The 142554-nt window shown below is 46.7% G+C and overlaps 9 protein-coding genes across 11 annotated transcripts; 4 read left to right on the top strand and 5 right to left on the bottom strand.

Moving 5' to 3' along the window:
* Positions 1-13588: 13588 nt before the first annotated feature.
* On the bottom strand, positions 13589-13960 carry LOC136460403 (uncharacterized). The gene has a single exon (XM_066460113.1). It carries the CDS (start codon positions 13958-13960, stop codon positions 13589-13591), a length of 372 nt encoding a protein of 123 aa, XP_066316210.1.
* Positions 13961-30872: 16912 nt separating this feature from the next.
* Positions 30873-31976, top strand: LOC136460402 (uncharacterized). Its single transcript, XM_066460112.1, has 3 exons — positions 30873-30955; positions 31039-31633; positions 31917-31976. The coding sequence occupies exons 1-3, from the start codon at positions 30873-30875 to the stop codon at positions 31974-31976; spliced, it is 738 nt and encodes a 245-aa protein (XP_066316209.1).
* Positions 31977-53446: 21470 nt separating this feature from the next.
* Positions 53447-58950, top strand: LOC136461934 (DNA excision repair protein CSB-like). 2 transcript variants are annotated; one of them, XM_066461324.1, is made up of 7 exons: positions 53450-53827; positions 53925-54124; positions 54254-54814; positions 54902-55304; positions 55620-57082; positions 57439-57873; positions 57963-58950. In XM_066461324.1, exons 2-7 carry the CDS (start codon positions 54032-54034, stop codon positions 58635-58637), a joined length of 3630 nt encoding a protein of 1209 aa, XP_066317421.1. In that variant the 5' UTR covers positions 53450-53827; positions 53925-54031; the 3' UTR covers positions 58638-58950. The 2 variants fall into 2 exon arrangements, with proteins under 2 accessions (XP_066317420.1, XP_066317421.1); XM_066461323.1 differs by having other exon boundaries at positions 53447-53827; positions 53925-54814.
* A 909-nt stretch (positions 58951-59859) lies between these two features.
* On the top strand, positions 59860-60696 carry LOC136460399 (uncharacterized acetyltransferase At3g50280-like). The gene is made up of 3 exons (XM_066460111.1): positions 59860-59879; positions 60109-60391; positions 60472-60696. The coding sequence occupies exons 1-3, from the start codon at positions 59860-59862 to the stop codon at positions 60694-60696; spliced, it is 528 nt and encodes a 175-aa protein (XP_066316208.1).
* A 24604-nt stretch (positions 60697-85300) lies between these two features.
* Positions 85301-87307, bottom strand: LOC136457950 (F-box/FBD/LRR-repeat protein At1g13570-like). Its single transcript, XM_066457973.1, has 3 exons — positions 86263-87307; positions 86009-86152; positions 85301-85831 (listed from the first exon to the last, which is right to left on the bottom strand). Exons 1-3 carry the CDS (start codon positions 87280-87282, stop codon positions 85397-85399), a joined length of 1599 nt encoding a protein of 532 aa, XP_066314070.1. The 5' UTR covers positions 87283-87307; the 3' UTR covers positions 85301-85396.
* Positions 87308-91926: 4619 nt separating this feature from the next.
* Positions 91927-92878, bottom strand: LOC136457949 (light-regulated protein, chloroplastic-like). Its single transcript, XM_066457972.1, has 3 exons — positions 92639-92878; positions 92359-92511; positions 91927-92244 (listed from the first exon to the last, which is right to left on the bottom strand). Exons 1-3 carry the CDS (start codon positions 92812-92814, stop codon positions 92136-92138), a joined length of 438 nt encoding a protein of 145 aa, XP_066314069.1. The 5' UTR covers positions 92815-92878; the 3' UTR covers positions 91927-92135.
* Positions 92879-93443: 565 nt separating this feature from the next.
* On the bottom strand, positions 93444-96483 carry LOC136457948 (vacuolar protein sorting-associated protein 60.1-like). The gene is made up of 7 exons (XM_066457971.1): positions 96300-96483; positions 95982-96133; positions 95683-95776; positions 95521-95592; positions 94398-94509; positions 94003-94145; positions 93444-93722 (listed from the first exon to the last, which is right to left on the bottom strand). The coding sequence occupies exons 1-7, from the start codon at positions 96366-96368 to the stop codon at positions 93672-93674; spliced, it is 693 nt and encodes a 230-aa protein (XP_066314068.1). The 5' UTR covers positions 96369-96483; the 3' UTR covers positions 93444-93671.
* Positions 96484-99345: 2862 nt separating this feature from the next.
* LOC136457947 (protein NRT1/ PTR FAMILY 6.1-like) lies at positions 99346-100905 on the top strand (the record flags this gene model as incomplete). Its single annotated transcript, XM_066457970.1, is given in 4 exon segments — positions 99346-99865; positions 99868-99910; positions 100027-100224; positions 100226-100905. Coding segments are annotated over 4 exon segments (1434 nt in total), but the record flags the coding sequence as incomplete, so codon positions are not given.
* A 33447-nt stretch (positions 100906-134352) lies between these two features.
* LOC136457946 (LRR receptor-like serine/threonine-protein kinase RPK2) lies at positions 134353-138318 on the bottom strand. Of its 2 annotated transcripts, none has more exons than XM_066457968.1 (2): positions 135310-138318; positions 134353-134696 (listed from the first exon to the last, which is right to left on the bottom strand). In XM_066457968.1, exon 1 carries the CDS (start codon positions 138316-138318, stop codon positions 135424-135426), a length of 2895 nt encoding a protein of 964 aa, XP_066314065.1. In that variant the 3' UTR covers positions 134353-134696; positions 135310-135423. The 2 variants fall into 2 exon arrangements, with proteins under 2 accessions (XP_066314065.1, XP_066314066.1); XM_066457969.1 differs by having other exon boundaries at positions 134353-134689.
* Between the last annotated feature and the right edge of the window lie 4236 nt (positions 138319-142554).

Here is a 142554-nt window from a genome sequence, read left to right as displayed (position 1 = left end):
AGGTGGTCGACTGGCGTCTTCTTGGCGTCGAGCATGGTCTCGGCCATGCGAATAGAGAGGTCGTGAGCCTCTGCTATTTTGAAGCTGTCATCCTCGTAGGTATAAGCTGTGTATACGTTGCCCCTGAGAGTTAGAACCCCTTTCTCGGTAGGCATCTTGAGCACCAAATACCTATAGTGAGGTATGGCCATGAATTTGGTGAGCGCTGGTCGACCATGGATAGCATGGTAGGTGCTATCGAAGTCAGCGACCACAAAGTTGACATAGTCAGTATGGAAGTGGTCTACGGTACCAAATTGCATAGGTACCATGATCTGCCCGAGAGGTGTGGAGCTCTGTCCGGGGAGAACACCCTAGAACTGTGCCTCGTATGGCTTGAGATCAGCCTGGGTTATCTTTAGGACTGGCAAACTATTCTTGAATATTATATCGATGGAACTACCGCCGTCAATCAGCACTCTATCGAACTAGACCTTGTTGATATAAGGATCAAGAACCAGAGGAAAACGTCCTGGCTCAGGTATTGCGGCCCATTGGTCCTTTCTGCTGAAGGAGATCTCGCGGTGAGACCAAGGAGGGAGCCACAGATCGGTGATGAGGTTGTCGGCGTTAGCCACGTTCAAGCAAGCGCGGGCGAGCAGCTTGCGTTCTCATTTAGTCTCGATGGACACTTTGCCTCCAATGATGGTGTGGACACGATCGGTTGGTTTGACGTACTTGTGACGGGGATTTGTGTCTTCATCGTCGTTGTCTTGTTACGCTGCTCCCCTGCGTCGTTAGGCTTGTCGGATGTATCCGGAGCCTGTTGGCGCGTGTAGATAGATTTGAGGACACGGAAATTCTCCATGGTATGGTTTGACTTGGGATGGAGCTGGCAGGGTCCTTTCAATGCTTTGGCATAGTCTTCTTTGTAGTTGCGACGTCCGCCACCTTTTTTAACGGTGTTGACCTCGCCGTCGTCTTCCCGAGCACGCTTGCCCGTATAATCGTCACGGCGATTGCGCCGCTGATTACGCTGGTCGCGATGGTCGCGGGAATTGTTGCGCTAGTTGCAGCGATCAAAATTGTCGTTCCGACCATGGTTGCCGCGGTAGTTGTCGCGGTGTGGGGGGTGGTCGGAGCGTGGAACCTTTGCTGCTTCTTCGATGATTATCTTTTTAGCATCATCGGCATCCGCATATTTTTTGGCAGTGGCCAGAAGCGCTGTGACTGATTCAGGTCTCTTGTGGAGGAGCTTGTCCCTTAGGGCGTCGTGGAAGCGGAGACCAGTGATGAAAGCCTCGATAGCCTCATTATCAGAGATTGACGAGACCTTGATGCGCATCTTCGAGAAGCGTCGGACGTACTCACGTAGTGGCTCATCTTTGCGATCTTGAATCCGCTGCAGATCATATTTGTTGCCGGGTTGCTCGCAAGTAGCAATGAAGTTGTCGATGAATGCTTGCTTGAGCTCTTGCCAAGAATCAAAGTAGTTCGCCGGCAAGCTGACCAGCCACTGGTGGCCTGCATGGCCGACGATGACTGGGAAGTAATTAGACATGACATGCTCATCAGCCATGGCTGATCTGCACGTGGTTTCATAGAGCATGACCCATAATTCGGGGTTCTCCTTGCCGTCGTACTTCTGAAGTTTTTCGAGCTTGAAGTTCTTAGGCCATATGACTTGGCGAAGGTGTGGAGTAAATTGCTTTAAACCCGGAGGGCCGTGGGTAGTATCATATTCCATACGACGATAGCTTTCGTGGGATGCACGATCGTTGGCTCTTTGGTTAATGCGATCGCACAGATCGCGTTCTCTGAGGTAATGGCGGAGATCGTTATTGCCATCACGACGATCCCGGTTGCCACCCTGGTTAACCCTGCGATCGTGGTTATCACGGCGATTATCGTGGTTGTCTCGACGGTGGTCGTCCCGGTAGTCGCGGCGGTTGTCGTTCCGACCACCATCATGGCCACTGTTTCCGCCTTGACGGTTGTCTGATGGGTCATTGTTGCGTGAGCCACGTTGGTTGGGTGGCTATGAGCGACTTGAGTACTGGCGGCTGTGGCTTGATTCGACTAAGATGGATGGTGCCTGGGCTTGATTTACAATCTTTGCGGTCTGGGCCATAGCAGCCGTCAGGTAAGCTTGTATATCATCATGAACTGCCTGGGTTTCCGAGGTATTGGGTAGTCGTTGCATTGTCGCCATAGCAACAGCTACGTTGGCGCTTGGAGTCCTGAAGACCTGCTTGTCCCCCACCCTGTCAAAGGCATTGTTAAGGTCGCGTGGCTGGACCCTTATGCGTCGTGCCTCCTCTTCTGCCTCAGCTTCGATTTGTCGGTGATTAAACCGGTCAATATTGCGTGCCTCGCGTGCTAGCCTTTCTTGTTCTATTTCGCCAACTGTCGGTGGTTCGTCATTACTGACAACATTGATCAAGTCTCCTCACCTTGGTGGGAAGGATGGGAATGATGGGAACCCCGGGGCATGGTCTGGGATATCCAGATCGTATTCAACGCCTTCATCGTCATGATGCTGGAGCTCGGTGTGGACGGAGCCCTTAGATGCGATGCCAGACGAGGAGCTTGAGCCACCCTCTTGAACTGTGTGGACCGATCCTTCTTGATAATCCTCAATCCGGACCATGTTGACAAAATTGCGCAAGCCGTAGGGCTGGGCCTGGTAGTTCTCCATCGAGGCTTCGTACTCGGAGAGCCGGAGACCCGTCGCGGGGGCTGGCCGGCGACGAATGGAGCGCCCTTCAGGAGTAGATGTGACCACAAGATCCGTACCGAGTCATGCAAGATGACTGGCCAGAGCTGGTCGGGTAGATCTGTTGTGGGTAGTGGTTACCTGCTCATTAGGTTGACTTTGAATTGAACTTACCAGAGCTAGGGTTTCAGTAAGTTTGGTGCCGACCCGATCGATGGAGTCGAGCAGGTCGGTGTTGTCGATCTGCCTCCCTTTGTAGCGAGGAAGCGGACGACGGGTTGTCGGCGTGGCTGAAGACGATGCTGGCGTGGCCGGAGCCAGATCCACCGTGGTCAGAGCCGTAGCCGATGCAGATGAAGCAGTGGTCGACGTAGATTGAATCCACGCCTCCTCCGTGGTCATGGCGATGTAGTCGTCGGAGCCAGTGGTCCAGGTGATCTGGCCGATGGTGAACGTGAGGCCGTTTGGCACAGCCATGGAACCGGGGATGATGACCATCTTGTTCGTCTGGAGAGCAGTACGCACACCCCCTACTTGGCGTGCCACTGTCGACGAAATATGGTCGGCAGTCTACCTAGGGGTATGCCCAAGGTAGTAGATTATCGGCAGACAGATGCACAAGCTACAAACAAGATGGTGACGCAAGACAAACACGGGGTTTTATCCAGGTTCGGCCGCCGCGAAGGCGTAATACCTACGTCCTGTGTCTGATTGTATTGTTGTATGTCAATGAGAGATGTTTTTAGAGGGGTCCCCTGCCCGCCTTATATAGTCTGGGGGCAGGGTTACAGATCTGGAAACTAATCCTAACCAGTTACAATTGCCATAGGTGGCCGAATAAGGATTCCTATTCTAACCGACCAGGATCTTGCTTGATCTCCAAATCTGCCTTGATTCCTTGCACGGGACTCCGAACAGATTGGCCGAGCCGCGCGTCGTCTTCTAGTGGGCCAGACCCCCTGGTCCGGGCCGGCCCAAGCCTAGCCGTAAGGGTATAGGGGTTAATACCCTCACAATCATCGGGTAAACCTTGTGGATGACCCAACTCATCTTGTGAGCGGTTGTGGGTGATTCATCCCATCGGAAGGACAAAAAATCAGCCCGTAGAAAGCACTCGGTCCTTGCGTGGATTGATGAAGAGCTATACCCTTTCGCGGGTGCTCCAACGAGGACTAGTTGGGAGTGTCGACTCTCCGATACCTCGAAAAACATCGGCGTGTTTCTTTTCCACTCTTTACTTTGAGCATTTACATTTGAGCAATTACTTTCATGTATTTAAATTTCTAGAATTAACATGCTAGAGTAGGATTGGAAACTAGGGTGCAAAACTATTTGTGCGGTAGAATAGAAATCGCATTTAGGCACGAGTGGTGAAATGGGATAAACAGTAGGACTTATTTGTTGCGAAAATTTAGATGCGCTCAATTCGTCCTCCTCCCTTTTGGGCATCTTGATCCTTTCAACTCTAACTAGTTTTTCTTTTCCTTTTTCATTTTCAAGTTTTACTTTTTTATTTCCTGTGTTCCCATAGTACTATTGTGAGATATTTTAATGTTTTATTTTGTTTATTTATGTAGTGTATATATAATATTCCATGACACATTTTTTATTATTCATATAGTACATATGAGATGCTCCACGATATAATTTTAGTTGTTTACATAGTGTACGTGGGATATTCTACAATCACTATTCATATATTACCTGTGAATAAGGCCCGTCCATTGATCTAGCGACCCAGCCACCCTACCAATCCAAAACACTACCCAATCCGAAACAGGTGTTCATATATGGGTTGGATCGGATTCCGTAATAACCCATTTATTTGACCCATGGGCCGGGTCCTTCTAGGTGACGTGGTCGCCATTAGCAGCTCCGCGGTCACAACGCCACCACTTCCTCGGGGCGTGCTGGCGTCCGAAAACTAATCATGTGTGCGGTGCATATTTGTTGTACTGGGCATAAAAACTGCATGTTAGGCTGAAAAATGGGTGCGACTGAGAAGTGACCGGTACAGAGGAAAGCATAGAATACCATGCATGCAGGTGAAATGATTTTGCAGACATCATCCATAGATAAACACTGGTACAGAAAACGTTTTCACAGGCGGTGGTAGAGGCATTTATACAGGCGGTCAAGTCCACTGCCTGTACTAGGGGTCAGTACTAATCGGCCCACAGTACAGGCGGCGGGCTGTGAGCCGTCTGTGAAAAAAGGGTTTTCACAGGCGGCTCACTTTGTCAACTGCCTGTGTAAATAGTTATTTACACAGGCGGCTCACTTTGTCAGCCGCCTGTGAAAACCCATTTTTCACAGGCGGCTCACTCTGTGTGTCGCCTGTGTAATTATTTTTTTTATTTCAAATTTTAATATTTGCCTCCACACTGTACTATATTTGTCACACACACATATATATATATATATATATATATATATATATATATAGAACTACTATCCTGTAGCTGGCTACAGAATAACTTATTCTGTAGCCACTTTGAGTTACGATAATTACTATGTTATTTTACGAGATTATAGTAACTCCTTACTAAGTGGTTTAATATAACGTTATGGTAAATATCCCCATGTGTTATAGTAACCCAACTATCGTAAATATGTATTTATATTATGGTAAATTAGTATATAAAATTATAGTAAATGGAGGTGGCTACAGAATAACTTATTTTGTAGCCGACTACTGAATAGCCTCTCCCTATATATATATATATATATATATATATATATATAAGATATGCAAACATGAACCATAAAATTGCATCATACATACAACACATATAAATATTACAGATGTGTACACATGAAATCAAACATCAAGCATAAAATTACATATAATACACGTCATTTCATGTTATGAGTTCAACCATTTGGTGTTTACATGTCATTTCGTTTCAAGTTTAGACCTGCTAGGTCTGTCAGCGCTCTAAATCTTTCACTTGCTAAATCACCGGCTTCATCAAAATATGATCCGATACTTGGAATTATTTCTCTCATAATAAAACCGCACAAGTCTGCTACTATATCTTCCATAGTTTTTGGAGTGAATGGCACGCCCTTTCCTTTGCTTCTCGGCTGGAAACAAAGTTTAAAAGCATCATTGACACATGTCCAATATTAATATTTCCAACTTTAATGAGAAAACTTCATACATAGATATTTTTTACCATATTTTTGTCCCTGACGTATCGTCCCCGCTGCCTTATGAACTCACACACATAGTATCCACAGTAGACCGATCAAGGTGGTTGCTTGTGGCACTATGTAATTAATGAGCAAAAGATTAAACTAAAATTGTCATGCCTTATGTATTATTTATATGATGATATGTGTTCGGACAACTTACTGGATAATGGTGTTGTATCGTCAATGGCACACTAGGATCTGAGCGGGCGACGTCGACCGGTCCTTTTTGCTTCTTATAAAACCGCCATGCCCTGTAGATATCGAATATAAAACACTATAGTTATTTAGAAACTCTAATTCATATAAGTACGGATGTGGTTGCATGTTGGCTCACCTTTCTAAATGAATCAGGAATGTTTGATACGACTGAGGAGGATAATGTAAGGAGTCTAGGACAAGCACCTTCCCTTCGAATGGATAAATATAAAAAAACAATCCAATGGTCACTGCATGAATAAACGAGTGAGCGACACATGTACTTAGGGTTAACACGATAATTTGAAGTACGTATACGAGGTCACGCTTACCCAAAGTTGTAGGGTGCCAATATAAAATCCCTGTACTTATATCTCAGCATTGCTCTACCGAGACAAAGGGCATATTTGTCCTCGTATTTTCATTGCAATTCCTTTACAGCTTCTGCAACTTGTTCTGGTGTTTTGTCCTTCTCTATCTTTGCTCTATCTTCATTTGTAAGTACAAATTTGTGCATATTTTCTTGTAACCTGATTGGACTCAGGTAACCGACCATCGATCCTGTAGTTAACGATCTTTGCTCGTGGTCTTGCAAACTACATACAACATCCACATATTAGAGTTTATCACATTCCAAATTTAATAATAACAATGTGTGTGCATGAGTGATACTTACAGGCACCAGATTGTAATGAGTTGGACGTCAAGTTTCCTATAGTTCAACAACAGGTGCATGTCCTCGAAGGTAACAAATGCCCTGCTTTTATCCTTGCCAGTAGCAAACACGTCTGCTGGTATGTCAACACTAACTGCATGCAGGCCAGCATTCACTGCTCTCATGTACCAGTCATGAAACCTTTTTATCATCCATGGACCCTTTTCAAGCACCGTCCATTGCAGCATAGGCCTTCCGGGCACATAGTTACTGGGGACATTGACATAATCACCAACCGTTGGCTTTCTTATATCCTTAAGGGTCAATGGTGTATTTGATGGCGGTTCGACATGTACATCGCCACTTGGGGCTTCCTTTATTGGTGGCACGGCTTCAGTTGCTTGGCCGGTGGCTTCCTTATTCTGTGACGGTTCGAGCTCAACGACTCGTGCCGTCCGCTGCTTTCCAAGCCCTTTCAGAAATAGAACTGTGCCTGCTGCTTTCCCTTTTTTGGCTCATAGGGAGAAACCAATTTTGGAATTGGAAATTTCTTTGCCTTCTTGGAGGCCGGTGCTTGTGGGGGAGTTTGTGTGGCAGAACCTCCTAAGTTATAGGGCCCACATGCACCTGTCATTGTCCGACGACCTTTGACATTTATGCATATATTTCCAATAACTTAAAAAGACTGTCGGGTGTCCTCGGGGAACCCCGAATCATCCACAATTTCCGAGCAGGATCATGTTACAGAGTCATTGTAGTATTACAACATTTATTCAAATATCAAAACCAGAGTAAAAACAGCGGAAGTCTTACGATAACATAGTTTACAAACCAGTTGTTTCAAACCTTACAAACTAAGTTCGATAATTATTACAAACCATAGTAGTAGTGGAGTGGCATAATTAATATAGACATATCACACAAAATAAACATCCTGCCCAAGGATCACACATTTACTTCTCATCGTCAGAACGAACGATAGTCATGCAGCATGATCCAAAACAGATCTGCTCATGAGGCTCACCTGCAACAAGGGGTCAACGAACCCTGAGTACAAAAGTACTCAACAAGACTTATCCGAAATATTAACTGATAAACTCAGGAATGCAGGCTCAGGGATTCAAGGTATAGCTTTAATAATGATCAAAGTTCTTTTGCGTAAAAGCTCTTTTAACAACATTCTTTATATAGAAAACTTCTCAAGAATTATATACAAAGCTGACACGATCCGCTCTGAGATCATGAGACTTCATATCTAACACCTTCACAAGCCTTATTCAAGTTCTGGTTATTAATTCTACGATGATGAACAGTGAGTTGAGTCTCCTTAACCGAGGAGCAACGACGATTCGAACCGATTAAGCCCAGCTGGGAATTCCAGACCACACGACATATGCAGGTCCCCGACTCACATATATCAACCTACCCTCGGATCCTCTAAAACAAGAACGGGTCCGCGCCACCCGAGAATACAGTACTCCACCATTCCAGCCCATGGCCACGTGGGTACACGCTATTCCCGCCATCTCTCCACTCCCAGTGCGCGAGTAGCCATTCTCGTAATAGAATTGCCAAGTTCAGGCTTACCGGAGTATGTGGTTAGTACTACAAATTCTCACTTCATACAATTCAACAACGGACGTGCCTTAATCGACACAGGCGGAAAGAACCCGCTCACAAGACCTCCATGTCTTGTGGCTCGCACACACCGAGTCCGCCCGGTCTAGATTTATTACTCCACATTCCCATATCACATGCTAACATAGTTAACCAATGTTCCATTTAAAACTTGCAGGTGGCAGGTAGTCACCTGACTTTCATCATTCTACGCATAGCTAAGCAAAACTAGACATATACGAGTTTAAAAACTGGTAATTTGGTAAACATGGAATAACAAGGGTGGTAATGCAACATTTAGGCTTTTACTTAACTCCTAATCACTTAATGCAGTAACGGAAAGCAAAAGCGAAATTAATTTATAAAACACAAGGTAGGGTTGTATGCATCCGGGGCTTGCCTTCGTTGACGAAAAAGTCCGGTTCCTGCGACGTTACACAAGTATTCGATCCGACCACAACAGACGGATTAACCTCTTCAACAGCTTGATTAACTACCACGTTTTCACCTTCGTTCACTACACGTAATAACAATGCCATGTTTAACATGATGCGGAATACGAAACATGATGCTCGATGATGGATGCAAAATTAATAATTTGAATACAACTTTCCTTCGCGGTACAGTTGCAAGTCAAACAAACTAAATCTTTTTCGTAACACATACATCAATTACCAAGGATCATTATCAACTAATGACCCGAGGTCATCACTCAATCCAAAATTACAAACAAAACCTAAATCACTAAAGGTTACTATTTGCTTTTATGAATTAATTATTTAATTCAAAATTATGAAATAAATCAACTTATTCTAACTGAGCTAAAAATTTTAGTACATGTTCATTACATGATAAGTAAGTGGCAAAACAAATTTCATAATTTTTGGACAATTAAATAAGCCTAGAAAAATCATGGAAATCCATTTATTAATAAATTGAGCAATTTTTATCATACCCCAAAAATACTGAAAATCAATATTTCAAATTTTTGTTATATAATATACATCATAGAGAATTCACACAAAAATTTTCATAATTTTTGGAGCTTTAAATAATTCTACACAAAAATAACAAATTACAACACTATTCATTCAAATCTGAAAATAGAAAAATCCATTCGAACGCTGAGTCACTGACATCGGACCCCACATGTCATCACCTACCTCCCGCGTGTTGACTACGATGACGACGGCGCTGACCGGTGAATTCTCGCTGCCGGTGAGACTAACGGTGATGGTGAAAGCACTACCACGTTCCCTACACCACTACGCTCCGATTGGTGGCACAAACGAGCCTCGACACTAACTAGACCAAGCACCACGGCGGCCATGGCAGACACGATGGCACGGCCATGCAACGCCGGCGACACCAGTGCGGTAGTGATGAAACAAAGGACACAGGAAGCATCAGGAGCTCACCCCGAACGCGTTGGAGCCAAAGACCGAGCCGGAGGAGCAACAGCAAGGGGGTTCGACGATCAGCGTGAGCACGGCGGAGCAAAACGTCGTCGGCGATGGTGTACCGGCGACTGCAGTGGTCAAAATGAACAACCAACTATGGAGTAAGCACCACAGTATCGAGACGAAGCCATAGGTACACAGAGCAAGGACAGCAGCTCACCGGAGGGCGCTGGCCACGGAGATGCGCTTGCGAAGGGAAGGTCACCGGCCGCGAAGAAGAAAGACGTGGACAGCGAGTTTCCGATGGAGATAAACTGAATTGGTGGGTCGGTTGGACGCGTAAGGTTAAGGCGGAGCTGGGACTAGCTTATCAGTGATGGTGGAGCACGACAACGACGGCACGGGCTCGCCGGAGTGGAGCAGCGGCGACGGTAAAAACAGAGAACGAAGAAAGAAGAACGGCGGCGGCTCCAGAGCTTTATAGGGTAGCCAAGGAAGCGCAAGGAAGCCACGACGAAGCCTTCAGCGCGCCAACGTGACACCCAGACGGCCACGCGCGCGACTGGAAGCAAGCCGAAGCTCGCCGGCGGTGTAGCGCAAGCGGTGAACACTATTCACAGTAATTACAAGTTTGCCATTTGCCAAATTTCACAATTTACTCTCAAATTTTCATAACAACTCAAAAATCTCCAAAAACAAAAGTTGCTCAAAATCAAAAGTTCTACAACTTTGCTTTTATAACCATTTCCTAATTCGGTCTAGATTTTGAAATGAACTTTTGAATTCAAATGGGGAAATTTAACGAATTACGCCTTTTTGAATTACTCAAAATTTTTCTAAACAACTTGAAAAACTCCAAAAACAAACTTTGTATAACTTGCCAAGCTCTACACTTTTGCTTTTGGGCCCAACCCCAAAATATGCTTAGATTTTGAAATGGATTTTTAGGGTAGGGTTTAAATGTTGAAAAGCGGGGTTTTCTGGAAAAATTCAAAATCCAAACAAACATTGAACTTGAGTCAAACAATACAATTCAACATTCATTACACAATTGTAAACTTGTTTTAGTAAATGCACATCAAAGTTTTCACCAAATGCCAAATGCTTTGCAATGCATATGATGACATGTTAGATTTTAATATTTAAACACTCGAGGTGTTACAGTTTGCTCTGCTTCCTTATGCTTTGGTGGTGGCGGGGGAGTTTGCTCATCTTCATTCTGCTTTGGTGGTGGCGAGGGAGTTTGCTCTACCTCCTTCTCTGGTGTTGTGTCCTTCTTGGCTGGCGGAGTCTGCTGCTCAGGCATGTTCTTGGCTGGCCCCTCGAGCTCATCCAACGAGAATGACATATCATGTATTGGGGATGACGACGGTGGCTCATAAATATACAGGGATGCTGGGGCATGCATTGGCGATGCTGGCTGTTGACTTGTTTCGGCCTCTTGGGATGCTTGATGCACTGGTGGAGAGGGTGCCGTTGGTGGATCAATCAACCTTACGTACCGTCTCGGCCATTGTATGAAGTTCTTGATTGCTTGTCCAAGCTTCTCTATACCCTTAGAGGTCGGGATGTCGATGAAGTTGTCTTCATATCCACTCTCGACCGTCAACACTTCCACCCTACAGTATGCATCTTGCATCTCGACACCATGGAACCTACGTCCAGGGATGGCATTGCCTGTGGCCACTTGCTTTGTATGCTGATTCCTAAGGCCATATCCAATTAACAATGAGCAAGGCCAAGGTTTATCAATATCGTCAACTGGATAATGGTCCTGATTTGATGTTGACGCTATACTGCTTGGAAAGGGCATAGATTGTGTGGCCATCTCCTGGCTACCCAAGGGTTGAGCTGGGACATGCTGCATATATGAAGGAGCTTGTGATGACATCTGTTGAGCAGACACTGCTCCCGCCAACCGCTTCATCACTTTAGGATCAGGGTTTTTAACGAAGTCTTCCATCAAATCCCTAATTTTTTTGGCAGCCTGTTGCTCAAAAAAATCCTTCATGTGCTCCTTATGTCGTTCTCTTTTCTTATACATGCCTTTCCACTCTTCACCAAACCCTTCTTTCTAGGTGGTTCTGGATGAGACGCCCCGTACACGACCTGGATGCTCGGGGTTACCTACAACATGATATTTAATGTCAGTGTCGATTTCTATTTTACTCGAACAAAATGGAAAATATAATTTTGTTACCTAGAGCATGGGAAAGGCTGTCCCTCTCCCTCTGTGACTTGAAGGCACCTGTCTTTTCCAGGTTTGTTGCTTCCAAAACCTTCTCGGCAACTGGCTTGATCTCATCGGGACAGGAGATCTCATCGCTCTCAGTGTTTGCCTTCCGAGCGCGAAGCTAATTCGCACTTCGTTCTGGCACTATATCTGTCAATGCCAACTTGCCCTCTCTCCTCTTTGCTTCGTCTTCTGCCCTCCATTTAGGAATCTTGGTCTTGTAACCGCCAGTGCCGAGGTGGTGGTGGTACTTGTTCTTCTTCGCAAGTCTTGAGGCGGCTTGGCTCTTAGCCTTGGAGTCGTCGGAGTTTTTTATGACACTAAAATGTGCCCACTGTTCTGCTGTGATAGGGTACCGCTTCGTTGGGTCCCGCCCCTTCTGCAGCCACTTTTTATTCATATCGTGCCTATAGCCCCAGAATGATATTGCTAACTGCTTCATGACATGACCCTTGACCAAACCTTCTGTTCCCTCCAGGAAAATAAACTTAGTGCACAATCGAGTCCAACAATTCTTCCTCTTTCCTTCAGGCACCATACTCCAATCACTCCAGGTGATATCAAATTCTTCCTTTACTAACCATCCAATGGCGGCCCTAAATTTGGGTAGCGCCTCTAGAGGTGCTAAGGGCTCTCCGCTCGGGCTAATCTCTGTAATCCTATAAACTTCTTCTGGAAATCTATTCCTTCCTCTATCTCCTCGTGCCCGATCACTCTTTTTCTTTGTACTTCTTTGCTCGGAGGATGTCCCGGTCGTTTGAGGTGCCATGTCCTTATGAACATCTTGTGACTCTACCTCCATTTCGGCAACAACTTGAGAGAACACCTCCTGTCAATTCAATTGTTAGGTACATACATACACATGCATTATTCTCTCGTATAGACAATCTACGAGCATATATACCTCATCATCATTTGGCTCATCTTCAGGCTTGTAATTAGGGTCACGTTCCAACTCAAGATGGGCCTTCTTAGCTCTAGGAGATTCACATGGTGATACGCTCGGGCTCCTATAAGGTTCGGATCCAGAGGAGTCAGATCCCCGTGTACCTATCTGGGCATCGGCCTGCTCAGCATTTGATGGAGTACTCATCTGCATGAAATATAAGTATAACCACGGAATATAAGTATAAACATGGAATACAAGTATTAACATGGATTACATAGCCTAATCAATTAGCGAACCTATTATTAACAAACCTAATTAACTAACACTAATTTGCAAACCCTAAATAATGAATATTAAATAGGAAACCCTATTTAACAAACTAATTATTATTTCACAAACCCTAATTATGCATGAAATATAAGTATTAACATGGAAAAAACATAGCTAAATTATGGAAAAAAAACCCTAACAAAAAACATAGTAAGCCCTAACAAAAAAAATTAGCTAATTACTAACAAAATTACCTAACAAACACTAATAAAACATTACTAATTAATTAAAAAAAAGGCAAGGCGGCCTGCCAGGCCCAGCAGGCAACGCCGCCGACGCTCGGAGGGGCGCGCGCGTGGCGGCGCACATGGCAGCCGCCGCCGCACCGATCGGAGCCGCCTCGGAGCGGAGCTCGGCGGTGGCGGGTGTGCACGGCCTACCTCTCGGCGTTCCGGCGAGGTCGTGGCGGCGGCGCGTAGGCGGATTCCTGGCGCGGCGCGGCAGCTGCTGGCGGCGGCGGCTCGCTGCGGCGGAGCGGAGCTCCCTCGGCGGCGGCGTGGAGGCGTGCCGGCGGAGTGGAGGTCCCTCGGCGGCGTGGCGGCGACAGCTCACGACGGTGGCGGTCCGGCGAGCGGTGGAGGAGCGGCGGCGGATTTCGGCAGCCTGGCGGCATCCAATTTCTGAACTCGCGCCTCCGGGACTTAGAAATTTTCGCGGGCCACGCGCGGGAACTTATATTGGAGCACATTAGTATAGGCGGGCCATATTGACCACCGCCTGTAAAAATCTTTTCACAGGCAGGCGTCATTGACCGCCGCCTGTACTAATATATTAGTACAGGCGGCTATTAATGAGGGCCGCCTGTACTAATACATTAGTACAGGCGGCCCTCATCAATAGCCGTACAGGCGGCGGTCAATGACGCCCGCCTGTGAAAAGATTTTTAATTAAAGGTTTGTTAATTAGGGTTAGTTAATATTTCATGTACCTAGGGTTAGTAAATAATATAGAATCCAAAGGTATACAAGAAGGGGAAAGAGGTTTTAATTAAGATTTGTTTAATTAAGTTAGAAAATAATATCATAGTCCAAAGGTATACAACAAGGGGAAATGTAAACATCTTGCTTAATAAGAAAGAGTAGCATTAGGTACAAATGATAAGTGATACATTAGTTACATGATAAACAATCTAGCGTGCTACAGTCCTTCCTTGTCCATCATGGCGCACCCAGGGCAAAGAGGTTTGCGGGATACTTTTCTCCACATTTTTTATCTTTTCTTCAAACTTTGTAAAAAGAGACATCTCGCTGAACTGGTTAACATCCTCTAAATCCATTACACCATCAACTCCTACAATTTGTTGCTTTCTAGGGATTGCTACGTGCTTTGGCTTTTGGGTACTTTTCTTTTCATTCGTAGATAGAATTTGTTCCACATAGAACACCTATGCAGCACGGTTAGCAAGGATCCACGGATCATCTTTGTAACCTACTTTACTTAGATCAAGAACTCTTTGGCCATAGTTATCCACAGTGACATGTTTATCTTGAACCCATCGACATCGGAACACTGGAATCTGCAGGCGTGGACCATATTCAACCTCCCATATGTCATCAATGAATCCAAAGTATGTAGTTTCTTCACCAGTTGTTTCATCTACAGCCTCACATCGAACGCCACTATTCTGTGCCATGCGCTTGGTGTCCCTAAAACTGGTGGAAAATGTGAAGCCACTAATGTCATAGCTCTGCCATGATATGACCTGGCTTGATGGTCCAGATGCTAAAATCTTGATGGTTTCTGATTCATCTGTCATGTCCAAATTCTTTAGCCATGCAGTGAACCGACGCTTGTGTTCCTTGTGTACCCAATCATTTGTGCATCTTGGATTCTCCTCATGAAGCTCTTTCATGTGCTGCTTGGTGAATGGGTCCATTATTATGAGTTGTTATAGTATGCTGTAATGTACCTCTAGGACTATGTTGTAATCTGGCGGGATGAATGATTTCCGTCCCATCCTCCCTCGTCCACCAAGCCTTCCCTCATGTCGCAACGGAGGCAAACCAATTGATACCTGGTCTTTTAGGAGATTATTACATAATGGTCCTCTAGACTCAATGGCCTCTTCTGTAGTGTATGCCTCTATCATGGAACCCTCCGGATGAGCATGATTTGACATATAGCCATTCAATATTGACATGAAACGCTCATACGTCCACATTTCATGGAAATACATGGGGCCCAATGCCTCAATTTGAGGCACCAAATGAACAATAAGGTGTACCATGATATCAAAGAACGATGGGGGAAAGCACATCTCCAACTGGCTCAATGTCTCTGCAACAAATTTCTGTAGGGACTCTAACTCATCACCGATAATTACCTTCTTAGATATCTTATTGAAGAAGTAGCACAACCGTTCGCCCGCAGGCGCACCCCATGCCTGTCGTGCCCCCGACCGCCACCCCCAGCACGCCACGTGCCACGTCCACCACCATCGGCTCACCGCGCCCCATTCCCTGACACCAGTGCCATGCCCCCATCACTCCCGTATGCCCCTGACTCTCCGAACATCATGAAACATGTGCAACATGAAGTACTTGAATGCAAGATACGTCTGAAACAGATAAAACATTTAGAACGTACACTTGCAACATATGCATGAAAAACATATGCAACATCCATATAGAACACTTGCAACTTGCAACATGAAAACACTTGCTGCAATGGAAGACTAGAACAGATGAAATATTTGGAACATACTGTTGCAACATATATGTGAAACATATGCAACATCCAGATCAAAACGCTTGCAACATACGTCTAGAACAGATGAAACATTTTGAACAAACTCTTACAATATGTCTCTGAAACACTTGCAGTATGTGCAACATCCATATGAAACAACTACAACATACCTTTGAAACATATCAAACACTTGAAACATATATTTCCAACATAGGGGAGGGGAAGCATCTATGCCGGTCAATTCTGGCCGTCATAGTGGGAGCCGGCGGTGAGTGGCGCCGCGCGAGCACCACTAGCATCTAGCACCAGCGGCGCGCACAAGCACCACCGTCACCAGCTGAAAAGCCCTAGTTTGATTTTGGATAATTGATGAAACCCAAGTGAACTAACCCTTTGCTCTAAGTGACATGAGATAGGTTGATTTCCACCAAGTGTTGGAGCTAGATGGCACTCGTGGTGATGGAGGTGGCCAAAAGATGGAGATCAAGTGCTCCAACTTGAAAAAAGAAGAAAGAGAAAAATAAAAATAGGATTAAGGCAAATGTATAACTTATAGGGCTATTTTGTTTTGCCGGTTAGGACACTATAGAGAGTGTGACCGGGTTTAGGATAGATAGCCGTACTACGAAAATAAGAAAATTATGGTAAAAGGTGGTTATCAAGTGCCACCAGGTAAAGTGACGCATGCATATGCATTAGGGCCTAGTGAATGACTAACTCAACCCGTGAAAATGCTTTGATAAAATACTAACACACGTGCATAAATGTTGGGACACTTTAGTGTTGACACATGGAAGCAAGGGTGGAAGAATAGAGAAGAAAGGAAGTGCCATAGGGGCGTCGGACCTAGGGCAGCCGGATTGGTATAACATTTTCTATCACTCGCTCTTTACATCACTAGTTCATATCTTGTGTATAGCTTGTTGGTAGCCTCTCTAGTTTTAGCTAGTTGTTATTTGTTGGATATCTCTTGCTAGCTTGATCACTAGATAGTAAATTAGCGACACCGCTCTTGATTGCATAGAGATCATAGAAAATTAGCATATTGGTTGGTGGCTTGTTTTTTGAGTAGAGCTAGAGCAAAAATCATTTATGCCATTTAGTTGTCTAATATTTTGCTCTAGTATTTGTAGAAATTTTTATTAGGCTATTCATCTGTCCTTTAGCCATTTAGAATCTTTTACCAGCGCCACCAGCACTGGGTTTGGGTCGACCGAGTGGGCGGCCCTGAAAGTGCATTTGCCCCCTATGTGGGTTTTGGTGTATTGATGACATCCAAATTAGTGACTAATGTGATCTTAATGAGATATGTCACAGCTATTAGTCCAATGAAAGATTCAAAGAGTTGATAAAGATGAAATGGTATCCCTCAATTCTTGACGTTGTAAAGGCGGACGAACTCAAAACACTCTCCAAAGGTTTTATTTTTGTTTTTGAGTTTAGGATCCGCCGCACTATAAAGAGGGATGCAAACTTAGTTGGTCTAAGGAAGATAGAGTGCTCAAGCATAAAAATAAAATCAAAAGAGAGACACTCTAGCACTCCACGAGCACGTAGAATATTTTTCAGTGACTGTTGGTGTCGCCGTCGGAAGTAACGGCGTAAGTCGGAACTCTCGACCGTCGAAAGTCATGACTCATGCTGGAAGTCCTGACGCCTAGTCACTTAGCCCGTGCAGTGACTGTGGTCGTCGGAAGTCCCGATGTGAGTTAGAACTCCCGATAGTCGGAAGACCCGACCCAAGTCAGAAGTCCCAACACCTAGGTTTACTGGCCGACTGTCTACGCCTGTCGAAAGTCCCGACACATGTCGGGAGTCCCGACACATGGGGTTTAGCTAGCCGGATGACTACGCACGTCGGAAGTCCCGACGTACGTCGGGAGTCCCGACCTTCAAAAGTCCCGATGTTTGTCAGGAGTTCCGACATTGACTTGCTCATGTGGACTTCTGACCCTATGTGAATAGTGTTTTCTATTAAGGTCGGAAGTCCTGAGATCTGCGTCGGGACTTCCGACGTAGATCTGAATAGTTAGATTTCTACTAAGAGTATAAATAGCCCTCTCTTCACTTCTAACCATTATGGACTCATTCACAGCTCACCCAACTTCGTCCTAACAGGTCCCAAGCAACAAAGGCACCCATCTGCTCTCCCCTTTGCTCCAATCTTCGATTCCCCTAGGGTTTTGAGTGAAAGGAGAGTGGATTAAGTGAGAGAATCACTTCGGAAAGCTTGAGCACTTGATTTCTTCGTCAAGCCTGTTGGTTTTGCGTCTATTACTCTTGGGGCTTTGCCCCTAGCCAGCTAGGCGTTGCCCAAGAGCTTCCATCTTGTGGAAGAGCCTTGGGAAGTTTGTATTACCCTTGATTTCTTAGTGGAAAGCTTAAGTGACCTTTGTGGTCGCTTTGAGAGAGGCAAGGAGGTGAAAGAGACTCCGACCTTTGTGGTCACCTCAACAACGAGGATGTAGGAGCTCCTTTGTGGGGTTGCCGAACCTCGGGATAAATCCTTATGTCCCGTGTGCTTGTTGTTGTGATTGCTAGAGATAACTTGTATTTGTTTGTCTCTCTCTCTCTTGAACTTCATTTTAGGGTTTGAACTCAATCTACGGTTTGGAGGCATTATGGCGTCAAGGGAGTGACCCAACATCTTCACCAAACCACGAGGAAGTGGGGTTGTAAGATTATTTATCCACAAAGTTAAATTTAGCACTACTTTTGTAGTTCACGTAGGCATTGGGACTTCTGATGTTTGTGCTAGAACTTCTGATGACGTCGGGAGTTCTGACCCAAACACCAGGACGTCTGACATTGACTGACAAATTTGAACTTAGCATTTGTAGTTAATTTTAGATACGTCTATTCACCCCCCCCTCTAGGCATTGTTAGATCCTTTCAATTAGTATCAGAGCAAGATCTTCTTTTAGTGCTTCACCGCATAAGAAGAAACAATGTCAGAGTCCGACAAGATGCAAGCCATTGCCACCGAGATGGCCAAGAAAATAGCTGAAGAGTTGATGGCTGCTCAAGTCAAGTTCTTCCAAGATGAAATGAAGAAGATGCAAGATGAGATGAGCAAGATGAAGGAAGAATTGAGCAAGAAGGTTGATGATGCAATAAGTGGCAAGAATGATACAACAAGTGACATGAATAAAGCAAACAAAGATGCCGCTAGTGATATTGGAGCCGATGAGCATGCTCATGGAAAGGGAATATATTCAAACATGAGCTTTGACTATGGACAACTCATTAAAGGTTCACCTCTATATACTCCTTCCGTCAATATTGGCAAGCCACCTCACTTTGATGGAACAAGATACACCGATTCGTCTTACAAGATGAAGATGCATCTTATTGCCGCAAGACGTTGGGAAGTTGTGGATGATGGTGTGATGATTCCTACCAATGAAGATAGAGAGATAACTCCAGAAGAAGTGCACAATCTCCATCAAAATGCACAAGCCATAGCATTGCTTGTATCAAGCCTAGCTCCGGATGAGTTTAGAAAAGTGAATGGAATGGAGAGTGCAAAACAAATTTGGGATACTTTGAAAGTGTCATTTGAAGGAGATAGAAGTGTGAGAAAAGGCAACATTGAGTTACTTCATGGTGAATTGGAAAGATTTGTGTTCTTGCAAAATAAAACAACACAATCTATGTTTGATAGGCTTATGACATTGGTCAACCGCATAAGAGCTCTTGGAAGCACCAAATGAGATGACAACAAGGTTGCTAGAAAGATGTTGAGAACCTATAGAGCCAAGAACAACATGCTAGTGTCTGTGATCATGAAAAGGCCCAGTTATGATGAGATGACACCCTAAGAAGTTCTTTCAAAACTCAAGCATCATGAGTGTCTAGATGAAGATGCAATCAATGCTCATAATCAAAATCCTAATGCAATGGGATACAACAAGAGTGCAGCCCTTAAAGCAACTCAACAACATGAAGGTCAAGGTTTAACTCAAGAGAAGAAGAAGAAAGTGAAGGATGATTTCTCAAGTGGAGAAGAAGATTCCGATGCGGAGGTTGCATTTGTGATTAGAAATCTTAGAAAGTTTATGAAGAAGAAGAGCAACCGCAAGACCTATGGTGATGGAAAGAGAAGGTACAAAAAGAGGTTTTGCTATGGATGTGGTCAAACCAGTCACTTCATAGCCGATTGTCCTAATGAGAAGAAGAAGCACAAGCACGACAAGGATGAAGCCAAAAAGAACAAAGGCAAGAAGAGCGGTGAAGCTCATCTTGGGGAAGAATGGGAGTCAAATGATAGTGACTCAAGTGATGATGAGAAGAAGAAGAAGAAGAGAGCCATCACTCTTCTTCACCGACCATGATCTTCTCCAACTCAACTTCACCACTAAAACTCTTCCCCAACCAATCTTCACCACCGAAGCTCTTCTCCAACCTCATCGACAACTACTACTACACTCCAACTTGCCTTGTGGCAAAAGGGAAGAAGGTACATGTTACACCCGATCCCTCTAGTGATGAGTATGATAGTTGTGATGAAAACATAGAAGAAATTGAGGCAACCATGATAAAGAAATTTGAGAAAAAGGCCTTCACTAAAATAAAAATACTAATGAAGAAATTAGAGAAGAGGGATAGATGCTTAGAGATGCAAGGAGATATAATCACTCAAGAGAAAGAGAAAAACCTTGCACTTGAAGCATCTATCACCGAGAAAAAGATGAAGGTTGAGAAGTTAACCATAGAATTATCTTTAGCCAATGACTCAATTAGGAAATTGACTAAGGAACATTCCTCAGTTAATGATCAAGTAGCTAGCCTCAAGAATGAGAAGAGTATAGCTCAAGAAAGCCTCACAAGATTGAAAGAAAAATACCAAAATCTTGAGCTAAACTATAGTACTCTTTGGGCTAGCACTTTAACTTCTCCTAAGGCAACCGAAGACTCTAATGTCTCCACTAGTAATGGTTGTGAAAGATGCTATAAAATTGATGTGAGTGCATATACAACTAATCTTGTTGAGTTAGAGAAGAAAGAAAAGGAGATTCATAGGTTGAAGATGATCTTGAAGAATGGGTGCAAGTGTCAAGAGCAATCCAACAAGATTATATACAAGTCATCAAGGCACCCATCAATCAAGGAAGGCATTGGATACAATAGGTATGATAAAAAGGCAAATGGAAGGAACATGATTAATGGTGTGCCTTGTGTGAAGTTCAACAAGGGTGTTGCTCTTGATGAGCTTATATGCAGGGCCAACAACAAGGTCTACATTTCAAAGATCAAACCTACAAGTGACAAGACAATCAAGATGAAGCAATCCGAGGCCCCCAAGCCACAAGCACCACTTCCACGGTGCTATGGTAGTGACTATATGTGTTGTTGGGGCAAGGATGACAAGATTGTGGTTAAGTATGTTGGTGCCCAAAAGAGGAAGGAAATTATGAGGAGTGTTTGGGTGCCCAAGTTTTATGTGACTAACCCCTTAGGACCCAAATCTTTTTAGGTACCTAAAACAAAAGCTTGATTTGTCTTTGTAGGAATATTCCTCCGGTAGAACAAGTTGGGTGTTAGATAGTGGATGCACCAATCATATGACCGGAGAGAAGGACATGTTCACATCATTCCAACCAAGTCATGATCAAAGTGGGAATATTGTGTTTGGTGACAATGGAAAAAGAGAAGTTCTCGGATTGGGTAAAATTGCTATATCAAATAATAATTCCATTTCAAATGTTTTACTTGTGAATTCGTTGAGATACAATTTGTTGTCCGTCTCACAAATTTGTGAGATGGGTTACAATTGTCTCTTTACGGATAAGGGTATAGCAGTCTGTAGAAGGGAGGATTCCTCTATTGCATTTATGGGTCATTTAAAAGAGAAACTCCATCTCGTTGATTTCACATCAAATACAGTAAATCTTGAGACTTGTTTAATGGCAAAATCTAGCATGAGTTGGTTATGGCATTGCCGACTTGCCCATGTTAGGATGAGGAACTTGGCCAAACTTCAAAAAGGCAAACACATTCTTGGACTAACAAATGTTTCTTTTGAGAAAGATAGGATTTGTAGCGCATACCAAGCGGGAAAACAAGTTGGAGCTAAACATCCCATCAAGAATGTTGTGACAACCGAAAGGCCATTGGAGTTGCTTCACATGGACATATTTGGACTTGTTGCTTATATAAGCATTGGTGGTAACAAATATGGTTTCGTTATTGTTGATGATTATTCTCATTTCACTTGGGTATTCTTTTTGCATGAAAAGAGTGAAGTCCAAGGTATCTTCAAGAAGTTTGCAAGAAGAGCCCAAAATGAGTTTGATGTCAAAATTAAGAGAGTTAAAAGTGACAATGGGACGGAGTTCAAGAACACCAACATTGAAGAGTTTCTTGATGAAGAAGGAATAAAGCATGAGTTTTCAGTTCCATACACTCCACAACAAAATGGTGTTGTGGAGAGGAAGAACCGAACGCTCATAGAAGCCGCAAGAGCAATGTTGGATGAGTACAAGACTCCAACCAACTATTGGGCGGAAGCGGTCAACACGGCATGCCATGCCATCAACCGCTTATATCTTCACAAGAAAAGAGAAAAGACCGCCTATGAACTTCTAACTAGTAAAAAGCCTAAGGTGCACTACTTTAGAGTTTTTGGATCCAAGTGTTTTATACTTAACAAGAAATCCAAAAGCTCTAAGTTTGCACCAAAGGTTGATGAAGGTTTCATGCTTGGTTATGGTACTAACGAACATGGATATTGTATTTTCAATAAAACCACCGATTTGATTGAAATCGCGGTAGACGTGACTTTTGATGAAACCGACGGCTCTCAAAAAGAGCTAGTCAATGTTGAGATTGTAGGTAATGAAGAAGCTCCACACAAAGCAATCAAGAAGCTTGCCATTGGTGAAGTAAAGCCCATCAAAGACAAAGATGAAGACCATGTCGTGCATGATGATCTTGATCCAACCATTCATCATGTTTCATCCAATGAACATGGTTAAGCTTCCGCAACAAGAAATAATCAAGATGGGAGATCAAATGAAGCACAAGGTCATTCTTATGAAGATGGTGTCAACAATGAGCAAGTTCAACCTCAACTCAACAATGAAGAAAGAAGTGAAGTCAACCCTCCACAAGCTCATGGTTGTGATCCTCCAATCGATCATGACCATGATGATGATGATGATGGCCCCATCCAAAGATCAACTCAAGTGCCACATCCTAGAGTGCATCAATCCATTCAATGGGATCATCCCGTTGATAACATATTGGGGAGCATTCGACGAGGGGTAACTACATGTTCTCGTTTAGCAAGTTTTTGTGAACATTGCTCGTTTGTTTCTCCTTTGAAACCTCATAGGGTGGAAGAGGCACTAGATGATCCGGATTGGATGATAGCCATGCAAGAGGAGTTGAACAACTTCACTCGGAATGAAGTCTGGTCCTTGGTGGAAAGGCCCAAGCAAAATGTGATTGGAACCAAGTGGGTCTTTCGCAACAAGCAAGATGAGCATGGCGTGGTAACAAGGAACAAGGCAAGGTTGGTGACTCAAGGATTCACTCAAATTGAAGGCTTGCATTTTGGGGAGACCTATGCACTAGTGGCTAGGTTAGAATCAATTCGTATTCTACTTGCCTATGCCGCTCATCATGATTTCAAGCTATATCAAATGGACATGAAGAGTGCATTTCTCAATGGCCCCCTATCTGAGTTGGTGTATGTAGAGCAACCACCGGGCTTTGAAGACCCCAAGTATCCAAACCACGTCTACAAACTCAACAAGACGCTCTATGGGCTCAAACAAGCCCCTAGAGCTTGGTATGATTGCTTGAAGGATTTCCTACTCAAACAAGGTTTTGAGATAGGAAAGGCCGATGCTACTTTGTTTACTCGCAAAGTCAATAATGATATATTTGTTTGCCAAATATATGTCGATGACATAATATTTGGTAGTACTAATGTGGCTTTTTGTGAGGAATTTAGTAAGATTATGACAAATAGGTTCGAGATGTTCATGATGGGAGAGTTGAAGTTCTTCCTTAGATTTCAAATCAAGCAACTCAAGGATGGCACGTTCATAAGTCAAACCAAGTACACCAACGACATGTTGAAGAAGTTTAACTTGGACAAGACCAAGCCCATTAAGACACCCATGCCAACCAATGGACATCTTGACCTTGATCAAGGAGGAAAGGACGTCGATCAAAAGGTATATTGCTCCATGATTGGATCCCTTCTTTACCTCTGTGCATCTAGGCCCGATATTATGCTTAGCGTGTGCATGTGTGCAAGATTTCAAGCTAATCCGAAAGAATGTCATTTGATGGCCGTTCAGAGAATTTTTTGGTATTTAGTGCACATTCCTAATCTTGGCTTGTGGTATCCTAAGGTCTCCACTTTTGAGTTACTTGGCTATTCCGATTCAGATTATGCCGGTTGCAAAGTAACCCAGAAGAGTACTATCGGGACTTGCCAATTTATTGGTCGATCCTTGGTGTCTTGGAGCTCTAAGAAACAAAACTCTGTTGCTTTGTCCACCGCCGAAGCCGAGTATGTGGCGACCGGTGCATGCTGTGCCCAACTACATTGGATGAAGCAAACCCTCAAGGACTTTGGATGTGAGTTAACCAAGATTCCACTTTTGTGTGACAACAAGAGTGCCATTAAGTTGGCAAACAACCCTGTAAACCACTCTCAAAAAAAGCACATAGACATCCAGCATCACTTTTTGAGAGACCATGAAGCCAAAGGAGATATCGCCATTCACCATGTGAGCACCGAAAAGCAACTAGCCGATATCTTCACAAAGCCCCTAGATGAGTCAAGATTTTGTGCTTTGAGGAGTGAACCAAATATCATTGATTCTCGTAACGTGGTTTGATGTGTTGCACACACTTTGTTTGATCTAGCTAGGAGAAAAGAATTGAGAAAATATTGTGTCACTTTCAAAATATATTTTTATAATTTTCATGGGTGACTATTGCTTTGTATTGGTTGAATGAAATCTAGTCACTTGTGAAACTATTAGTGTCCATCATATTTTTGCCCCACGTGGTGTAGTGATTTCAAGTTTGAGGGTTTTTTAGTTTCCCTGCGTTGAAAGTCATGACGTAGGTCGGAACTCCCGACGACTGGAAGTCACGGCTCGCGCTGGGACTCCCGACGTACTCCAGGAGTCCCGACGTAGATCTGGGTTTTGACCACACCGTGTCGTTTGACCACGCCATTTATACCTGGCCTGGCCCCTCCCCTTTTACTGTGGTTATTTCCTCCCCATAGTCCCATCGCCCTCGCCTCTTCTCGTGTCGCCGTGTCGCGCCCTGTCCGCGGCTCCGGCCTGCTCTAGGCCACCGGAAGCTCTGGCACCAACCCTTCCGGTTGCGCGGCCGGGGGTCCTGCCGGCCATTCTGATCTCTCCGCCCCTTCCACCGCTCGTGCTTCGATCTTCTTCCTTGGCTCGGTGGTGGGGATTCTGTTCATGGTGGTGCTGGTGCTCGTCGATTTCTTCATGGCCTGTGGATTTCATTTTCCTCTGTCTTCTTTCCTCGCTCAAGGTACTACCATGGTGCCCTAACCCTAATGCAATATACCTTGTGATTTGCCTCTATTCTTTCTTCCTCTCTACTCCTCTATCCTCCTTGTATGAATGTGTGTCGCTATTTGAAGCCCAATGAATGAGATGGTCACCATGTGTGTCGGAAGTCCCGACGACCGTCAGAGGTTCCGACCATCGGAACTCCCGACGACAGGTTGGAACTCCCGGCTGTCGGAAGTCCCGACTCCGGCCGGGACTCCCGACCCAATGATCTCCACTCCATTCATGTTTCTCCATTTCTCAATATTCGTTTGCTTCTCGTTGTCTCGTTGTTTAGTTCCCCTTCGTGTTTTTCGCAGCATGCATGGTGGCAGTCCCTCGCGTCGCAAGGAGAACAGGTCCAAGAAGAATCAAGACCATGCCACTATCCCCAGGCCATCTGGCCGCACCAAAGCGGCATGTCCATGTACTGGTGCTAGTGGTTCCCGTGCTGCCCATCGTCATGACAATCAAGGCTCATCGGCTGCCGCTCCTCCTCCTGCTCCTACCTCTGTTGGGGATGTTTCTGTTGTTGATGTAGAAGAAGAAGATCTTGAGCATGCTGGTCGCACCATTGCTGCTCCACTTGTTCGCACCCCAACTCACAGTTCAAGTTTCGTCACTGAGCTTGTTCCCTTCCCAGGCGTTTTGCCAATCATGCGGGAGCCCGCCATGGCTCCTAATCCTGCTGATGGTTGAACTCCTCCTCTACCAGTTGACTACCATCACCGGGTTCGAGACATCAGGTCCATGAGAGGTAGAAACCTTTATGCCAAGGACGAGAAGGATCTCCGGCTTGAGTATCGCTTCTGGCACCCGTTTCACTTTGACTTTTATGATTCCATCATCTATCGAAAGTTTTTGAAGAAGAGGGAGCCACCGGTTCTTCAGATGAAATGCATTGATACCTATTCTCTTGGTTTGTTCAAGGAGCCCGAGCTGGAGCAGATGGTTCGTGATATACGCTCAATGGGGTTGTCCTACTTGCTGGAATTTAGGAAGCATTGGAACAATGAGCTTATCTATCAGTTTTATGCTTCCTATCACCATGAGAGAGACCCTACCGGTGCTATTGACATTATTCATTGGACCACTTAAGGCAAGCACTATAAGGTGGATTTCATTACTTTCTCTCGCCTTCTTGGTTTAAGTCAAGCCGACCGCACTGTACCTGAATTGACTGAGTATGAGGATGTGGCTTTGGAGGAGTACCAACATATGTATCTTGATGGACATATAGCTGATGGATAGACTGTGTTGGTGTTTTGGACCGGCGGATCCTCAACCAACTAGTGAAAGTGTACTGCATGCCCCTAATCCTGGATGGTGATGCAAAGAGACACAAGGTTTATACTGGTTCGGGCAATAAGTGCCCTACGTCTAGTCTGAGAGAGTGATCTTGTATTCCTTGCACCAAGGTGCCTGTAGTAGGGGTTTACAAGCTGGCGAGAGAGGGAGCTTGTCCCAGGTCTCTGCGTGGAGCGGTGTGGGTTGCTTGAGATGCTGATCTCAGGCAGTGGGGGAGTGTGCGTATTACAGAGTGTTGAGCGTTGCAGGAGCGTGTGTGTCTAAGTCTACGTGAGTCTGTCTGTGCGTGAGCGTGTGCCCCTAGAAGCGGCCCTGGTCGCTCCCTTTTATAATTGAAGGGAGGCACAGGGGTGGTACATGTATTCATTACGTGGCGGTTCATGAGCGGAGGCGGTATGCCAAGCCCTATAGCTCGTCACTGTGGCGGCATGGTCAATGGAGCGGTCTTGTCCTTGGTGCACTGGAGCGATGCGCCGGTCACGCCTGATCCTGTGCGGCGTGGGGGCTCCTATGATGGCTTGGCGCAGGGCATGGCGTAGACTGTGGACAATGTGTCGGTCATTGTATGTCGACGGCGTATAGAGCTGAGGCCCCGTCGATGCAGAGGCTGAACCATTGTGAGGGGGCTCGGCGGGCACGAGTCCTAAGGCTATGGGGGTGCGGAGGCGGGTAGCCAAGGCTCGGAGGGAGCAGTTGGTCTTTTACGCTGATTCCGAGGCTATAGGGACCCGGGCATGACTCCCCACGCCACACTATCCTTGGAGCAGATGGGGTTAGGCAGCACAGTGCTGCATAGGTGTTAGTTGTGGGCACAGTGCCGAGCACAGCGGCCGATAACCCCTGCCTCATCCTGTCCCGGGCGGTATGATGTCGATGTGACTCCTATCTCATCGGCCGCTCCGCTGTGTCGAGCCGTCGTTCGGCTGATGTCGCGGGAGTGGTTGGTCGTGTTAGTTGGACGTGACATCCCGGTCGAGGCGGCGGTGATGGGGTAGCTACCGAGCCAGCCTCGAGCGAGGTGGAGAATCGGCACCTCATCCGAGGCCTTACGGGCAGGGCCTCGAGCGAGGCAGAGAATCGGCATCTCGTCTGAGGCCTTACGTGCGGGGCCTCGAGCGAGGCGGAGAATCTGTACCTCGTCCGAGGACTTGCGTGCGGGGCCTCGGGCGAGGCGGGATACTATCCGAGGTGGGCCAGGTGATCCAGCCGAGCCTCAGATAAGGTGGGGGTTTGCCAGTGATTGTCTCTTGGCTTCGATTTTTACAAGGTCTAAGCGATTTTTTTGGTTCTTGCTTAGGGGACCCCTTTTTATGATACCTGATGGTAGCCCCCGAGCCTCGGGGGGGAGCGCGAGCGCTCTCCCTAAGGTTTTGATGAGACTTGGCTAGCGGCAGCTCCTGGTGGGATGGTGTTTCGTACTCGAGGCTTTGGTGGATGCGCGCGAGCGCACCCACCGGGTGTAGCCCCCGAGGCCCTGGAGGAGTGGGTTTACTCCTCCAGGGGCTTTTTCCCTATCGAGCGGGGGGGGGGAGTTGTAGCATTTGCCGAGCCCATGAGTGCGAGTTCGGGTCGCTGGGTTTTGGCGTGTATGCAGGAAGAGCCCCTGAGCCTCTGTGCGGAGCAAGAGGGCGATTAGGAGTTTCCCTATCTTTTTTGTGCGGCCCTCGCACATCCTTTTCGTTCGGAAGGAGGGGTGGAGTATGCCAGGCTACCCTTGGTGGGCATGAGCGGTGACACCTCCGGTGAGCTGTTATCGGGTAAGTCTGAGTGGAGGTCCATGCCCCATTCGATAGGGGTCGGCTGGTGGTCCAAAGACGCACTCCAAAAGTACCAGAGTGCTTCTCTAGTGGGTCCTAGGGCCGTTCGATTGGCCCCGGGGGCTCGGTGCCTCCCTACGGTGGGATCCCATTCAGAGACTTCCATGTCGGTCTCGGACACGACTTAGGGCATCCCAAGCAGTCGCTTGCTTGGGCCTCGGCCATGAACGGGCTCGCCCATAGTCATCCCTGACTCTGTTTGTCCTGGAGCGGCTATCGAGACCCTCGGGGGCCCAGCCTTCGAACCCCTAGACCATAACGGGCTCGGTGCCTAGTTCCTTAGTCTGAAAGGAATCGGGTGGGGGATATTCCCCTCCCATTGGCTGACAATGGTGGGTGCGCCTTTTGAGGAGGTTTCTCAGGGAGACGGAACGGCGCCTGCCATTGCTCTGGTCGGACGTGACGCGATGTCTGTGGATGGGACGTTACCGTGCGTGCACGGTTAATAAGGAGAAGGTGGACACGTGGGCGGTTTAATCGGATTTGGATTAACTGCGCTAGATCTGAGGGAAACTTCCCTAGTTTTGTCGCCCGTCCATTTCACCCCCTTCCCTCATAAATACGTGACGAGCCTCGCCCCTCCCCTCCTTACCTTGCCTGCATACGTTCGACCTTTCTACCCTCGAGTGATTGCTAAGAACAGAGAGCGCCGGGGAGAAGAAGGGAGAAGGGGGAGGAAGAGAGCGAGAGAGAGAGAGAGGGATAGCGAGAGCTCGCCTTGCCGCTATAGCCATGTTCTCCACCGCACCCATGGCCGGCGGCGCTGTTGTCGTTTAGGCAGATCCTTGGGGTCCGTCCGACATGTCTGCGGTGGCGCTGCAGTCGCTCGTCAACGATGGCCTCCTCCGCCTGGTTACTGACCCCACCAGGTCGGAGAGGATTGCTCCGGGGGCCGAGCTGGAGCTGAGGCCACGCGATGGCTACATCGTGAGCTTCGTGGCCTTCCACGAGCACGGTCTTGGCCTACCGGGAGACCGGTTCATGCGGGCGCTCCCGCACTACTACGGCCTGGAGCTCCACAACTTCAACCCCAACTCCATCGCGCAGGTGGCCATCTTTGTCACCGTCTGTGAGGGGTACCTAGGCATTGCCCCCCACTGGGAGCTGTGGCTCCACCTCTTTTGGGCAGGGCTCACCACCAAGCTGGCGGGCACAGCAGGCACGTGGAAGGCGATGAGGGCTGGCGGCTGCACTCTCCAAGTGCGCCAAGACCGGCAGCTCCTCTACATCCCGGCCTAGCTCACGTCGTCCAACCGCCGCTGGTATAATAGTTGGTTCTACCTCTACAACGACGACGGCGGACTTCCCCCCTATATCGGGTGGGTCGTGGAGAGCCAGCCGGAGAAGTGGAGGTACAGCGTCCCGACGGTTGATTAGCCCAAGCTGCGGCCACTTCTGGAGGCGCTGGAGAGGCTGCGCAGCCGCAGCCTTATGGTGGCTATGGTTGTGGCGGCCTTCCATCACCGGAGGGTGCTGCCGCTGATGGCTTGGCGGTAGCGCCTGTTCGAGATGACACCGGACGAGCCGATCGATGGCGTCCGGATGTCCACCATCGCCCTCTCCGACGAGGAGATTCTACATTGGGTGAGAGAGATGGTGGAGGGGCGGCTGAGGAGCAGTGGTCTGTCCATGTTCCCGATGCGCTCATCATGGGGGTACCTCTCTCTGGTAAGTCACGCGCCACTGTGGCCCTCGAGGCCTCCTTGCTCCTTGCATTTTCCTGTTCCCTTATTTGTGTTCACCGTTCCTGCAGGGGATGAGGGATGTGCGAGCCTCCCCGTCGCCCGTTCCCGAGGACGCAGAGCGGTGGGTGGTGAACAGGGCGCATGCTGAGGCGCAAAAGAAGCAGAAGGATGCCGAGGAGGCAAGGCGCAAGAGGAAGAACCTTGAGCACGACGAGCTAGAAAAATGCCGCCGGCAGCAGAGGCACGATGGTCTCCTGGTGGAGCCGTCTCCATCACCGTCGTTGTCGAATTCCTCGAGCGATGACGGCGAGAGCGAGGCGGGGCGGGGTACCCTGGACCATCTCCCTGACATCAGGGGGACAGCGCCCGGGGCATCGACAAGTAGCCCAGCGTTTCTAGGAGGAGGAGGAGAGGACGCCTTAGGGCCGGCGATCACCCGCCCTGGGGCCGAGGACAACATGCCCGAGGCACGGGCGTTAGGGAAGCGCGCTGTCAACCCAGTGGGCTCAATGACGGAGGTGGAGCAGGCGGTGGCGGGGGTGACACAATCACCTCCGCAGAGGGTCGAGGGGGCACCGGAGTCTGGCGAGGGCTAGCTGGCACCAGCGTACATGGGGGCCGTGCCACCGCCGCCACCACCGCCGTTGCAGAGGATGAGGGACGCAGTGCGAAAGCGGTTGTGTCCCCGTTCGAGGTAAGTGTTTCGTCAGTGGAGTTTGCGGCATCTTCCACCCATTCTTTGGCAGTATGCTAACCCCATGAGTGCTTTGTCTTCAGCCGGAAGCGTCAGGCAGAAGCGCCTGCCTTGGCACCACGTAAGGCGCTCAAGGTGAGCACCAGCTCCCCCACCCAATGGGTGGTGGAGGCGCAAGCCGCCATAGAGCATGGCATGGTGTCGGCCAGGGCTAACCCGAAGGAGCCGGTCGCCCAAGGAGGGGCTACCGAGGCGGCCACGAAGCAAGCGGGGGAGGAGGCGCCTACGCCCCGCCAGGCCGAGGCCCGCGCGTCAGATGAAGCCAAGGCGCCGCCAGTCGCTGATGCCACCGAGGGCGAGGCCGAGGCCCCTAGGACCTCTGAGGCTGAAGCGACGGAGGCCAGGGCTCCTAGGACCACCGAGGCCGAGGTGGCGGAGGCTAGCATGGGCATGGCAAAGCCGGTGGCCCAGGATATGGAGACGGAGGCGGGGCAAGCTGTAGTACCGCCCTTGGTCCAAGACCCACCGCCGTCACAGGGAAGCGCCCGGGAGGTGGAGGTCCATTCGATCTCCTCCGACAATACTTCCCGGGGGAAGGACGTGGCAGACGCCGAGGCGGCCAGTACCGTGGAGCAGCCAGCTCCGACCTCGGGCGAGGGGAGCTCAGCTCTTGTCCGGGTAAAACCCGAGCCCCGCGGGTGGGATAGCCCGCGTGTCTTGTGGCGGAGCCAGGACGACCCTGAGGGGGAGCCTCTGTTCGCCCTCAAGGACGTGGCTGAGGGGGGCGCTGGGGCTCCTTCGAGCAATTCCGCCAGCTGGCGGAGTGGTCGCTGCGGACAGCCATGTCCGTCATGGCTGACGATCTGCCAGGCATTGCCCAGGTGCACGCTTTCTTTTTTCGTGCTATGTCGTCTTTCCCCGAGTTTTCTCGTAGTGCTTGATGTTTGTTCTTCCTATCCAGGAGCTCGAGGCCCGGTCCTTTGGGAAGTCGTTGTTCCTCCGGCGGGAGAGGGGCGTCTAGGACCAGCTCCGGTAGCAGAAGGACCTGCTCGCTAATGCCAATGAGCTTCTGTCGGCGCGGAGCACGGAGGTGGAGGACCTCCGTCTTTGCTGTGCTGACATGAAGGCCAAGGCGGCCACGGCTCGGGAGCAGGCCGCTTCTTTGGCGGCACGGATCAAGGAGCTAGAGGAGGAGTTGACCCGAGTGGCCGGCGAGCGGGACACCTTCAGGTCCCGGGCCGAACAAGCGGAGGTCTCTGCCAAGGCCATCGCCGGGCAGCTAGGGGGGGAGCAGGGCGCGCACCTGCTGATGAAAGGTGCCTTGGCAGAGGCCCTCAAGGTGATCGAGGCCTCTCGGGTCGAGGTCCAAAGCTAGAAAGAGAAAGCTGAGGGTGAGTCCCGTAGGCCTTTGTCGATGAAATATGGTCGGCAGTCTACCTAGGGGTATGCCCAAGGTAGTAGATTGTCGGCAGATAGATGCGCAAGCCACAAACAAGACGGTGACACAAGACAGACACGATTATCCAGGTTCGGCCGCCATGAAGGCGTAATACCTACGTCCTGCGTCTGATTTGTATTACTGTATGTCAATGAGAGATGTTTTTTAGAGGGGTCCCCTGCCCACCTTATATAGTCCGGGGGCAGGGTTACAGATCTGGAAACCAATCCTAGCCAGTTACAATTGCCATATGTGGCCGGATAAGGATTCCTATTCTAACCGACCATGATCTTGCTTGATCGCCAAATCTATCTTGTTTCCTTACGCGAGACTCCGAACAGGTTAGCTGGGCCACACGTCGTCTTTTGGTGGACCGAACCCACTGATCTAGGCCGGCCCAAGCCTAGCCGTAAGGGTATAGGGGTTAATACCCCCACAGCTAGTCCCCGAGCACCATGTATTATGCTGCGACACGCCATGTTAACCTTCTCCGACAAGTAAGGCTTGAGTCCTTGACATCTCTGACCACCATCATCGCTGGAGAAGTAGGTTGTCCGAAGAATGTATGGTGCTCTTAAGAAAAAAGAAAAAGATTTCCGTCCTAAGAAGTGTGCCCACTTGTATTTCTAAAAAGAAATGTAAGTAGTCTTGAAGCATAGCGTCCTTGAACGTCAGAGGCGTAGGAGTCGAAAAACAAACACATTCACCGCAAGGTGAAGTGTGCCCACTTAGTTCCCGAGCCTGGTAGTAGGTGACGTAGGCACGTGGTGCCAGGGTCTAAAAAGATTTCCTAGTTAAGTTGAGAACCCAATTGCCATACAGGCAAAACGAGATGCACCGGCAGGTGCATCGTACCGATGTAGTCCCCGAGCTTGCTGGAAGGCGAAGTATGAGCCTTGTAGCAAGGTCTAAATAAATGTCTCTCAACTGTATGTGAGTACAAATCACATGTAGCTGAGGAGAACCATTCTCCGAGCAGTGGTCGGGGCAGTCCCCGAGCACATTCATAATCCTTACAATCATTCAAAGCACAAGGGTCTTTTAAAACACATTCACCGCAAGGTGAAGTGTGCCCACTTAGTCCCCGAGCCTGGTAGTAGGTGACGTAGGCACATGGTGCCAGGGTCTAAAAAAGAATTTGCACTGAAGTTAAGAATCCAATCATCGTACAGGCGATATGAGATGCACCGGCAGGTGCATCGTACCGACGTAGTCCCCGAGCTTGCTGGAAGGCGAAGTATGAGCCTTGTAGCAAGATCTAAATAAATGTCTCTCAACTGTATGTGAGTACAAATCACATGTAGCCGAGGAGAACCATTCTCCGAGCAGTGGTCGGGGCAGTCCCCGAGCACGGCGGTGGTCGGAGCAGTCCCCGAGCACGGCAGTGGTCGGAGCAGTCCCCGAGTACGGCAGTGGTCGGAGCAGTCCCCGAGCACGGTAGTGGTCAGAGCAATCCCCAAGCACGGCAGTGGTCTGGGCAGTCCTCGAGCATTGTAGTGGTCAGGGCAGTCCTCGATCACGGTAGTTGTCTGGTCCATCCTTGAGCACAAGACATGCAGCGAAAAAATGAGCGCCGCTTGTACTATTATTTGGTGTATTTATTTATCTCCTTACTCCGTCAAGTCCAATCTGACACGTCTAGTCAAAAAAGTAGACAGGTATAGCACGTCACTCTGTCCTCTTACTCTTTTTGGCAAACAGTCGCTTGGCACCTGTATAGAGGTGCATCAGTGTGGGCCCTCTCACATTATCAACGAAGAGGCGCGTACACTGGAAACGAAGGGGCGCGTTTATTGGCGTAGATCTCGAGGTTGTGAAAACAGCCATCTGCGGCGCGTGCGCACATCTCCCAAGAGTCTCGGCGGACGAAACGACGGAGCCCTTGGTTATTTATAATATAGAACTGGTAAGTTACTTTTTACCGATCCACATTGTCATTCGCCGCCGCAACCTTCTTCTTCCTCTTGCCAAACCCTATTCCTCCAAAAATCATCACCAATCCCCCCTCCACCGCATCCACTCCCTTAGCAAGGGCAGATTAATGGCGAAGAGAGACGCCCAGAAGAAAGGCGGAGTCATGGCGAAGGAGTGGTGGAAGTCAAGGAGCAATGAGCAGACCATCGAAGACCTCGTCGCCATAGGAGTGCTCCACAACAAGGCACTCGTGGGATGGCATGCGCCAGAAGGAGAAAGCTTCCCCGATCCACAACCAGGTGAAATTGTGGTTTTCGAGGATTTCTTCAAGCGGGGTTTTGGGGTTCCAGTGCACCCTTTCCTTCAGGGTCTCTGCTTGTATTATGAGATTGGGATTTGCAATCTGCATCCCAACTCGATTCTTCTTGTCTCCACCTTCATCCATCTCTGTGAGGCCTATGGTGGCTTCCAGCCCCATTTCAACCATTTTTCGCCATATGTTTTGTCTGCGGAAGAAAGGGAGCGGTGGCTCGAAGATAGCCAGAGGCGTCTACCTCAATCTGCGTGATGGTATGAAGTCCTAGTACTTGCACTGCCCCTGGAACACCTCGCTAGATGAATGGTACAAGAAGTGGTTCTACATCCGTGAAGAGCCAAACATAATCACCCTGTGCGACATGGGGTTGATTCCAGAGAAGAAGAACAGCTGGTTGGAGAAGCCCGAGAACTTGGAGCAGATCACAGAACTGCTCGGGATGATCCCGTGGGGAAAGTTGGATGGTCCAAGCGTGGTCGGGAACTTCATCAGTCGAAGGATCCAGCCCTGCTAGAAGAGGGTACACCCTGGCTTCGAGTACCAGGGGAGCGCAGATCCAACGAGGACCAGGAAAGAGGCGCTCGACAAGATAGAAGTCAAGGCCAGGATTGGGGAGCTATTCAACCTAGCCGATCCCAACTATGTCAGGTTAAGTGACATCGAGCACGCCTTCAAGCTGGCCTGACCTCCCCCAAAGGTAAATGATACTCCCTTGCACCTATAGAGTTGTGTTGTAACAAAATTTGACTGTGTTGTTGCCTGTATATTTCCCAGAGTAATGGTCGTGACCGAGCAGTAGTGTTCATGTCTCCACCCCCTGGTGTGGATTGGCCACAAGTTGCCGGCCCAAACGCCCAGACCAGTGCCGGGACCAAAGACGTCCACTGGGTGGCACTCGAGGTTGTGGAGGAGGCAACGGCTAGGACTGCTGGCAAGCGGCCGGCGGCCAACAAGCGTCGTCAGGCCATCTTCCCCCGTTCGGACGATGAAACAGAGGATGCTGACATCTTCCGACTCGTCCCTCAAAAGAGGAGGAGACAAATGGAGTTGACAGAGCAGGGTGGCTCCTCTGTGCCAGCAGTGATCGCATCACCGACCACTTCAACACAGAGGACAAGCGGAGGAAGTGCCGAGCACCAAACCCTGGCGCCAGTACCGGTCGTGGAAAAAGACCCGGTGGAAAACGCCGAGCACGTGGAGCAGGCATGGTCGAAGAGATGCTCCTTCGCCATGGCATTCCGTGCTTCCAAGCTATAAGTATCCGTAACTTTGATGTAAGCTTATAATTTGTATTGAATAATACTGTCTTCTGAACTTTTCTCTGATATATTAGGTCGGCGTCCACCGAAAATCCCGACCAGCTAGCTGGGTGCGGCACGACTTCGCCAGCAATGGCAGAGAAAACTGCCCAGCAGCCAGCCGTGGAGGAACCTGTAGAAGAAAATCTACCGAAACCTCAGCAGGTGAGCGGCCAGACGACAGTCCCCGAGCAGCTAGTCGAGAAGATAGCTGAGCCAAGTATAAGTGCTCCGAGCACTAACCCTGCTGAGGTGGATACCTTGGCGCCAAGGGAACCAGACCAAGCCGAGGAGGAGCAGCCGAAGGTGGCACAGAGCACTCTTGCCGATGCTACGGCTCGTGGGAAAGCCATAGTGGTCGCAGAGACTACAGACTCTAGACCAGCGCCGCCCCCTGAACAAGAGGCTGAAGAGGACGAAGTAGAAGAAATCCTGGGCCGTCCACAAGATAAACGACAACATGTATATGTGTTGCGCTGGTGGAACGACGAGTGGGTTATGCATGAAGAAATCCCAGAGGTCGAAGAGACCCTAAAAGTTGAACGAGCGGCAAAGCGCCTGGTGACAGAAGTCCAGGTATGTTTGGCTTGACCACTTGACCCTGCTATGTAGTCGAACTGTCTAACCTAGCTTGTTTATATGCAGGACTTGATGAAGACTGCAAAGTACCGCAAGAGGTGCTTCGACCAGATTGAGGGTATCACGGCCAACAATAGAGAACTGGCGGCCGAGGTGGAATGTTTGCGCCGCCAACTTGAAGCCGCCGAGCAGAAGAGGACAGAGCAAGAGGCATAGAACTAGAACCTGGTCGGCCAGCTCAATAACAAAGAGCAGGAGAAAACAAGTAAGTTTTCATCTTATCATAGCAAGTGCAGGACTTGTGTTGTTGCATTGTTGGCAGTAACAGCTGTAATGCAGGCTTAGAAGCTGAAGTAACCCACCTCCAAGAGGAGAATAGCCGTGTGACCGCAGAGTGTGGTCGCCCGAAGGAGGACAACGAGAAACTGGTGCGTGACCAGTCTGAACTCTGGGACCGCACAACCAAGATGAAGGAGGAACTGAAAAGTAAGTGTTCCAGACCACCTTGCTCATTCTGTTGCCCGCTTTATCTTGTCGTGCCATTACATGCTGATGTCTTGTACGGTTTGTAGTTTTAAAAGTAAATGCCAAGAGACATCTGGAGGCCATGCTGAAAGATCATGACGGCTGGAAGGCGCGATGCCTAGAGACCACCGAGGATCGGGACACATGGAAGAACCGGTGCCAAGAGGTGGCAACTGGCATTTTGCCCGTCCTCGACCTTATCGACCCGGCGCTTACAGAGGAAGCGCCTAGGACGCTGCAACTCGAACTGGTCGAGAGATGCCGAAAGGCATGGGGTTGGTTCCAAGAGTTCGTGAAGGAGGCGGGTGAGTACACGGGTGCACATGTGCTAAGCATGGTGCATGCCCACTACCCCCTGATCGATCTCAAGCGCCTGGAGGCTGGGTACCCGAAGGAGGTAGGCCCAGACAAGGCTGAGGAGCTTTGGATGGCTCAGCTGGACCTGTCATCAAAGATTATTGGCGACATTAACCTGTGTGGAGGTGGGACAACACCTGTACAGGGTACGCCATCGACGAGTCAGCTGGAACCACCATCAGTTGCAAGCCAACCGATGAAGCTTGTGGTCTCGACCAGCCAGGCATTGGCGGGGCCATCCCCTTTAGCTCGACCAGCATAAGAGTCCTCGAGACTCGAGTAGGATATTGGAAGCAGCGAGTAGTAGGTGCCGCGTGCCCTGACCAGCCAATGTAATAGGCTTAGAGCTTTAGAAGGAGGACGTAGTTGTGTTATTGTAAACTTGGACCTCTTCAGCCAAGCTTGTAATAACGTAACTGTATATCATCATAAGCTTGTTTGCTTTGTATAAAACGCATTTAAGCTTGAAACTCATGTTGGTGTAACTAAGTGAGAACGTGTTAGCGTTCTGTTTAGTTGTACCGTTTTGCTTGACACGTCATCCCGAAAGGTTTATGTGGCCCTAGTTTTGCCATGTGGTCGGAGTGTGAGGTTTGCGACCTGTACACATGTTGACGCAGACAAGTCAAACCAAGGGGGACCTGCCGATCACCTGAAACGTAGAGAGCGGATCCCATGCACGTGTTGGGAGGAACCGGAGACAGGGTCTGCTCCGAAAACCGTAGAAGGAATGGTGGTCGGCTTTTACTGGCTAAGTTAGAATAACCATAAAATTCGAAGTGACACATTAGAGTGGTCGGAGAAATCATAATAGCTTTATTGAAGTAAATCGAAGGTACAAGAGGAGTACATATCTCAGTAGTTAAGCATAGAAACATCTAAGCTTGTCGATGTGCCACGAATTTGGTATGTCAGTACCGTCCAGGTGAGCTAACCTGTAAGACGTTGGTCGTGTGACTTCCTTGATCATGAAGGGACCCTCCCATGGGGTTGCAAGTTTATGGACACCATTCTGGTTCATCTTCCACTTCAGGACTAGGTCCCCAACCACGAAGAACCGCTCTTTAACGTTCTTCTTGTAGTACCTGCGCAAAACAGCAAGGTATTTGGCCGTACGTACACAAGAATCGAGCCGCTTTTCTTCTGCGCTATTCACTTCTAGCTCCCGTGCTTCATTGGCCTTGCCTTCGTCGAAGTTCTCTACCCATGCTGATCTGAAAGCTATATCTGCAGGGAGGACTGCCTCAGCGCCATAAACCATAAAGTATGGTGAGACGCCGGTGTTGCGACTGGGCTGAGTTCTGAGTCCCCAGACCATGGCTGGTAACTCTTTGAGCCATCTTTCGGGAGCTTTGTCATTTTCTCTATACATCCTCTTCTTCAATGCATCCAAGATCATGCCATTGGCCCGCTCGACTTGTCCATTAGCTCTAGGGTGCGCCACCGAGACGTATTTTACTACTATGCTCCTTTCATCGCAGAAGTCCCAAAAAGCGTTCCCGGTGAACTGAGTACCCAGATCGGTGATGATGCTGTTGGGTATGCCGAAACGGTGGATGACCTGGTCGAGGAATGTGACAGCCTTTTCTGAGGATGCCTGTACCAAAGGCCTATATTCAATCCACTTAGAAAATTTGTCGATCAGCACGAAGACGCATGTAAATTTCCCAGGAGCCGGTTTGAAGGGCCCGATCATATCCAGTCCCCAGCATGCAAAGGGCTAAGAGGCTGGTATTGTCTGGATCTCATGTGCTGGTACATGGATTCTCTTAGCGAAGAACTAATAACCCCCACAGTGGCGGACTAGCTTCTCTGCGTCGGCTACTGCTGATGGCCAATAGAACCCTGCTCGGAAAGCCTTACCGACCAGCGTTCTTGAGGCCGCATGGTTGCCGCAGGAGCTAGAGTGGATTTGGTCTAGGAGATGTTTGCCTTCCACCTGGGTTATACACTTCATCAAGATTTCCTCCTTTGCGTTTTTGGGCCATAACTTGCCATCGACTAGAAGATACTGCTTACTGCGACGCATCAGGCGCTCATTTTCTGTCTGATCAGTACAACCGCTGCCATCTGTTAAGTACTTGATGAAAGGTATTCTCCAGTCTGGCTCAATAGTGGTCGGAGGCGGCTCGGTGGTGCTCGGCGCCAGAACCGTAGCCACCAATTGCTGGTCTGGAGCTTTGTCGACCGTGGAATCTTCCTCTTCGATGGAAGGCGTGAGCAGGTTTTGGATGAATACGCCATGTGGGATTTTGGCTCGGGATGATCCTAACTTTGACAGCGCATCCGCTGCTTGATTCTTGTCCCAGACCACGTGTATGTACTCGATGCCATAGAACCTGCCTTCCAACTTTCTGATCAATTTGCAGTATGCGTCCATCTTTTCGCTGGTCGTGTCCCAGTCCTTGTTGAGTTGGTTAATGACCAGAGCCGAGTCTCCGTAGACATAGAGACGTTTAACACCAAGCTCAACCGCAATGCGCAAACCATGTAGGCATGCCTCGTACTCGGCGGCATTATTGGACGCTGGGAAATAAATCCTGAGGACATACCGGAGCTGCTCCTTGGATGGTGACACGAAAAGGACTCCTGCTCCCGCACCATCAATGTTGAGAGAGCCGTCGAAGTACATTGTCCAATACTCGTTGGATCCCGGAGAGGTAGGCGTGCTTAAGTCAGTCCACTCGACGATGAAATCGACGAGTGCCTGAGACTTGATCGTAGTACGGCTTGCAAATTCCAAGGAGAAGGGGCATAGCTCCATTGCCCATTTGATGATGTGCCCGTTCGCATCCTTATTGCGAATGATGTCCCCCAAAGGGTACTCGGTCAAGACCACCACATGATATCCGTCGAAGTAATGTCTCAACTTTTGGGATGTTATCAGTATGGCGTAGAGCAGTTTCTGAATCTATGGGTACCTGGTCTTGGATTCATTGAGTACCGCACTGATGAAATAAATTGGTCGCTGTACCTTGTAAGCGTGGCCCGGCTCGTCGCGCTCGACCACCATGGTAGTGGAGACCACCCAATTGGTTGCCGCAATGTAAAGTAGGAGAGTTTCATCTTCTCTGGGAGCAGTGAGGACCGGAGGTGATGTAAGGTATTGTTTTAGCTGCGTGAAGGCAGCGTCTGCTTCCTCCGACCACTCAAACTTCTCGGATGCTTTGAGCAGTTTGAAAAACAGCAGTCCTTTTTCTCCTAATCTTGATATGAAACGGCTGAGAGCAGCCATGCATCCAGTAAGCTTCTGGACATCCTTCACCTTTTTAGGGGGCTTCATGTCTAAGACAGCTTTGACTTTCTCCGGGTTGGGGCGTATGCCGTCGTAACTGACGACGTTGCCAAGCAGTATGCCAGAAGGAACACCAAAGATGCACTTCTTTGGGTTTAATTTCCATTGGAATGTATTGAGGGCTGCGAAGGTGCGTTCCAGGTTGTCAACAAGGGTATGTGCTTCCTTGGTTTTGACAACTACATCATCAACATAAGCCTCGACGAGGCCGTCTTTTATCTCGTCATTGAGGCAGGCCTATATAGCGCGTTGGTAGGTAGCCTCGGCGTTCTTGAGCCCGAACGACATAGTCGTGTAGCAGTAGGCGCCGAAAGGCGTGATGAAAGATGTCTTGATCTGATCGTCCTTTTTGAGAGTGATCTGGTGATAACCAGAGTAGCAATCGAGAAAGGAAAGCAGCTCGCAACCGGCAGTTGAATCTACGACCTCGTCTATGCGAGGTAAGCCGAAGGGGTCCTTAGGGCAGTGTTTGTTGAGATCAGTGTAATCAACGCACATTCTCCATTCATTATTCTTTTTGTGTACAAGAACCGAGTTGGCTAACCACTCCGGATGATACACCTCTTTGATAAATCCGGCTGCCAAAAGCTATGTAACTTCTACCCTAATCGCCTCCTTTTTGTCACGAGCGAACCGTCGTAGCTTCTGCTTGATAGGTTTGGCCTTGCTGTTGACATTCAAGGAGTGCTCGATCAAGTTCCGAGGTACACCGGGCATGTCGACAGGTTTCCAAGCGAACACCTCCACGTTGCTCCTCAAGAACCTGACGAGCGCATCTTCCTATTTGGGATCCAGGTTGGCCCCGATAAGGGCTGTTTTGCTGGGATCACCGTCGACCAGCTGGATCACCTTGTGCTCCTTGGACTTGATGTTCTTGCATGGAGCCTCGAGCTCTGGGATCTCCGGGTGGTCGGCTGAGGTCTTCTTAGCATCGAGCATGGTCTCGGCCATGCGAATAGAGAGGTCGTGGGCCTCTGCTATTTTGAAACTATCGTCTTCGCAGGTGTAAGCTGCGTACACATTGCCTCGGAGGGTTAGGACTCCTTTCTCGGTAGGCATCTTGAGCACCAGATACCTGTAATGAGGTATGGCCATGAACTTGGTGAGCGATGGTCAACCAAGAATAGCATGGTAGGTGCCGTCGAAGTCAGCGACCACGAAGTTGATGTAGTCGGTGCGGAAGTGGTCTGGGGTCCCAAACTGCACAGGTAGTGTGATCTGCCCGAGAGGTGTAGAGCTCTGTCCGGGGAGAACACCCTAGAACTGTGCCTCGTACGGCTTTAGGTCTGCCTGGGCTATTTTCAGGGCGAGCAGGCTGTTCTTGAATAGTATATCGATGGAGCTGCCGCCGTCGATCAGTACCCTGTCGAACTGAACCTTGTTGATACAAGGATCGAGGACCAGGGGAAAACGCCCTGGCTCAGGTATTGCGGCCCACTGGTCCTTTCTGCTGAAGGAGATTTCGCGGTGAGACCATGGAGGGAGCCGCAGATCGGTGAGAAGGTTGTCGGTGTTTGCCACGTTCAAGCAAGCGTGGGCGAGCAGCTTGCGTTCTTGTTTGGTCTCGATGGACACTTTGCCACCGATGATGGTGTGCACGCGATCAGTTGGCTTGACGTATTTATGACGAGGGTCTGCATCATCGTCGTCGTTATCCTCGTTGCGCTGTTCCCCTGCGTCGTTAGGCTTGTCAGACGTATCCGGAGCCTGTTGACGCATGTAGATAGTCTTGAGGACGCAGCAATTCTCCATGGTATGGTTTGACTTAGGATGGAGCTGGTAGGGCCCCTTCAACGCTTTGGCGTAGTCGTCTTCGTAGTTACGACGTCTGCCACCCTTTTTAACGGTATTGACCTCGCCGTCGTCTTCCCGAGCACGCTTGCTCCTATAATCGTCACGGCGGTTACACCGCTGATTACGTTGGTCACGGTTGTTGTGGGAGTCGTTGCGCTAGTTGCGGCAGTCAAAATTATCATTCCGACCACGATTGACGCGGTAATCGTCGTGGTGTGGGGGGTGGTCGGAGCGTGGAACCCTTGCTGCTTCTTCAACAATTATCTTTTTAGCGTCGTCGGCATCTGCATATTTCTTAGCAGTGGCCAAGAGCGCTGTGACTGATTCAGGTCTCTTGCGGAGGAGCTTGTCCCTTAGGGCGTCGTGGAAGCGGAGGCCAGTGACGAAAGCCTTGATTGCCTTGTTGTCAGAGATTGATGGGACCTTGATGCGCATCTCCGAGAAGCACCGGACGTACTCACGCAGTGGCTCATCCTTTTGATCTCGAATCCATTGCAGATCGTATTTGTTGCCTGGCTGTTCATAAGTAGCAATGAAGTTGTCGATGAAGGCTTGCTTGAGCTCCTGCCAAGAGTCAAAGTAGTTCATCGGCAAGCTGACCAGCCATTGGTGACCTGCATGGCCAATAGTGACTGGGAAATAGTTAGACATGATGTGCTCGTCAGCCATGGCTGATCTGCACGCAGTCTCATAGAGCATGACCCATAATTTGGGGTTTTCCTTACTGTCGTATTTCTGAAGTTTCTCGAGCTTGAAATTCTTGGGCCATATGACTTGGCGAAGGTGTGGAGTAAACTACTTCAAACCCAGCGGGCTGTGGGCAGTGTCATATTCCATACGGCGATAACTTTCGTGGGATGCTCGATCGTCGGCTCTCTGGTTGATGCGAGCGCGTAGATCACGTCCACCGAGGTAATGGCGGAGATCGTTATTGCCATCATGGCGATCTTGGTTGCCATCTGGATTAGCCCGGCGACCGTGGTTATCGCGGCGATTATCGTGGTTGTCCCGGCAGTTATCGTCCCGGCGGCGGTTGTCATCCCGACGGTGGTTGTCATCCTGGCCACCATCATGGCCACCGTTTCCGCCTTGACGGTTGTCTGATGGGTCATTGTTGCTCGAGCCACGTTGGTTGAGTGGCTGTGAGCGACTTGGGTGCTGACGGCTGTGGCTTGACTCGACTGAGATGGATGGAGCCCGAGCTTGGTTTACAATCTCCGCGGTCTGGGCCATAGCAGCCGTCAGATAGGCTTGTATTTCATCGCGAACTGCTTAGGTTTCCGGGGTGTTGGGTAGCCGTTGCATTGTCGCCATGGCGATGGCTACGTTGGCACTTGGAGTCCTGAAGACCTGTTTATCCCCCACCCTGTCGAAAGCATCGTTGAGGTCACGTGGCTGGACCCTTATGCGTCGTGCCTCCTGGTCTGCTTCAGCTTTGATTTGTCGGCGATTAAACCGGTCAATATTGCGTGCTTCGCGTGCAGTCCTTTCTTGTTCTGTTTCGCCAACTGCTGGCGGCTCATCATTACTGAAAACATGGATCAAATCCCCTCATCTTGGCGGGAAAGACGGAAATTGTGAGAAACCCAGGGCGTGGTCTAGGAGATCTAGATCATATTTGACGCCTTCATCTTCATGATGCTAAAGCTCAGTGTGGGCAGATGCATTAGATGCGATGCCAGACGAGGAGCTAGAGTCACCCTCTTGGACTGTGTGGATGGATCCTTCTTGATAATCTTCAATCCGAATCATGTTGATGAAGTTGTGTGGCTCCGGCCGAGGTCGGTGTATAGGACATAGATCCAAGCGGCGTTGTAGGTTATACACGTAGCTGGAGGCAGCGTTTCATAGGCCGTAGGGCTGGACCTAGTGGTTCTCCATCGAGGCTTCGTACTCGGAGAGTCGGAGACCCGTTGCGAAGGCTGGCCGGCGACGAGCGGAGCGCCCCTCAGGAGTAGATATGACCACAAGATCTGTACCAAGTCGTGCAGGACGACTGGTCCGAGCTGGTCGGGTAGATCTATTGTGGGGAGCGGTTACCTGCTTATTAGGTTGACTTTGAATCGTACTTACTAGAGCTAGGGTTTCAGCGAGTTTGGTGCCGACCTGATCGATGGAGTCGAGCAGGTCGGTGTTGTCGATCTGCTTCCCTTTGTAGCGGGGAAGCGGATGACGGGTTGTCGGCATGGCTGAAGATGATGTAGGCATGGTCGGAGCCAGATGTACCGTGGTCAGAGCCAGATCCATCGTGGTCGGAGCCGTATCCATCGTGGTCGGAGCCGTAGCCGATGCAGGTGAAGTAGTGGTCGGCGCAGACTGAATCCACGCCTTCTCCGTGGTCATGGCGATGAAGTCATCGGAGCCAGTGGTCTAGGTGATCTGGCCGACGGTGAACGTGAGGCCGTTCGGTGTAGCCATGGAGCCGGAGATGATGACCATCTTGTTTGCTTGGAGAGCAGTACGCACACCCCCTACCTGGCGCGCCACTGTCAACGAAATATGGTCGGTAGTCTACCTAGGGGTATGCCCAAGGTAGTAGATTGTCGGTAGACAGATGCGCAAGCCACAAACAAGATGGTGACGCAAGACAGACACGAGGTTTTATCCAGGTTCGGCCGCCACGAAGGCGTAATACCTACATCCTGCGTCTGATTTGTATTGCTATATGTCAATGAGAGATGTTTTTTAGAGGGGTCCCCTGCCTGCCTTATATAGTCCGGGGGGTAGGGTTACAGATCTGGAAACCAATCCTAGCCAGTTACAATTGCCATATGTGGCCGGATAAGGATTCCTATTCTAACCAACCATGATCTTGCTTGATCGCCAAATCTATCTTGTTTCCTTACGCGAGACTCCGAACAGGTTAGCTGGGCCATGCGTCGTCTTTTGGTGGACCAAACCCACTGATCCGGGCCGGCCCAAGCCTAGCCGTAAGGGTATAGGGGTTAATACCCCCATAGCCTTCGACCCTGTTCGGCTTATTTCCTTTTGTGCTTAACCCCATCCCGCTTGTCTTGGCGTAGGGTTAGAGAAGGAGGTCTCCCAGGCAGCTGAGGCCTCCGTTGAAGTTCAGGCGGTGCTCGAGGCTGAAATCTAGGAGCACAACACGCTGTAGAGCGCCGCCCGTACCGCCTGCGAGGCCCTGGAGGTTGGGGGGGTCGAGCCGGGCAGCTCCCTCAGGAGCCGTTTGATCGCGTTGAGCAGCCGAGTCCGCGAGCGGCTCCGGGGGGTGCTGCACACGGGCGTCAAGCGCGCCCTGGCCATTGTCTCCTCGTACTACGCTGGCGTCGACCTCGAGGCCGTCAGCGATGGTTACGTCTTGGCTGAGGATGACGAGGAGGCCAAGGAGGAGGTCATGAAGCTGATGGAGGCGGCTGAGGCCCCTGGCACGGCGCTAGCCAAGCCGTTCGAAGAGGAGGTGGTTCCTCCTACGCCGACCGCCGATGCTGGCGACCCTGAGTTCTGACCTGGGCCAAAGGGGCCATGTAAATAGATTAGGATTATTATTGTACCGTAACGCTTGTGGCCGTCGAGGCCTTTTTTAAAGTACTTATGCATCTATGCTTTTTAATCGTTATTTATTGTATTTCCGAGCCTCTGCCCTCTGTCTCGTCTCTGCACATATCACTTGCGAAAAACTTCCTCAGAGCCTAAGCTGCCCCTCGGGCAAAAGGTGGTGAGGGAGTTGCCGTAGCCCAGAGGCGTAGGCCATTCTCGTGGCTCGGTCAGCCTTTTGGCCCTGAGACAGACTTTCGGTCCTTAGGTTTTTTACAATCGATTTGTCAGAGAGCGTGAGAGAGTTTGGCATAGAAATTTTTTCAGAAAACGATTTCGAAAAACGACTAAAAAACTGTCTGGGACTTAGGGGGGTCCCCCCTTCTAGCCCCCGAGGGAGGCTCGATTCTGCAGAGGCAGAGCCGAGTCTTGTTCGAGCCCCGCGGTGGGCACCTCTGTAGAGGCAGAGCCGAGTCTCCTTTATAGCGTTATCGTAACGCCGATCCCCCATCGATGGGCTCGGGGGGTTTCTCGAAAAATTAGAACAACTAAAGAATGCTTCTTTATTATACTTCGAGAAACAATGTATACAATGCTTGGAAATTTAAGGGTAGAAGCGACATATCTATTCTATGTTCCAAGCGTCGTTGTCGAGGAAGATGGCCCCGACAGCCTCTTCACCCGAGGCAAAGTTAGTGGCAATGTCGAGGAGCGCAGCTGTCGTGGTTGGTACGTTCCGGCCTAATTCTTGGACCAGGTCTCGGTAGGAGGTGCCGGAGAGGAAGGCCTGGACAATTTCCGAGTCGCCGATGCTGGGCAACTCATTGCATTGCTTGGAGAAACATCGGATGAAGTCTCGGAGAGACTCGTCCGGCCTCTGGCGACAACTCCTAAGGTCCCAGGAGTTCCCAGGGCGTACGTATGTGCCCTGGAAATTCCCGACGAAGACCTTTACCAAGTCGCGTCAGTTGTGGATCTGCAAGGGAGGGAGGTGTTCGAGCTAGGCTTGCGCTGAGTCTGACAAGAACAAGGGGAGGATGCGGATGATGAGCAGGTCATCGTCCATGCCGCCTAGCTGACAAGCTAGGCGGTAATCGGCCAGCCACAGCTCGGGGTTGGTCTCACTGCTGTAATTTAAGAGGTTGACCGGTTGCCGAAACCAGGCCAGGAAGTGGGCGCCGCGGATGGCCTTGCTAAAGACTCGAGGGCCAGGTGGCCCAGGAGAAGGACTGTGATCCTCCCCACTGTCGTAGCGACCGCCTTGGTGCGGGTGGCAGCCTCGGGCGGGCCCATCATTGTCGTGGCGTCGTCGCCTGCTGACCACATCGTGGTCGCCTTGCGTCTCGCGTCGGTCGCCGAGTCGGTCATGCACCAAGGGGGCCTTGTTGGCTGTTTGTGCCCGAGCAGGCTCGGGATGAATCGAGGCCTCTCTACCCTGTCGAGGCAATGCCGCGGGTAGTTCCAAGGCGCCCCCGCACCATTGAGAGGCGGAACTTTTGGCCTGCTGTACCGCGGAGGTCTCGAGGGGGTCTCAGAGCTCATTGTGGACCTGTCGCCCCTCCGAGGTAGAGGGCTTAGGCATCGTTCGGAGTAGCATCGCCGCTACCACGATGTTCTGGCTGGCACGATTGAAGATAGGGGGTTGCTCGCCCCCTTCGTCGTTGTTGATGCGGTGGTTGACGTTGCGAGCCCTCCACCGGGCTACTCCGCTATCACCGCTACCCCGCTGCTCTTGCTCGAGAGTGTCTCGGAGCTGCTGCAGAAGAAGTCGATCTTGTTCGACCTTGGCCTGAAGCTCATGGAGCCACTCCAAGTCAAGGCATCGAAGTTCCTTGCGGGTGGGGTTCTCGTTCCACGCTGCCGGGAGCTCGACGTGTGGAGGTGTGGCGTTGCCTGCCCCTTCGTCCTCATCGCTCGCTCTCGGCATCCCGAGCTCGATGTTGAAGCACTCACGAGTGGGTTCGTAAGTGCCTTCATCATCGGAGTCGGAGTAGCCGAAGCAGTAGTCGCTCGCGGCCATGAAGCGGCGCATGGCTTCAGGGTCGCGAAGCTCGGAGAAGTCCGCTCCGGCCCACGCCTCGTCCTCCTCCGAGGAGTCAGCGTGGGTGTGGGTCGAGGTTGTGGCGTCGAGGTCGAGGTCGAGGGCGAAGTGTTGGTGGTGTCCTAGGGGCTCCGCGTGAGCGGAAGCATAGGCGGAAGCGTAGGCGGTGGCATTGCCCAACCCAAAGGGGTACGGGGATGGTGCCGTCACTGGGCGCTGCTCCGCTGGAGTCGACTCCTCAGGAGGTAGCGGGGCAGAGCTTGATGATGGGGCATCGTTGCATGCCACCGATGTCTTTCCCTTGCCCAGGCCTAAGCTAGACAGGTCCCCAACCAGGGACTATGTACCAACAGCCGAGCATGGGGTACCGATGGAGCGCAGTGCGTCGCCCTGAGCTTGCGTGGTGTTGGGGTGGTCCCACTCGCGTCGTGCCTGGCAAGCGTGACGAGAGCGGCGGCCTGGGCGCCACCTACGCCAAGGCTACCTGTGCGTGATGTCGTCATCGGTCGGTGGGGCTCGGGGTGTGAGGAGTACCATATCGTACTCACATCCTAGAGACATGAACTCTAGGCTCTCGAACCAGATCGCCATGCCGAGACGCAGTGGTCGCATGGGGTCTGCCATCCGGAACTTGTTGGGATGACGAAGCTGACACGCAGTAGCTTCCCCTACCTGGCGCGCCAACTGTCGGCGTTTTGGACCGGTGGATCCTCAACCAACTAGTGAAAGTGTACTGCGTGCCCCTAATCTTGGATGGTGATGCAAAGAGACACAAGGTTTATACTGGTTTGGGCAATAAGTGCCCTACGTCCAGTCTGAGAGAGCGATCTTGTATTCCTTGCACCGAGGTGCCTGTAGTAGGGGTTTACAAGCTGGCGAGAGAGGGAGCTTATCCTAGGTGTTGAGCATTGCAGGAGCGTGTGTGTCTGAGTCTACGTGAGTCTATCTGTGCGTGAGCATGTGCCCCTAGAAACGGCCCTGGTCGCTCCCTTTTATAGTTGAAGGGAGGCACAGGGGTGGTACATGTATTCATTACGTGGCGATTCATGAGCGGAGGCGGTATACCGAGCCCTGTAGCTCATCACTGTGGCGGCATGGTCGACGGAGCGGTCTTGTCCTTGGTGCACTAGAGCGACGTGCCGGTCACGCCCGATCCTATGCGGCGTGGGGGCTCTTGTGATGGCTTGGCGCAGGGCATGGCGGAGACTATGGACAATGTGCCGGTCGCTGTATGTCGACGGCATATAGAGCTGAGGCCCCGTCGGTGCTGAGGCTGAACCATTGTGAGGGGGCTTGGCGGGCACGAGTCCCGAGGCTATGGGGGTGCGGAGGCGGGTAGCCGAGGCTCGGAGGGAGCAGTTGGTCTTTTACGCTGATTCCGAGGCTACAGTGACCCGGGCATGACTCCCCACGCCGCATTGTCCTCGGAGCAGATGGGGTTAGGCAGCACAGTGCCGCATAGGTGTCAGTCATGGGCACAGTGCCGAGCACAGCGGCCGGTAACCCCTGCCCCATCCTATCTCGGGCGGCATGGCGTCGATGTGACTCCTATCTCGTCGGTCACTCCACTGTGTCGAGCCATCATTCGGCTGACGTCGCGGGAGTGGTTGGTCGCGTTAGTTGGACATGATGTCCCGGTCGAGGCGGCGGTGATGGGGTAGCTGCCGAGCCGGCCTCAAGCGAGGCGGAGAATTGGCACCTCATCTGAGGCCTTATGGGCGGGGCCTCGAGTGAGGCGGAGAATCGGCACCTCGTCCGAGGCCTTACGTGCGGGACCTCGAGCGAGGCGGAGAATCTGTACCTCATCCGAGGCCTTGCGTGCGGGGCCTTGGGCGAGGAGGGATACTGTCCGAGGTGGGTCGGGTGATCTAGTCGAGCCTCGGATAAGGTGGGGGTTTGCCGGTGATTGTCTCTTGGCTTTGATTTTTACAATGTCTAAGCGATTTTTTTGGTTCTTGCTTAGGGGACCCCTTTTTATGATACCCGACAGACTGTGTATCTGAAGCCCTACTACTATGTTCTCAATAACATTCTACGACAGATCTTGTATCCAAAGCGAGGTGATTCCACTTTCCTTTGTGATGATTCTCAGAAGGTGCTTTGGTGCTTTGGTGATGATTTTCAGCTATTTTCCATTACTCGCTCCATTTGGAACAAGATACATGATACTACTGAGGATCCGGTGAAGCATCTTCCCTATGCACCCTACATCATGCATGTGATTGAGCAAGTGTCTGGTATCCGGTTCCCCATAGACACTCAACACAATCACCTCAAGATCTCCAACAAAACATCTATCATAGCTGCAAAAGAACTAAGCAAGAAAGGTGCTGCAGCCCAAGCCAAAGGCAAAGGTGCTTCGGGTTCTCGCTCTCGTCATGGTGCTTCACCACCTGCTGCTACTGCTCGCTCTTCTAGTGTCGAGCCACTCTCTTCTTCTCTGGTAAGAAGCCCAATAAGTTCAAGTTCCTCATGACCTTCATGTTTGGACAATGTTGTGTCAGTGCTCAACGTGAGCATGATATGTAAGAGAGGCTCTATCGATTGGAACATCAGGCAGGTACTGTGTCTTCTCCTCCACCGCCATTTGTGCCTCCCCGTGATCCTTTGGCACTCTATGATGAGGCTTGTGCGGCATATGAGGATGATGCGGCTTCTCGCCCTCATGGCAAGAGCAAGGTTACTGAAGAAGATGAGGACTACATGGAGGAGGATGTTGATGAAGACGATGATGGTGGTGATGACGGTGACCAAGATGATGATGAGGACTATGAGGACGAGTTGTCGGTTCTTCACGCGGCCTACCCCTTTTGGCACTTGTTGACAAAGGGGGAGTGTTAGGCTTTGATTTATCTTGTAATAAGTTAGTTGGTCATTTAGTTTCGAGACTTTAAAACCTTTAGCTTGCATGCACTATGTCATGTGGTGGCTAGTTTGTGATGGACAACTATATATATGTGTTTGTGATGAATAATTGTAGGACAAGTAATGGTTATCTATCTATCTTATTAGCTTGTGCTTGTCTCTACTTGTGATGGTGGATGTATTTTGGATGGCCATGTGTTGCTTCAAGTTTTTACTTTGAAATCTTGGTCATCATATTCTCTTTTACTTGTATGAAATAACATATCATATTGCATATCTTTTCACGGATATATATTTGCTCACACACACTTGTTGTACTCCACGAATTGCAAAATTTAGGGGGAGCTTTTGTCTTGATGTATGCAAATTATGTATAGATGATTATAATTGAAATTCAAATTCATGCATACATCAAGGGGGAGCTCTTCATAAATTTTGGGTTTCAAAAGCTTTAAATTCTTTCATTCTTATAAAAGCCTAAGTTGGTTGTCATCAATTACCAAAAAGGGGGAGATTGAAAGTGCATTTGCCCCCTATGTGGGTTTTGGTGTATTGATGACATCCAAATTAGGGACTAATGTGATTTTAATGAGATATGTCACAGCTATTAGTCCCATGAAAGATTCAAAGAGTTGATAAAGATGAAATGGTATCCCTTAATTCTTGAAGTTGTAAAGGCGGACAAACTCAAAACGCTCTCCAAAGGTTTTATTTTTGTTTTTAAGTTTAGGATCCGCCGCACTATAAAGAGGGATGCAAACTTAGTTGGTCTGAGGAAGATAGAGTGCTCAAGCATAAAAATAAAATCAAAAAAGAGACACTCTAGCACTCCACGAGCACGTAGAATATTTTTTAGTGACTGTTGGTGTCGGAAGTCCCGACGTAAGTCGGAACTCCCGACCGTCGAAAGTCACGACTCATGCCGGAAGTCCTGACGTCCAATCACTTAGCCTGCGCAGTGATTGTGGCCATCGAAAGTCCTGATGTGAGTCGGAACTCCCGACAGTCGGAAGTCCCGACCCAAGTTGGAAGTCCCGACACCTAGGTTTACTAGCCGGCTGTCTACGCCCGTCGGAAGTCCGGACCCATGTCGGGAGTCTCGACACATGGGGTTTTGCTGGTCGGCTGACTGCGCACGTCGGAAGTCCCAACGTACGTCGGGAGTCCCGACATTGACTTGCTCATGCAGACTTCTGACCCTGCGTGAACAGTGTTTTCTATTAAGGTCGGAAGTCCCGAGATCTGCGTCGGGACTTCCGACGTAGATCTAAACGGTTAGATTTTCACTAAGAGTATAAATAGCCCTCTCTTCACTTTTAACCGTTACGGACTTATTCACAGCTCACCCAACTTCGTCCTAACAGCTCCCAAGCAACAAAGGCACCCCTCTCCTCTCCCCTTTGCTCCAATCTTCGATTTCCCTAGGGTTTTGAGTGAAAGGAGAGTGGATTAAGTGAGAGAATCACTTTGAAAAGCTTGAGCACTTGATTTCTTCGTCAAGCCGGTTGGTTTTGCGTCTATTACTCTTGGGGCTTTGCCCCTAGCCGGCTAGGCGTTGCCCAAGAGCTTCCATCTTGTGGAAGAGCCTTGAGAAGTTTGTATTACCCTTGATTTCTTAGTGGAAAGCTCAAGTGATCTTTGTGGTCGCTTTGAGAGAGGCAAGGAGGTGAAAGAGACTCCGACCTTTGTGGTCACCTCAACAACGAGGACGTAGAAGCTCCTTTGTGGGGTTGCCGAATCTCAGAATAAATCCTTGTGTCCCGTGTGCTTGTTGTTGTGATTGCTAGAGATTATTTGTATTTATTTGTCTCTCTCTCGAACTTTATTTTAGGATTTGGACTCGATCTACGGTTTGGAGACAATATGGCTTCAAGGGAGTGACTCAACATCTTTACCAAACCACGAGGAAGTGGGGTTGTAAGATTATTTATCCGCAAAGTTAAATTTGGCACTGCTTTTGTAGTTCACGTAGGCGTCGGGACTTCTGACGTTTGTGCCGGAACTTCTGACGACGTCGGGAGTTTCGACCCAAACGTCGGGACTTCTGACATTGACTGACAAATTTGAACTTAGCATTTGCACTTAATTTTAGATAAGTCTATTCACCCCCTCTAGGTATTGTTAGATCCTTTCAGGCACGTGCGACGGGTAGAGCAAGCACCTCCAACACCAGCGCGCACGACGGCAGGAGCGAGAGGCACGCGTGACAGAGTGTGAGCGAGCAGTGGCAAATGGGATACACGGCAGCTGCGAGGTGAGTGCGCGTGACGGAGCATCCGCAAGGCACTGCCACCGGAGAGGAAGGGATAAAAATGTTTTTTTTAATAAATTTGTGGGCGGAGGGAGTGGTGGGGTAAAAACGTAAATAATGCATCTGCGAAAGTGTCCGACGATTTGCGAGTGTAAGAAGATAAGACGCGTAGCGTCACCGGTGTCGCATTTGTAGGCGGATCGATGGCTAGAAAATACAAATCGGCACCTAGCCGCGGCTTTTGACCGCACCAGTTCACCACCACGACACCACCCGCGCACGGCGCAGGACCCGCCCAAACCCAACCCAAAGGCGGTGGCCGCGCCGCGTCGGCTCCAGCGCGATACGACCGATACAACAACGAAGTCCGCCTCCCCCCTCCCGGTCCCGTCCCGGCTCCCTCGGCCCCCGGCTTGTGTGCTGCGGCTGCGGGCACTTCGCCTTCGTCTGTTCGTCCCCGAGGGCTGAGACGGGGAAGAAACCCCGTACCCTATCGCGCTCGCCCCGCAGAGGGAGGGGACGGGAGGGGAGGGTTCGGATTCGAAGGGGGGGAACGGACGGACTGGAGGGAGGCATCTGGAATTCTCAGCCCCCATCTCCGCCGCGGCCTCCTTCTCCAGCACGCGAGGCCGCCGGTACTCCGCCGTGGAGTCCCTCCCCCATCTGCCGGCCGACTCGGATTAGATTGGATTGGATTGCTGTTGGTGAGTAATCCACCCACCCATCCGTCGGCCCTCGCTTTGTTGCTGGTGCATATCTTCTGACGAATTCGACTGGATTCCTTGTCTGCTCCCTATTCAGATCCCAAAAGCCTGGGGCCTGGTGCTACAAGGCCGCTACTTCCCTTTGCCCCACTGCTACGCGCGCGCGCGCGGGAGCCTTGTGCCCCGTCGTCTCCGGGAGACGCCATGGACGAAGAGGACGACGACCAGCGCCTGCTGCACAGCCTCGGCGTCACGTCCGCCAACATCGAGGACATCGAGAAGAAAATCCTCTCGCAGGCAAAACCCAGTGCCTTTTCCCTCCTCCTCCTCGCGCGTTCCATTCCTCTCTCGCATCTCACCACCACAGCTTTGAGTAATCCCCCACCCACAATCTGCTCAGGTTGCCGTCCCGTATGTGTTGTGCAGGTCCAAACTGAACCCAAGCGCGACGATGAACAAGGAGCAGCCGTCGATGACCCCAGCAGGGGCAATGTTGCGCCTGAGTCTGATGCGCAGGCCAAGCTGCACCAGAAGCTGCGCTCGGTGCAACTCGAGATCAACACCGTAGCTTCCACCATTAAAAGAGCTAAGAACGCAGCTGGTAAGAAGGTCGACAGCTCGGACAGCGCTGATGGACAAGATAAAAAGAAGCAGAAGCAAGCCGATCGCACTGCTCAGGACGAACCTCATGGAGGAGCCCTCCAGCAGGCGCTCGCCACCGAGCGCCTTAAAAGCCTCAAGAAAGCTAAAGCTCAGATTCAGAAAGAGATATCGCAGTCGGACCCCAACCCGTCTGGCTCAGACAACCGGAAAGATAAAATGCTGGCCATGCTGGTTGAAGACGAGCCGAGGCATAAGAAGAAGTCGCTATTGCCGGCTCGAGGACCTAAGAAGATGTCGGCTCCTAGACTGAAAACCATGAGTTATAATGACGATGAAGACTTTGACGCAGTGCTTGATGGGGCTTCTGCAGGATTTATGGAAACAGTGAGCTACTACTCCTTGGGGCTTCTTATTTCTTGCCTCATTTGCTATATTTCAGTGCTTTCTGATGCTATTCTCTATATGGCGTAGGAAAGGGAAGAACTAATCAGGAAGGGCTTACTGACACCATTTCACAAGTTGAAGGGCTTTGAGAAGCGTGTCGAGCTGCCTGGACCTTCTCATAGGCAAAATGATCCCTCCGAACAAGCTGAAGAAACAATTGAAGCTTCCAGGATTGCTAGAGTTGCTCAGTCAATGCAGCGGATTGCACAAAGTCGCCCAACGACCAAATTGCTTGATCCAGAATCTTTACCTAGGCTGGACGCACCTACTGCTCCATTTCAAAGGCTTGGAAGGCCTCTAAAGCGTCCTGTATCTCCAAGTTCAGAAGAACAGGAAAGGAAGAGACAAAGGAATAAGACCAAGAGGCCCTTGCCTGACAAGAAATGGAGGAAAGCCAATTCAAGGAAGGAATCACTATTGGAAACTGACGGTATGTCGAGTTTGGTTTACAGTTTCTAAGACTGTAAGCTCTGCTATTATTCTGTTTCTATATGCATATATCAAATGCCGATGTAATCCTTTTTGCTGCGTTTTCTTGTTATAAGTCCCTATGGAAATACTCATCACTCCACACCTTGGCGGCCTCTTGCTATTATTCACCGAAACACAAAATAACCACCAGGAAGGAAAAAAAAAAACTTTGACAATAAACCCTAAATGACTATCTCCCCATACCCATCCTCGTTGTTCCTATGACCCAACAAAATAGAACACAACTCCTAATGAATTATTTGTGTACTCACAGATGAGGATGTTGGGGACTTCGTGGCATCAGTTTCTGAGGAAGATGATCAAGCAGCAGAAGGTTTTGATGGGTTAACTCCTGTTATCCTTGAAGGTGGTTTGAGAATTCCTGGCACAATTTATGAACAGCTATTTGATTACCAAAAAGTGGGAGTGCAGTGGTTGTGGGAGTTACACTGTCAAAGGGCTGGTGGAATTATTGGAGATGAAATGGGCCTGGGAAAAACTGTGCAAGTCTTATCATTTCTTGGTTCTTTGCATAACAGCAGCATGTACAAGCCCAGCATCGTTATTTGTCCTGTAACACTTCTGCAACAGTGGCAAAGGGAGGCCAGTAGGTGGTATCCAAAGTTCAAGGTGGAGATCTTACATGATTCTGCAAATGGTTCAAGTAAAAAGAGCAAGGCATATAGTGATTCTGACAGCGAAGGTTCTTGGGATAGTGATCAGGAAGAGGTTAGACGTGCAAAGCCTGCAAAGAAGTGGGATGACTTGATTTCACGGGTTGTAAATTCAGGATCAGGTTTGCTTTTAACCACATATGAGCAGCTAAGAATCTTAGGGGAGAAGTTGCTGGATATAGAATGGGGATATGCTGTGTTGGATGAGGGTCATCGTATAAGGAACCCCAATGCTGAGATAACGCTGGTGTGCAAGCAACTACAGACTGTGCACAGGATAATCATGACAGGTGCACCTATTCAGAATAAACTTTCTGAGCTCTGGTCTCTTTTCGATTTCGTGTTCCCTGGAAAACTAGGTGTGCTGCCTGTATTTGAGACTGAATTTTCTGTGCCAATTACTGTTGGTGGTTATGCTAATGCGACACCATTGCAAGTGTCAACAGCATACAGATGTGCTGTTGTTCTGCGTGATCTTATCATGCCATACCTTCTTAGACGGATGAAAGCTGATGTCAATGCACAGCTCCCCAAGAAAACAGAGCATGTCCTTTTCTGTAGTTTAACTCCAGAGCAGCGTTCTACTTATCGTGCTTTTCTTGCTAGTTCAGAGGTGGAACAAATATTTGATGGCAATAGAAATTCACTGTATGGTATAGATGTCCTAAGGAAGATATGCAATCATCCTGATCTACTTGAGAGAGAACATGCTGCTCAGAATCCTGACTATGGGAATACTGAAAGAAGTGGAAAGATGAAAGTAGTAGAGCAAGTTCTCAAAGTCTGGAAGGACCAAGGCCACCGAGTTCTTCTGTTCACTCAAACTCAACAAATGCTTGACATTTTAGAGAACTTCTTGACGGCCTGTGGCTACCAATACCGAAGAATGGATGGACTAACACCTGCAAAACAAAGGATGGCACTAATGGATGAGTTCAATAACACAGATGAAATCTTTGTTTTCATTCTGACCACAAAAGTTGGTGGATTGGGTACAAACTTGACTGGTGCAAACAGGATTATTATTTATGATCCGGACTGGAACCCTTCAACAGACATGCAGGTGCAGTTTATTATGAGTATTTTGTGTCTAGCTGATTTGTATTTTTTTTTATAAGTGTGTACGTATTAGCCTTTAACTTTTTTTGTGTACATGCATTAGTGTGACTATCAATACAATTGTTGTACCGGACCTTAAAAAAGGCTGACATGAAAAACTGGATGCCAGTTGAGTGATGACTTGAGAGATGAATAATTTTGAATCATTATCTGCTTATTAACTTACAAGCATAATCTCCTGTTTATTATGTCCTAACTCCTAAGCTATGTGCACACTTTCACTATTCTTTCATAAAGTGCTCTGCAAGCTTGCATCAATATCTGATCAGAACTTACCTGATTAAACTTTTTGTGATGTAGGCCAGAGAACGTGCATGGCGAATTGGGCAAACTAGAGATGTAACGGTTTACAGACTGATCACACGTGGGACGATAGAGGAGAAAGTCTATCACCGACAGATATACAAGCATTTCCTTACTAACAAAGTACTGAAAAACCCTCAGCAGAAGAGATTCTTTAAAGCCAGAGACATGAAGGATTTATTCATATTACAAGACGACGAAGGGAACGGTTCAACTGAAACATCAAATATTTTCAGCCAGTTGTCTGAAGATGTGAATATTGGGGTTCCAAATGATGGTCAACAAGATCAGGCTCATATTGCTTCGGCTTTGCCAAGCACCAGTGAAGCTGAACCATCTAATGGAGGGGAAGGGAGAGTGGACGTTAACTCTGACCAAGCAGATGAAGAATCGAACATTTTGAAGAGTCTTTTTGATGCTCAAGGCATTCATGTAAGCAGTATCTTCTCATCCCTAACAAAACTTCTTTGTGCAATGCTTCAATTTTCTGAGTTAACATCCTGTTTTCTGAACTCTGTCAGAGTGCTATCAATCATGATGCCATAATGAACGCTAATGATGACCAGAAAGTGCGCTTAGAAGCAGAAGCTTCACAGGTGGCACAAAGGGCAGCTGAAGCTTTACGTCAATCACGGATGCTCAGAAGCCGTGACAGTTTTGCTGTTCCCACATGGACCGGAAGATCTGGTGCTGCTGGGGCACCCTCCTCTGTTCGCAGGAAGTTTGGGTCCACAGTTAACAGCCAGTTGACCCGTTCCTCACAGCCATCAGAAACTTCCAGCAGCAGGAGTCAAAGTCTTCCAGTGGGTGCTCTGAATGGCAAGGCACTGTCATCTGCTGAACTTCTGGCTAAGATTCGTGGAACCCGAGAGGGAGCTGCTTCAGATGCCTTGGAGCATCAGCTCAACGCAGGATCAGCTTCCAATCATGTATCAAGTCCATCTGGGAACGGCGGCCGCATATCTAACTCTTCTAACAGAAGCATGATCGTGCAACCAGAAGTCCTGATCCGCCAGTTGTGCACCTTCATACAGCATAGCGGTGGGTTTGCCAGCTCCACGAGCATAACGGAACACTTCAAAAGCCGCATTCAGTCCAAGGATATGCTTCTCTTCAAGAACCTGCTGAAGGAGATAGCAACTTTGCAAAGAGGCGCGGACGGTTCTATGTGGGTGCTGAAACCTGATTACACGTGATTTTTAACTGTAGTTCACAGGAGCGAAATTTTGGTCTAGGAGTTGTTTTCGATGGGGATTTTGGTTTTCGGAAATTGGATAGGGTGATCTTTTTTGGTGGCTTACTGAGTGATTCTTTTTGTAAGGAAGGACTTGACACGAAGAAATCTTAGGAGATGTGTTGTGAATACAAGAATAGGAAGTCTTGGGATATCCCAACATGCTATGCTCTTCTTCCAGTCTAAAAAGTCTTGGAGAAAGGCTAGCAGATTTTACAGGCCACAAGGGTTAGCCTGGTGCTGAAGTTTTTCAATAGCTTCTTCTTACCTCTGGATTAGTTGGCCAGTAATTGTTTCCATCAGAAATATTGTGCTTGTTTAGCGGAATGTGGTATTTTGCTACGTATAGGATCGGTTAGACTTGTTGAATCCAGGGCCAGGGCCTAATTATTTGTGCAGTACTGTCCAACAGAATAGACAGAGCAATCTGGCTGGTCCCTGCAGCCAAGCAATAGCCAAACCGGCTACCTGGAGAGCCAAATCTGGATGGTCCCTGTAGCAAAGCAATAGCCAACCCGGCTACCTGGAGAGCTAAATTTGTCTGGTCGGAGGGTTTCACCGATCCAATATTCCATGAGCACAGCTAGGGCCAATGGTCATTTAAAGTTGCTTTGCTTCAAAACATCATTCTTTTTCTACCACTTTCATAATCAAAAGTTACTACATTAAGCTCCTAGAATCACGTATATTTTTCTGCTAATAGGATGAATAACAGAGAACCCATTCTAATTGAATTCAATTCAAAACATCTTACAAATTCAAAATTAAAATTCCTCAAAGTGGACTGTTTTTGTAAGTTATTTGAACTTTTAGGGTATCGGTTTAATTCTAAAAATCAATAGGAATTTGGTTCTATGTTAAAACTAATAAGAAATTTTGATTTAAAATAGGTTCTATGTTATTTATCCTACCATGTTAAAACTAGGGACGACTTTAGAAGCTTGATATAGTGAGATTTCGAATAATTTTATGAAAGAGAGGAAGAGGGGCGAAGTTTTGAAGCAAAATGACGTAAGCAGACACTGGCCCCAGCTGTCGTCACTCGTCAGCCGTCAAGGAACGGAGGATGGCGAGGCACGCGAGGGGGCCAACCGCACTCGCGCGATGGCACATCAACAGGGGCGTCGACGCCGTTGGCTATTCTGCCTGATTTCTTGTGCAATTGTGCTGGAGATGGTCCAAAGATGGCGATGCTTCATGGATGGTAACCTTACAGTTCAATACAAAAGTCTTAATGAGGCTCTGTATATTATGCATGGTTGATGGTAACGATGCCGCCTGTCCACACAGGCTTCAAGGATGAGATTCATTGCTGGAGCTTGGCCTAAATGATTTAACTTTTTTTTTTCTTTCTCTTCTGAGGGAAAACACTGAGTAGTAATCTTCAGCTGGGTTTGAGCTTGTAAGGCTGTTGTGTTCGCCCGCGATGCAAGGTTCCACAGGGAATGGCTTCGGCCGCGTCCAGGTGATCTCCCGCCGAGTCGTCCGCGGCTCCGCGCTGAGCCGCCGCCGCTGCCAGCTTTTACGCTGGAGGAAATCCACCTGACGCCGTGGGATCGTCTCGCCATGCTCACCCTCAACTACATCCAGGACGGCGTCCTTTTACCCAAGCCCGAGTGCGTGCACAGCCACCAGCCGGCCGTTGTCGTCGATGACCGCCTCGCGTCAGCGTTCGCCCGCGCCCTGGGCCGCTTCTACCCGTTCGCCGGCCGCCTAGTCCTCCTCAGTGAGCGTGGCGCCGCCGACGGCGGCTCCACCTCCACCGCCACCGTGTCGCGCTGTGGTGCACTGGCGAGGGCGCCGAGTTTGTCCACGCGGCGGCACCCGGCGTCACGGCCCGGGCGCCGCTGTGCATTCCGCGCGAGCTGGTGTCGTCGCTGTTCCCGCTCAACGGGCTGCTCTGCGTCGACGCCGCCTCGTCGGAGCCGGACGCGGACGGCGGCTCCCGGCAGGCGGCGCCGCTGCTGGCTGCGCAGGTTACCGAGCTCGCGGACGCCCTGTTCGTCGCCGCAGCATGGTGAAGAGCAAAGAAAGATCGAGAAGAATATGAAACAAGCTCGATGTTGTTGAGACGGAAACATTGACTATTTGGATGAAGAACAATATGATGATCATGATGTTCCGCAAGACTCTTTAGGATGTCATTCCAAATTAAAAGACGTTTTGATATTTCTAGATCCATATACGCAGCAAAAACTATAAATCTATAAATGTCAAAATATTTTATAATTTAGGACGGAAAAAGTACTTTTTTTTAGCTCCTATTCAAATTATATTTGGGCATCTGGCACCGGCACTATGGACCGGCCCAGGCACGGCACGAAGAAGCACGGCCCAGGCACGGTCCAGCCCGGTGGCAGTGCTGTGCCTGGGCCGTAGGTTCGGCTCATAGTGCCGGTATGGACACGACACGAATTTTGGGCCGACACGATGTGGCTCGATAGTTTGTAGCCATTGGATGATTTTAGTGATTTCTAGCCGTTGGATTGGAGTATATAATCACCTCCACAAACCCTAACTCCTAATTTCCTTGTACTCCCCAGTCCCCACGGCCTCCTCCCCAATTTCCTCTTGTCCTCCTCCTTCTCGTAGCCTCCTCCCCATGTCCGATTCCTCTGTCCTGTGCCCAGACTCTCCACCACTGCTGCCCACGGTGCCTCCTCCTCCTGTCCCACGGCGTCACGATGACCTCACCGCGGGGGAGCTGGAGAGTGACGTGGCGACCACGGCATGGCAACGTGACGGCAGCGCTCGGCCAGGGGCGCGTCCGCGCCGAATCTGCATCTATGGTGAGTCTAGGCGCGGGATCTGCAACGGCGGCACGGAGTCGACGCGACGACGACGGCGGCCGGGCGCGGCGTCGAGCCAGGGCCAGCACGGGCACCGTGGGCCGTCGTGCCCCGCGGCATGGCACGGCACGACTCGGAGACCATAGTGCCGTGCCTGGGCCACGACGGCGACACTATCAGGCATGGCACGACTAGCTAGCGTGCCACATAGTGTCGTGCCTAGGTGTGCCATGCCTGACCGTGCCCGTGCCTGTGCCGTGTCGTGCGGCCTGGTTGGCCATGTATAATTCAAACAGGAGCTCTATGTACTCTCTTCTGTCAATGTTATGAAGGTATTGATGGTACTCCTAAGCTTAGCATGGTGTTATAGGTTGGAGAATAGGAGGATTATGGAGATGATGGATAAGACTAATCCCAATTGTTATATGTTAGAGAAGAATAACAATAAGACAACACAAAAAAAGGTGAAGACCAAAGAGAGATCAACAACTGTTTCGATGAAGCGCAATATGAAAATCATGATGTGGGTGAGTGCACTGAGATTCGAGCTATAGGTTTGTTAGAAACGGATGGCAACGGGTGCGGCGATGAGTGGATGGTGAAACTCCTCAAAAAGGGGTGCAAATTTAAGATCTCGTGTTTTATTTTTGCTTCTTTATTTGGCAAGATGTTAGGGAACACTAGGGGCGTGATTGGTTGCTCGAATCGGGCCGTCATATGGTCCATCCCGCGCCCTTTGGTGCATTTCATCTATGTTTTGTTGTCCTACTCGCACTTTTCTCCTGCTTCCTTTCATGCAGATGCCCTCATCCATCCCGGACGGCGCCGTCTTCTCGATCCCCACTTCCCTCTCGGTGCAGGCTCGCTCGGTGCTTGGTGGGAACCTTTTCGGAGAGCGCGGGAGATGAGGTCGTCCTAGCGATAAAGCGCGCGTTGGTCGCTGCTAGTGTTACCGCCCTCACTCTTCGCCTCTCCTTCCGCCATAGCTCTGGTGCGAACTCCCCTCTAGCTCCCCCTCGACCTCGGTAGCCCTACCGAGGCGACCACCACCGGCGAATTTCTCTCGGTCCTTCGGCGCTTTGACGGTATATGCCACCTGCGCTCTTCCTCTCCTCCTTCTTCAGTGTCGATTTTGTTGATTTGTCTGTAGATTTTGCTTGCAATACCAAGAAATTAGGGTTATTAGTTTGACATCCTCAGATCTGTGCGATGCTATACCTGATTTACTTGTTCCTAGCTCAGATCTGTACATGATGCTTCGTATTTGGTGTATACCTCATGTTTTGTGTAGATCTTGTACATGTTGATGCCTATTTTATTGTACACACTGAACAAAGTGCCTAGAGGTTAGTGATGTTGATTATGTAATAGTATACGCTGGAGTACCCTTTGGTGTGGCAGCCGCGTCTTTCATAGTTCATTTTGTCTGTTTTTTTGCTTGCTAAGCAGTACACACCCATGTTGCATGCTCCCTTTCTAATGTTTCCCTCCATCCTGTTGGTAGACATGGCCTTTGAAGCTAGGCACAGGGCTATCGCTGCTGTAGTTGTTGCAGTGGCTGCTTGTTTTTTCATGTGGTTTAGGAGGAGAGTTGAAGATTCGCGCTCAGTCACCTATGGTCCTATGGCTGAGAGGGACAAACAGAGGATGAACAACCTTAGATACATCTATGAATCTGATGATGTGCACTGTGTCAACCTTCTTAGAATGAAGAGGGCCCCTTTTCCAACTTTATGATCTTTTTCGTAGTAGAGAGCTTGTCACTGACAGCATACATGTATCTGTTGAAGAACGAGTAGCCATGTTCTTGCATGTTGTTGGTCACAATGAGAGGTTTAGGGTGGTTAACCTCACCTTCAGGAGGTCCGCAGAAACAATTAGTAGGTTCTTTCAGAAGGTGTTATATGTGGTCATCAAACCATGAGAGACATCCATGCCCAAGCAACAGCTGGGCGGTTGTGATGATCTGATGGCTGGGTTGGACGTCTCTCATGGTTTCATGCATGTCATGATCTTGGTTTTCTACTATCTGTTTGAGGTTTGTTGCTGTCTATGTTTCTTAAGCTTCAAGTTCAAGGTTAAATAAAAAGGCAATTAAATCTGAGGTAAATCAATTGAACTAACCATAATCTTATCAACATCTTATACTTGCTTTTATGTGTTTTTTAAGGGGCACATGGCTTGATATGTTGTGTACCGTGGTAAGGTTCCTAGGGTATATGCAACCTGGGCTAGATGCAATGCCCAGGTAACTGGTTTTAAAAACAACAGCTACAAGAGCTTCCCTACCAAAGAAGAGGCAGAAGCATCATACTTGGAGTTTATGGGTTGTGAAGATGACAAAGTTTTTGTCAAGCCTCCACCAAAGGTGGTTAGGAACACACCGGTGTTATTTGTTGTGGCTGTGGTGCAGTATTTTTTCTTGCTGGTGCTCCTATGGTTCGTTCTTGCTCGTTGCTACAACTGCCTGTGATGCTCAAAATGTGTCGTGCAAACTTGTAATGACAATGACCTTGTGAGGTACTGTGACCCTAATGTTGTTAACTATTATATGCTAGGACTGTTGTATGGTTCAAATTTATCATTAGATGCTCCAAGGTTATTGCCGATGAAAAGGCACAATGAGCTGAGGCAAACAAATCCTCTGTCTTGCTTATTTTTCTGAGAAGTATGGTAACCTCACCAAAACCATACCTTGTGCCCAGACCTGTTGCCGTGCGGCAAACCAAACAGAGCTAGGGGCACAACTTTATACCACTTTAACGCTCCATGCTGGCAACCAAACGAGAAAGAAGTCATCCAGTACGCAAGCCTCAAGTACAACAAAACACAGGAGGATGAACGGTGTCAGCTTGGCTAGGAAGAATTTAGATGGGGCCTTCGTCCCGGATGACCGAGCTCGGAGCAACCAATCACACCCTAGTTGCATGCAAACTGCTGCTCGCCTGCCCTTGAAGTAAAGCTGAACCGTTTTTCCTTTTTTTTTCATGTATTTACAGCAACCGCGAGGACTTGCATCAGCGCTGCCTTGAATGCGCTCTGTGTACTCTCACACGCTTGCTTTCTGATTCTATTACCTCACGTGTATCTGTTGCAATCTTAATTTCCCAGCTGCCATATCAGTTGGGTTTTCCGAACCTGGTCTTTCGGTTGGCTTGATTACACACCCATCTTGATTATATGGCCAAGACTATATGCATAATCTGCCTCTCACTCGGTCTCCTAATTTAACGCATTATTTTAACATGCAAAGATACTGCATCTGTGATATTATTAATTTAATGATTTATTTCCATACAATATATGTATGGATACACATGTTATTCTACACCCTAAGTGTAGAATATATTATTCTACACCAAACTGTTATACTGAATAAAATTTAGGACATTTCAGTAGTCGTGTGTCAGTATTATTCAGTATTTCGTGGTACCTGGTGTAGTATTTACCGATACTGAACGTGGGCAGTAGTATTTAGTATTTGTTCTGGTCAGTTTTGGCTAGTGGTGTATAATATTAGTCTACACCTTGGATTTTTTATAAACTTGGACAATATATTGAGAAAACTCCATGTCACTTTTTTCTTCCACGTTAAAAAAAAACCCCGAGGTATATACATCATAAATATACGTCTTATTTTTTATATTACCTGATATATACCCGTGCGTTACACCGGGATTATAGTTTTTTTTTACTGAACCTCATTAATACTTGGACGTAGACGTGTGAGCTCAAGGATTTCGTATTAGACGTGGACATATGGATCCGGTCTTTGTATCGCAATCAAGTAGGATGCGGACGTGTGAGCTCCGAATGAATGATGATTCATATCGGATGTGAATACATGAGCAAGAGTAAGATTTAGTATCACCGGCTAGATAATTAATTTAGAGTTTTATTTTAAATTGTAGAGATATACGCCAGTCTGGCTCGTAGGAGCCTCGCGGACGTTGCTCGTCACCTGCAAGCGGGCTACTGCTACTATCGGCCACTGCTAGTGGCCTCATGCTGCTCGCAGTCTGCATCTGCATCTGCATGCACGCTGCTCACTCACAGAGTCAATGTCACTCTCTCTCTCTCTTAGGCTGTGTTTAGTTCGTGAAATAAAAAATTTTAGATATCACATAAGATGTTTTGGGATATCGGAAGGAGTTTTCGGATACTAATAAAAAAACTAATTACATAGCTCATCTGAAAACTACGAGACGAATTTATTAAGCCTAATTAATTTATCATTAGCGTATGTTAGTTACTGTAGCACTTATAGCTAATCATAGACTAGTTAGTCTTAAAACATTCGTCTCGCGATTTTCAACCAAACTGTGCAATTAGTTTTTTTTGTCTATATTTAATACTCCATGCATATGCCACAAGATTCGATGTGATAGTTTAGGATGAAAATTTTTGGAACTACACCAGGCCTCTATCTGAATGCACAGGCGTGCTGGCGCTGGGGAATAGCAGCAGACACGGCAGTGCAGGGATTTCTGCGCAGCATTCGAGAAATTATGAATCCTTTCTTCTCTCACTCGAGTACTGTCTCTTTATTACATTGTCGATATGCAGCTACCAGATGCATCCGGTTGAACCGATGCTGGACTCGGCGAATCTACTTGATCAATCTTTTAATCGTTATAAGTTTGAAAACCCAAAACCAAATTGTCCTACTGATTTGACCTTTGCATTATTTAGAATTTAATCAACCTTTCAAGCCCAATATTGACCATGTTTTTATTTTGCTAACATGTCCACAATATTGACCATGGTTTTGCATGAGTATACAACTTGTAAAATCTGAAGTAGCATGGAGTCCGACTTATTAGCCGTAAAAACCATCAGCCGAACCCTTTCACGGGATTCTATATATTAATTTTTTTATTATAGCTGAACTTAATAGGGACTATATGGATTTGTAAGAGACCTTGTTTTATTAATACCAAGTGTTCTACATATCATGGTCCTAGGCGTTAAATCATATAAAATGTGCAACATTTAAATAATCTTTCAGATTTACTAGTTTCCAACTGTGTTATTATCCACATTCTGCAATTGTTTACTCAATTGCCCACGTTCATACTGGAACATAAACACTGAAAAAGGAACCTCCTTAACACGGCAATTATTAAGCATGTTATTGTTTTGCATACAAATATAACTAGTACGTACAGTACACACTATCGTTGATTTATGTGTAAATAACATGACCAGTAATATTGAATTTTAAAAGCTGACCAATAAAAAGTAAACATTGAAACATAGACCAAATAACCAAGAGCCGTAACAAATAATTGTGTGTCAACATGTAAGCTCAAGGTTAGAGGACATTTATGGGTATTAATATGCATGCAGTATTTTCCAAAATTTAAGAATATCGGCACAATATTTTGACCACGAACGAGTACTTTATCATGTTTTTAGCATGTACGAGACTAGTGCTAGATTATTATTACATTACATGGTTCTTAATTAAACACGGTGAGGTAAGAATAGTGGAGCAACGAGATAGCCCAGTCAAATGAGAGTTTTATGGCGTTGTTTCCAAAATAATAAAACTTAGATGAAATAACCACTCTCAATGCAAAGTTTTGTTTTATAGTTTTATAGACATTTAATTTCATAACTAAAAAATAGTTGGTAATTATGTGAAGAGAGTTTCATTTTGAACAAACCACAAGAAGAGGTCAAAATCGCCGTAAAGAAAGCCATCTGACTGCTTCCCTTGATAAACACAACCACCACAACTGCCACCAAGATCCGAAGGGAACCAACAAGTCTGATAGACCAAACACTCACTGGCCCTTCGTCAACATCGGATCAAACGTCAACGCAGTAGAGAGAGGCCGAAGAGACCTTATTCCAGTACGTCATCATCGCCACCAAGATGATGCTAGAAAACAAACCTAGAAGAACAAGGATCAAACAAGAACTAAAAGCTATGGATGGATCGGGTCCCCACTTCTCTGGCCCCAGCGTGGTCGCCAGATGGGAGAGACGAGGGGGACCGAGAGGATCGCATGGGGAACAGCGGCGGCGGTTGTTTTCTGGTCTGAGAGAGAGACAACGCAAATCCTGAGATGTAGTTTATACACGTGCTGTTAGTTACATTTTAAATTTAAGAATGCTAAATTAAAATTTTGGCCAAATCCATCTTATAAAGCATCTCCAAGTGACTCTGTAAAATCGATCTTTAAAAACTAGGATTTATATGTAAAATAGATAGCCTTTCAAATTATTGAAGCACCTCTCTTCAGAAGTTCAGCCGCGTTCTATATTTGATTGGATCACGTCAACGGATGATATTTTTTCCGTCAAAATTGGACTTCATGCAGACGGGAATTGCCAGGGCCGAGGCGGATGGCGAGCGGCGCCCCTCGCCAATTCTACCGACCTACAAAACCGGAATTGTGGACTCAGCATTTTGGAAATCGACCTAGCGATACTGTTGGAGGCATTTTTTTTCTCCAAAAACTCAAAATCTGACTGCATGCAGAACTTTGCCGAGCTGGATGGCAGTTAGTATTCAGGTGAGCTTCCGTTTAGTTGCCAAAAAATTTTGCATAGTAACTGTCACATCGAATCTTGCGGCACATGCATGGAGTACTAAATGTAGACGAAAAAAAAACTAATTACACAGTTGGTCGAGAAATCGCGAGACGAAACTTTTGAACCTAATTAGTCCATAATTAGACACTAATTACCAAATACAAACGAAATGCTATAGTGAGCCAAAATCCAAAAAATTTTGGATCTAAACGCACCTTAAGACCTTAGCACGCACTCAATTCGTTTCTGACAGACATGGATGGATCAGGCAGGCTTCTGACGTGCGCCAGCTCCCTGGAGAGGCAAGTCTGGATGGTCCCTGTAGCAAAGCAATGGTCGTTTAAAGTTGTTTTGCATCAAAAGTTCAAAACATCATTCTTCTTCTACCTCTCATAAAAAAAAATTACCATATTAAACTCCTAAAATCACGTATATTTTTCTGACTGCTAATAAAATGAATAACAGAGAACTCATTCTAATTGAATTTGACTGTTTTTGTAAATTATTTGAACTTTAGGGTATCGGTTTAATTCTAAAAGTCAATAGAAATTGGGTTCTATGTTAAAACTACAGAAATGCTATACAACACATTTGTTTTAGCATTAAAAAAACACATGAATTTTTTAACACACAAAACACACGGCGAGTGTGCACTCGACTCTCCAGCGTGCGCCAGCGCAGAACACCAGGGACCACCGTTCGCGACGCGCCATCTAGCTACCCTCTATAGCAGGTGGTCCCTTCTTATCTCTGGCCCCATGGGCACTGAAGGGAGGTGGGCATCTAGAGTGGATGTGTGTTTTCGACTGACTTCTGGACCCTGCCTTTGCCTGGCCCTACACGCAGCGGCTGGCGGTGCGAAAGCATGAATAGATCAACACGCCCTGACGGAGCTGCCAGGTGCTCGATTCATCTTCTGCCTTGGGTCCGGAATCGTCCTACCCGTGGCGTCGAAACACTGCCAGGTCCGGAACCGCTCTGTAATTTGTCCTTGAAAGGATCAAGATGCCCAAGAGGGGGGGTGAATTGGGCTAATTCTAAATTCTCTTGCAATAATCAAATCCTACGGATAGCCCAATTAACCCCTTGTGCCTAGAAAAATGTTTCTATTAAATTAACGCACAAAAGACTTACAACCTATGTTCCAAACTTACTCTAGCATAGCAATTCTATGAATGTAAATATAAGTATTTAATTGCTCAAAGTAAATACTTAAAGTAAATGCTCAAAGTAAATGGAGAGAGGAACGCGGCGATGTTTTGCCGAGGTATCGGAGAGTCGTCACTCTCCACTAGTCCTCGTTGGAGCACCCGCGCAAGGGTGTAGCTCCCCCTTGATCCGCGCAAGAATCAAGTGCTCTCTACGGGTTGATTATTCGACACTCCGTCGCAGCGAATCACCCAAAGCCACTCACAACTTGAGTTGGGTCACCCATAAACTCCGCCGGGTGATCACCAAGCTCCCAATCACCACCAAGCCATCTAAGTGATGGCGATCACCAAGAGTAACAAGCACGAACTCTCACTTGACCACGCGAAACCTAATGAGAAGATGAATGCACACTTGTCTACTCTTGATTCACTAATGAGGTTTCACTCTTGGATTCTCAAATCACAAACACCTCACTAGGACCTTGCTCTTCTTGGCACTCACAAATATGTTTCTCAGCTGATGGAATGAGCAAAAGTGACTCCACACACGAGTGGAGTTTCTATTTATAAGGAAGCCTGAAAAACGAACCGTTATGAGCTTCTGCGGGGTGACCAGACGCTCCGATCGTGTTGACCGGACGCTCTGGTCAGTTCAACCCGCGAACCAGTAGTAATGAGTTGATCGGACGCTGGCAGGGTCCGGTCAGCACTGATCGGACGCGTCCGATCGCATAAAACCCTTACTGAAACCTTACTAGACTCGACCGGACGCTAGACCCTCAGGGTCCGGTCAGCACTGACCGGACGCGTCCGGTCACACTTTCTCAAGTCTGGACCCTTACTGGAGTTGACCGGACGCTGGCCCTCAGCGTCCGGTCACATTGACCTTCCAGCGTCCGGTCACACCAGACTTGTTCTCCTCGGTCAAATGAATTGACCGGACCCTGCGGCCAGCGTCCGGTCGCACTGGAGCCAGCGTCCAGTCAGTATTTGACCCTCCATTCACTTCCAACTCTCGAACATATGTGAATAAAGTTTGCTCCAAAGGATCTTAGGCATTCATAGGAGCTACCTAGAGCTAGTTTTAACAAGTGTGCACCACACCTAACTCACTAGACTCAACTAGGTCAAGCTACCCGTCCATACCCCCCTTAATAGTACGGCCAAAAGGAAAAACAAAGTCCTAAACTACTCTAAGTGTCTTTCTAACTCCAATCGACACTTAGAACTAGTCATCCTTAACCTTGTCGTCCATCCTTTTAAAACTGAAACGATTTCCATTGTAGGGGCATGACAACTTTGATTGCCCAATTAATCTCTATTACCATGACCTAACTTAATTGCATCTGCAAAACACACGTTAGTTATAGTAATCTTGTATTATCATTAATCACCGAAACCCAACTAAGGGCCTAGATGCTTTCAATATCCCCCTTTTTGGTGATTGATGACAATACTACCTCGAGTATGTGAAAGAGTGAGGTTTTTGATGGTCTTGGTTCATATAAGCTTTTGTCGATAAGAACAAAATTGTTAGTCAAGCTTATATGACCCAAGCCAACTTAATGTACTCAAAGGATGTGAATTAAGCATGAGTACGACTAACAAAGTTCATTTGCATCAGAGTATAAATGCGGAAGCAAAGGCAAATGAGCATGACACAAGTGATATGACATTTAAATAATGCAAAGTAGAAAGCACACATGTCATAAATCACAATCACATAGATAGCACTATCACATAAATATAATAGTATGCATGAAAGTAAACACAACATGAATGCATAAGTAATAGTGTATCACACAAATAGAACTCCAAATGTATATAATAAGCTAATACTAGATAACTAGCTCCCCATGAGACTACATACTCGAACCCTCTCCCCCTTTGGCGTCAAACACCAAAACCTAGGGGTCGGTCGGCGGGGCTGCAGCGGACGAGCCGAGCGCTGAAGAACGTGGGGCAAGCTAGAACTGGGCACCATTATCATCTGACCCTAAGCTCTGAACTGACTGGCCCTCTATGGCAGGAAGTGTCGCTAAAGTGGTCTGGGTCTGAGCTAGGGCTGGTGCTGCCTGTGAAGCTGCTAGTAAGTCTGTCGTAGGATCTAACGATGCGACAGACAAGGGGAGCCTCTAAGTAGTCACTGTGACTAGAGCTGCTGTAGACGGACTGGCGGTATGCATATGAGGTGGAGTAGGCATGCCGATCAACTCACTGAAGGATGCTCCAAGACTCCTGGAGACTGACATGTCAGGCACAAATAGCGAGGAAGACTGCTCTTGTGTGAAACCCGTTTGAAGTGGAGTGAACTACGGGGCTACCACGGGTGAGGCTAACCACTAGGACACCTGTACAAGAGGTGAAGCAAACTGAGTTGGAGGCTGTCCCTGACTCTGGAGCCCACTGGGCTATACCGCTGGAGTCGTCGAAGTGGTGGCAAGCGGAGCAAGCTAGGGCGAAGACTATGGCTGTGGGGCCCCAAGAGCTGTCACTACATGCTGCATGAAACCCATAAGCTGCTGCTGTAAGAGTATCTGCTACTGATGCATCTGCTGCTGCTGCATGGCCTGCTGCTGCCTCTGGAACTCGTCCTATCGAGTCTGAAACTGGGCAAAAGTAGCAGTTGTCTCTTGTGCCTATCTATTCTATGTCTACTGCATCCGCTCAAGAATAGCAATAAGAGCGGGGTCTGTCTACGGAGCAGGTGGAGCAGAACTAGAGCTACCAGCCTCTGTATCGTGTCTGCGTGGAGGCATCTGAGGAATAGGCTAGTAGTCGTCGTCAGAGCTGTCACTATACTCGCTCACATCCTGATGTGCCTCTAGCTCCTCCTCAGTGGCTGCAATCCCTCTAATAATCTCATCCTGCTGAGCTGTGGACTTTGGTACGTCGGGATGATGGCTAGGCTGTCTGGGTGCCTAAGGAGTGCTGTGCCTGATCCTCTATAACAGGTTGTAAGTTGGGAACTCTGTGGTGGCACCTGTATACTCATCCATCATACCTAGGGGCTTATCAAGCACTACTCTACGGATGAGAAATGTGATCCAGTGAGCATAGGGAAGCTGCCTGCGACCCTTAAATCCCTCAGCTATTGTATCCTCCATCTCTGAAAGAAGGAGATCCCAGATATCAAATACTATCTACTGCATCAGGACATTGAGAAGCCAGAGCTGTAAGCGAGTCAGGCCCTCCCTATATCCCAACCTGGGAAATAGTGTCCTCCTGATAATGACCTCTAGCACTCTCGCTGTAGGAGTCAAGTCACTAGGGTTTCTGCTCGACCCCTCACCAAAGGGCGCCTTGAAGCAATGTCGCACTAAATCTGTAGGGGGCACCAACCCTCCATGAGGATGCTTGGGAGGCTCCTGCTATCCATAACACACCTCATGCATTTTGACAGGCTGCTCCTGTAGCCTCAGTATCTCTCTAGCCCTGCCACTCGTCACTCTATAGTCTTTGCCTCTAAAAGCAAAGTGAATAAATCTATGATGTGGATCGATGAAGAGTGAAGCATAAAACTGCTAGACCCAAGATGGTACATATATCCCTATCCATCCAATCAAATCTGTCAATCCTGGCAAATATGATAAGTAAGGCCGAATGTGCTCTCCGGTGGCTGCCATAATAGACTCTATCCGACAGACTCTCTGAGATCTAAACACTGCCCCACTGTTGAGATAAGCATTATAGAAATCTTCCTGTAGTGGCGTGTAGAAACCCTCAGCTGCTCTCTCATCCCTTCTTGGAGGAAACCAAACCTCAAACTCTACAAATCACAGCTGCTGAACCTGTCTGGCTGTGGCGGCCCTCAAGTCGAGGTGAACCACTGGAGGTGGACCCTGTGGTCTAGGTGGTGGACGTGATCCCCTCCGCTGTGTCGGCAGCCTCGGCGAGACTGGTACACGAGTCTGTCCAGAGCGGTGAAGCTAGGGTGCCAGCTCTGTCTCCTCGGCCTCCTGGGTCTGCTATGCCTGCTCGCCCTCCTGAGTCTGCTAAACTGACTCCTGCTCTGCTGACTGACCCTCCTCAATGGCAACCCATCGGCCTACAAACGTGGCAGTCCCAGCTGGACTACCATGACGACACTCAACCTCCTCAATCGCAGCTCTGACTGCTGGTGAAACCGGCTGATCTGCAATGACAACTCCACTGTAGGCACCGCCTCTCTCGACACCCTCTGCGGCCTCTACAACAGCTGCTACTCTCGCTGTCTCTGCGTCGGGGTACTTGCGCTTCTTGGATGTCACCTGCTTGGTTGACTTACCCTTCGATCCGGCTGGCTGGCAAGGCAGGGGCCTCTGATCATCATCACCTGGGCCACCACCAACGTTCTTGGTACGAACCATCTGAACTAACAAAATGATGAACTGACGCTGATGAAGATCAATAGACAAACTAAACCTCTCGAGGCTTGGCCTCGATCCTTACTCGTGAGCTTGGCTCCGAGTTGACTACCAACTGCCACAAGAACCACAACGGCACCGACACGCTGCACGATAGAATAGATGAATATACAAATACAATATATCTAATAGATGCGAAACCCTAATAGAGAAAGCAATGTAGATGCGAACTTGAATCGAATAGCTTTCTACCTGACGAACAGCGATCCGAGAAAAGATGAGATGTCACGCGGGGGATCGTCGGAACCGGCTAGGGTTAGGTCAAAAGCCCTGAATGTAATGGGGAATCAGTGCACTGCAATTTGATCTAGGTCACAATTGAACAGATCAAGATTGAAAATGCCTGGCCTTACCAATCAAGGAGTTAGGGTAAGGGTTGGATCAAAAGGTCTTGAGAACCCCTCGGTCTTGATTCCGGCGTCGCAGACACGTGAGAGGCGGGTGGTGAGGCTCGACAGAGGGCTCTTAGGCGGCGTGGTGGCGAGAGGACTGGGTGAGCGTAGGCAAGAGAGGCGCAGTGGCTTGCGTGACCGGCGCAAGGAGCTCGGCTGCGGGGCTGCGACGGCATGGTGAGCTTAGGCGCGAGGTGGCTGGCGCGGGGTTGCGGTGGCGCGGCGAGGCAGGAGCACGGCGGTGCACGGCTGGCGAGCTATGGAGGCGCTGGAGGCGGTGGCAAGGGCTAGGGCTAGGTCACGGGGAATCAAAAAACGAAGGTACGGCCGAAATAAATAGATCCCTCGACGCGACAGAGAAGGAAACGGAGAAAAGAGTCTTGAAGCCGCGTGAGATCCACTGACCAGACGCTTCGGTGGTAGCGACCGGACGCTACCACCCAGCGTCCGGTCAATTCCAGAGAGGTCCAATTCCTCTGGAATCGGGACCAAACGCGTTCGGTGATCCATGACCGGACGCAGGAAGAGTCCGATCAGTACTGCCTTTCCTTCCTTCGATCGACCGGACGCTGAAGGTCCTCCTGACCGGACGCACAGACGCAGCGTCCAGTCACTCCTTTGGCAACAGTTCACCTCCTGTGAACTGATCGAACGCTGGACAGCAGCGTCCGGTGCAGCGTCCGGTGCACTTTTTCCAGCAAGACTTCAAACTTCCTTCGCACTGCCTGTTCCCAATCAAGTCCCAACTTGAATAAGATCCAAATAAACACCAATTGGGACTGATGTGAGTGACCTCTCTCAAACCCTCATATTTTTCAAAATATTTTGCCTTAGGCTATAATTCTTTTTAAGAAAATAGGCAACAAGAGGGCAAATGGAATAAAACGATAAAACAACATTCATGCATATGCAATACTTGTAAGTAAATCTAGTTGCTTGTCAAATTTGATTCAAGGTTAAGCTTCTTCACACGCTTTTCGGCGGTTATCTCAACCATGTTAGACAAACCCTATATGCATTGCCACAAATTAAGCATGTTGTATATTACAATGAATGCAAGGGACAATATGAGCTCAATTTTTAGTGAAGTTACTAAAATCAAGTACATTGAGCTCATTCCGCAATCTACAAAATGTAGCCTCATCTAGCGGTTTAGTGAAGATATCCGCTAATTGATCTTTGGATCTTACACCTTCTAGTGATATATCATTTTTAGCTACATGATCTCTTAGAAAGTGATGGCGGATATCTATATATTTGGTGCGAGAGTGTTGAATCGGATTATTTGCAAGTTTTACCGTACTTTTATTATCGCATAAAAGAGGGTACTTTCTCTATAACTACTCCATAGTCTAGCAAAGTTTGTTTCATATATAATATTTGTGCACAATAAGCACCCGCGGCAATGTATTCCGCTTCAGTGGTGGACAAAGCCACACTATTTTGTTTCTTGGAGGACCAAGACATAAGTGATCTACCAAGCAAATGGCACCCTCCGGATGTGCTCTTTCTATCAACTTTGCATCCGGCGTAATCCGAATCGGAATAGCCAATTAATTCAAATAAAGCTCCTTTGGGATACCAAAGGCCAATGCTTGGTGTGTGCTTAAGATACCTAAGGATTCTTTTTACGGTAATTAAATGTGTTTCCTTAGGACTAGCTTGAAATCTAGCACACATACACACACTAAACATAATGTCGGGCCTAGATGTGGTTAAATATAACAAGCTACCAATCATAGAACGATAGAGAGTTTGATCAACCGGGTTACCTCCCTCATCTAGGTCGAGATGTCCATTTGTAGGCATTGGTGTCTTGATTGGCTTACATTCATCCATCTTAAATCTCTTGAGAAGATCTTTTGTGTATTTCTCTTGAGAGATGAAGATGCCTTCTTTCATTTGCTTGACTTGAAAACCAAGAAAGAATGTAAGCTCACCAATCATTGACATCTCGAACTCCTTCGACATCAATTCACCAAATTCTTTGCATGAGTCTTCATTTGATGATCCAAAGATGATATCATCAACATATACTTGACAAATGAAGATATGCTCATCAATCTTCTTGGTGAATAGTGTGGTGTCGATCTTCCCAATGGTGAAGCCCTTCTCAATGCGAAAGTCCCAAAGGCGCTCATACCAAGCTCTTGGGGCTTGCTTAAGCCCATATAGTGCCTTGGACAACCTACAAACATGATTATGATATCTAGGGTCTTCAAACCCGGGAGGTTGATCAACATAGACTAGTTCATTAATAAAGCCATTTAAAATGCACTTTTCACATCCATTTGATATAATTTCATTTCATGATGTGATGCATATGCAAAAAGGATACGGATGGCTTCTAATCTTGCAACCAGTGCAAAGGTCTCTCCAAAATCCAAACCTTCAACTTGAGAGAACCCCTTTGCAACTAGTCTTGCCTTGTTCCTCACAACAACACCTTGATCATCTTGTTTGTTGCGGAACACCCACTTCATTCCAATGACTCTTGCACCTTTTGGTCACTCTTCAAGAGTCTAAACTTTATTGCAAGTGAAGTTGTTCAACTCTTCATACATGGCATTAATCTAATCCAGATCTTTAAGAGCTTCTTCTACCTTGGTAGGCTCATAGCAAGAGACAAAAGAGTGATGAGCAACAAATGAAGTAAGTTTTTGAGATCGAGTCATTACACCCTTTGATGGACTCCCTATGATGAGATCTTGTGGATGATCTAGTAGGAGAGGTGTATTTCTTCTATTGACCACTTGAGGGGGAGGTTGTGTAGCATCAACATCTTGTGCTTGTACCACCATTTGCTTATGGGAGATATGAGTATCTTTATTTGATGAAGAAGGTTGGTTAATGACTTGTACATCATCTTTTGGCTTGATGTCTCCCACCGAAATATTCTTCATAGCCTCCCTCAATGGTTCATCACCTACATCATCAAGATTCTCATGTGCTCCTTGGGAGCCGTTAGATTCATCAAATTCCACATCATATGTTTCTTCAACCAAGCCGATGGCATGATTAAATACTCTATATGCTTTGGACTTCAATGAGTAACCAACAAGAAAACCTATATCACAATGTCTTTGAAACTTCCCTAGATGTTGCCGCTTCTTGTAGATGTAGCACTTGCAACCAAACACCCTAAAGAAGGAGACGTCCGGCTTCTTTCCATTGAGCAACTCATACGGTGTCTTAACAAGGAACTTTTGAAGAAATAGACGGTTGAATGCATAACATGCGGTGTTGATTACTTCCGCCCATAGAGCTTCGGGGGTATTATACTCATCTAGCATTGTCCTTGCAAGAGTGATCAAAGTCCAGTTCTTCCTCTCAACTACACCATTTTATTGAGGAGTATAGGTTGCAGAGACTTCATGTTTGATTCCAACTTCATCACAATAAGCTTCTATGTTTGTGTTGTCAAACTCTTTGCCATTGTCACTTCTTATCTTCTTGAGCTTCACTTCAAATTCATTTTGAGCTCTCTTGGCAAACTTCTTGAAACAAGATGCAACTTCGAATTTGTCATGAAGGAAGAACACCCATGTATACCTTGAATAGTCATCCACAATCACAAGATAATAGAGATTTCCTCCCAAACTCTTGTATATTGTTGGTCCAAATAAATCTATGTGTAGGAGTTCTAGCACTCTTGTGGTTGACATAAAAGCTTTGGTTGGATGAGTGTTTGCAACTTGCTTGCTGGCTTGACATGCACTATAAAGCTTGTCCTTCTCAAACTTCACATCCTTCAACCCTCTCACCAAATCATTTTTCATAAGCTTCTTGAGTGAGCTCATCCCAACATGAGCAAGTCTTCTATGCCATAGCCACCCAAGTGTGGTTTTGGTGAATAGGTAAGTCTTCAAGTTTGCATCTTCAGAGGTGAAGTCAACTAGATATAAGTTGTTGTATCTAAATCCATTGAATATCACTTGATTGTCATCTACCTTGGATACAACAACCTCCTTCTCGGTGAATAAGCATTGAAAACCAAGATCACACAATTGCCCAACGGATAGCAAGTTGAAGCTCAATGAAGCAACATAAAAGCACATTGGAGATGGAATGATCATTTGATATTGCCACTTTGCCTAATCCTTTAACCTTGCCCTTTGAATTATCTCCAAATGTTATTTTCTCTTGTCCATCTACCTCTTCATCTAGTGAGGTGAACATACGAGGATCACCGGTTATATGTTGAGTGCAACCACTATCAATAACCCAATGACTTCCACCGGTCTTGTAGTTCACCTACACACATGAGATTCAAACTTTAAGAATCCAAACTTGTTAAGGGCCCTTCATCTTCTCAACAAGTGACTTAGCCACCCAAATCTTCTTAGGCCTACTCTTGTTGGGGGGTCCTAAGAACATGATTTTCATCTTTCCACTAGAATCTTTTCTAAGCATGTAGTGAGCATTGAAAGCAAAAGGTCTAGCATGTTTGGGCAAGAGTTGTGGTGGTGGAGTTTGACACTCATGAGCAAAGTGGCCTTCTTGTTCACACTCAAAACATCTCTTTGGCTTTGGCTTTGGCTTTGGCTTTGATTGTTGGTGTTGAGCTTGAGCCTTCTTCTTCTCTACACTTGCCATATATCCAATGCCACTTCTATTCATCTTCATGACGGTATTCATGAGTAGCTCACTTTAGAGATGCTTGCCTCTAGCAAACTTGTTCAATCCCACCTTGAGATGCTCTTTCTCCATCTTGAGCTTCTTGTTCTCTTCCTTGAGAATATCATTGTTCTTTTCTTTCTTGAGTTTCTTGTTTTCTTCTTTGAGCTTCTCATTCTCAAGGATGAACTCTTTGTCATGATCAAGAGTTTCTAGCACAATGGTGTTGTGACTTTTCATCTCTTCAAGATCTTTCATGAGCTTCTCATTGTCACTCTTGAGCTTGACATACTCATCATAGTCATTGCACTCAACCACTTGCTTGCCTTTGCTACTAGATCCATGCTCAATGCTCTCACCAATTAAATCATCACATGAGGTAGCTATATCAATCTTAACAACATGGTTAGTAGCATCATGTGGCTCATTTGGTAAGAATTCTTGTGCAATAACAAGGGTATCATAATTGATCTTTAGAGTTGTATATTCATCTTTTAGCTTGTTGTGACTAGTGATAAGCTCATTGTGCACCCACTCAAGTTTATCATGTTTATCTTTAAGCTCTTTCTTAGAAGATTTGAGCTCCTTGAGTTTGGATGATATAGAATTATTTATTTCTTTGAGTTCATCATTAGCCTTTTCTAATGTATCACACTTAGCTAAAAGTGAATCATTTTTAGCATCAAGTTTTTTATTTGTAGCTCTACTCTTTCTAATGATCTTAGTGTATTTTCTTAATATTTTGACAAGATCATCATATGTAGGTGAGTCATCATCGCTATCGCTATCATCATCACTAGCTTGCTCATCATCACTACTATCATCACTCTTAGTTATCTTGCGTTCACCCTTGGCCATGAGGCATAGGTGTGTAGAGGATGATGGCGATGGTGGCGGTGAGGATGCACGATCAATAGCAATGGCAGCCACCTTCTCATTGTCACTCTCATCATCGGATGATCCACTTGATGAGTCAATGTCCGTGAGTCAATCACCGACAATGTAGGCCTTGCCACTCTTCTTCTTTTGTAGAAGTCCCTCTTTTTGCCATCTCTCTTCTTGTATGGCTTGTTCTTTTTCTTTTCATCTTCATCGCTTGAATCATCTTTCTTACCCTTGTTTTCGAACTTGTTTTTCTTGGGCTTTGTGCATTGATGAGCTAGGTGGCCAAGTTTGTCACAATTGTAGCAATTCATCTCGGAGATTGGCTTTCTTCTTGAGCTAGTAAAGAACTTTTTCTTCTTACCGTCAAACTTGATGCCACTCTTGTTTAGCCTTTTTAGCATCTTGGTGGTCTTCTTCACCATGAGAGCAAGGCTTTCTTCATCATCTTCATCACTTGAGCTCTCATACTCAAGTCTTGCTTTGCCCTTATCTTGGCTAGCTTTGAATGCTAAGTCCTTCTCTTTCTTCTTTGTAGAGGATGAGCCATCTTGTGGCGTGATGTGCACGTACATCTCATGAGCATTGATCTTTCCCAAGATTTGTGTCGGTGTTGCGGCGGAAAGATCACCTTGATGTAGCACGGTCACAATGTGTCCATATTTGTTAATGGAGAGGACACTCAAGATTTTTCTCACAACGTCGGATGGTGACATTTGAGTAAGTCCAAGCCCATTGACTTCCTCTATAAGAACATTTAAACGAGAATATATCTCATTAGCACTTTCTTTGGAAAACATCTCAAAAGAATTTAGCTTTTTAATTACAAGATGGTAGCATTCCTCACGCTCACTCTTGGTTCCCTCATAGAGCGCACAAACGTCCGACCATAGTGCATGGGCGTCTTTGTGGTTCCTTATACGATTGAACACATCTTTGCAAAGGCCTCTAAAGATAGTGTTGCAAGCCTTTGCATTCCATTTTTCATAGTTCACTTCATCGCCATGAAGTTGTGTGGCATTCTTAGGTGTTGAGAACCCTTGAGAGGCGGCTCTAAGTATTCCAACGTTTAGAGCTTCTAGGTATGTCTCCATGCGAATTTTCCAATATGGAAAATCATCTCCCTCAAAGATAGGAGAAGGTTCATCCCCGTGAGACATCTTGCTCTAAGCGATTAAGCTTAAAAACGTGAGCACGAGGCTCTGATACCAATTGAAAGGATCAAGATGCCCAAGAGGGGGGGTGAATTGGGCTAATTCTAAATTCTCTTGCAATAATCAAATCCTACGGATAGCCTAATTAATCCCTTGTGCCTAGAAAAGTGTTTCTATCAAATTAACGCATAAAAGACTTGCAACCTATGTTCCAAACTTACTCTAGCATAGCAATTCTATGAATGTAAATATAAGTATTTCATTGCTCAAAGTAAATACTTAAAGTAAATGCTCAAAGTAAATGGAGAGAGGAACGCGACGATGTTTTGCCGAGGTATCGGAGAGTCGCCACTCTCCACTAGTCCTCGTTGGAGCACCCGCGCAAGGGTGTAACTCCCCCTTGATCCGCGTAAGGATCAAGTGCTCTCTACGAGTTGATTCTTCGACACTCCATCGTGGCGAATCACCCAAAGCCACTCACAACTTGAGTTGGGTCACCCACAAACTCCGTCGGGTGATCATCAAGCTCCCAATCACCACTAAGCCGTCTAGGTGATGACGATCACCAAGAGTAACAAGCATGAACTCTCACTTGACCACGCGAAGCCTAATGAGAAGATAGATGCACAATTGTCTACTCTTGATTCACTAATGAGGTTTCACTCTTGGATTCTCAAATCATAAACACCTCACTAGGACCTTGCTCTTCTTGGCACTCACAAACGTGTTTCTCAGCTGATGGAATGAGCAAAAGTGACTCCATACACGAGTGGAGCTTCTATTTATAAGGTAGCTTGAAAAACGAACCGTTATGAGCTTCTGCGGGATGACCGAACGCTCCGATCGTATTGACCGGACGCTCTGGTCAGCTCAACCCGCAACCAGTAGTAATGAGTTGATCGGACGCTGGCAGGGTCCGGTCAGCACTGACCGGACGCGTCCGATCGCATAAAACCCTTACTGGAACCTTACTAGACTCGATCGGACACTAGACCCTCAGGGTCCGGTCAGCACTGACCGGACGCGTCCGGTCACATTTTCTCAAGTCTGGACCCTTACTGGAGTCCGGTCACACTTTCTCAAGTCTGGACCCTTACTGGAGTCGATCGGACGCTGGCCCTCAGCGTCCGGTCACATTGACCTTCCAGCGTCCGATCACACCAGACTTGTTCTCCTCGGTCAAATGAATTGACCAGACCCTGCGGCCAGCGTCCGGTCGCACCAGAGCCAGCGTCTGGTCAGTATTTAACCCTCCATTCACTTCAAACTCTCGAACATATGTGAATGAAGTTTGCTCCAAAGGATCTTAGGCATTCATAGGAGCTACCTAGAGCTAGTTTTAACAAGTATGCACCATACCTAACTCACTAGACTCAACTAGGTCAAGCTACCCGTCCATACCCCCCTTAATAGTACGGCCAAAAGGAAAAACAAAGTCCTAAACTACTCTAAGTGTCTTTCCAACTCCAATCGACACTTAGAACTAGTCATCCTTAACCTTGTTGTCCATCCTTTGAAAACCGAAACGATTTCCATCGTAGGGGCATGACAACTTTGATTGTCCAATTAATCTCCATTACCATGACCTAACTTAATTGTATCTGCAAAACACACGTTAGTCATAGTAATCTTGTATTGTCATTAATCACCGAAACCCAACTAGGGGCCTAGATGCTTTCAGTCCTACCATACAAAAAAATTGTTTTATATGATATGTGATCTATGATCCGTGGATCTGTGATTTTATAATTATTTGAAGGTAGAAGAAGGCTAGAGGTAGAAGAAAAGTGAAGGCTGTTGAATCTCAATCCTAAGATGCAAAAAAATTCATGTGTGTTAAAATTACATAAAACACATGATTGTGCAGTAAACAGACTCTAAAACTAATAAGAAAATTTGATTTAAAATGGGTTCTATGTTATTTATCCTATCATGTTAAAAATAGGGATGACTTTAGAAGCCTGATATAGTGATATTTCGAATAATTTATGAAAGAGAGAAAAAAGGGAAGTTTTCAAGCAAAATGGCGTAAGCAAGGAACGGAGGATGGCGAGGCACGCGGGGCGGCCAAATTTCGCTGCCCCGCACCCGCGCGATGGCTATTGGCACATCAACAGGGGGCGTCGACGCCGTTGGCTATTCTGCTCGATTCCTTTTCCAAATTGCGATGGCGAGCCAGACACCGTCTGTGCTGGAGATGCTCCTATCCTTGGAGGGAGGCACAACAAAGACGGCGACGCTGCACGGCGCTCGGTTCCGTTCGCGTGTCCTTAAACTCGGTTTGATCCGTTTCTTTTTTCATCTAAAACAGTGTTTTTCTTTCACAAATTTCTCCAGATTTTTCTAAATTGCTCCTAGCTAACGGGACCACTGTTTACGCACGCCAGTTCACAGTGGTGCCTGATACTGCTTACGCATCGGCATTGCCACAACAGGTTACTCTTCAAAACTTGAGTCTATCTACTGCAAGTACACCAGAACAACACAGGACTACAATAACATCAGGCCTACGAAGACAAGAGGCACACCCCAACACAAACACCCATCGGCCATCAACCATGGCCAACAGTGCCTGCCAACCTTAAATTCTAGTCATGCAGGAATTGACATTCAGTCAATATTACAGAACCAGGCGAACAGGACCATTCTACCTTCATCAAATCCATATAAGGCCTCGTTTAGATGCCACCAAAATTCCAAGTTTTTTCACTCTCTCTCCATCACATCAATTTTTAGCCGCTTGCATGGAGTATTAAATGTAGGTAAAAAAAATAACTAATTACACAGTTTAGTTGGAAATCACGAGATGAATCTTTTGAGCCTAGTTGGTCCACGATTGGACAATATTTGTCAAATAAGACGAAAGTGGTACTATTTATCGGGTTGAAATTTTTTCAGTACCTAAACGAGGCCTAAGTAAATAACAACAGGGCGGTGTTTGGCACACAACAGCAGCAACTAAGGCTACAGCGGCAAAATCACCTCATGCAAGGTATGATCCTACTACCTGCAGAGAATGAAACACTTGAACGACACCAGCGGCAACAAAGGAGGCCACTTAAGGCAACGATGCTTCCATACACCATTACTCTACCTGCACTCTTGACAGGCCCTGTATGCTATGTGGATGCAGCCATTGTTAGGTTGATCTCCACCAATTTGGCACAACGGCCAATTGGGTCCTTGACTCACGTCCTGATCGGGGGCGCCCAGCCGCTCTCCTGGCTGGTGGGCCCCCATCGCGCAGCGCTATGTAAAGGAGGTGGGAGCTGGGGCTCGAGTCACGAGGTTCACTACAGCCGTCAGTTCCCCACCGAGTCTAACCCTAGTCCGATCTAGAAGGAGCGCTGTGAACGACGGGAAGCTCCACCGGCCTTCACCGTCGTCACTGGACCGCGCCTGCACGGCTTCCCCTACTCCGACACCAGTGGCCACATCGCTGCGGCGCCATGGCCGTGACTGCGCTTGACGACCCAAGTCTTCTATCTAAGCTAAGTATTACCCACTGATCTACGCGTAGAAGTACTTTCTGATCTATCAGCCATTGCTCCAGACGACATACAGCAACAACCCAGACCTGCTGTTCTGGGAGTCTTCATCATCAACAAACAGTAGCGGCAGCTCTTGCTCTGGCGGCACAATTTACTGCCTCCATGAATCTACATCGTCCAAAATATCAATCAGATAACCAAGCTCTGGTGGCTTTCTTCAATGGCACAGACTTCTCTTCACCACCCGACTGGAGAGTCAAGACATTCACCCACCATTTCATCAAATGTAATGAAGGGCAACAACACAAGATTGGGAGGGAACTAAACAAAACCGCTCATCTCCTTGCAGGGCAGGCATATGTATCAATATCCTCCAGCCTTTCAATTGTAGGTCTGAATGTAAATTGCTCTAATAGGGAGCATGAAACAGTGTGTCCAATCAGGGATGCACTCAATGCTGTATACGCTGCTGCTAATAAAGGTTGTTTGTTGTTAAAAAAACGGATGAACCCAGCAGCCTTGCAGCCGGGCCAGGGACATGCGACAGTATAGTTGATGTGTTAGAGAAAAAGGAAAAGAAAAACAGTATAAAAACCTCTGCATTGAGGATGCACACAGCCAAAAAAAAAACATATCCAGCAGTTTTGTGGTGAACATGTTTCGATTCACTATTCACAGTAACTATGGTAGACATAACCAAGTGCCATAGGAAAACATTCGCGTCGTGCGGAATATCATACTAAGAGAAACAGCAGGGGACAAACACACTACATTGTTGTATCGCAGGGTAACATAAAGTTTTGCACCATGCAAATTTAAGGAACATGACATCACAACATAAATGCATGAAAAATTAATAGATAAATGCACCATATAAACACTCCACAGGAATCTAGTAAGATATGAAGCAACAGTTAAGCTTAGATTTATCCAAATATCCATTACTCCCACAAACATCCGGACACAAATTTTGCAGAACTGAAAGTAGTTTCCGAAAAACAGGCCACACGGCCCGTTCGCTGGTCTGAAACTTGACTGAAACTGGCTAAAAAACACTGTTCCGGCTGAATTGTTGTGAGAGAAAAACACTATTCCGGCTGAAAAAAGAAGCCGAACAAGTCGAATATGGGGTAAGCCGAACATGGCTTGCTAGAGAAATAAGAAGAAACTGCAGATAACAGTAGGCATTTGCAAGAGAAACAGTGCTGTTAATTAATTTCAACACCTACATCGATCATACTAGCAGAAACCTTCCCGGTCTTCATTGGCTTAGCTTGCATGTTGTTGGTTGCAGACTCAGAGAGTCAAGGAATGTTGAAGCACAGAGGCACCACTGTTGAATTCAGCATTAAAGGTCAGAAGATCAAAAGGGTCCCTACATGAAAAATTAGATGCTATTTGGGAAGCCCAAGGTGGGGATGTCCCAAAAGAGGATGGACTCTTGAAGACAATCAGTTTACAGTCTTTACTGGCCCATATTGCAGAAGTCAGAGGCTTCAGCTTGGCATTGACACCATCTGCTGAAGAGAAACATTTAGACGCCACCATGACCACCATCTTCTCCAGGACCTGCGCTCTCTCTGCAATGAACTTGAGGAACGCTAGCTCACTTCTCTTGCCCCGAAACTCTTGGAAGATAAATTTCTTCACATGCCTCTGGACGCAATCAATATAGCCAGCCTCATGCCAGAACTTGGGATCAACCTTGCCACTGGGGGCATCATTCCGTGACTGCAATCAAATCAAATCAAAGCATACATAGTTCAGAGCGCTATTGTTCTGAGTATACAACAAGAACCCATTGAAAGAGGCTAGCAACCATTGAAAGAGGCTAGCAAGTAGCAAGTTAGTGTTGGTGCCATTGATGCTAAATCCGAAATGAAACGAGATGGGGCTGGCAAGTCTTACAAAGACATGGAGCGTCTCAACGTTGGGAAAGCATTTCAGGAAGCAAGGCACCATTTTGACTTTATTGCGGACTTCAAATCCCACCTCAAAAGCCAAGATCTTGATGCTTGGAACCATGGTGTTTGGGCTCATTTTAGCACCCACCTGCGATGCAAAATGTGCAAACAAAACGCACCAAAGCAGAAATTTAGATCACAACACATATTGGCACACTCTGTTGACACAAATATACAAGCTAAAGCAGAAATTAGGACCTTGAGGATGGTGTTGCCAGTCTCCAGTTCGAGTCCCGGCTGCCAATATCCCAGCACGAGCAGGTTGGGTGCATGGCCAATCTTGATCCTTGAGCATCTGTCCCGCGCGGAAGGTGATAACATCGACACAAAGAGCCTCTCCAGACGAGGAGTGTCCACCACAGTGATGTCCACGAAGGTAGACATGCCCACCTGCACGCACCGCAGGCTGCGGCTGACCAGCCGGACTCGAGTCCCGGCCTGGCTTGTGATGACGGTGAGGACCTCCAGGGCGGGGCTCCGGTCGATCAGGAAGTGGAGGTATCGGTCCTCGATGACGACCGTGCTGAGGACAAGCTCCTGGAGGTGGGGGAAGCGTGTGGCGCGCGGGAGCCCGACGGTGCTGGGGACCCTGCAGAGGCCGAGGTGCAGGCGGGTGACGGAGGTGCAGCCGAAGAGCGCGCGTGGGAGAGGGTGGTCGATCGGCCACGGGCGGTTGATAAAGACGAGCTCTTGGACGCCCTTGCCGGCGAGGAGCTTCAGCCAGCGCTCGATCTTGGTCTGGTGCGACGCCATGTGGCAGCGGGAGAGGTGGACGCAGCGGAAGGGGCCCGGGTGCGCGTCCAGGACGCGGGACGCCGCGAGGGCGAGGATCATACGGTCGGCCGAGATCCAGCGCGGGAGGATGTGGGCGTCGACGAGGGTGAGCGGCACGGAGCACCAGAGCCCGCGCCAGCGCGAGGCGAGCGCGGCGTCCTTGGCGGGGAGGCGCGACACGACGCTCCTGAGTAGCACGTCGGGGAGGCGGCTGATGCGGTCGACGCCGTCGGCTGGGGCTCGCGCGGCGACGGCGGAGGCGAGGGGCGCGTCGGGAGACACGGGTGGGTCGGGGGTGGCGTCGTACGCAAACATGAGCATCATGGCCGCGGCCATCATCAACGGATCGGCGACGTCCACGCCGTTGCTCTGCAGGCTGCGCTGCAGGTTGGCCTCCATGTTTCTCACGCTGACACCCAGGACAAACGGGTGCTCCTCGTCCATGGTCGCCGCGCAGGAGAGGAGTGGAGGAGGATTGTGGCGGCAGCGGCCCGCGCTGAAGCGGAGTGGGAGGCGTGGGAGTGAGCAGGGCCGTCTCAACAATTTTTAGTCATTAAGGGCCTATTTGTTTGGGCTTGTTTGGACTGAAAATACCGTTGGCTGATTTGATATGAGAGAAAAATATTGTTGGTTGGCTAAAAAAGTATAGCTTATCGGTTTATAAGTCAAACAAGGCCAAACGAACAGGGTGCTAATATTTCAATAGACGATTGAAGTATATAGTCCTATTTATAATTGTTAACTTACAACATATATTTAGTTCATAAAAAATAATGACAATACATCAAAGAAGTAAAATAACTATTATGATTACCTCAGATAAAACTATTGTCATGTTCGCTTGGCTGATAAGTCATGACTGAAAATATTGTTGGCTGATTTGTTGTGAGAGAAAAATATTATTCGTTGGCTAAAAAGTACGGCTTATAAGTTAAGTGAACAGTGTTTCAATGTTTTTGAAAAAAGCGCCTTTGGAGCATCATTGGTATCATGTTGTGCATCTAAATTTTGCTTCTAACATGTTTCTTAGGTAACATCTAACATGTTCAAAAAAATATATTGAATTAAAAATTTAGAAAATTAGTGCAGGCAGCCAGGCCCTAACTGAACTGAAATCTTTTATATATCCTGCCTCCAAAAGCTGGTCAGCCAGCATGCCACGTCGCGTGTTTTTTGAGGTCGTTCGATCGGGCGCGCGGACGGCTCAGATCGGGCGAGTCGTGGTCATTTTTAAAAAACCCCTTATATTTTTCAAAAATCAACTCGCGTTCTAGAGGCCCTCTCAGTATATTTTGCAAAATACACCTCAAATTATTTCGAAATCAACTAGCAGTCTACATCGCCCTCGACTCCCGCACCTCGTCCCTCCTCTCGGCGCTGGTGGGGGCCACTCCGGCTGTCGACGCGCCCACGGCGGTCTTGGCGTACGTGCTATCCTCCATGCCGGCAGAAGCCGCGCGCGCGTCGCCCACGGACGGCGCCACGCCACTTCACCTCGCGGCGGCCGGCGGAACCTCGGGCCCAGTCGCGGACGCGCACCTCCTCCTCACCGCGGGTGCGTCCGCAGACGCGCTCTCCTTCTCGGGGCTCCATGGCATCCTCATCCCGGCCTGGCCCTCCTCCCCGGGCAGCAGGCTCAACACCGCGCTCGTCGGCTGGGAGCTGGACTTCGATCTCGACCTGCTCGCGCTCGACCAGTACCAGCAGAAGCTCTTGGACAAGGTGTCGTCGCCAAGGGCTAGCTAGGGCTCGAGCGGCGGAATCGGCTCGCCGCGAAGCCCGCCAGGCACGCAGCCGTGCAAGCACCGACGGGAGTGAGCTCTGCCTCGTTTCCTTATTAGCTTGATGACGTCACCTGATGCCTACGTAATACGCTTGTTTTCCTTTACGAAAATAAATCTAGCAATACATTAGAAATACACATATAACAGCAAGAAACCTCGACCGACCATCACCAGATCTATGGTTCACTGGTGAATATGGACCACGGTGGACTACTCTCTCCTCCTGGACGGTGTACTGTTTACTGAGTCATGCCAATCTTTCTTGCTGACCTTTCCAGTCTACGCATAACCACGTCCAAGCCTTCCTAGAATTAAAACCCCCACAAAAAATTGGAGTTTTCTATATTTAGGCTTATAACCAAGTTTTTTAATACAACATTTTTCAAAGTAGTTTAATAATTATTAAAACAATAACATCTATATATTTTTTAGTTTAATAATTATTAAAACAATAACATCTATTTTAATAAAACTTAAACTTTAAAAACCAATATATTTTTTATCGATAGCTCTGATTTAGGTGGTTCTTGCGCTTACGGAATCACAGAAACAAACTCTACGCGTTAGTAATGTTTTTATTACGGGTAAATAAAATTACACCTTCATGGTGATAAAGTCTCGAAAACACATAAAATCATAAAATAAAAATAATGATTAGTTTCTCGTCACTACAACTAATTGAAAAGGAAGGCGCGGCAAAGCCGCACCCGCGTTTGTAGTTACTTACCAAGTTACCGTCTTCGGTCCGGCATCTGCTGCGTCAAGATCAAGGAACGGCCGAACGGAGAACTCCAGATACGATCACGGTCTCACGGATGACAGATTGGGGATTGATCGACAGGGGAACGCCGGGCCTGGGGAATGCCGGAACGGTCGCAAGCCCACAGCGGCACAGCAGCACGGTGTCACCGCGTCCGGGGCAAGGAAGTCGCGACTCCATGGGACGCGTCACGCGTGAATAAAGATGGCAACGGGCCCGATACCCGATACCCGACGGGTATTTGATCTATTAGGGGATGGAGATGTGATCATATCTTTACCCACGAGCATCTAAATAGGAAAGAATCCATCTTCGACGGGTATAGCGGGTATGGGAACGTTCCCTGTTTACCCGTCCCCGTTACCCGTTGGGGAACCCGACTATTTGAGCTGCCATGATATTTTGGCCCAAATCTGAACAGTCATATATATAGTTTGTGTATTCTATGAACCCTAGTTCATTTTTTTCTCACCATCTCCGCCAGCAGCACAAGCACGCATGCCTCACGAGTGCTCGCGCCCCTCGCTTCCTCAGTTCGGTCTCTCTGCCACCTTTGCTCGTCCTCCTCGCAACCTCGCTCCTTCTCCTCGGCATCTCTGAGACTTCGACACTTATACCCGGGTGAAGAAGAAACGTCTCCGATTGCAAAGCTGAGACCCCAAGTGTTCTTGTTTATCGGGTATGCAGTACCCGTCGGGTATCTGTTACCCGACCGATGCCCGACGGGTAAAGGGATGAGCAAGAATCTATATCCGAGACAGTTAACGGAGACGGAGACGGGATGAATTCTTCGTAGCGGGAAAGAGAACGTTCCGGCGATACCCGACGAGTACATCCCCTTGCCATCCTTACGCCGTGAATACCAAGCGCTGGCCAAGCGGACTAGTTGCAGGATAATCAAATGGACCGTATGAACCTGAATAGATGTACTATAGATGGGTACACTCATGGGCCCCTAGGGCCATGGGCCCCGGCGTCGCACTACCTGCCCCTCCCTATGAGACGGGCCTGGGAGTGAGCTGCTGCTTATCGAGGTTCTGCGCTGCTGGGCCAAATGTCTGAGGCAACCCCAATCGGGCCCATCACATTTGCCATGTGGTAGGATTCGTGTTGTTTAGTATTTATTATTGCGAAGCCTATTATTTATTAGCTGACTTTTGTAATTTTTACTGGCCATGGCTAGCTCATCTTCAAAATGAAATTCTACTAAATATTGATATTACCGTCATACATTTTTATTTGGAAAGCCATTTTGGTAAGCCTGTGACTGGTACACTGTTATAGAGAGGCCCAAAAAGGAAAAAGATAAATCACTGCACTGATACACTGTACACTGTTCTGTACTGTCTTCTGGAACCATCAGAGTTCAGAATCACTTGAGCTTGAAATGAATATGAGATTCTGAGCAGCCTGAACCAAACAGGCCCTATGTTACATTATCAGTTCTCAGGATGCATTCATGTGAAGAAACTCTGCATTAGCCTGAAGTAGCTCATTTTTCTACCATGATTCCATGAAGACGAATAGATAGATATTACCATAAGAAGATAAGTCACATTTGATGCACACCGATGTGTTAATCGAAGAATAACATCAGACATTGCAATCGGTCGGAGATCAGTGGACCAACAATGTAACACCTCTGACTTGCATCAACCATATTAAAGTATTAATGTAATCCATCTTATATTTTCAAAGAACAAATAAGAATGCAATAATAATATACATCGCAGCATTTAATATTACAAGACCTCAAATCAAACTATCAAACTTACACAAATCAAACAGAAGTACGGGGGGAAATTACAGCCAGGTTGGAAACCTGCAAAGTTTACCGTCAATGTAAAAGGTTGAAAAGTTCTGATACAAAAAATCCAAATCTTGTTAGGTCTTGGAGCTAGTAATTCAGTACTGAAATTTAATGCTTTGGTGGCTACATCTAAGTTAGATCTGCTTAATTTTTTGTAGCGTAATAGTATTTTGTAGTAGTTGGAATAAATTACGCCACCAATGGTTCTGATAGAAATAATATTTCGTGGCAGTTGAAATCCAGGCAGATCCTTTTTCTCGCCTTTTTATCTGATAATTTTAATTGCAGCGCCTGTATAATTAAATTTTCGGGTCACGTCAATTTGTGTGCCTGTTGAGGAGAATTATCTCAGTTTGCTCTGCCAAGTTAAGGATCTGTGCCAAAAAAAATGGCGTCACCCAAAAAAAGACTACCTCTTGAGAAGTTAGTTTTATATACGTGCTGTTACTGTTAGTACACTTTAATTTTTTTGCGAAACAGTAACACTTTAAATTTAAGTAGGCTAAATTAAAAATTTGGCCAAGTCCATATCGACTGTGCAGCTTGGATGGCAGCTAGTGTGGTCAGTTTAGCACGCACTCCATATTCAGGTCAGTTTTTTTTTTTTTGATTCAAATATTCAGGTCAGTTTAAGTAGCACGCACTCCATTCGGTCCATTGGACCTGCAGGGAACAGATCGTTTGTAGCGTTCAATCTTCTGACATCGTAAAACAGGGAATGTCACCAGTACCATTCATCTTGCTTTCTACTACATACAATCGCAGCCGACACAACCCAAGACATACATATATACATACTAATACATATATACATACTAACATATACATACGTACGCACGCACGCTAGCTCCCCGGGATCTACCACGTAAGTTTATATCATCTGCTGCACATACGTACATAGCGTGAACGGATCATCCATCTGGACAGACATGGATGGATCAGGTCAGGTCTTCAGCCTTCGGGCGTGCGCGAGCTCCCTGGAGACGCCGTCAAGGTACGGCGCCTCGCAGAACTCGCCGCCGAGGTGGTCGCACGCCTCGCCCGGGAACACCCTGCAGTTCAGTCGATCGATTCAACACGGTTACAGTTAGTCACTGGAGAGTGTGGTTTTCTCGACGAATCGTCAGTGCAAGAATGCATGGTGATGAAGTTGGGTGCTTGCTTACGTTTTTGGATCGTCGTAGGACAGGTAATCCCTCTCCACCCCGTCCACCCTCCTGCTCGCCTCCGGCGCTGCCGCGGCGAGCTTGGCCTCCGGGTACATCTGCCCGATGCACGCGTCGCCGCCGAGCAGGTCGCAGGCCTCCATCGGGAACACCCTGCAGCATCACCAACACACACGTGCACGTCACCGATCCGAACTCTAACTATCATCAGAACAAGCTCTACACTACACCGACTGGTCACTGATCAGTGATCAAGGGCTCAAGGCTAGGGAACACTTACGAGAAGCTCGAGCTGTAGTCGACCTGCGCAGGCTCCGCCACGACGGCGGCGGCGGCGGCCGCACGGACGCTCCTCCTTGTGGCAGGGACACGAGCCACCACCGTGCTCCTCGCTGCCGGCCGGGCCTTGGTGGGCAGCACGGCCGAGAACCTGACGGCAGTAGCGGCGGCCTGCATTTTCTGATCTCAACTTCCTGTGCGTGATCAAGGGTTCTACTGAAGTGAAGTGGCAGCTTGGTTCAGTATGATCTGGAGGGCTTATCTATCAACAGTGTTCAAGCGATTCAACAGTGTTCGGCTGGTATATAAGCCGGCTTGTTTCGACTGATTCAATAGTGTTCTGCGAGGGAGAATAAGCTGAAATAGGCTGACTTGACTGAAAAGTAGTTCAAGCGAACACTGGGGGTCCCTGGTTTGGATAAGATGGTATGTGGTAACCACCTACTGGTGATCAGAATTGTTCTGGGACCAAGGGGAAAGGAAGGACCCCACCCCCATGCCTGATCTTTTGACCTCTTGTAAAGATATTTCTAGCTCTGATCCTGGTGGCTATCTTATCAGTTGTTGCAAAAGGATGCTTTTGCTAGCAAAAAAGATATTGTATTGCAAGTTTGCAAGAAGAGAACAGCTTCTAAGATATTTTCCCTTCAGTCTTCTGTTCATTTTGCTTACTTGTCTTCAAGAATTATTGGTGTGTATAGTGATTTTTCTAGTCTAGAACAAAATTGGTGTATAGTGATGTGTACTTGCAAACAGACACGGCTCAAGTGACAGGTGATAGATGAAAATTGCAGAATGACAAAAAGGCATCAGGGACAGAAGGTGATTAACCTGTTGCAGTTAGTCTACGTTACTCAGTCACAATTATATTCAGCATACTCTTAGCAAAGGGAACCTGAAAGATCAGCAGCGACAGCAAGTGCAATAAACGGAAGCATTACCATGACGAAAAGAGGGATACATCAGATTGTTCAGACTCAGACACAAGCTACAGAGTTTTCACATCAACTTAAAATCAAGGTACAAGAATATTTCTAACTGCGAATTGATGCTCGAGGCACCGCTGGCAATCCTAGGTCATCCTCCTGCACGTCAGATAAGAAGCAAATAACCCTTAGTACCACCTCAACCAAACAAACTTCTAGCTGAATAAGTGGTAAAACGTGTTGTTTTTGGCAAACAGACATATTCTTGATGGCAAATGCAATGAAACACCAAAATATAACATGGTAAATTACATGGTGTGCTTTACTCAAACCACTACCACATCAGGTCAAAGATATTTTGAATTTAATGTTGGTTCATTCCCAATGGGAAAAAAAATCAGAACCACACTAAGTTAAGAATGTTGTGCAAATAAATCACCTGCAGCCCGCCTGCTGGGACTGCTGCAGGGCAAGTTGGTGCAGCAGGTAAGTTGAGGTCAGCATCAAAATCAGATTCTGGTTGAAGATATGAGGGGACTGCAGCTGACTCAAACTCCATATCAGACTCCAAAGCATCTAGCTCTGCAACATCGAAAGAAAAAATAATAATGAGAACAGTAAAGCTAGCATCATCTCCAAAAAGTAGACAATAAATCACTAGCTAGATGTTAAGGAAGAAAATTTAGGCCATTTAGGTTACGAATATATGTGATCAATTAGAGTTTTAGGCCATCAGCAAATAACCATATTGCCAAGTGATGTGCCAAAAACTATGGAAGACTTAAATCCAGATATAGATGTCATATTGCCAAGATGAAATTGCGGCTTCCATACCCCCCATCAGTTCTTCCTCATCAACGTCATCAGGGATGTTGTAGCTTCTACCAAGAGTTTCTTGTATCTCATTGCTCACGTCCATCAGATCTGTCATTTCATCTTGCATATTCTATGAATTGCAGGAATGTGTAAGTACAACTCAAGGCACTGAAAAAAAGGATTGAAGAGTAAGCAACAGCAAATACTAAAGGCATTCCATCAAGCATTTCCCCACCATCTGAGTGATTTTTTTCTCACGAACACGCAGGAGAGCTGCGTATCATTATATTAAGAATGAAAAATAGGGCAAGAACCCTTACAAACACACCATCTGGGTGATGTTACAGGCTTCAACGACTGTTTGTCTATTAATATAGATACTAAATAACCTAAAAAGCTTCAAAGAAAAGGTTGACTGTAAACTTAAGGGTGATAGGCAATCTAATAAATTTTGTTCTACCTTGATCAAAAGAAGAGAACAAAAAACTCTCAAAATTATTTTGTGTACATGGACACTGCTAAGTCATCTGATCCTAAAATAACCATTGTATCATTAACTCCAAAGTTAGAAGGATCCTCGAGTTTGTTATAAGTTATTCAGTTATTTGATGTGGCCTGCATTAAACAATCCCCACGCCCCCTTACCCCATCTAGCATTTTCGGAAACTTTTGGCAATGAATCAGAAATGAACACAACAAAATCTTAAAGTGCTCGGAGCAATAGAAAGGGTACCAACAGTGTTGGTCCAGCATTTCCGGGAACTTTCGACAATGAATCAGAATTCAGAAATGGATATAATAACAAAATGTGAAAGTAAACGGGGATAGTTGCATAGGAAAAACTCAAAAGCCTTTATATTTCAGGCCACAGGTAGTATAAGTTATTCAGTTATTTGATGTTACGCCTGCAGTATGTGCCCATAAGAAAATAGACAACACCCTTCCCCTTAATCAATCTAGCATTTTAGGAAACTTTTAACAATGAATCAGAAATGGATATGACAAAAACTGGAAGTGCTGAGCAATAGAAGGATAGCAACAGTGCTCATCTAGCACATTGTGAAAATTTTCACAATGAATCAGGAATGGATATAACAAAATCTGAAAATGTTGAGAGCACAAAAAGGGTAGCAACACATACATCAATTTCATCAATTTTGACGGTTTTCATCATTCCCTTGAGCTCTTTGTTTGCTGCCTTCATTGCATTCATCTGAGAAAAAGGAAACAAAAACCACTCCGTATAAACATGGGCATTATGAACACGAATAAACTTGCTTGATGAGAGATTTAAGGACATTACAGTCTGCTGAGCGTCCTTGAGGCCATCGGCAGCAAAGGCAACTTGGTCGAGATTGTAGGTTTGGTTGTACAACATGTTGCGCTGCTCCTCGTACCTGAGAGGCAAATAAGCAATCTCGAATTGGTATAGTATTAATGGATAATGGCTGCCTGCTGCTACTATTTCCGGTGACATGACAACTAAGATGATAATATGAATTGGGAACAGTAAATCAGCAACAGGCAAATAACAATAGTGAAAATGATTGTAACAGAAATTGAAGGGACCGAAACGGGGGAGACAGGGAGTAGGGCACGAACATGCGCTTGTGCTTGAGGAGTCGGATGGCTCGCGCCTTGATAGCTTCCTGGGACGGGCCGGGGCGGGTCTTGCGGATCTGCTCCTTGTACCTGGCTAGCCCCTCGTCCAGCTTCTTGATCTTCTCGTCCACCGTCTCGCCCCGCTTGTTTATCTACCGGATCGAATGATGCACCGCGCATTGGAGATCAGATCATCAGAAGAGGGTTAGATTAGTTTGCCCGTTGCCCATGAACCAATGCAGTTACTGCTACGATGGAGAAAGGGGCAACATGAGCAGGGTTGCAACAGCAGCGGATTGGTAGAGAGAAAACACTGACTCGCTCGGTGGCGTCCTGGATGGAGGGGGGCGGCCCCTTGTCCTTCTTGGCGCCGAAGATCTTCTTCATCGCCGGCTCGCCGCTCCGGCTCCGGTTGGTTGCTGCCGCCTTGCCTTGCCGGCGCCGCCGCAGGAGAGGAAGGGTTCAGGGCTCAGGGGCGAGTGCGGGGCGGGGCGGAATTCGAAATCGAGATGTTGACACGGGGCTACCAGTCAAAACGATTTGATTTGTGTTTGTTGGAATGCCATCGGTCGAACTTCCCGTTGGTAGTGGGCCCGTCACTCGGTCCAGCATTTCAATTTGGGCCAAACCGGAACAGAGCGAGCCCATCCAAATGCCTTTAACAAGCCAACACGGCAACACCCTTTGCTGCAAAATATTTTTGGAGTATTAGAAATACTATGTTTTATTTGAATTATTAAAAATACAGAGTAGTTGGGTATTCAAAAGCTGCTGGGTGCTTGAACAAGCTATAGCATCTATCTTTTTGGATTTTTAGAAATTTCATCATGACCTCTTTTTTGTTTTCAAAATCACGTTTGGCTTATAAAGCCATAGCTTCATGATTCTACAGTTTTCTAAAATTATGTCATCCAAGGCCCATATATAGCCTATAAATAGTGCTGCCTGAAATGAAGAATATGCAAACTCTAATATGAGAACGCTAAGCAGCATGAATGCAAGAGCATCTCCAAGAGAAGGCTAATAATACTTCTAAAACTAAAATTTTTGGGGAACTCTTGGAGTTGCTCTTTTTTTTGAAAGAACAGGAGGGGTAACTCTTGGAGTTGCTCTTAGGTGCAGACTTTCTGGAGTGGATTACACTCGGCTCTCACAATGCAAGACAGATACACTTGTCATCGTCATTTCTACACTCCTGACCGGACTGGAGGCTGCTTTGCTTTAGACAAGTTATTCCATTTTATCAAGCAAGTTATTCCAATTTTATCTATAGAGATGAGAGCTTCAGCTAGCATATACTTCCCCGTTTGGTACGCATGCCGCCGCATGCATGATATATAAACACACATCTAAACGGTAGATAACACACAACCGAGCAAAAGTCAAATGAAACTGGATCCGTACCCACAGTCCCGCCCTGATACATACATAGTAAGTTATTAGGAGAAAATTTAAATCTTCAAGTTTGGTTTATATTTAGATAACCCCCAAACTAACATTCAGGCCTGTAGATTGACAGGAGCAAGGTGGATTGACAGGAGCAAGGTCGGCAAATGTTCAGGGCCTCCAAAATTTAAGGCCTCCAAATTTGCAGCGCTATGTTTGGATTGCAACTGCTAAATTTAGTTCCTCCTAAATAGTTTAGTTTCATTTAGTCACTCCAGAATTGATAGAGAGGACTAAAGTCCTTTTAGTCCCATTTCGTACTACTAAATAATAGCTAATCTTTTAAATAGAAAAATATGTAGCATATCCAAAAAGGGCTTGCAAGTTGCAATTCCTGGTTTGTTAATTGGATCAACTCACCAACGTAAGGCCCAATGACCATGTCCACCAGCCTGCTTGGCAACATAGCTTCCCTGGTCTGTTCGTTTTTCTCTTTGCCATTTTGCTTTCTCGTGCCACGATACTACTATGCTAGCTGTTAGGGATGCTAGTGTGTTAATTGAGTACTACTTTTTACTCTTTTAGCATTAATATTTGATCTGTTCTTAGTAGTGGAAGACCCATATATATCCTGAAGCTTTATAATTAAGTGAAAGTATGATTTGATTTTTCTTGAATTTTAGGGCCCCATCATGTATTTTGTTCACGGGCCTCTAAATCCTAGGTACGACACTGCTAACATTTGATTTAATTTACTCACTCCAACTATTTAAGTTGGTCTGATTTACACCTTAAAATGCTCTTTTTTGTTTTCTACGTACAAATGTTTAGTTCAACATTTTGTGAGATGATAGAGAGCACCAGATTTTGTGTTAGAAAAGTACATTATGAATTTTCCATCATTGTGTTTTTGTAAGATATTGTATCTCTAACATTAATTTATTATTAAATTTCAGAACCTATCAAAGTAGTGGCGAAAAATTAAGATATATTTTTCTAACATAACTTATGGTGTCCTTATCACGTCACAAAATTTGATATTGAAACTCAACTTACACGTGGGGAAAGAAAAATAACAAATCTTGTTAAGGGGTAAACTGAGAAACTCAAATTTTTGGATGAGTAAATCGAACAAAATATTAATTTAGGGAGCTATTTGCACATATGTCAAACTTGAGGGCACTAATTTGGATCCCCCCATAAAAAAAGTTAGAAAAGACTGAATGCCTTTCAATTTGGAATGGAGGGAATATGTTTTCCCGTTCGCTTGGGCTCACACGTCATTTTTACTTGTTTCTTGTTTCCTCTTCTCATCTCATGGGCCCCACATCCACGTCTCCTCCTTTTCTTGCCCGCCAGACATGCATAGCCCCCTGTCCTGTCCTAGACTCGTGGGGGATATTTAACTATTTGTCACTCTTACGGACACCAATTGCAAAATCGCCGAGCCTTCCGCAGTGTTGTACTCGAGTGATGCCAAGAGAAGAAAGAGAAGATTTTGGCTTCGCTCCTCACATTGCAAGCAGCGAAGCTAACTCGAAGTGATGCTTGCAAAATGGGGAGCGGCGCAAGTACGTTCACCGATGCCAAGCGATGCCCAATCAATAAAATAACATGAGGAAATAGGAGCAGGCGATGCCAAGCGATGCCAAGTGGCCATAAAATTGGTTAATTTACTGTAGCAGCAGCGACAGTAGCCTGCATGCCTGCGACTGAACCCGAGAGAGAAAACAGTGAATGCTATTTTATTCGATGTGGGTCCCAACGATCCCACATGGCTCCGGTGCTAAATATTTTTCACACTGCAGCTCATTTAGCATCGGTGCTCAATTCTAGTTGTGGGGCCCATTTATTCCGGGGCATCTCTACCACACTGCGGAAGGCCACAAAACGTTGCTACGTCTTTGCCACTTTTGCTTACGTGTGTGGCCATGTCTGCAAGCCAGCATGGATCGGGCATGGAAAATGACCTCTTGCCGCTGCGCCTTCTTCTTCCCCACCCTCCTTCCTTTTCTCTCTCCTTTACTCTAACTCCGAGCTACAGCCAGTGGAGTCCAAACTGGTTGACGCGGCGGTGGCGCGGTCGTACCTCCAGACGGCGCTCTACGTCACGGCGTTCGGCGCGGCCGGGATCCGGCCCTGCGTCTCCTCCTTCGGCGCCGACCAGTTCGACGAGCGCAGCCCCGGGTACAAGCGCCGCCTCGACCGCTTCTTCAACCTCTTCTACCTCGCCGTCACGCTCGGCGCCATCGCGGCATTCACGGCCGTGGTGTACATCCAGATGCAGCACGGCTGGGCCGCGGCGTTCGGCACGCTCGCGCTCGCCATGGGCGCCTCCAACGCGCTCTTCTTCGTCGGCACGCCGCTCTACCGCCACCGCCTGCCCGGGGGAAGCCCGCTCACGCGGGTGGCGCAGGTGCTCGTCGCTGCCTTCAGGAAACGGAACGGGGCCTTCGACAGCGGTGACTTCGTCGGCCTCTACGAGGTCGCCGGCGCCAAACCATCCGTGGCAGCGCCAAGATCGACCACACCGACGACTTCAGGTACGTGCGTACGTGATTCTCGTCCGTCGGATGCTCTGCTCACGCAAACGAACGAACGCTCAAGATTCTGCCACATCCATCCAAGTCAGTGACTCAGTGAGTGATCATGCATCCAGATGGCTTGACAAGGCCGCGCTGCAGCTGGAGGGTGACCTCGCCGGCGGCGAGGAGGCGGTGAACCCGTGGCGTCTGTGCACGGTGACGCAGGTGGAGGAGGTGAAGATCCTGCTGCGGCTGCTGCCGGTGCCGGCGTGCACGGTGATGCTGAGCGTGGTCCTCACCGAGTTCCTCACCCTGTCGGTGCAGCAGGCATACTCTCAACACCCGCGTGGCGGCGCTGCACCTGCCGGTGACGTGCATGCCGGTGTTCCCCTGCCTCGCCATCGTCCTCATCCTGGCGCTCTACTACCAGACCTTCGCCCCGCTGGCGCGCCGCCTCTCGGGCCACCCGCAAGGTGCCTCCCAGCTGCAGCGCGTCGGGCTGGGCCTCTTCTTCTCCATCCTCTCCGTCGCTTGGGCGGGGCTCTTCGAGCGCTACCGCCGCGGCTACGCCGTCCGCCACGGCTACCTCGCCCTCTTTCTCACGCCCATGCCGGACCTCAGCGCCTACTGGCTGCTCATCCAGTACTGCCTCATCGGCGTCGCCGAGGTGTTCTGCCTCGTCGTGCTCCTCGAGTTCCTGTACCAGGAGGCGCCCGACGCCATGCGCAGCGTCGGCTCCGCGTACGCCGCCGTCGCCGGCGGGCTCGGCTGCTTCGTGGCGTCGGCTATCAACACCGCCGTGGATGCCGCGACGCGGAACGACGCGGAGGGGCGGCCGTCGTGGCTGGCGCAGAACATCAACGTCGGCAGGTTCGACTACCTGTACTGGCTGCTCGCCGTGCTCAGCACCATCAACCTGCTCGTCTTCGTCTACTTTGCCAAGCGGTACAAGTACAGGGTCAGGGTCGACACGCAGCAGACCACAGTTGTTCTTAATAAGCAGTAGCTAGCCATTAGCGGAATTATAAGGATTTGATGAGTTTGGTTTCGACCATGGATGTGCTGTAACAAGGGATTATGGCCTTGTTCATTTCTCTTATAATCCGTACTTTCCAGTTGGTTTTTTCAGTCGAAATAGTATTTTTCTCTCATAACAAATCAGTCGGAACAGTGTTTCAACTTGTTTTTTCAGCGAAAAGCGAACGGGGCCTATCGGGAATACCATAACATCGATCATTTTTTGCACGTACAGTACAACACTCAACAAAAACATGATAGCAGTACATGCTAATCTCCGATTCCCTGAAAAAGGTTTCCGCTGTGTAGTCGATATTTCTAGGCCTTGTTTAGTTCCTCAAGCTCTCAACTTTGGCACTATACAAAAAGAAGATTCTCCGTCACATCAAATTTACGGTACATGTATGGAGTACTAAATGTAGACGAAATAAAAAACTAATTGCACAGTTTGCTTTAACTTTGCGAGACGAATCTTTTGAGCCTAATTAGTCAATGTTTGGACAATAATTCACAAATACAAACAAAATACTACAGTGGGGAATTTTTTACTGTGCAAAGTTTGCACCTCCAAAGTTGGCCGAACTAAACGCGCCCTAGGTATCGATCTATCCGAAAGGGGTTCAAAGAATCCAGACATTCAATGTCCGCACAGTATGTGAATCCAGATGTTCAAAGTTAGGGCCCGTTTGGCACGGCTTTGGCTCGTGAAAAAACAGCCCTGGCTCTGGCTCATATGGAAAAGCAGCTTTTTCTGGCTCTGGCTTATTTGTACGAAAACGTTTGGCAAAATAGCTTCTCCTAGTTGTAAAGAAGATGTCAAATGTCCAAAATACCCTTATATTTTTTTCTCTAATTTTTTCTTTTTTCTCTTCATTTTTCTTTTCTTTTTCTTTCTTTTTTTCTTTTTCTTTCCTTCTCCCCTTCTTTTCTTCTCCTTATCCGAACGGACACACTCCTTATCCTGTCACCCACTCCCTCCCTCCCCCCTCTCTCTCTCTCTTGGGCGGAGCAGGAGGCTGGCCACGGAGCCGGCGGGGCGGCGTAGGAGGCCGGCAGCGGGGCGGAGCAGGGAGTCCAGCTGCCCCAACCGCGCTTGCGCGCCGCCACGCCGCCAGCTGCCGCGACCGCGCCTGGCCCCATGGCCGCCGCCGCGTCACGCGCGTCGGCGGCAGCTGCGGCCCCGCATCGACGTTGTTCACTGCCCATCCTCCCGAGACAAAGATGGAAAATGAGTTGTTGGGACGAGGAGAAGCCAGTATGAGCCGCTATTTTTGGCTTCTCTGTAACAGAACCGACCAAATCATAAGAACGTAAGTACAAAAACAATCACCGAAGCGATCAAATTCCTGTACTTAAGCTCCCATAATCCCGGTAGTCCGGAAATCACGAAGGATTTCAATCAACTCTCGACATACAAACCAAGATCGTAGTGATTCAACACAACACATCATCCGTTACAACATTTCATAAGTAGCATTCGGATTACATCCATCAGAGTTGAAATAGAATATTACAAACCAAGTTTGAGTGTGCGGAAGCAACATAGTTTGGTACAAAACATCATAGTTTTCAATTACACTGCCAAGGCTGAGTCATGTCCCACAAAAGCATTATCAGGTACGAGAACTAGTAGAGATCGTGCCCAACGGTCTAGTCTTCATCCTCAGCTACGAGAAGGCAGTACTTGCAGCAACCAAAGTAGAACTAGTCATCTGCAACAGGTAGGAGATAAACCCTGAGTACGAGAAAGTACTCAGCTAGACTTACCCGTCAAAACCAGAAATAAAAGACACCAAGGATCATGCAAGGCTTTTCAGGTGGGCTAGCTTGACACAGTTGCATAAAAGAGCTTATGAATAGAGTAACCAATTTAAACTTAGCATCAAGCTTATCATTATTTACCTGTCCACTAGATTAGCACCTGTACTAGAGCACTCACTTATTAGGAGCAAACAATATTAACCATAGCAGGTATAATAAGGCTGTCATCATCATATCATCATTTCTGAACCATTAAGTTATTTAGTGTATCTACATTGCAGATAAGCCCATCAAGTTCTCACTAACCGGGAGAAACGACGACTCGAATCGAATTATAACTCAGCTGAGGGGGTATTCCTAACTCTCTGAAAGGATCTAACAATGCCTAGAGGGGGGTGAATAGGCGTATCTAAAAATTTACTACAAATGCTAAGTTCAAATCTGTCAGCCACTGTCGGAAGTCCCGACGTTTAGGTCGGAACTCCCGACGTTGTCAGAAGTTCCGACGCAAACGTCAGCAGTTCTGACGCCTACGTGAACTACAAAAGCAGTGCCAAATTTAACTTTGCGGATAAATAAACTTACAACCTCACTTCCTAGTGGTTTGGTGAAGATGTTGGGTCACTCCCTTGACGCCGTAATGCCTCCAAACCGTAGATCGAGTCCAAACCCTAAAATGGAGATTTTGGAGACAAAGAGACAAACACATACAAGTAATCTCAAGCAATCACAACAACAACAAGCACGTGGAACACAAGGATTTATCCCAAGGTTCGGCAACCCCACAAAGGAGCTCCTACGTCCTCGTTGTTGAGGTGACCACTAAGGTCGGAGTCTTTTCCACCTCCTTGCCTCTCTCAAAGCGACCACAAAGGTCACTTGAGCTTTTCCACTAAGAAATCGAAGGGTGATACAAACTTCCCAAGGCTCTTCCACAAGATGGAAGCTCTTGGGCAACGCCTAGCCGGCTAGGGACAAAGCCCCAAGAGTAAAAGATGCAAACACAACCGGCTTGACGAAGAAATCAAGTGCTCAAGCTATCCAAAGTGATGCTCTCACTTAATCCACTCTCCTTTTACTCAAAAACTAAGGGAATCGAAGATTGGAGCAAAGGGGGAAGGAGAGGGGTGCTTTAGTTGCTTGGGAGCTGTTCAAAACGAAGTGAGTCAACTGTGAAATGAGTCCGTAACGGTTAGAAGTGAAGAGATGAGTATTTATACTCCAAGTGAAAATCCAACCGTTCAGATCTACGTCGGGAGTCCCGACGCAGATCTCAGGACTTTCGACGAAAGCAGAAAATACTGTTCCCAAAGGGTCAGAAGTCCACGGGTGAAAGTCAATGTCGGAACTCCCAGCAAACGTCGGGACTTTCGATGGTCGGAACTCCCGACGATCGTCGGGACTTCCAACGAGCACAGTTAATCAAACAGCCAGCACTGCGAAGGCCGGGACTCCTGGCTTGGGTCAGGTCAGTGTCGAAACTCCCGGCGAACATTGGGACTTCTGACGGTCGGAACTCCCGGCGAACGTCGGGACTTCCGACGTGCACAGACAGCGAGCAGTCAGAAGCACAGGTGCCGGGACTCTTGGCTTAGGTCGGGACTTCCGACTGTCGGGAGTTCCGACTTACGTCGGGACTTCCGACACCGAAAGTCATAGAAAATTATTCTATGTGCTTGTAAAGTGCTAGAGTAACACTCTTTTGATTTTATTTAAATGCTTGAGCACTCTATCTTCCTCAGACCAACTGAACTTGCATCCCTCTTTATAGTGCGGCGGATCCTAAACTCAAAAACAAAAATAAAAACCTTTGGAGATTGTTTTGAATTCGTCCGCCTCTACAACTTCAAGAATTGAGGGATACCATTTCATCTTTATCAACTCTTTGAATCTTTCATGGGACTAATAGCTGCAACATATCTCATTAAGATCACATTAGTCCCTAATTTGGATGTCATCAATACACCAAAAGCCACATAGGGGGCAAATGCACTTTCAATCTCCCCCTTTTTGGTAATTGATGACAACCAACTTAGGCTTTTATAGGAATGAAAGAATTTAAAGCTTTTTGAACCCCAAAATTTATGGAGAGCTCCCCCTTGATGTATGCATGAATTTGAATTTCAATTGGACTCATGTATACATGCTTTGCATACACCAAGACAAAAGCTCCCCCTAAATTTTGTAATCCGTGGGGTGCAATAAGTGTGTGTGAACAAGTATATAGACGTGAAAAGAGATGCAATATGACATGTTATTTCACACAACAAGTAAATATGATGGCCAAGATTTCAAAGTAGAAACTTGAAGCAATACATGGCCATACAAAAAAACATTCATCATGACAAGTAGAGATAAGCACAAGCAAATAAGATAGATTAAAACATTACTTATCCTACAATCATCCATCACACACATATAAATAGATAGTTGTCCATCACACGGTTGCCACCACACGACATAGTTCATACACGCTAAAGATTTTAAAGTTCCAAAACATAAAGACCAACTAACTTATTACAATAAATCAAAGCCTAACACTCCCCCTTTGTCAACAAGTGCCAAAAGGGGTAGGCCTCATGAGAAACCAACTACTCATCATCGGAGTCATCATCATCGCCTTGGTCACTTTCCTCACCATCGTCAGTCTTCTTCATCATCTTCCTTCCTCTTGATATTCCTCATCGTCTTCAATTGCTTTCCCTTTGCCATGTGGGTGAGAAGAAGCATCATTGTCGTACGCCGCACAAGCCTCATCATATAAAGCCAACGGATCACAAGGAGGCACAAATGGCGGTGGAGGAGAAGATACAATTCCTGCTTGCTGTTCCAATCGATATAGCCTCTCTTGCATGTCGTGCTCACGCTGAGCACTAGCACAACACTGTCCAAACATGTAGGTCATTAGAAACTTGAACTTGCTGGGCTTCTTTCCGGAGGAGGACGAAGAGAGGGGCTCATCACTGGATGACCGAGCAGCAGCAGCAGCAGCAGTGGTGGCAGCACCACGGCAAGAGCGAGAACCCGAAGGACCTTTCCCTGTAGCACGGGCTGCCTCAGCTTTTTCTTTTAGTTCTCTAGCAGCAACGATAGAGGTCTTGTTGGATATCTTGAGGACCTTATGCTCAGAGTCATAGGGAAAACGGATGCCAGACACATGCTCTATGATATGCATGATGTACAGTGCATAGGGTAGGTGCTTCACCGGATCCTCAGAAGCATCATGAATCTTATACTAGATATAGCGGCTGATGGAGAACTTCTCAAACTCATCTCCAAAACGCTGAAGCACCTTCTATGAATCATCACGAAGAAAGGTGGAGTCACCTACCTTCGGATACAATATCTGTCTCAGGATGTTGTTCAGAACATAATAATATGGCTTCAGAAATGTGGTCTGTCCATCAGCCCAGTGACCCTCAAGATACATGTGTTGATATTCCTCCAAAGCAAGATCCTCATACTCAGTTAGCTAATTTGCAGTCCGGTTGCTGTGACCCAAACCTAGAAGGCGAGAGAAATTGACAAAGTCCACCTTATAGTGCTTGCCTTCCGTGGTCCAGTGAATAATGTCCACAGCACCGGTCTGGTCTCTCTCATGATGATAAGAAGCATAAAACTGACAAATCAGCTCATTATTCCAATTCTTCCGAAACGCTAGCAGGTAAGACAACCCCATTGATTGTATATCTCAAACCATCTGCTCCAGCTCGGGTTCCTTGTACTTGCCAAGATAATATGCATCAATGCACTTCATCTGAAGGACCAGTGGCTCCTTCTTCTTCAAAAACTTCCGATAAAGAATGGAATCATATAAATCATAATGGAAGGGGTGCCAGAAACGATACTCAAGGCAGAGATCTTTCTCATCCTCTGCATACAGGTTCCTTGCTCTGTTGTACCGGATGTCCTTGACTCGGTGATGATAATCCACTGGAAGGGGAGGCGTCCATCCACCAGCCAGATTCGGAGCCATGGAGGGCTCCCGCATGACCGGCAACACATTGGTGAATGGAACAAGCTGAAATGTCCCCGGCGGACCACGAGTTGGGGTGCGAAGCGGTGGAACAGCAATGGTGCGTCCGGCACGATCTAGCGCTTCCTCTTCTTCATCAACCATTGGCTCACCCCCAACAGGAGCAGGAGCAGGAGGAGGGGTAGCAACAGGAGGAGGAGCGACAGCCGATGTCCCCTGGTCACCATGGCCACGGCCATGGGAAACACCAGCACCACCATGCGAATAAGACACCTTGGTGCGGCCAGGCGGCTTGGGGATAGCGGCACGATCTTGAGTCTTCTTTGAACGCTTTTCTCGATGGCGCGAGGGACTGCTACCGCCTTCCATGACTGTGAAGAATACAAAGTGGAACTAAGAAATAATACAAGGAGACGTGAATGAGCATCGAGAAGTGAAGAAACATGAATGGAGAGGACATTCTAGGGTCGGGAGTTCTGGCCAAGGTCGGGACTTCCGACTGCCGGGAGTTCTAGCCAGACGTCGGGAGTACCGACGGTCAGAACCTCCGACGACCGCCGGGACCTCCGACGCCCAAAATGACCACCTCATTCATGGGGGCTTCAAATCACAACACACATAAACAAGGGAGATAGAGGAGTAGAGAGGAAGAAAGTATAGAGGCAAAACAAAAGGTACAATGGATTTAGGGTTAGAACACCATGGTAGTACCTTGAAACGAGAACGGAGGAGATGAAAAGAAACGAATCGCAGTCGTCGACGAACAAATCCACGGGCACAATCTCCTCCACCAATGGAATCTCCTCCACACCAACGACAAGAACACCCCAATCCGAAGAAAACGAGGGCACAGGCGGTGGAAGGGAGGGAGGGAGGGTGGGAGGGCGGTCGGCACTACCGGCAAGACCTCCGGCGGCGGTGGAGGAAGGAAGGAGGCCAGAGGACGAGGTAGGGCGGTGGAGGGAGGGGAGGGCGCGATGGGGTAGAGGTGGCGTCGGCGTTGAGAGGAGGGAGGAAAACCAAACCGCAGTAAAAAAATAGGACGGGGCCGGTTATAATGGAGTCGGGTAACAAATCCGGTGTAGTCAGATCTGCGTTAGAACTCCCAGCGTACGTCGGGACTTCCGGCGGTCGGGACTTCTGGCACGAGCCGGGACTCCCAGCCATCGGGACTTCTGACAAATGTCGAGACTTTCAACGCATGGAAACAGAAAAACACCTTAACCTGCACTCGCTCTGCCATGTGGGGCAACAATATGATGGACACACATTTTTTCATAGGTGACTAGATTTCATTCATCCAATACAAAACAATAGTCACTCATGAAAATTACAAAGTAGTTTTTGAAAGTGGCACACAATGTTTTCACAATCCTTTTCTCCTAACTAGATCAAACAAAATTTGTGTGCAAGGGATCAAGCCACGTTACAAGAATCAATGATATTTAGTTCACTCCTCAAAGCACAAAATCTTGACTTATCTAGGGGCTTTGTGAAGATATCGGCTAATTGTTTTTCGGTGCTCACATGATGAATGGTGATATCTCCTTTGGCTTCGTGGTCTCTCAAAAAATGATGCCGGATGTCTATGTGCTTTGTTCGAGAGTGGTTTACTGGGGTTGTTTGCCAACTTAATGGCACTCTCAGTTGTCACACAAAAGTGGAATCTTGGTTAACTCACATCCAAAGTCCTTTAGTGTTTGCTTCATCCAAAGTAGTTGGGCACAACAAGCGCCGACCGCCACATACTCGGCTTCGGCAGTGGACAAAGCAATGGAATTTTGCTTCTTAGAGCTCCAAGACACCAAGGAATGACCAATAAATTGGCAAGTTCCGGTAGTACTCTTTCGGGTTACTTTGCAACCGGCATAATCCAAATCGAAATAGCCAAGTAACTCAAAAGTGGAGCCCTTAGGATACCACAAGCCAAGATTAGGAGTGTGCACTAAATACCGAAAAAATCTCTTAACAGCCATCAAATGACATTCTTTCGGATTAGCTTGAAATCTTGCACACATACACACGCTAAGCATAATATCGGGCCTAGATGCACAAAGGTAAAGGAGTGATCCAATCATGGAGCGATATACCTTTTGATCAACGTCCTTTCCTCCTTGATCAAGATCAAGATGTCCATTGGTTGGCATGGGTGTCTTGATGGGCTTGGCCATTGTCCAAGTTAAACTTGTTCAACATGTCATTGGTGTACTTGGTTTGACTTATGAACAGTGCCATCCTTGAGTTGCTTGATTTGAAATCCAAGAAAGAACTTCAACTCTCCCATCATGGACATCTCGAACCTATTTGTCATAATCCTACTAAATTCCTCACAAAAAGCCACATTAGTACTACCAAATATTATGTCATCGACATATATTTGGCAAACAAAGATATCATTATTGACTTTGCGAGTAAACAAAGTAGCATCGGCCTTTCCTATCTCAAAACCTTGTTTGAGTAGGAAATCCTTTAAACAATCATACCAAGCTCTAGGGGCTTGTTTGAGCCCATAGAGCGCCTTGTCGAGCTTGTAGACGTGGTTTGGATACTTGGGGTCTTCAAAGCCTAGTGGTTGCTCTACATACACCAACTCGGATAGGGGGCCATTGAGAAATGCACTCTTCACGTCCATTTGATATAACTTGAAATCATGATGGGCGGCATAGGCAAGTAGAATATGAATTGATTCTAGCCTAGCTACCGGTGCATAGGTCTCCCCAAAATCCAAGCCTTCAATTTGAGTGAATCCTTGAGCCACCAACCTTGCCTTGTTCCTTGTTACCACGCCATGCTCATCTTGCTTGTTGCGGAAAACCCACTTGGTTCCAATCACATTTTGCTTGGGTCTTTCCACCAAGGACCAGACTTCATTCCGAGTGAAGTTATTTAACTCCTCTTGCATGGCTATCATCCAATCCGGAATCATCAAGTGCCTCTTCCACCCTACGAGGTTCCAAAGGAGAAACAAACGAGTAATATTCACAAAAACTTGCTAAACTGGGAACGTGTAGTTACCCCTCATCGAATGCTCCCCAATATGTTATCAACGGGATGATCCCGTTGAATGGATTGATGCACTCTAGGATGTGGCACTTGAGTTGATCTTTGGATAGGGCCATCATCATCATCATCATCAGTCATGATTGATTGGAAGATCACAATCATGAGCTTGCGGAGGGTTGACTTCACTTCTTTCTTCATTGTTGAGTTGTGGTTGAGCTCGCTCATTGTTGACACCATCTTCATGAGATTGACCTTGTGCTTCATTTGATCTCCCATCTTGATTGTTTCTTGTTGCGGAGGCTTCACCATGTTCATTTGATGAATGGTTGGATCAAGATCATTACGCACAACATGGTCTTCATCTTCATCTTCAACGGGCTTCACTTCACCAATAGCAAGCTTCTTGATTGCTTCATGTGGGGCTTCCTCATTACCTACATTCTCAACATTGACTTGCTCCTTTTGAGAGCCGTCGGTTTCATCAAAAGTCATGTCTACCGCAATTTCAATCAAACCGGTGGTTTTATTGAAAACATGATATCCATGTTCGTTAGTACCATAACCAAGCATGAAACCTTCATCAACCTTTGGTGCAAACTTAGAACTTTTGGATTTCTTGTTAAGTATGAAACACTTGGATCCAAAAACTCTAAAGTAGTGCACCTTAGGCTTTTTACCGGTTAGAAGTTCGTAGGCGGTCTTTTCTCTTATCTTGTGAAGATATAAGCGGTTGATGGCATGACATGCCGTGTTAACCGCTTCCGCCCAATAGTTGGTTGGAGTCTTGTACTCATCCAACATTGCTCTTGCGGCTTCTATGAGCGTTCGGTTCTTCCTCTCCACAACACCATTTTGTTGTGGAGTGTATAGAACCGAAAACTCATGCTTGACTCCTTCTACATCAAGAAACTCTTCAATGTTGGTGTTCTTGAACTCCATCCCGTTGTCACTTCTAACTCTCTTGATTTTGACATCAAACTCATTTTGGGCTCTTTTAGCAAACTTCTTGAAGATTCCTTGGACTTCACTCTTTTTACGCAAAAAGAATACCCAAGTGAAACGAGAATAATCATCAACAATTACAAAGCCATATTTGTTACCACCAATGCTTATATAAGCGACGGGTCTAAATATGTCCATGTGAAGCAACTCCAATGGCCTTTCGGTTGTCACAACATTCTTGATGGGATGTTTAGCTCCAACTTGTTTTCCCGCTTGGCATGCGCTATAAATCCTATCTTTCTCAAAAGAAACATTTGTTAGTCCAAGGATATGTTCACCTTTTTGAAGTTTGGCCAAGTTCCTCATCCCAACATGGGCAAGTCGGCGATGCCATAACCAACCCATGCTAGATTTTGCCATTAAACAAGTCTCTGGGATTTACTCTATTTGATGTGAAATCAACTAGATAGAGTTTCCCCTTTAAATGACCCGTAAATGCAATAGAGGAATCCTCCCTTCTATAGACTTCCACACCCTTATCCGTAAAGAGACAATTGTAACCCATCTCACAAAGTTGTGAAACGGACAACAAATTGTATCTCAACGAATTCACAAGTAAGACATTGGAAATGGAATTATCATTTGATATTGCAATTTTACCCAAACCGAGTACTTCACCTTTTCCATTGTCACCAAACACAATATTTCCACTTTGATCATGACTTGGTTGAAATGATGTGAACATGTCCTTCTCTCTGGTCATATGATTGGTGCATCCACTATCCAACACCCAACTTGTTCCACCGGAGGAATATTCCTGCAAAAACAAATTATGCTTTTGTTTTAGGTACCCAAAAAGATTTGGGTCCTAAGGGGTTAGTCACATAAAACTTGGGCACCCAAACACTCCTCATAATTTCCTTTCTCTTTTGGGCACCAACATACTTAACCATAATCTTGCCATCCTTGCCCCAACAACACATATAGTCACTAGCATAGCACCGTGGAAGTGGTGCTTGTGGCTTGAGGACATTGGATTGCTTTGTCTTGATTGTCTTGGTATTTGTAGGTTGAATCTTTGGAATGTATACCTTGTTGTTGGCCTTGCATATAAGCTCATCAAGAGCAACGCCCTTGTTGAACTTCACACAAGGCACACCATTTATTATATTCCTTCCATTTGCCTTTCCATCATACCTATTGTAGCCAATGCCTTCCTTGATTGATGGGTGCCTTGATGACTTATATATAGTCTTGTTAGATTGCTCTTGACACTTACACCCATTCTTCAATATCATCTCCAACCTATGAATCTCCTTGTTTTTCTTCTCTAACTCAACAAGGTTAGTTGCATATGCATTTACATCAATTTTATAGCATCTTTTACAACCATCACTAGTGGAGACATTAGAGACTTCGGTTGCCTTAGGAGAAGTTGAAGTGCTAGCCCAAAGAGTACTATAGTTTAGCTCAAGATTTTGATATTTTTCTTTCAAGCTTGTGAGGCTTTCTTGAGCTATACTCTTTTCATTCTTAAGGCTAGCTATTTGATCATTAACCGAGGAATGTTCCTTAGTCAATTTCCCAATTGAGTCATTGGCTAAAGACAATTCAACGGTTAACTTCTTAACCTTCATCTTTTCCTCGGCGATAGATGCTTCAAGTGCAAGGTTTTTCTCTCTCTCTTGAGTAATTATATCTCCTTGCAACTCTAAGCATCTATCCCTCTTCTCTAATTTCTTCATTATCATTTTTATTTTAGTGAATGCCTTTTTACCAAATTTCTTTATCATGGTTGCTTCAATTTCTTCTATGTTATCATCACAACTATCATACTCATCACTAGAGGCAAACGGGTGTAGTATGTACCTTCTCCCCTTTTGCCATGAGACAAGTTGGGGTGTAGTAGTCATTGTCGATGAGGTTGGAGAAGAGCCTCGGTGATGAAGATAGATTGGAGAAGAGCTTTGGTGATGAAGTTGAGTCGAGGAAGATCATGGTCGGTGAAGAAGAGTGGTGGATGGCGATGTTTGCTGGCTCCCTTCTTCTTCTTCTCATCATCACTTGAGTTACTATCACTTGACTCCCATTCTTCCCCAAGATGAGCTTCACCTCTCTTCTTGCCTTTGTTCTTCTTATCTTCATCCTTGTCATGCTTGTGCTTCCTTTTCTCATTAGGACAATCGGCTATGAAGTGACCAACTTGACCACATCCATAGCAAAATCTCCTTTTGAACCTTCTCTTACCATCACCATAGGTCTTGCGGTTGCTTTTCTTCTTCATAAACTTTCTAAGATTTCTAATCACAAATGCAACCTCCGCATCAGAATCTTCTTCTCCACTTGAGGAATCATCCTTCACTTTCTTCTTCTTTTCTTGACTTGAAACTTGACCTTCATGTTGTTGAGTTGCTTTAAGGGCGGCACTCTTGTTGAATCTCATTGCATTAGGATTTTGATTGTGAGCATTAATTGCATCTTCATCTAGACACTCATGATGCTTGAGCTTTGAAAGAACTTCTTGAGGTGTCATCTCATCATAGCCGGGCCTTTCCATGATCATGGACGCTAGCATGTTGTTCTTGGCTCTATAGGTTCTCAACATCTTTCTAGCAACTTTGTTGTCATCCCATTCGTTGCTACCAAGAGCTCTTATGCGGTTGACCAATGCCATGAGCCTATCAAACATGGATTGTGTTGTTTCATTTTACAAGAATACAAATCTTTCCAATTCACCATGAAGTAACTCTATGTTGCCTTTTCTCACACTTTTATCTCCTTCAAATGATACTTTCAAAGTATCCCAAATTTGCTTTGCACTTTCCATTCCATTCACTTTTCTAAACTCATCCGGAGCTAGGCTTGACACAAGCAATGCTACGGCTTGTGCATTTTGATGGAGGTTGTGCACTTCTTCCAGAGTTATCTCTCTATCTTCATTGGTAGGAATCATCACACCAACATCCACAACTTCCCAAAGTCTTACGGCTATTAGATGCATCTTCATCTTGTAAGACCAATCGGTGTATATTGTTCCATCAAAGTGAGGTGGCTTGCCAATATTGATGGACGGAGTATGTAGTGTTGAACCTTTCATGATTTGTCCATAGTCAAAACTCATGTGTGAATATATTCCTTTTCCATGAGCATGCTCACCGGCTCCAATATCACTAGCAGCATCTTTGTTTACTTCATTCTTGTCACTAATATCATTCTTGCCACTTATTGCATCATCAACCTTCTTGCTCAATTCTTCCTTCAACTTGCTCATCTCATCTTGCATCTTTTTCATTTCATCTTGAAAGAGCTTGACTTGAGTACTCATCAACTCTTCAGCTATTTTCTTGGCCATTTTGACTGGCAACGGCTTGCATCTTGTCGGTCTCCGACATTGTTTCTTCTTACATGGTGAAACACAAAGAGAAGACCTTGCTCTGATACCAATTGAAAGGATCTAACAATGCCTAGAGGGGGGGGGTGAATAGGTGTATCTAAAAATTTACTGCAAATGCTAAGTTCAAATCTATCAGCCACTGTTGGAAGTCCCGACGTTTGGGTCGGAACTCCCGACGTTGTCAGAAGTTCTGATGCAAACGTCAGTAGTTCCGACGCCTACGTGAACTACAAAAGCAGTGCCAAATTTAACTTTGTGGATAAATAAACTTACAACCTCACTTCCTAGTGGTTTGGTGAAGATGTTGGGTCACTCCCTTGATGCCGTAATGCCTCCAAACCGTAGATCGAGTCCAAACCCTAAAATGGAGATTTTGGAGACAAAGAGACAAACACATACAAGTAATCTCAAGCAATCACAACAACAACAAGCACACGAGACACAAGGATTTATCCTGAGGTTTGGCAACCCCACAAAGGAGCTCCTACGTCCTCGTTGTTGAGGTGACCACTAAGGTCAGAGTCTTTTCCACCTCCTTGCCTCTCTCAAAGCGACCACAAAGGTCACTTAAGCTTTCCACTAAGAAATCGAAGGGTGATACAAACTTCCCAAGGCTCTTCCATAAGATGGAAGCTCTTGGGCAACACCTAGCCGGCTAGGGGCAAAGCCCCAAGAGTAAAAGACGCAAACACAACCGGCTTGACGAAGAAATCAAGTGCTCAAGCTATCCAAAGTGATGCTCTCACTTAATCCACTCTCCTTTTACTCAAAAACTAAGGGAATCGAAGATTGGAGCAAAGGGGGAATGAGAGGGGTGCTTTAGTTCCTTGGGAGCTATTCAGCACAAAGTGACTCAACTGTGAAATGAGTCCATAACGGTTAGAAGTGAAGAGATGAGTATTTATACTCCAAGTGAAAATCCAACCGTTCAGATCTACGTCGGGAGTCCCGACGCAGATCTCAGGACTTCTGACGAAAGCAGAAAATACTGTTCCCAAAGGGTCAGAAGTCCATGGGTGAAAGTCAGTGTCGGAACTCCCGACGATCGTCGGGACTTCCGACGAGCACAGTTAATCAAACAGCCAGCACTGCGGAGGCCGAGACTCCCGGCCTGGCTCAGGTTAGTGTCAGAACTCCCAGCGAACATCGGGACTTCCGACGGTTGGAACTCCTGGTGAACGTTGGGACTTCCGACGTGCACAGACAGCGAGCAGTCAGAAGCACAGGTGGCGAGACTCCTAGCTAAGGTCAAGACTTCCGACTGTCGGGAGTTCCGACTTACATCGGGACTTCCGACATCGAAAGTCATAGAAAATTATTCTATGTGCTCATGAAGTGCTAGAATAACACTCTTTTGATTTTATTTAAATGCTTGAGCACTCTATCTTCCTCAGACCAACTAAACTTGCATCCCTCTTTATAGTGCGGTGGATCCTAAACTCAAAAACAAAAATAAAAACCTTTGGAGATTGTTTTGAATTCATCCGCCTCTACAACTTTAAGAATTGAGGGATACCATTTCATCTTTATCAACTCTTTGAATCTTTCATGGGACTAATAGCTGCAATATATCTCATTAAGATCACATTAGTCCCTAATTTGGATGTCATCAATACACCAAAACCCACATAGGGGGCAAATGCACTTTTAGTCTCACCCTGACATACTTAGCAAGGGTAGCCGTGGGTTACCTTTGGTACAACTCAGGAACCAAATTCACAGGTTCGATCAGCGCCAGCGCTCTCAGGGATTTTTCTTCTGCTAGGACGATCAGGACTTTTAAATCACCTGCCCTTGGACTCACGCCTATGGCTCCCTTCCAAGGTGTACTTTATACTTATCAACTCCCGGCCTGAGTTGAGCTACTCGGCTTCGCGGTCGGTCTCCAGACCCGGCCAACTAAGAGAGAGGCACGCATTCAATATGAACAGGAAAGGCTCTAAGAATTAGTCCTTAAGCGACACAGATGGAGTCACTATAGACCAGCAAGCCTCTGTCCGGTCTTCATTTCAAATTAAGACTAGTTCTTTTCCACGATAGCAAATATAGCCAACCGTGCCCCATGTATCTTCCTATATCTCACAGGTGACAGGAAATCATCTGACTTCTACCGTGTTTAAGCAGGACTAAGCTCTACACGAGCCTGAGCTACATAGGATTCAGGGTAACAATATCTGGACAAGGAATGGGTAACCAATGTAGCAAGTGTTTGTATCCAACATCTAAACTTAATGCAACAATATATGTAATAATAATACTGTAACTGCATTTCAGAAATTAGGAGGCTTAATATGCTCCGGGGCTTGCCTTTCACAAAGTTGCAAGGACGGTGATCCGGGCACTCAACGGCGACCTCGTCTGGCACTTCTCCTAAAGGCTGCACCTCCTGAACCTCTGGTGTCGGTTGCTGCTGCTCGCTCGGTTCCTCGAATTCTAGCAGTGTTACTCCCTCTGGTACACCTATTGCATGCCGATGCATGAGATAAATATCATGGATGCATAAGGAATGACATGATGCTCATGATGAATGAATCACAGTAAGTGTTTACCGAAAACATCACTGGACACTCGTTTACCGAGTAAGACTAGCCCTATTCAAATCACTTTAAAACAGGTATCTAATTTAACTTGAAGAATAAGATCAACTTACCTAACTTGCATAACCTAAGATAAAGATGCTCATCTTCAGTTAAAGGCCTAACACCTAGGAACATTACCACAAACTTAGAAATAGTAAAGGCATACATAAATTAACATTTGAAGTTTCATATGCACACAAGTAGTCCCTTAATTCAATCACAACTAAAGTTCTACAATTCCAAATGACTTGTATGAGGACATTCTGGAAAGCTTATAAAATTTTCTACAATCAATGGTAAACAGCAAAGCATGATTCTTAGGTTAACCAAATCAATTTCCAGTAAACCTAGAATCTGTTTCAGAAATAACAGGGTTACTAGCTCAATTATTTAATGATGATGCAAAAGCCTAATTTGATCAAACCAAGTTTACCAACTTATTTTTCATACCGAAGAAACATCAGAAAGTATAGTGCCAACTTCTAAATAAATTATTTAATATCCTTTTCCAATTTATTTAGTTAATTAGGTGATTTAAGTAATATATAGTAAAACTATTCATAAAAATCTACAAAAATTACAATAGCTATCTCATGCTTCACATAGACTACCATAAACATTTCAAAGCCATTGAGCAAGCAAAACTTGTTGTATCCAAAATAACAGGTGGCATGCCTATTTTTAGCATAATTAGGAAACCCTAATGAAAAGTGTCAAGCAATAGATTTCTCATTTTTCCTAGCATCATTCTAGCATACGAACCTTACTCACCAAATTTTACCTATACTGGATCTATAGAAAAATTATGAAAATTCACACAAGATCCATCCATTGATAAAAAGAAATTCTATAACTCAAAAACTATACATGCACTAGCTCTGAAATTTTAACCAGAGATTCTACTAAGCAATAATAGATTGCCCACAAAATTTCATAATTTTTGGACCACAGAAACTCAAGATAAAATTCAAACAAGTTTGCATATATCCAAAAACACATTTCAAAGTCCTATTTAATTTATCTAGAATTTCTAAAACATGTGCTCATATAATATTTTTATTAAATACTAGACAATACTAGGAACTCAACAAAATTAGAACCATAACATTTGGATCTATATACTAGGAAATACATATTTTTGAATATCAACACAAATCTATGAAATAATAAAGCAAAACAAAAATGAAAACCTAACCGCTACTGGGCTAGCCCAGAGAATCACAGCGGCCCATGAATACGCGCTGGCGTGGCCCAAGATGCGGTGTAGCCCAGGCTTGCTCCCGCCTGAGCCTCTGCGGCTAACACGCGGGACCCACGTGATAGAGAGATAGACAGGGATGGAGGAAGACGACGGCGTAACTCACCGCCGGTGGCTTCTCCAGCGAAGGCAATGGTGCTACTGTGTTCACTACATCAGTGCACACCTAGCAGTGTCCTTGATTGATGCTTTTGGCACGGCTACCAGGGTTGGCGACAAGCACGGCGGCGTGCGGCCACGGCATGGCCGGCTCCGGCGAGACGACGGCGCCGTAGCCCTAACGGGTGACTCTATGAGCTTCAGTAGGGTTCACTGGACCTAGCTCATGGCAGAGGAGGGATGGCAAGGATGCGAGGACAACTGGCCACGCGGAGCACCATCTCCGGCGAGAACAGCCACGGCGGCGGTGGAAGGAAATGATGAATTCGTCTTTACCAAGGCACAATCGACCCGGCTGAGAGGTGGAGGTGGCAGAGGGGATCACGGTGAGGCTACGAGCGAGATGGCTGGCACATTTTTGTAGTGGCGAGCTCGAACGGCAACAGCGATGCTCGGTCGGCAATGGCGGACAGCTTTGGCTCGGCGCTGTGAGAGGCGAGAGATGAGAAATGGAGCGACGACTCGGTCGGGCAGGCGCTGGGTGGCTTCATGATGTGGCCAGCACGCCAGGATGTGCACGGCGTGTGGCAGCGCGTTCAGGCAATCGTCGACGGTTGGCAACACGCGTCGGACGTTTTCTGAACTCAGTCAGTCACTGTAGCTAGTCTGAACTCTGATTCAGTGATCCTATTGAGCTTGACCGAGCAACTTCGATGCGATAAAACGGCTAACTCGTTGATCCATTGCAAAAATAGTGTACATGAAACTTGTAGAGGTATGGTATGGCTACATCTTTGATTTAGAAATCAACAACTCATTCGCCCTAGATCAGAAGTTATATGAAGCCCAAGTTGGCCTGATCCAACTGAAAATGTAGTTTAAGACTTAGACAAATTTTTCAGTGAAATTAGCATGAAATACTGACTTGCGGGCCATGTTTGACCATGTTCCACACCTTTTCATGAGTTGGTCATAAAACAACTTTTGTTCCTTGATAAATTAGCTACAACTTTGGTAAGGAGTGCACAGCCATGCAAAGCCTCTAAGTTGGTCTTTTGAATCAGTCAAATAGTGACACTCCAAGGGTTAATTCTAGTCAAACCTTCACTTGAGGGCATTTTGGTCATTTTGATCTACATGAACAATGTCCCAACAAGTAACCTAAGTGTAGTTAAGGTGTAATAGACCATGATCAACCATTTTACAAAATTGTTATACCACTTCTAATGATCACACGTGATAAAGCAATTAAAACAAGCAATTCACTCATATGTGGCAATGCAATGTTTCACATGTTGCATGACCTTGTGGTTATTTTATACTTGTCATATTACTACCATGTTGCCATGTTTCAAGGTATGAGAAACTTAGGTTGCATTCACATTACTATTCACAACACTAAAGTATGAAACATACACAATTGGAAAATGTTGCATATGCATGTTTCAGTAATAAAGGCATGATGAGATAGATGATGCACATGTTTATGAAATGAAATGCAATTAGTAGAAGCCAAACACCTAGGGTGTTATAGCCCTCCCCCCTTAGAAAAATCTCGTCCCAAGATTTGGAAAGCGTACCATTTAGTATAGAAAGTTGGATGATTTTCTTTTAAATAATCTTCCCGCTCCCAAGTTGCATCCCGTTCGCTATGATTACTCCAAACTACCTTGTATAACTTAACCACTCGTGTACGAGTCACTCTTTCTTGAGTATCTAGAACTTGCATGGGCTTTTCCTCATAAGAAAGATCAGATTTCAAGTTGACTTTCCTTGTTGCTATTCTTTCCTCGGGAATACGAAGACACTTCTTCAGCTGGGACACATGGAATACTAGGAATATAGCTCCCATCTCACGTGGTAGATCGAGCTTATATGCTACTCTTCCACTTTTCTCGATAATGCGGTAGGGTCCAACATATCGAGGCTCAAGCTTCCTTTTAATTCCAAAACGCTTGACTCCTTTCATAGGGGATACCTTCAAATAAACATGATCACCTACTTCAAACTCAATAGGTTTTCTTCTCTTGTCAGCATAGCTCTTTTGTCTAGCCTGTGTGGCAGTCATATTCTTCTGTATAGTTCGGACTTGCTCTTCGGCTTCTTTTACAAAGTCAATACCATAGAATCTTCTTTCCCCAGGTTCCACCCAGTTCAAAGGAGTTCTACACTTGTGGCCATAAAGAGCTTCAAAAGGAGCCATTTTGATACTCTCTTGATAACTGTTGTTATAAGAGAATTCAGCGAGAGGTAACCAGTTCTCCCAAGAGCCTTTGCAAGAGATAAGACAAGCCCTAAGCATGTCTTAAAAAATTTGATTAACACGCTCAGTCTATCCTGATGTTTGTGGATGATAGGCAGAACTACAGATTAAATGAGTGCCAAGATTCTGATGTAAGCACTCCCAAAAGCAAGCCGTGAACTGCGGTCCTCTATCAGAAATAATGGATTTGGGGACACCATGGAGACGTACCACTTGTTGAAAATAAATCTCAGCATAATTGTGCGGGTGATAGGTAGACTTGACCGGAATAAAGTGAGCGGATTTAGTTAGACGATCTACGATAACCCAGATGGAATCACAACTCTTTTTGGTAGTGGGTAATCCAATAATAAAATCCATGCTAATTTCTTCCCACTTCTAGCCAGGAACAGAGAGTGGCTGCAATAGTTCGGGCCTTATGTGAATAGCCTTGACTCTGCAACAGTTATCACACCTTGCCACATAAGCTACGATTTCTTTCTTCATCTTGGTCCACTAATAATATAGCTTGAGATCTTGATACATTTTATTGCTACCAGGATGGATGGACAATTTAGAAGAATGGGCTTCAGCCATAATTTGATTTCTAAGTTCTTTGTCTTTAGGTACCACAAGCCTATCATTAAACCAGAGAATTCCCTTGTCATTGACCCTAAAGTGCTTGGTTTCTTTCTCTTTCATCTTTCGCTTGATATGAAACACACCCACATCAGTCTTCTGGAGTTCGATAATTCGACTTCTAAGAGAGCAATCCATAGTGATGTTATGGAGTACTATAGGATGAAGGAGGTGTACCAGATGAAAGTCTTCACTAACTAAGGAATTGTAATGGGCCTTTCTGCTTAAGGCATCAGCAACCACATTTGCCTTACCAGGATGGTAGTGCACTTGAAGGTTGTAGTCTTTGATTAATTCTAACCATCGCCGTTGACGTATGTTCAACTCGGGTTGAGTAAAGATGTACTTGAGGCTTTTATGGTCAGTATAGATGTTGCACACATTACCCAGCAAGTAATGTCTCCAAATCTTCAGGGCATGAACAACCGCAGCTAGCTCTAAGTCATGGGTAGGATAGTTGACTTCATGCTTCCGAAGCTGGCGTGAAGCATAAGCAATTACCCGGCCCTCCTGCATAAGAACACACCCCAAACCAGTGCCACATGCGTCACAGTAGACATCAAAAGGCTTCTCGATGTTAGGTTGTGCTAATACAGGAGCAGAGGTTAGTAAGGTCCGCAAAGTGTGGAAAGCCTCTTCACACTTCGGAGTCCACACAAACTTCTCATCCTTTTGCAGTAGTCGAGTCATGGGCTTGGTGATTTTTGAGAAATCCAAGATAAAGCGATAATAATAGCCAGCCAATCCTAGGAAACTTCGGACTTCTGTGACCGTAGTAGGTGCCTTCTACTCAAGGACTTCTTGCACCTTAGTAGGGTCAACCGAAATTCCATCACCAGATAACACATGACCTAGAAAAGGTATCTTGTTCAACCAGAACTCGCACTTGCTGAACTTAGCATAAAGCTGGTTGTCACATAACCGAGTTAAAACAATTCTCAGATGTTCAGCATGCTCTTCTTCATTCTGAGAATATACAAGGATATCATCAATGAACACGACGACAAATTTGTCCAATTCTGGCATGAATACAGAATTCATCAGGTACATAAAGTGTGCCAGAGCATTTGTCAACCCAAATGACATGACGAGGTATTCGAACAAGCCATAACGAGTAGAGAAAGCTGTCTTTGGTATATCTTTAGGATGAATTTTGATCTGATGATAGCCTGATCTCAAATCGATCTTGGAGAATACCTTAGCTTTGGAGAGCTGATCAAACAGAATATCGATGCGAGGAAGAGGGTATTTGTTCTTGATAGTCATAGCATTAAGGGGGCGATAATCCACGCACATGCGCAAAGACTCATCCTTCTTCTTCACAAATATAGCTGGATAACCCCAAGGAGAAGAACTAGGCCGAATCAAACCTTTCTTCAATAGCTCATTCAACTGACTCTTCAGCTCAGCCAACTCATTGGGCGGCATTCTATAAGGCCTTCAAGAAATAGGAGCCGTACCCGGAATGAGTTCTATCTTGAATTCTACATCATGGTCTGGAGGTAATCTAGGCAAGTCATCAGGGAAGACATCTGGAAACTCACAGACAACTGGTAGATCCTCAATGGCTTTGGCTAGGGTAGCATTGGCCGTATTGTGGATAGAGATATCATGAGGTAACTGCACTAGAAAACCCTTCTTATCCACAGGATCCCTCAACATTACCACACGGGTTGAGGTATCGATCAACACTCCATTCCCGCTCATCCACTTCATTCCTAGGATTATATCAATTCCTACCCCCGGTAGAACTACAAGATCCATAAGGAACTCTCGATCCCTAATCTCAATCTTTACATCTTTAACTACTTGGTTAGTTAGGATATTATTTCTAGCAACACTAATACAATAACCACCCTTGACAATTATAATCACATTCATATTATGCTCAGATGCAAAAGTAGAACTCATAAAGGAGTGTGAAGCACCCGAATCAAAGAGCACAACTGTAGGGTGATCATTAACAAGGAACTTACCAGCGGTGACCACTTCACCAGCAAGAATTTCCTCCACTGTAGTGTAGTGAACACGCCCCTGACGGACATTTCCTTGAGCATTCTTGGGAGGATAGGGACACTTATTGGCCTAGTGACTAGGCTGGTTACAGTTCCAGCATGGCTTGTTAGTTGGTGGGGCATTGGAGTTGCCCTATCCAGAGGTATTCTTTGGCAAGGAAATTGTGTACCCCTTGCGGAAACCAGTTTTAGCTTGATTCTTTTTTTGAGGTGGGCAGTACTGGAAATTAGCATTGGGTGGATGGTACTGGGTCTTGGATACCATTGGAGCCTTAGACTGAGAAGCACCAGCCTCAAAGTTTCTTTTACGGTTCTTGGAAGCAGCATAAATCTTGTCATTGTTCTCCTGGGTTAGGGTGTCACTGATAAACTCATTGAAGGTGACACACTTGCAGTTATCCATAGACTTCATCAGTTTAGGGGAAAGTCCCCTCTTGAAGCTAGCTATTCTCTTGGCATCAGTATCAATGAACTTGGGAGCATACCTTGCTAGGTTGTTGAATGCCTGGAGGTATTCATTAAGACTCTTATTGCCTTGGGTTAGCTTCATAAACTCAGTATGCTTAATGGCCATGAGACCAGGAGGGATAAAGTGTCCCCTAAAGGCTGCCTAGAACTGGTTCCAAATGATCTCAATGTTAGCAGGGAAGGTGGTCCTGTGATGGGTCCACCAGATGCCTGCAGGGCCTTGGAGCTGGTGTCCTGCATACGAAGCCTTCATGCCTTCAGTCAAATGGAGCAATCCAAACCTTTGCTCTATCATGCTCAACCATTCATCCGCTTGTAAGGGTTCTTCTGCCTCACAAAAGATAGGAGGCTTTGTGTCCATGAAGTCCTTAAAGCTACTGTACTGGTTCGGCTTGGGTCCCTGGCGGACATGCCGATCCTCACGGTTAGCCATCTGGCGCATAGCCTCAGCTAGCATGCGCTGACTTTCCATGACCGTCTGCATTAGCTCAGCTAGTGTGGGTGGTGGAGGAGGTGGTTGTTCCTCATCTCCCATGCTACGACCGCGATGAAGGTTATAAGCCATCTGCAAAAGGTATAGCCAATGAGCACTAATGATGTGGAAACTTTTGTAGATGAATTATATAATTATGCCAAACTGATTCCATCGGAGAGAATGCATTTATATAATCAACAGAGGCACAATCATTCATCACAATCACACAACTCATCAAGCGCATCAATTGACACATAAATGAGATGAACTTAACCAACAATCGAGATCCATAGACCACAAAGACGAATTTCATCAAAAGCTCACATACGTGGAGCATAATACGTCCGATAGGTTCGTCCCAGCCATAGTGGTTCCAAACTTACATCAAGGGTAACATAGGGTTCGATAGTACATCCCAATGATTAACTTGATACAAAGCTACTCGTTCATGCATGAGGATCAACAAAAGACTAGCTCTAGCGCATTAGCTAAGTAGTAAGCTAAATTATGCATCATCCTCGGAGTCAGTGTCGAAGATCTCTCCTCCATCTTCATCACTAGCAGGCTCTAACTCCTCATCTTCCTCCTCATCAGGTGGGACGTCCTCGGGTCCATTGACCTCCATGTCATCATTACCTTTAGCCATGATGACACTAGAACCCATCTCATCCTCATCCTCAGGTGGCAGGAGAGGGTGAAGTTGATTGTGTAACAGGTGAACCTCCTCATGGAGATTGTCATTGTACTCCTCAGCAACTGCCACTTGCTGCTCTAACTCCACTTGTCACGCCCTCAACACATTCTCTTCGTGCCAGGCTTCATTCCATTGGTTCATCATGTGAATCAACATACATTCACAGTTGCGGTGAGCAACTGTCAACCTCTGAACCTCAAGGGTCTCTTGGTCCTGTTCCTGTGTTACTTGCTCCAAACGGTGCTGAGCCGCATTCCTCTCAGCAGTCACCCGGGTCAGCTCTGTCCTCAGCCTTTCCACCTTAGTAGGCTCAGGACGGGGCTCACAAGGAGCTAAACGGTGATGAGGCACCCTACCTCCAGCAGACTTGCGAGCAGTGAGTTTTGTGTGCGCCATCTGTAGCAAAAAGTTGCAACATAAGGGAAGAATCAATTAAGGGATACGGAATTTAATTAGTTGGGACAATCAAATTTTAAGGGAGGGAATAATGCAGAAATGCAATGTATGCTTGAACATGATGCATGCATGATCCGTACGTCCTCACAAACCTAGAAAAATTTAAAGGCTAGCGAAATATATGGTGGCATGCACACGTTCTCTCATATACGGTAGCTAGTCGATCTACAACAATACGTTGTTAGTGTACCTACAGAAAATATCATTTCAGCCCAGTAATTTCCCAAAAAGCATAGAAAACAAGTAATAAACTAAATACTTTCATACATGCATTCCCTGATGCATATACTCTAGTATCACAGCTACCCATCAGAGATACCCACTTTTAAGTACTCTCATAGATACATGATTGAACATGTAAGTATGCGAGCAACCACAACTACTCTCCCCTAGACCGATGGTTGGACGGTCATTCTCTCATAGCTCCCACTTACCAGAGCGTAGAGGTATTTTGAACCATACATTACCACCCAAGCGGATGGCATCCATACAATAGCACGCCGTATGGACGATGAAACAGAAATAAGTAGGAACCCCAAAGTTAGTACTTTAATAAGCCACCTAAGAGTCCTTATTTGAGCATAAGGGATATGACCACTAGCAATACTTAGTATTTAATTTAGGATTTTCACAAATACTTTTGTTTTAAATACACAAATGACATATTTAGTGTCAAATCTTGCTCTGATGCCAACTGTAACAGAACCAACCAAATCATAAGAATGTAAGTACAAAAACAATCACCGAAGCGATCAAATTCCTATACTTAAGCTCCCATAATCCCGGTAGTCCAGAAATCACAAAGGATTTCAATCAACTCTCGACATACAAACCAAGATCATAGTGATTCAACACAACACATCATCCGTTACAATATTTCATAAGTAGCATTCGGATTACATCCATCAGAGTTGAAATAGAATATTACAAACCAAGTTTGAGTGTGCGGAAGCAACATAGTTTGGTACAAAACATCATAGTTTTCAATTACATTGCCAAGGCTAAGTCATGTCCCACAAAAGCATTATCAGGTACGAGAACTAGTAGAGACCGTGCCCAACGGTCTAGTCTTCGTCCCTAGCTGGGAGAAGGCAGTACTTGCAGCAACCAAAGTAGAACTGGTCATCTGCGACAGGTGGGAGATAAACCCTGAGTACGAGAAGGTACTCAGCTAGACTTACCCATCAAAACCAGAAATAAAAGACACCAAGGATCATGCAAGGCTTTTCAGGTGGGCTAGCTTGACACAGTTGCATAAAAGAGCTTATGAATAGAGTAACCAATTTAAACTTAGCATCAAGCTTATTATTATTTACCTATCCACTAGATTAGCACCTGTACTAGAGCACTCACTTATTAGGAGCAAACAATATTAACCATAGTAGGTATAATAAGGCTGTCATCATCATATCATCATTTCCAAACCATTAAGTTATTTAGTGTATCTACATTGGAGATAAGCCCGTCAAGTTCTCACTAACCGGGAGAGACAGTGACTCGAATCGAATTACAACTCAGCTGAGGGGGTATTCCTAACTCTCACCCTGGCATACTTAGTAAGGGTAGCTATGGGTTACCTTTGGTACAACTCAGGAACCAAATTCGCGGATTCGATCAGCGCCAGCGCTCTCAAGGATTACCCTTCTGCCAGGACGATCAGGACTTTTAAATCACCTACCCTTGGACTCATGCCTACGGCTCCTTTCTGAGGCGTACTTTATACTTATCGACTCCCGGCCTGAGTTCAGCTACTTGGCTTTGCGGTCGGTCTCCAGACCCGGCCAACTAAGAGAGAGGCATGCGTTCAACATGAACAGAAAAGGCTCCAAGAATTAGTCCTTAAGCGACACAGACGGAGTCACTGCAAACCGGCAAGCCTCCGTCCGGTCTTCATTTCAAATTAAGACTGGTTCTTTTCCACAATAGCAAATATAGCCAGTGCCCCATGTATCTTCCTATATCTCATAGGTGACAGGAAATCACCTGACTTCTACCGTGTTTAAGCAGGACTAAGCACTACACGAGCCTAAGCTACATAGGGTTCAGGGTAACAATATCTAGACAAGGAATGGGTAACCAATGCAGCAAGTGTTTGCATCCAACACCTAAACTTAATGCAACAATATATGTAATAATAATACTGTAACTGCATTTCAGAAATTAGGAGGCTTAATATGCTCCGGGGCTTGCCTTTCACAAAGTTGCAAGGACGGTGATCCGGGCACTCAACGGTGACCTCGTCTGGCACTTCTCCTGAAGGCTGCACCTCCTGAACCTCCGGTGTTGGTTGCTGCTGCTCGCTCGGTTCCTTGAATTCCAGCAGTGTTACTCCCTCCGGTACACCTATTGCATGCCGATGCATGAGATAAATATCATGGATGCATAAGGAATGACATGATGCTCATGATGAATGAATCACAGTAAGTGTTTACCGAAAACATCACTGGACACTCGTTTACCGAGTAAGACTAGCCCTATTCAAATCACTTTAAAACAGGTATCTAATTTAACTTGAAGAACAAGATCAACTTACCTAACTTGCATAACCTAAGATAAAGATGCTCATCTTCAGTTAAAGGCCTAACACCTAGGAACATTACCACAAACTTAGAAATAGTAAAGGCATACATAAATTAACATTTGAAGTTTCATATGCACACAAGTAGTCCCTTAATTCAATCACAACTAAAGTTCTACAATTCCAAATGACTTGTATGAGGACATTCTGGAAAGCTTGTGAAATTTTCTACAATCAATGGTAAACAGCGAAGCATGATTCTTAGGTTAACCAAATCAATTTCCAGTAAACCTAGAATCTATTTCAGAAATAACAGGGTTACTAGCTCAATTATTTAATGATGATGCAAAAGCCTAATTTGATCAAACCAAGTTTACCAACTTATTTTTCATACCGAAGAAACATCAGAAAGTATAGTGCCAACTTCTAAATAAATTATTTAATATCCTTTTCCAATTTATTTAGTTAATTAGGTGATTTAAGCAATATATAGTAAAACTATTCATAAAAATCTACAAACATTACAGTAGCTATCTCATGCTTCACATAGACTACCATAAAAATTTCAAAGCCATTGAGCAAGCAGAACTTGCTGTATCCAAAATAACAGGTGGCATGCCTATTTTTAGCATAATTAGGAAACCCTAATGAAAAGTGTCAAGCAACATATTTCTCATTTTTCCTAGCATCATTCTAGCATACGAACCTTACTCACCAAATTTTACCTATACTGGATCTATAGAAAAATTATGAAAATTCACACAAAAACTATACATGCACTAGCTCTAAAATTTTAACCAGAGATTCTACTAAGAAATAATAGATTACCCACAAAATTTCATAATTTTTGGACCACAAAAACTTAAGATAAAATTCAAACAAGTTTGCATGTATCCAAAAACACATTTCAAAGTCCTATTTAATTTATCCAGAATTTCTAAAACATGTGCTCATATAATATTTTTATTAAATACTAGACAATACTAGGAACTCAACAAAATTAGAACCATAACATTTGGATCTATATACTAGGAAATACATATTTTTGAATATCAACACAAATCTATGAAATAATAAAGCAAAACAAAAATGAAAACCTAACCGCTACTAGGCCAGCCCGGAGAATCACGGTGGCCCATGAATACGCGCTGGCACGGCCCAAGACACGGCGTAGCCCAGGCTTGCTCCCGCCTGAGTCTCTGCGGCTGACACGCGGGACCCACGTGATAGAGAGACAGGCAGGGGAACGGAGGAAGACGACGGCGCAACTCGCCGCCGGTGGCTTCTCCGGTGATGGCAACGGTGCTACTATGTTCACTACATCAGTGCGCACCTAGTAGTGTCCTTGATTGATGCTTTTGGCATGGCTACCAGGGTTGGCGATGAGCATGGCGACGCGCGGCCACGGCATGGCCGGCTCTGGCGAGACGATGGCGCCGTAGCCCTAACGGGTGGCTCTACGAGCTTCAGTAGGGTTCACCGAACCTAGCTCAAGGTAGAGGAGGGATGGCAAGGACGCAAGGACAGCTAGCCACGCGGAGCGCCATCTCCGGCGAGAACAGCCACGGCGGCGGTGGAAGGAAACAACGAATTCGTCCTTACTAAGGCACAATCGACCTGGCTGAGAGGTGGAGGTGGCAGAGGGGATCACGGCGAGGCTACGAGCGAGATGGCCGGCGTGTTTTTGTAGTGGCGAGCTCGAACGGCAACGGCGATGCTCGGTCGGCAATGGCGGATGGCTTTGGCTCGGCGCTGTGAGAGGCAAGAGATGAGAAATGGAGCGACGACTCAGTCGGGCAGGCGCTGGGTGGCTTCATGACGCGGCTAGCACGCCAGGATGTGCACGGCGCATGGCAGCGCGTTCAGGCGATCGTCGATGGTTGGCAACACACATTGGACATTTTCTGAACTCGGTCAGTCACTGTAGCTAGTCTGAACTCTGATTCAGTGATCCTATTGAGCCTGACCGTGCAACTTTGATGCGATAAAACGGCTAACTCGTTGATCCATTGCAAAAATAGTGTACATGAAACTTGTAGAGGTATGGTAGGGCTACATCTTTGATTTAGAAATCAATAACTCATTCGCCCTAGATCAGAAGTTATATGAAGCCCAAGTTGGCCTGATCCAACTAAAAATGCAGTTTAAGACTTAGACAAATTTTTCAGTGAAATCAGCATGAAATACTAACTTGTGGGCCATGTTTGACCATGTTCCACACCTTTTCATGAGTTGGTCATAAAACAACTTTTGTTCCTTGATAAATTAGCTACAACTTTGGTAAGGAGTGCATAGCCATGCAAAGCCTCTAAGTTGGTATTTTGAATCAGTCAAACAGTGACACTCCAAGGGTCAATTCTAGTCAAACCTTCACTTGAGGGCATTTTGGTCATTTTGATCTACATGAACAATGTCCCAACAAGTAACCTAAGTGTAGTTAAGGTGTAATAGACCATGATCAACCATTTTACAAAATTGTTATACCACTTCTAATGATCACACGTGATAAAGCAATTAAAACAAGCAATTCACTCATATGTGGCAATGCAATGTTTCACATGTTGCATGACCTTGTGGTTATTTTATACTTGTCATATTACTACCATGTTGCCATTTTTCAAGGTATGAGAAACTCAGGTTGCATTCACATTACTATTCACAACACTAAAGTATGAAACATACATAATTGGAAAATGTTGCATATGCATGTTTCAGTAACAAAGGCATGATGAGATAGATGATGCACATGTTTATGAAATGAAATGTAATTAGTAGAAGCCAAACACCTAGGGTGTTACATTCTCCCTGGGGGAGAAGTGTAGAGAGCAGGATTTTAGGGGCTTTCGCCGGCTTCCGCTCGTGAGCCGTTTTGGTTTTGTCCGTTTGGCACGGCTTCATCAAAAGCCGCTCGAGAAGCTGCTCATGAAGCCGTGCCAAAGGGGCCCTTAGTATTAGATGTAGACTTTCAAAAAAGTTATTAGATGCATGGGACATACTATATATGGATGGGTATTAATAAGATGCATCTCATGCTCATAGAAAGCCATGCAGCCCGAGCCCGTCGGCCGGGCCCAAGGCCCAGTTTTTTGGCCCGGCCCAAGCACGGAGGCAAGCGGGCCCGGGCTGGCCCAGCCTAGAGCAGCAGGCCATGCCTGGGCCTGACCCTAGGCACATGGGCTGGCACGGCATGGCCTGCTACAGAGCAGCCAGCCCAGTGATGGCCCGGCCTGCCAGCGCCCCGGCCGCCCCCACTGGCCCACCCCCGCGCGACCGCGCCGCCCCGCCCCCGCATATAAGTAGCTCGGCTCCCCCCGCTCCCAACCCTAACCCTCCAGTCTCCACTCTCCTCGCCCCATCGCCCGCTCCTCGCTTCCTCATCCGCTCCGCTCTCCACTCCAAACCCTAACCCTAATCCTCACTCGCTCATCGGCTCGCATCCACGATCTAGTGAATCTGAGCTCTCTCTCATGATCTATTAATCTCGTCCGTCGTCCCCGACTCCGGTGACCTCGATCCACCTCTCCTCCCTTCTCCCTCTCTCTTCTCTCGCTCTCGGTGAACTATGTGAGTTCGTGACTGTGTTCTCGTCCGTCCCTCCTCCATCGTTCGCCATTGTTTCTAATCGGTCTCTCTCCTCTCTAGGTGGCCCTCGTCATCTTCAGCACCGGGCTCCGATTGCGTAGGTACTCCGCTAACCCTAACCCTAACCCTAACCCTAGATCTGTCTAATGTCTTCTCCACTTCTTGTGTCTCTTCTACGTCTTCCACTGACTCTGGATCTATACCTCTATGGCTCTATCTCCTGACTCTGTTTTTCTCCTCCATGCAGGTCGGTTGCTGATGTCTCGTCATCCTCTTCCTATGGCATAGACCAGGCACGGCGGCCCCGTGCACCGTTGAGGAACGGTGCTGGAGATAAGCCGCTCGTGGTCAAGGTCGCCATGGCGGATGACGATGATGTTGTCTATCCACTCACTGGCAATGATGACCTGATCGCAATAGGGCTACTCCCAGAGGACGACGACGACATCCGTGACGACGCTGCTGCGTTGTTGGGTATCGATGTCGGTAGCAGCTCTGCTCTAATCGATCTGGACGGTGGCGACGGTGGTGGAGGGGTGGAGCCGACGCCGTCGGCGATGACGATAGGGACACTGGTTGGCTCCAACAGCACAGATGGTACCTCATGCCTTGGTAAGCGTAAATCTGGTGTCTGGGTTGATTTTGATGAGATCTATGAGACTTTGAATGGTCAAAAGGTTAGAACTGCTACTATCTATAAAATGTGTAAGAGTAGATTGTCTGCTAGATCTACTGCTAGCACTGACCATTTGATTAGGCATAAAAATCTTGTAGGAAAAAGGTTGATCATGCTGCTAGGGTTCAGTCTAGGCTTTCTTACAATCCTGATGGATCTATGCATAACTGGGACTACAATCCTACTGTTGCTCGCTCTGAGTTGTGTAGGTTGATTGCTAGGCTTGACCTTCCATTAGGTATAGGTGGGTCACAGGCATGGGAGGATTACATTGTTCTTGCTCATAACCCTAGGTTTGCCAAGGTTTCTAGACAGAACACACTAGAGATCTTGGTAAGCTGTTTACTGAACGCCGTGATAAGCTTAAGAATTTTGTGTTGCCTGTTGTTTCTTCTGTTGCTTTGACTTCAGATATTTGGTCTAGTAATGCTAAGGAGGACTATATTAGTGTTGTTGATCACTATGTGAATGCTGATTGGGAGTTACAGAAAAGGGTTATTGATCTTAGGCCGATTGAGGTTAAACATTCTGGTAAAAACATTAATGAAAGAATTGCTGCTGTGGTTGAGGAGTATTGTCTGATTGACAAGATTTTCTCTGTCACTTTAGACAATGCTTCTTCTAATGCTAGGGCTATGAATACTTTGACACCTTTATTTGCTTGTTACTTGGGTCCTGATCCTTCACCTGATCATTTGGATCCTAGTAACCGTAAGTACAGTCTTGTACATCAACATTGTGCTTGTCATATCATTAATCTCATTGTAAAATCTGGATTAAAGAGGTTGAAATCTTACATAGAAGATTTTAGAACTACAATTAACTTCTTAAATTCCTCTAATCAAAGAATTGCATTATTCAAGGAATATTGTAATGCTAAGGGTGTTAGACCTAGAAAGTTTGGCTTAGATATGGATGTTAGATGGAATTCTACTTACCTGATGCTTAAACACTTGGTTCCATACAAGAATGTCTTTTCTGTGTTCATTAATTCCCATTATGGTTCACAATTGTTGACTACAAATCATTGGTATTTTACTGAGAAGTTACTGGAGTTCCTGGAACTCTTCTATGACTCCACTGTTGTACTGTCTGGTGTTTATTATCCTACAAGTCCACTTGTTCTACATCATATCCTAGAGATTGCTTCTCATTTGCATGCATGTGAAAAAGAGCATAATCTAAGAACTATTGTATTACCTATGAAGCTTAAGTTCCTTAAATATTGGCAGGACATACCTCTGTTATATTCATATGCATTCATTCTTGATCCTAGAGCTAAGATGAGTGGTTTCTTTAATGTGCTGCAATTACTTGGTGAATACACTAGTTCTGAGTACAGTTCATACTATGCTGATGTTAAAACTGAATTGTATAAACTGTTTAACAAATATGAGAGCAAGTTTGGTACAGCTAGGTCTCAAAGGGTTGCACAGCCATCACATCATACATGTAAGAAAAAGCAGGCCTGGGGAAGAATCTTTGGCCGTGGATCAGGTATTGTTGGTGCTTTCCCTCTCTCTGCCACTTCATCTTCATCTACTGCTGTTTCTGAGCTATCAGCTTACTTAGACAGTGACAATGTCACTTCTTATGAGGATGATTTTGACCTACTTCTATGGTGGTGTGACCACAAGCTAACCTCTCCAATCCTGTCTATAATGGCTAGAGATATCCTATCAGTTCCTGTATCTACTGTCTCTTCGGAGTCTTGTTTCAGTTTGACAGGTAGAATAATTGAGGAACGGCGGCGACGCTTGTCACCAGAAACTGTGGAGATGCTGACCTGCTTAAAGGACCGGGAGTTAGGAGAAAAAAGGGAACAACATGCTGTTGACAACCAAGAACTTGAAGACTCATTCCAGAACTTGTACCTTGATGAAGATGGACTTGCTGGTGGTGCTCCTGGTACTTAGTGAGGTACTGAGGTTGAAACTTGCCTCCTGAGTGTGTGTGTGATCTGTAACTGTGAAAGGGTGTGTGTGACTCAGTGACTGTGAAAGACTTGTCTATCATTTGAACAATGGTTAATTAAGAGCTGGCTGCACTCTTTTTTTTCTAGGGTTTCTCACAAGGGTGGGTTTTACCTAGAAAGGTTTTTAATGATGCAACATTGCACTAAACAGCTCATTTTGGTTATTTCTGTTGTCTGTCGGCTTTGGACTTTGATTCTGTGAATATGTAAATGTATGAACTGTGATCTGTGAATGTATCGGACATTTCGACTTCGATTCTGTGAATGTATGAAAATGTGACTGTATCGGATAAGTTTTGGACTTTGATTCTGTGAATGTAAGAAACTATGATGATGTATTGATGTGAACTGTGAATGTATGAATTATGAAACTGTGAACTGTTATCTGCTTGTGAATGCAAAGGGAAACAGGCCACGGGCTGGCACGGCCCGTGATTCTAGCCGTGCTTCGTAGGCCGGCCCGGCACGAAAATCGGCCCATAGTGCCGTGCCTGTGCCAAAGGCCAGGCCCGTGGGCCTATGAGGCATGGCCTGTGAGGCACGGTGTGCCGTGCCGGCCCGTTGGCTATCAGGCCGTGCTGGCACAGGCCCGTGCCGTGCCGTGCCGGCCCGTTGGCCATATATACTCATGCTATCTGAATCCAAAAAATAATAATTACATGCATTCATATCCGTACATATTTATCTGTATCCAGTCCGTTTTTTTCATCCCAACTCCACTGTTGAGAAACAAGAGTAAAAATTGAATAGGGTCCATGTGTTAATGAAATCCAGTAAAACTGAATATGCATGGCGATACTTGTGCGTTCCTGCATTCCTGGCTTCCTGCCTAAGTCCTGAAGCAACCGCAACTCCAATGTGATGCCACCACCGCGGCAACAGAAACAGACCAGCTGGAACTGAGAGCTTGGGCCTTGTTCTGGAGATGCAATCAAGCAGGCACCGCATCCTTGAGATCAAGTATCCGGTGACTCAGATCGGGGACGAGTTGTCTTCATGCTGATATTAGCACACCATCTTGATGGAATCTGCAGGCTTGGGGGCAACGAAGACAAATCAGGATCGATAATTCAAATGTCTTCTGATTCACAGAACAGTATGTGGGAACAAAAATGGTATCAACTTTTGGAGCTGTTATTGATTAGTTTGCTCAGAGCAGTCAGCAGTTCGGTATGAATGCATAATAATACAGTCAAAGCAAACAAAAAGTATGAACGCATAATAATACAGTCAAAGAATCAGCTAAAAAATGGCAAGTCGATCTAGACAAAAATGCATACACCCTGAGGCCCTGACAATTAGCTATCTGTATCGCATTCAAACAGCACCGTATATTCTGACCCTTTGGACGCAATTCAGTGTTTCATTCACTGGCAATGCTACTTGTTATTGGTTCATAGCCAATTATATACTTGAATGGTTGAACCAAATATTTCACCCTTAAGTACACAATATGCAAGTGGAGTGATATCAATTTGTATGTATTTGATCTTCCTTAAATATCTCCAGAAGAAATATATGTTTGGGATAAGCATAATAACAGTTCAGTACAAAATAATGTCCCCGTTCGGCTGACAGAAAGCCAACTAAGCCGAATATGGGGTAAGCCGAACCGGGCCAATGTGTACGGAAGAGTTCATAATCTCACCACATCAATGATGCAAAAATTTGGGTGACACGGAGATGTGGATGATAGTATGACAAACCACCATCGTACTGCTGACTGTTCATCAGTCATTCCCCAATTGCTTCAGCTTACTGTTTAGCAGTCATTTCCCAATTGCTTCAGCTTTGCTGCAACCTGCCTCATTGATGGCCGAACTGCTACAGACTCTGAAGTACATGATAAAGCAGTATTTAGCATTTCAGTTAACCTATCCTTTCGTGATGTATCCAGTAGTCCTCGGGAGAAAAATTCACTGGTGTTGTCCTCCTGCATCAGCATCCGGCCCCATGATACAATTGTAAAACCATTGCCAAACTGTGAGAACGAGGGATCCAAAGACCTCTTGCCTGACATCAGCTCCAGGAGAACAACTCCAAAACTGTAAACATCAGCCTTGTCAGAGACTCTGCAGGTGGTTGCATACTCTGGCGCGACATACCCAAATGTACCAGCAACATCGGTCGTGGCATGTGTTTGTGTAACTTCTATCAGTCTCGCCAAACCAAAATCTGACAAGTACGCGTTAAGATGCTCATCAAGGAGGATGTTGCTCGGTTTGATGTCTCTATGAATTATCCGGGGTGTACAGGAGCCGTGAAGGAAAGCCAATGCTTGTGCAACATCCACAGCTATTTTGTGGACCTCAGTCCAGGTCACCTTCCTGTTACCCATTTCATGTATGAACTTCTCGAGGTTCCCACCAGAGAGGTAGTTGTAGATGAGGAAAGTGTCTGATTCTCTGAGATGGTACCCGATAAGTGTAACAAGATTTCTATGTCGGATTCTCCCAAGAGTTCTGATTTCTGCATCAAACTGCTGAAGACCTTGGAAACGCCCCATGGCTAGCCTCTTCACTGCTACAAGAAAACCTGGAGCCAATTCAGCCTTGTAGGTGGCACCAAAGCCACCTGTTCCAATCAAGTTCTGGATGCTGAAGTTGCTTGTTGCTCGGATGAGGCTTTCGTAAGTAAGCTCAGGAGGTGCATCAGTGAAAGTCACAACCACTTGTGTCCTCAAATTTGAAATCTTTGCCCGTTTCCTTCTTTCACACACAAAGAAGACAAGGATCACAAGAAGGAAAGATATTACAGCAGCAGCTGCTGCAACTAAAATCACAATTAGAGACTTAAATCTAGTCACTTGGCTACCCCCTTTCGAGGAATTGATTGCTTCAGTTGGCGGTAGAGATGCATGTGTACCGAAACATTGGTACAGTAGGGAATTGCCAATGAGGAAACCACAATCAGCAGGGTGCCTAAGATTAGGAATGACGCCTGATAGATTGTTGAATGAGACATCAAGAATTGTCAGCTGAGCTAGTTCACTGAAACTGGAAGGGATGCTTCCTGATAGCCTATTATGGTCAAGCCTCAATACTTCAAGGTGTGAAGCGTCAGCTAAATGTAATGGTATGCTGCCTGACAGATAATTCCTTGACAAATCCAGCACCTCCAAAGCAGCCAAATCACCAAATTGCACTGGAACCTGACCTGTCAAATTATTACCCTTCAGGACCAAGCTCTTCAGCAAATGCAGAGCACCGATTCCAGCAGGTATGGACCCACTGAACTTGTTATAACCAGCATCGAAATTGCGAATAGTAATACAGCTTGAAAGCATGTCAATACTTCCTGACAGTTGATTACTACTCAAATTGACTGCAATGCCAGTTGCACCTTTGCAGAATCCGAAAAATCCAGCAGAAAGCGTGGTGTTGAACATATTACCGGTAAGCCACAAGCCATAAGAGTAGTTTCCATGTCGACCCAAGGTAAGAAATGGTAACGTCCCACCAAAGCCATTGTTGCTGAAGTCATGGAGAGTGACATTAGAAATGCCCCCAAACTCAGAACCAAAAGGGTTTCCAATCAGGGTATTACCAACCAATTCATTATAGTACTGCGTTACAATATCATCAGTGCTCAAACGGCTCGAGCATTTGCTCTCCTCAGATGATAGAAGCGGTCCTGACAGATGGTTTCCGCTGACATTAAGGTAAGTCAGACATCCAATTGCCAATTCTGTCGGCATTGATCCCTTGAAGCTGTTGGAGCTCAGATCAAGAAATGTCAAATCCTGACAATCCCCCAACCACCGGGGCACAGCATCACTAATGTGGTTCTGCCCCAGGTTCAAAGCAAGAAGGCCGCAGGTACCATTCCTGGACAATGGCAACCGGCCATCAAGGTTGGCCCTAGGCGCCCAGAGAACCGCCAGTTCCGGGATGGCCAGCACTTCCGTCGGCAGTCCCCCAACGAAGGCATTGAACTCCGGCTGCTCCCCAGGCGACGCTGTGATATTTGTGAGCACAAGTACAGCGAGCTTCCTGCAGCTGGCAAGCTCCACCGGGATCCTGTCGGTGAGGCTGTTGCGTGAGACGTCGAGGACGCGGAGCGCGGCGAGGCGGCCGAGCCTCCGCGGGATGGCGCCCTCCAGAACGTTGCGTGAGAGGTCGAGGACGCGGAGGGATCGGCATTGCGCTATCTCCGCGGGAATATTGTTGACGAAGAGGTTGCCGGCGAGGCGGAGGTCGGTGAGCGCGGCGCAGGGGGTCGACGAGGAGTTGGCGAGAGAGGGCGGGATTCTGAGGGGCCCCGACAGGCTATTGAAGCTAAGGTCGAGGTAGAGGAGGGTGGTGGACGCGAGAAAGGCGTTCGGAATGGGCCCTGAGAAGTTGTTGCCGTCGAGGTCGAGGCGGCGGAGGCGCGGGGGAAGGGGCAGGGAAGCGGGGAGCGTGCCCGAGAGGGAGGAAGCAGAGAGGTCTATGGCGGCGACGACCGAGGAGGAAGGGTAGCATTTGACGCCTCGCCAGCGGCAGTAGCTGGTGGTGGAGGCGGCGGACCAGGCGGAGAGGACGCCGCCGGGGTCGTGGGCGACCGCGGCCTTGAGCGCGAGGAGGGCAGCAAGGTCGGCGGCTGAAGAGCAGGCGAGCGGGATTGGTAGGAGGAGGAGGATGAGGATGAGGGGTGGGCGAGGGCGTGGGGCCGCCATGGCGGCGGCGGAGGGAGTGGAGTGGAAGTGGATGGAGAGAAGACGAGGAAGGCTGCCGTGCCGTGGATTTTAAAATTTGTCCATTTATTTTTGAGTCAGCTACCGAACAACCATGTGTGTTACATAGTTTTAACACATAATTTTTTTCATCGTAAATTAAGATCCAACAGCCTTCATTCTTCTTCTAACTCTAGCTTTCGGTCTTCTTCTACCTCCAGACAATCATAAATCACAATGGCTCCGTTCGCTGGTCTGAAACTTGACTGAAACGGGCTAAAAAACACTGTTCCGGCTGAATTATTGTGAGAGAAAAACACTGTTCCGGCTGAAAAAAGAAACCGAACAAGCCATTTTTAAGACAAACGAACAGAGCCAATATCACAGATTTACATATCACAAAAAACAATTTTTTTCTATGGAAGGATAAATCACAGATCGTAGAGGAGGAGGAGGAGAGGCCTACCGGAGCCGGATTCGCTTCGATCGCTTCGCTTCGACTGGCCACTAGATCACAGTTGGCAGTTGGCAGTCTGGACGGAGCGGGCGGGATTGGACGTGTGCGTGCGTTGCGCGGCGTCAGCAGAACGGAGGGAAAAGAGAGAAAAAATCTATGTATTTTTTTTACTAAAACACATGTGTGTTGTATAATATTTCTGTTTATTTTTTCCTCTTTTTATGTGTGTTCAATTCGTTTTTTTATTACCATGGACTAGGGTTATTTTTGTAAAAGAGTAATGATGGTTAGTTGGTTAAGAGAACATTTTCAGTCTCGGCCTGCTTAAAATACACGAGTACTTCAGATATATCACTCTATCAGCATAGATTTCATGGAAACACTATAAAATTTAGAAGAGAAAAATGAACATTTAAATTGACTACTTGTTATTTGTTCATGAACATTTCACCTCAAATCTTAGTCCTCGGATGAAAGAAGTCCTCACCTAGAAGAGTAGTATTCTAGTGTTGTTTAATATGTTTCCCGTAATTTGATTTGGATGACAATGTTGGTGTGTTAGGTTATCTACTACTTGTCTTTGAGTGATATACATTGTTATCTTTGAATTGATCATGAGATTGTTTCACCGTATTGTGATTTCATTTTGGTATATCCCACTCCCATAAGTTACAAAGGCTGAAAAGGATCTTGTGATCCATTTTATAAATGTGTAGTGTGCTATTGACAATATATTTGTTTACCTGCGATTCTCTTGACAAAAAAACAAGTAACATTTGGATAGATGAGAACAACAAACCATATAGATGTGAATAATAAAAGGCAACATATCAGGTGCAAACAAATTAATCTGTGCAAACTTAGAAACTATCAATCATGACCACTAGATGTTGATCCAATGGATGGGGTGAGGAGGCTTAAGCGAAAAAAAGACCGGCGGATGGGGGCTTAAGCGCAAAAAAATCCCACCTCTCACTCTATCATTAGATCAGCATCTAGTGATCATGATGATTAGTTTTTAAGTTTACACAGGTTAATTAGTTTGCACATGACATGTTGCCATAATAAAAACCACCTTGACCGATGTAATCTTTTGATTATTTAGTTCGCATCTTGTGTGGATTAATGGTACAATCTAAAATTTGAGATCTGTCGCAAAGCATGCAGTCTGTTCGCTTCCTCGTATACGATCATGGATTATGAGCTGGAACAGTATTTTTTTCTCACATCAAACCAGCCAGTACATTATCTTAATTTTAGAGCTATATTGTTACGTATTTAGCTCTCAACATGGGCGGACCCAGGGCCCGGCGACCCCGAGCGTGCCCGGGCTTCCCTGGAGCTGCGCAAGAGAGGTGACAGTGACACACACCACACAGACATACTATACGGAGTACATACTAGCAGCTTTTGTGTCTTGCCTTGGGCAGAGTAACGCGTTGCCCAGCTTGGATGTCGAGAGTTGTTCCAAAATGTAATGTGTGAACGGAGAAAAGACCGGTGAATGGAGGCTCATTAAGCGCTTAGGGTTACTGTAGCATTTTGTTTTTATTTGGTAATTAGTGTTAAATCATGGACTAATTAGGCTTAAAACGTTCGTCTCGCAATTTTCCACCAAACTATGCAATTAGTTTTTTTTTCGTCTACATTTAATGCTCCATGCACAGACCATAAACATTCAATGTGATAGATACTATAGCACTTTTTAGAAATTTGAGGTGGAACTAAACAAGACGTAATCTAGCATCTAGCATTACCCTTATATATATATATATATATATATATATATATATATATATATATATATATATATATATATATATATATATATACCCTTATTCTATACTACTCCCTCCCCCGTCTAATTACCTACACATGATGGACGGATGGAGTACATTGGCTCTGTTCGGTTGATACATAAACCGATTGAAGTTATCTTTTTTAGAGAAAAATATTATAGATTCTAGCTGATAAGCCGGCTGATAAGTTTAAGCAAGCAAGGCTCTTCCCCCGTTGAGCCACATCATCATCGTTTCCTGTCCGTCGGATTTCGCACGGACGCCCACATGGTCACCAGATGTGCTGCTTCCAGAAGCCTCTCCACCTAGCCACGACGATATACAACGAGTCTTATTCCTTATTTAGCATCACAAGATGATGCAATTCCTTATTTAGCACCGAAAGATAAAAGCTCCCCAATATAGTATTGGCTTTATTTTTGGTTCCATAAATAGCACTATTGTTAGATCCGACCTCTAACGCCGTTAACTTGGTGAGAAAAAGACCGTTTCGCCCCTCTCTTTTCATGCGTAACACCAACACATTACAACGATTTTCTTAACAGATTTTTAACAATGCCCTTTTTTGGACGTAAAACATACTTTGCCAGTATAATATTTTTATGTTGAACAACTTTTTGCAGTACTATTTCTTTGCATAGATTATTTATGAAATATGACAGCACAAATTTTTGGAGAATGTGCTACACATGAAAAACATGGGCAAAATGGTCTTTTTCTCTCCAAGTTAACGATGTTAGGTGTCAGATCTAACGACAGTGTGGGGGGTATGACCCCGGATATCCACGACAGACTACATGGGCTGCGTCCCCAGGGGCGACCCAGCCTACAAGACGAAGCCTTGCGGGGCACGACTCTGCTCGGCGCCTCCCGCAAGACACCGGGAAGATATCCTGAAGATACTATGAGATCTGTTAGGATATGTATGATCCCAAGATTTTTATAATCAGTTATTACTTTCCGGTTATCTCTCAGATCTAACCGACTTGTAACCCTGCTCCCTGGACTATATAAGGCGGGCAGGGACCCCCTCTAAACACACACAATATCATACGATAGCTAATACAAATCAACAGACCACAGGAGTAGGGTATTACGTCATACTGACGGCCTGAATCTGTCTAACTCGTGTGTCTCTGTTGCCATCTTATTCTTAATCTCACGCTTATCTGCCGATCAATCTACCTTCGTAGGATACCCCTCTGAGAACTGTCGACGATATTCTGTCGACAGTTGGCGTGCCAGGTAGGGGGCTACGTGTTGTTTCCTTGTCAAACAAGATGCTTTTTCTGCATGCTCTTTGTCCCTCCCGTAGCCCGGCCAGATCTTCACGGTCAGATCGATCTCGTGGATCATCAACGCTGACGGAGTGGGAGAGCTGCTCGAGCCGGTACAGATCGATTCTACGCTAATCACCCCCGCACCTACGACTATAGATCCGATCTCAAAACCACCTCTGAGGTCGCCTTCATCAACAACTCATCGCCCGCTTCCTCGCTACCAGAGGAGGCAGATCAACAACGATGATCTGATCGCATCAATCGATCAGGTTGGTCAGAAGCTCAGCGATTGCCTCTCCATCGCTGAATCGGCTCTGGACACTCTGGTCCAACGCCGACCACCCTCCGATCCAGATCTACCAGAGGCTGCTCGGAAAACTCTAGAAGTTGTGGCTCTGCCCTTCAGGCTCACCAACGTCGCTGCCACCTTCCAAGATGCCCTAAGGGGCAAATTTGCCGACTAAGTGGGAGACATCCATCCTCTCACCGACCAGATCACTGACCAGCCTCCGCTGACCGTCAATATGCTCCACGTCGACCGACGCTCCGGAGCGTCCCTCTAGACCATCCCGGAGGAGAATTCAGACTCTGATTCCTAGGGCTCTACGAAGACCCTCACCGAAACCTTCACCGAGCAACTTCCTCTCCCTTTGTTCTGTGGTGACGCAATCTTCAATGTCAACATCGATAGCCCCTCTTGGAA

This window comes from Miscanthus floridulus, chromosome 6, assembly GCF_019320115.1.
Source record: "Miscanthus floridulus cultivar M001 chromosome 6, ASM1932011v1, whole genome shotgun sequence".
NCBI classification, from domain to species: Eukaryota; Viridiplantae; Streptophyta; class Magnoliopsida; order Poales; family Poaceae; genus Miscanthus; species Miscanthus floridulus.
This window is presented reverse-complemented; position numbering and strand designations above follow the sequence as displayed.

What these genes read in the sequence shown, in the direction of transcription:
- LOC136460399 (XM_066460111.1), top strand. Translation starts at nt 59,860, where the DNA reads ATGGCGATGCTTCATGGATG. An exon ending in ATGGCGATGCTTCATGGATG is followed by an intron (nt 59,880 to 60,108) that starts GTAACCTTACAG and finishes CCGCGATGCAAG; the next exon opens with GTTCCACAGGGAATGGCTTC. An exon ending in ACCCGTTCGCCGGCCGCCTA is followed by an intron (nt 60,392 to 60,471) that starts GTCCTCCTCAGT and finishes TGCACTGGCGAG; the next exon opens with GGCGCCGAGTTTGTCCACGC.
- LOC136461934 (XM_066461323.1), top strand. Translation starts at nt 54,032, where the DNA reads ATGGACGAAGAGGACGACGACCAGCGCCTGCTGCACAGCCTCGGCGTC. An exon ending in ACCCTTCAACAGACATGCAG is followed by an intron (nt 57,083 to 57,438) that starts GTGCAGTTTATT and finishes TTTGTGATGTAG; the next exon opens with GCCAGAGAACGTGCATGGCG. An exon ending in TTGATGCTCAAGGCATTCAT is followed by an intron (nt 57,874 to 57,962) that starts GTAAGCAGTATC and finishes GAACTCTGTCAG; the next exon opens with AGTGCTATCAATCATGATGC.
- LOC136457948 (XM_066457971.1), bottom strand. Translation starts at nt 96,368, where the DNA reads ATGAAGAAGATCTTCGGCGCCAAGAAGGACAAGGGGCCGCCCCCCTCC. An exon ending in CTCCTCAAGCACAAGCGCAT is followed by an intron (nt 95,777 to 95,981) that starts GTTCGTGCCCTA and finishes TTTGCCTCTCAG; the next exon opens with GTACGAGGAGCAGCGCAACA. An exon ending in TCAAAATTGATGAAATTGAT is followed by an intron (nt 94,510 to 95,520) that starts GTATGTGTTGCT and finishes TGCAATTCATAG; the next exon opens with AATATGCAAGATGAAATGAC.
- LOC136460402 (XM_066460112.1), top strand. Translation starts at nt 30,873, where the DNA reads ATGGGGGCCGTGCCACCGCCGCCACCACCGCCGTTGCAGAGGATGAGG. An exon ending in CGGTTGTGTCCCCGTTCGAG is followed by an intron (nt 30,956 to 31,038) that starts GTAAGTGTTTCG and finishes CTTTGTCTTCAG; the next exon opens with CCGGAAGCGTCAGGCAGAAG. An exon ending in GGAGCTCAGCTCTTGTCCGG is followed by an intron (nt 31,634 to 31,916) that starts GTAAAACCCGAG and finishes CTTCCTATCCAG; the next exon opens with GAGCTCGAGGCCCGGTCCTT.
- LOC136460403 (XM_066460113.1), bottom strand. Translation starts at nt 13,960, where the DNA reads ATGACGCCTGCCTGTGAAAAGATTTTTACAGGCGGTGGTCAATATGGC.
- LOC136457946 (XM_066457968.1), bottom strand. Translation starts at nt 138,318, where the DNA reads ATGGCGGCCCCACGCCCTCGCCCACCCCTCATCCTCATCCTCCTCCTC.
- LOC136457949 (XM_066457972.1), bottom strand. Translation starts at nt 92,814, where the DNA reads ATGCAGGCCGCCGCTACTGCCGTCAGGTTCTCGGCCGTGCTGCCCACC. An exon ending in GACTACAGCTCGAGCTTCTC is followed by an intron (nt 92,512 to 92,638) that starts GTAAGTGTTCCC and finishes GTGATGCTGCAG; the next exon opens with GGTGTTCCCGATGGAGGCCT. An exon ending in TCCTACGACGATCCAAAAAC is followed by an intron (nt 92,245 to 92,358) that starts GTAAGCAAGCAC and finishes ACTGAACTGCAG; the next exon opens with GGTGTTCCCGGGCGAGGCGT.
- LOC136457950 (XM_066457973.1), bottom strand. Translation starts at nt 87,282, where the DNA reads ATGGACGAGGAGCACCCGTTTGTCCTGGGTGTCAGCGTGAGAAACATG. An exon ending in CTGGCAACACCATCCTCAAG is followed by an intron (nt 86,153 to 86,262) that starts GTCCTAATTTCT and finishes TTTGCATCGCAG; the next exon opens with GTGGGTGCTAAAATGAGCCC. An exon ending in TTGAGACGCTCCATGTCTTT is followed by an intron (nt 85,832 to 86,008) that starts GTAAGACTTGCC and finishes ATTTGATTGCAG; the next exon opens with TCACGGAATGATGCCCCCAG.